The following is a 120,426-nucleotide window of genomic DNA, read 5'->3' as shown; positions in this document are numbered from 1 at the left end:
GAAAGTTCATCGGCACTAGCACGGTTTTGGGGAGCTGGCAAGTTTTGATACGTAGGTGACAGCAATGGGTAAAACAAGTATTAGAGATGTCACAGGTGTTTTGGCAACTATTAAATAAAACTGATTACAGCAAGGAGTCACAGCAGCCAGACTTCCAGAGAATCACACTCTTGGAGTGATGTTATGTGCCCCAAGTACGAAGTCCCCCTGGCCTCGTAACCCTGTTTTGGTTGGGTGTGACAGGCATGACCCAATTCAAATGATCAACTTTCACAGCACATTAGTTAATTTCTCTGGAACGTTATCCTTAAAATCGGGATAAAATTAGCATCTCACAGGATTGTGGTGTGTGTTAAATGAGGAACTATGTGTGCAGAAGTGCTCTATAAACTATAAAATACTAAGAAAGTGCTCTATAAACTGGGAAACACTAAAAAATGTTCATACAGTTTTTTTTTTAAAATCTGAGCTTCCCTCCTCTGCCTGTGTCTTCTATAAATATATTAGAATAGTATAATGATCAATTTACAGCATACACCAACCACAGTGTAAGAAGTTTTCACTAACTGGGTCCTTTTGAAAAATATCCTCGTTTATGCTAGTGCCTGGAAACAAAATCGACATCAAAGAGCAGGTCATCTGACCATTTATTTAATGAAATTTGAGGCAAATTCTCAGGTCTCCTACTTAAAGTTATGCAGTGAGTTAGAACTCGCTATTTAATTAACACTGGTTTCTACAACACAGAGTTTAGTTCTCAGAGGTGTTGAAGGACTATTATTTTCATTCTCTTAATGCGTATTTGCTAGTCTGTCTTCACAAACAGGGGCCTTTTCTAGGAGAGAATTAAACAGTCGCCTATGAGACAGTGTTTGCATGGACCGTATCTAAACACACCATTTGCTTTGCAAATAAACGTTTCAGATGGAGCACCAAAGGCTGTCATAGACGGGAGGAATCTCGTGAGGATATCTCTGTGACTCTTTTTCTCCTTTAAGCTTGTCCCCACCTCTATAGCTGCTGCCCTTCGAGCCTCGGCTACAGAACAAGCAATACCATGGGCAAGGTGGTATTGTGTTCTTCCTTCCTTGCTCCGCCTCTCCCTCTCCCCTGCTTTCACAGAAGTTTCCATTAGCAGAGGAGTTTCATCCGCCACGTTCAGAAGCCCTTTGCTGTGCTTATTGCCTACATTTTCAGGAAACTCTAAATGTTCTGAAAACCTATTTGCTACTATTAAGGTTTTTGAGCAACTGGAAGGATAAGGGCTGCATTTTCTAAGAAGGGAACAGTATGGGGATAATAGATTTGGGGGAAATCTAGGGTTTGGTTTGCACATATTAGTTGGAAATACCTGTCATGTGGGGATGCTATTAGGCTGTTAGATACATGACTTTGGAATTTAAGAGAGAGGTCAGGGCTAGAGCTATAAACCTGGAGATCTTGACTCTATTAATGGTCTTTAAAGCCAAGCTTGTAAATGGAGCAATTTATTCTACAAAAACAGAGGCTGATTTTTATAACAATTGTGTCTTTATGAGATAATGACCATTAGATGAATTTATTTCTGTGTGACATAATAAGGCAATCAGAGAGCATTCCTGGCTTAAGTAGGCCTTATCTGGCATTAAATGCCTTTCTGCTGCCCACCCCCGACCCGCCAGCTACCCCGAGTCCTCCCTCACCATAGCTCTAACCCTCCAACCTCCCTTTCCTCCTTTCCTACAATAGTTGCAATATATTGGTGCATTATTCAGCATATATTCACTCACCGCCCCCACCTACTAGAGCCAGGGTATTTTTTTTTTCAGGACACTGGCATACGTATGGCCACATGATTTGCTTTGGCCACTGGCATGGGATGTGCAGGGGCTTCAAATGTGCTCGTGTGATTTGGTGTGATTCTTGGACTCAGGTGACCCACCACAAAAACAGCATCCTCTATAGCTGTTGCCTCTCAGCCTTGGCTACAGAACAAACATGCATGGACGGACTCGAGCCCAACCCTCAGACTGGTGCCCAGTCCAGACAGATTCTCATCTGCAAGAAGAGCCACTCAGCTGAGCCCAGCCTAAGTCAGCCAAAGTGCGTTTACCTGCAGACCAGCGAGCATGAGCAAACGCTCGCTTGTTCTTGTAAACCACTGAACGTGAGCTGTTTTTTTTTTAATGCAGCATTATTGGTCTGATTGTTTGTGTTCCCCAAAAATTCATATGTTGAAATCCTAACCCACAAGTGATGGTATTAGGAAGTGGGGCTTTTGGGAGGTGATTAGGTCATGAGGGTGGAGCCGTCATGAATGGTATTAGTGCCCTTATAAAAGGGACCCCAGAGAGATCTCTCACCGTCTTCCCACCATGTGAGAAGACAAAGAGAAGACAGCCAACTGCCACTGAAAAGAGGCCCTCACCAGAACCCATAGTCCCTGATCTTGGACTTTCAACTCCCAGAACTATGAGAAATAAATTTATTATAGCCTGAACTATGACAGCTGACTAAGAAAAAAAAAGCCTATGTCCCATTCTTTCAGGTGCACACTACATGGTAGTTATTCAAGCTAAGTCTGCTTAGATATTTAATAAATCACTAGGCTATATAAGCTCCATTCAGAGACTGATTTTCAATTTCAAATAGGGCTTTCTAGAGATGGTGTTCTATGCCTCAAAAGAATGACTCTGTCCAGGTTTTCCAGTGTTCAAAGTGGTAAGTGAATAGATGTAGATATGTACCCTAAAGCAGTTCTCCAGATCTTTTCTGTTTCCCACTCAGAGATGCTCAGAGGCCTGGTATAGATTGTACTGAAAGGGAAACTCAGTGGAATCCCAATGGCTGCTATTTCTTCTGATTGTCAAGCTGGAGCTGTGTTGAGTATTGCATTTAATAAGTAGAACCTGAAAAGTAATGAATCATGGCAAAACATCATGCATGATGAAGAAATCACTTTATTTTTTAGTATTAAATGCTTATTTATTTACTAACTTTAGAGATGGGGTCTTGCTATATTGCCCAGGCTGGACTTGAACCCCTGAAGTAAAGCCATCATCTTGCCTCAGCCTCCCAAGTAGCTGGGACTACAGGTATGTGCCATTGTGCCTCAGCTTTAGTATTGAATGTTTACAAAAATTCCCAGAATTGAGAATTGCTTGAGGCCAGGAGTTTGAGGTCAGCCTGGGCAACAGAGTGAGACCCCCATCTCTACAAAAAATTTAAAAATTAGCCAGGTGTGGTGGTACATGCCCGTAGTCAGCTACTCGGGAGGCTGAGGCAGGAGAATCACTTGAGCCCAGGGGTTTGAGGTTACAGTGAGCTATGCTCATGCCACTGCACTCCATCCTGGGTGGCAGAGTAAGACCCTGTTTCTACAAAAAAAGAAAAGAAAAAGAAAAATTCCCAGACTTATACATGAGAGAGACAGACTGCTACAGATGAAATGGTAAATGTATTGAGTCCTTAATATATGCTCTTTAACATACACAGAATTTTTAGAATTGATTTGTTCATTGTAAATGAAGTAGAAAATAACCTGGTAATGGCCTTAAAGAGTCTTAGGATTCCCTGTGGTTGAGTTGTTTGGAAATATGTAGTGTTTCCTGCAAACATCTATTATTAATTCTAATGTTAATAAAATCATACATCTAGTATACAGTTCCGAGTTCCCATAAAAGTTAAAAGAACTTCTATTTTTAGTTTTGACTTTTCTGCTTGCTGGCTTTTCATCAGAAGTTCACACTAAACTCTCTGCCAGACCTTGGTCAGGGAACCAAAGTGCCCTCCTGTATTGATTCTTAGCTGTTTGTGTTGCTGCTTGCTTGATTGATCTGGTCACGTCTCCCTTTTGAAAGCAGCCTACTCTCCACTCCATTAGCTAATTATATGACCAGTGGCGCCCATGGGCAGTCCCAGGTGGGATTCTAGGGGCAGCTTGACTCACCTGCGCTCACGGTGTGTGACACGTTGTTTCTCTCGTCTCAAAGATTTCTCTCTTTGTCTTTGGCTCTTGACAGTTGATTATAATGGGTCTCAGTGGGGGTCTCTTTAAGTTTAATCTACTTGGAGTTCATTAGGTCTTTTGTCCCATGCATCTGAGAGTAGTTAGTTCATTCTGTATTGTTTTCCATAATGTCCATCACTTTTCCAGCCTGAGCTCTGAGTTAAGCAAAACAGAAATGAGTGCCTTCTATCAGTCCTTCAAGTAGCCCCTAGGCAAGTTAGAATGGAATAATTAACAATAATTAACAAATAAGGTCTGCTCTACTCTCTCAGGGGTCAGGGACCAGGGTCGTCCTCTGGGAACAAGAGCAGCTGCTGCTTTAAGACCAAAACTATTGTTGTGTTGTGGAGCGCATGGCAGAAGGGCGACTAAAATTGTTACAAAAATTTCCTGCCATTTTGAAATATCTTTTTCTTGATTCAGTGCTCGCTTTGTTCCTGAAAACTTTTGACTGCTTTCCAGAGTTCTGACCAATTTGGCACTGACAGTTTCTGCTTGTTTTTCTAAGTTTCTGTTAGGAAATGAGAACCTGGAGTTGTTCATCCCACCGTTTTGCTGATGTCAGTCTAGCCCTTGATTCTCGAAAGCTATGCCTCTGTGTTTTTCTTCTTTTCAGAATCTAGCACTATGCTTGGTATCAGAGAAAGGCTAAATAATGTTGAATAAGCAGGTCAACCTTGGTGAGCACCCAGGCTCATAACAGTACACGAGTGAATGTCCGTGGACTTTAGTCTGTTGTCTGGGAACCCAAAGGCTCTGGAAAGACCTGGCCCTTCTGAGTGACGAAGAATCGGGGGGCTGATGCAAGCCACAAGCTGAAGGGGGTATGCACATACCAAGAGCCACAAATACCCAAAGCCAGAACATCGAATGTATACATGCTATGCTATATTCTATTTGTGAATATTCATTTTTAAATGGTTCATGATGATGGGTGAATATGTGTAAATCAGTTAACCTTAATCTGTATCCACACCTTAGAATGGCTTAATTAGTCCTATAAGTGGTAGAAGTAGCTTTGGTAGAAAAATCCAATTTTTATTCCTTGCTTGAATAAGATGTCTATAATTGCCAAGCCCAATAGTCTACACAAGTAGTCAGGAAACTTTGTCCCATGGGCCAACTCTGGCCTGCTGGAAGTCTTTTTTTTTTTTTTTCATTTAGAGATGGGTCTTGCTCTACCACACAGGCTGGAGTGCAGTGGCATGATCATAGCTCACTGCATCCTTGAACTCTTGGGGTCAAGTGATCCTCCCACTTTAGCCTTCCAAGTAGCTGGGACTACAGGCACCTGCCACCATGCCTGGCTGAGAAAGTTTTTATAAATAAAGTTTAATTGGAATACAGCCACACTCCTCCATTTATGTAATTGTCAGTGTCTTTTGTACTACAAAAACAAAGTTTTTGGTTTGTTCTCACACCTGTAATTCTAGCACTCTGGGAGGCCAAGGCGGGAGGATTGCATGAGGTTAAGAGTTCGAGACCAGCTTCAGCAAGAGTGAGACCCCATCTCTACTAAAAACAGAAAAAAATAGCCCAGCATCATGGTGTGCGCCTATAGTCCCAGCTACTCAGGAGGCTGAGGCAGGAGGATCATTTGAACCTAGGATTTTGAGGTTATAGTGAGCTAAGCTGAAGCCATAGCACTCTTGTCCAGGCAACAGAGTGAGACTCTGTCAAAAAAAAAAAAAAAAAGAAAGAAAGAAAATATTTCCCTACTGTTATCTTGCTTTTTTGTGTTATTATTGAGCTATTGAACACCAACCTGATTTTTTTGCCTTTTTTCTTCTTCCTTTTTTTTCTTTTCTTAATCTAATGGTTTTACTAGAAATGTGTTTTGGAGTTAAGTATTCTAGGTCAATTTTCTCAGGTATATTTGTGACTTTTCTATATAGTTTCCATTCTTCTTTTTTCCATAAAGTTTTCTTGAATTAGAAATTTAAATATTTATAATGCTCCATTGTTTTGTTTTCCTTTTAGGGAACTTCCAAGATTCATACTTTAGAAATGTTGGATTTTCTTTTTGATCTTACATATTTATAGCTTTTTCCTTTTTTGCTCCTTTTTATGCATTTATTTTGTTTTAATCCTCTTGATTTTTCTCATTCTTCTACTGAAATCCCCACTCAAATCTATTATCCCTTGGGACTTTGTAAAGTTTTCATTTCTGAGATGACCTTGTTTTTTCTTCAATTTATTTTCTGAGCTTGGGTAACTCTTATATCACATCTTTCTCTTTTCTGTCTGTTTCTCTTTTGCGTTTTAAATTTTTGATTCACAGGGTTCTTTTATACCTGCAAATGCTTAATAATCACTGATACTTAATTCATGTGGTAGATCAAGAACCAGGGGAGGAAATTTAGAGATACTCAGTACAGGTATATCTCGAGGTTGATTGAAGTTTCCTGGGCCTAGGACAGCTGGTAAAGATTTTGCCAAGACTCAACATTGAATTCAGAATGGAGAGCTTCTCACTCTTAATAGCCTTTTGCTTTTTTATATCTTGAACCCCTGAGCTCAAGCAATCCTCTCTCGCCTTGGCCTCCCAGAGTGCTAGGATTACAGGCATGAGCCACCGCGCCCGGCTCTTATCCATTCTTTAAAGCAATTCAACCTAAAGTCCTGCTAGACCATACTTAGCCCAGCTCCAAGAAGTGTGAGTACCAGAGTGTAAAAACAAACAAATAAACAAAACCCCCAAATAAACAAAAGTCTAACTTTTCTTTGACCATCCCAGCTTTCTCCCAAATGTTGTTCAGAGTTCTTGGACTCAAGCAACGGAAATGGCATCTTGCTGGCTTAAACCAAAGAGAATTTATTGGAAGGCTTCTTGGGATGTTGTGAGTCTGAAGGATCTGTTTGGGAAACAGCAAGAACAACGGACTTTTGTGACAGGCAGCATAAGGCCACAGCAGGGACTTCAGGCATGAGCCAGTCAGTGCCACCTTCTCGGGCTGTTCTTTGGAGTCCAGTTCACCTCGTCCCGGCCTGTCCTGTGTCCTGGTGGATCCAATGTGGAGATTCTGTTCCCTTCGGCTTCCACAGCAACAGCAAGGTGCTATTTCGCACCGGGTAGCCAACACATACAACCCAGCAGATGCCTCTTTGCTTGTGAGATTTGGGTAAAGGAATTTTAACTCGCTTTGTGGAGCAACCGTTTATTTATTAAACTGCTTTATTGAGATAGAATTCCCAAGTTCACTTGTTTCACTCATTTCAGGGATGTATGGTATTGAGTTCTGGCACATTCTCAGAATTGTGCAACCACCGCCACACTCTAATTTTAGGACAAACCATTTGTTTTCAAACCCGAAGACAAAGAATTCCTTGTGATGCAAGCGTGGCTAGATTTAGAAGCACATCTGCTCTCCGGGGTGGTACATCTCGGACCACAGTTTGCTTTCGCCTAATGCTGTTAATCCTGGAAGGCCCGAGAAGCCCAGGAGCTCAGGGCCTGACCAGCGAGGATGGGTTCTTGGAGGCAGCGCTGGCTTCTGGGTGGCAAGGTGGCTGGCTGGTCACTTCGAGCCCTCTGGTCCCACGTGATCACATTCTGAAAGAAAGGAGAGGGCTGGAGACTGCTGGAGCTTTTTTGCCTCCATCATCCACAGACAGAAGTCCTGGTCTCCTCTTTGGACCCTCAGTCCTGGCTTTACTTTTACTGTTGAAAAGGAACAAAATAGAAACGTTTTTAGCCGCTACCCAGACCGGCCTCTAGGGGGACAGACAACTCCCCCCTGATGTCCGTCACCAGGCACTCCTTTCTAGGCTTTTCCATCTATGGGCCCCTTCCCGCTTTGCTGCAGCGCATCCCAGGGCTAAAACCCTTCTTGGGAGGGGCTGCGGTTATAGTCGTGGTTACATTTTTTTTCTGGAAAGAAATCTCTAAACCCACCTGCACATCCACTCAGGTTTATAATGCCCTGAAAGGACCACAGCGAGTTTTACCCTCTTTATTTCCCTTACCCTTCATGGCCTGCTTTGCATTGTAAAACACATCTCACATAAAATTTACTATTTTAACTATTTTTGAGCGTACAGTTCTGCGGCATTGAGTAGATTCATAATGTTGTACAACCATCACCACCAACCATCTCTAGAATTTTTCATCTTCCCAAACTGAGACTCTGCACACATTAAACAATAACTCCCTATTTCCCTTTCCCCAGCCCCTGGCAGCCACCATTCTACTTTCTGTTTCTATGAATGTGAGTACTCCAGGGACCTCGTGTAAGTGGAATCATGCAGTATTTGTCCTTTTGTGGCTGGCTTATTTCACCTAGTAGAATGTCCTCCGGGTTCAACCGTGTTGTAGCAGGTGTCAGGATTTCCTTCTTTTGAAAGCCTAATAATATTCCACTGGATGGCTACACCACATTTTCTTTATCCGTTCATCTGTCAATGGGCACCTGAGTTGCCTCCTCCGTTGGCTACTGTGAACACTGTCGTTATGAACGTAGGTATGCAAATGGCACGTCAAGCCCCTGCTTTCAGTTCGTTTGGTTCCTCATGGTCTTTTATGCCCAATGGAAGAATAAATGAATCTGCTCTAGAGTAGGGCTTTCTCACTCTTTCATGTTATGGCTCTCCAAGGAAATGTTTGTTCGGCTCCCTGGGGCTTGGAGCTCAATAGGGTGATTGGATAGGGACTGAGCTGGAAGACCTTGTGGATTTAGAGACTGGGACTGCCACTTTGGGCAGCTCTAAGAGACCAGTGTAAGCTGGGCTGAGGAACCCATCTACAAAGGAAAGGGAGAATAAAGTCACCTACAGGGCTGTGAAGAGGGCAGGTGCCTTGAGGGAGAAGCGAGAGGAACAAGGAGGAAGGAGGGGAGTGAAACAAGCTGCCCCGAGATGTATAATAAGAATTTCCATCCCCTGGGGTAGTTGGGCTGGCTCACCTGCCTGGAATGTGCTGGAAGGCAAGTCTAGGTGAAGAAGAACAGAAACTGCGAGGGCTGCACCAGGACTTGTGTAGTGGGACAGTAACAAAGTGGCCACCAAGACAACACCAACAATTCTTTTTCAAATATTTTATTAATCTGTTTGGCCAAACAGGTAATGGAAACAGAATAATAATTTGCTAAAAAGTTCAGGTCATGAATGCCCCTTTCCCCCAAGAAACAAAAGACTCCATGGTTACAGAATGCACCATTGGGTTATGACAACATTTCAAAATAATGTTTCCATTTCATATGTAACAATGTAAACTTCAAAAATAGTAAACTCTAACCCCCGTCCCTCTTTACAGATCTATCACAGATAGAATTTTCTGGCAGACCTAAAGTGTGTAAGTAAACAGCCTGGTGCTTAAAAGTTTCATAAAAAGGTTTACAGATTCAGTAAATAATTGTTCAGTCTTGGTCGGGAAGTAAAAGCAACCAGCAATCCCCTTTCCGCATAATCGACCTTATATGCATATTGTACACCGCAGACCGAGTTCCACATACACTGGTCATCAGCTTTGCCATTTTTGTACACACACACACACACATATAGTTTTATTTGTTTCTAAAGATTTTTACATCTAAATTATAAGACGGCGCCAGTGACTTATCACGTCACCTCGCTTCACATAGGTAAAGACGAAAATTCTGTAGAAGGCACTGTAATTTCTCTTGCATGATCTTACGCAGACACGTGAGAGCAGGCCAGCCGGGGCTTGGACTTATCTGTCCCTTCCTGTTACCTGGCACAAGCCTGTCCTCTGATGGTTTTCGATGTCCACGATCCATTTCTGCCTCAACTCTTCGCATCCCAGCCCTCCCTCCCTCCAAATTAATTGACAGTTATCTTTTGGTTCGTTGAAATTCCTTAAAATTAAGAGTACAGCTCTGGTATAAAACAAAATATGACCTACCATAGCTGAAAAAATAATCACAGTGTACAATGTCGTGTTCGGTTGCTAAGATTCAACACATTGGCCCTGGCTTGTCAAGAACGTCAGTCTTCCCAAACGATCTATGCAAGGACCGTTCGACCCCACTTTACATTCATTGATGAAGCGCTGAGAGGTTCTTTCCCCTTTCATGTCAAATTGGTACCCTTAACTGGAAGGTCTGATGTGGAAAAGTGCAAGCAAATTGGACATGCCAATAAATACCATAGAACTTACCGCAGATAACCAAAACTGTACAGGTATGTACACCTTACCCAACCGAGGTTCCGCCCGTCAGCAATAGACCTCCCCATCGTCACCACAAGGGCGTCACCACCGAGTTCCAAGGAGTGGCATTAGCGGGCGAAGGAAGGGCGGGCTCTTCTGTTCTTGCTCTGAGGTCCTGAGCCCAGGTCTGCACCTCCCTCCGCAGGCTCCTCCTTCTTCCTCACTTTGAGGCGGGTGAGCAGCTTGATCAGCCAGACATCCCACTCCTCCGGGAGGAGCAAGAGCAGAAAGCCAAGGCCGATGATGATGATGGCGATGACCCGGACCCCGTTGAAGACTATCTGACTGGTGTAGTGATCAACCACTGCGGGAGACAGAGCACTGGGGTTACCCACCTGGCTGGCTGGGGCACAGGGCAGGATGCGCGTTTCTGGAGAGTGGGCGGGGCCTGGGGCATCCTCCTGGCAGGGTTGGGTCTTCCCTGAACCTCAGAATCCTCCTCAGTATGATATCGTCCCAGGCGGGCTGTTGTTGTCAACTGTATCTTAATTTTTTTTTTTTTTTGAGACAGAGTCTCACTCTGTTGCCCGGGCTAGAGTGCCGTGGTGTCAGCCTAGCTCACAGCAACCTCAAACTCCTGGTCTCGAGCAATCCTCCTGCCTCAGCCTCCCGAGTAGCTGGGACTACAGGCATGTACCACCATGCCCGGCTAATTTTTTCTATATATATATGTTTTTAGCTGTCCGTATAATTTCTTTCTATTTTTAGTAGAGACGGGGTCTCGCTCTTGCTTAGGCTGGTCTTGAATTCCTGAGCTCAAACAATCCGCCTGCCTCTGCCTCCCAGAGTGCTAGGATTACAGGCGTGAGCCACCGCACCTGGCCTATCTTAATTTTTAACATTGGCAAAACCTTCTGTTAATTCAACAGAGGGAGATGGTCAACCAGCCCGTCCCATGAACAGATGTCAGGGAGAGTTCTAGAAGCTGAGCAACGACTCTGCTCTGACACGTTAAACAAGCAGCAGTTTCCTCTGCTTCTCTTAAGTTGCAGTAGGTAATAAGAACTGATTTTGATTCATCTCTCAAACACCTGGCCATATCCTATGCTCAGATAGGTTTCTATATATAAGACTTACCTGGAATATGCCTTCTGGAGAGAGAAACACGTGTGACTATAGATTAAAGATGCAAAGAACGTAGGGGAGCATGTTGAGAAGTTATATTTCAGAAGCCTGCAGTGTCTGGACCTCTTTTTACCAGCTATCCAAGGAGCCTGGGTGCTTTCTGCACCTTAAAGTGCAGAAAGTCTCACAGATTACTTCGTTTGGCTCTCGTATCAACCGAAGTAGCAAGGGCTGGCTGCCCTTCATCTGCAGGGGATACAAGCTGGGCCCACAGCACATGAGTTGGGACCCCAGGCCTCCAGGTGGCCCGCAGTGGTGCCGGGCCTGAGCCTAGTGTCCTGGCGTCTGTCACAGTGCTGCCAAGAGGCAGTCCTGCTGGAAGAGCCAGGCCACGGTGGGGCACAGACAGCACATGTGGGTTGGGAGAAGGCTCAGGAAATGAGAGTTGCTTTGCTGGTGCTTTCAGGTGTATTTAACACCACACTGAACAGGAGAAAGGCACCCACTCTCTGGGAGGCAGAGCCAGGTGGCCTGGGCTTCGGAGGATCCAGGAGGTGGCTTTGGAGGAGGCTGCCCTGAGGCAGTGGCACAAGCACTCTGGGGACAAGGCATTTACAGCCCTCTTCGGCTGAGAGGAGGATGCACAGGGAGGTTGGGGTGAGGCTGGGGGATTCTGGAAAGAAAACCCCAAGTTCAAACCAGTGCGAGTCAGGAAAAGGAAGGCAGTGAGGGGCAGGAGAAGACAAGCTTTCAAGAGAGCTGTCAACTGTGTGCAGTGGCAACGCGTCCCCGGGGGACACGAAGTGAGGTCCTGGGCACCTCTCTCTCATTCTTCCCAGAGCAGAGGAGAACGATGTTCCCGCTTCTGCAGCTGGTCAAGGTGTGTTCACATCGTACCCTGAGCACGTTTTCTCCCGCAGAAAGTTACATGCAGAAATTCAAGTATTTTCTGCTACTTAATTTTCTACATTTATTAATAATACTAATGACATTCATCTCTGCTCCCCACACTAGTTAGAACTCGGTTGATTTTAGACGTTCTGTATCTTGGTGTGGTGCATGACAATCAATCCATCGTGGAGAATATTGCACACGTAACACACATCAACATTTTACCTAAATGCTTTTCTTTTCTTTGCGGAAAGTTTAACATGCATTCTGTACCATGCACAGCAAGAATATATGTGAATGTGTATGTTAAGAGTATGTGTTTGTGTGTGTGCAAGTGTGTGTGCATGTGGTGAGTGGACGTGTGTGTGCTTGTGTGTATGTGCAAGTGTGTGTATGTGGATGGGTGTGAGTGTATGTGTGCGAATGTGACAGTGTGTGACTGTGTGCACGTGTGTGTGTGCATGTGAGCGTGTGTGTCTATGAGCAGACAGAGAAAGTCATAGAGGTTTACCTGCGTTCACAGGGACACTGAGGACGATTCCAAGAGACATCAGGGTGGGATATGTAACAGCGATTCCAAAATTTAATACAATATTGAATGCTGAAATAGAGAACATAAGAAATGGACGTTACTCACGACTGCCTGGGCTCTGCCTCCTTGCCAGCCTACCTGACCCCAGTTTCTCTGATGAGGCGAGAGTCACAGCAACTACAGCGACCCTTTGCCCTGATTCAGTGAACCTGGGGTTCCTCTGGGGGCTCCAGGGACTTGGGATTAGGGACAGACACTCTGACTACTCAGGCCCTCTTTTCCCTGAGCTTTGAAGAAGGGAAAAGAAATTTGGAAAAGGTAACCAGTGAGAAGGTGCTAGAAAATGGGGCTGGGGCCATCTATCAGCTTTGCTTTTCCCTGCTGCCACAGTGCTTCGGGAAAATGGTGAGCCGGGGCTTTGGGATGTGTGTTTTTAGACAGAAACTGGGGGAGGCATCTCCTCGGTGGCTTTTCTGCCTAACGGTAGACTTACATCGAGTAATGGAGACGATGATGATGATGATGTTAATAATAATGAAAACGGACAGCATTTATTGAACACTGCCACTTGTCAGGCGACGTTCCGAGAGACCTGCATGCATGAGTTTACCAAGTCCTCGCCATGCTATTCCTAGTGGGTGACATGCAGGAAATTGCAGCGGCCATTGTGCCACCACAGTGACTCTGGTTCTGGAATTAGAATCCAGAGCCGCCATTTCAAAGACTACTTTGTGAAACACAAAGATCTTTAAAAACAATGGGAAGTTAAGAATAACAGTAAACACCATTTTTCTCCTTCAGGGCACGGGTGTCCAGAGTCCCCTTGTCAGTCACTGGTTACTGGGGGTGCTGGGCCGGGCGACTGCCACTTACTCAATAAGAGAACTGAAAATCCACAAAGGTTTCCCCATGGAATGTCAGCGAAAGAGCTCCAGTATTCCACTTTGGTAAAGTAGAGGATGACGGGAATGCAGGTGATGAAGAGGATGTTAAACACACCCAAAATGGACAGAAATAAGGCGGCTTCTCCAAACTTAGCACTGCCCAGGAGGAGCTTGAACAAAACCTGCAGGAGAAAGCAGAGGGGAGGGATGAAGGTTCACCTCGGTTCCCAACCTGACTCAAGGGAAGAAGAATTCACTGGGTAAAGCCGGAGCTACCCCGCAGGAGGGGTGCCCTGTTCCGGGTCAGCTGGGTGGGCTTTGCTCATCTGCACACGGCTTCAAATCTCGGGGGACCAGGTGGCAGAGAGCTCCCCCGGCTACACACAAAGCATCTTCAAGAGTCACAGATTTTCGCACTGGGCTGGATTTGTCTGGATTTGTCTGGCTGGATTTAACACCCCGTTAATCCGAGATATCTGCCATGATTACACATCCTCTTACGGACCCCTACGATGGAGCCACGACCCCGTACAACACACTATGAACCCCAGCACCCCCAAGAAAAAGGGCTTTGGCTGCAAAGACGTTTTCTATAAATCAAAGGTGGAGAGATGTTCTCATCCCTGCTCTATCCCATCACCTCCATTCCAGGGATGGTGCTGGTTTTAGGGAAGGCACCAAACATTTATTTTCTTGCACCTGTTCTCGTTTGTACCTCACTGCATGTGCTCGGCAGGCCAGGAGGAGAGGGGTGGCGGCCAGAAGCAGAGCTTAGAGGTGCAGAAGCCCCCCGTCCACCTGAGTCCAGGGACCTGTGGTCTATTTTGAGTCTCTGTGTTGCTGTCCCTCCTACTTCTCCTGCTTCCTCCTCGCTCATCCGTTTCCCAACTCGTTCAGGTATTTTCTGGCATATGTGCAGGAAGTATGGGAAGGGAAATAAATGGCTTTCAGCCTGCCACCTGCTAGTCCCTGCGGACAAATTGCAGGCAGTCGAGGAGACGAAGACAGAAATCTGCACAGAATACCATGTTCAGCAGGGACTGTGTTTCCACGTGTTCTCCGTTCCTCATTAGCACACAGCTAGCTGAGTCCACTAGAGTGCTGCTTCTTAATATCTTCTGCATTTGGACAATGGCTTTGAAGTCTCAGAATGATGCTAGATTATCACGTCCCCTCAGAGGGAGGTGTTCCAGAGGGGAAAAAAAAATGATGTGTCTTCCTCTGTGGGTGACAAGGGCAGGGAACTGATGGCAGATAAGAAGCCGGAGTTATTTGTCTCCAAAAACCATAACACAAGGCACTCACAGAGCTGGGGAAAAGATGCCATTTCTTATGCCTTTCTGCAATACTTAATTCTCTCTGTCCTCCCTTCTGGGTCCACCACAAAAGGCTGGTAAGTCTCAAAGCCAAAATCTCATTTCTTATTGAATCCTCCAGGTCAGTTTCCCAACTCGGAGACCTGAAGACATTTGCATTCTCTACGAAGGATCTCAGGAGGAGGAGGGAGGAGGGGAGGGGAGGGTGCAGCCAGGGGGCTTGATCAAGTCGGGGGGCGAACAGAGCGAGGCACCTGGGTATAGGAATAACAAATCTGTCTCCTCTACACCTGCAGGTGGGAAGAGCTTTCCAAGGGTTCCCAACATTTTGTCAAAAATATTTTATAATCCTCATAGTAGCAGTTGTACTTTTATTTCTTTAGCCTACAAGGCAGTGCTTGGAATGTATACGGATTCATAGGGAGCACTGGCGGCTGCAGGAACCGCGTGGGCGAAGCTTTGCAGGATGAAGCTGCTCCAGAGACTCCATGTCCCACCCCCAGGGTCCCCAGGTGGGGACTCATCTGAGCAAACCCCGAGCCAGCCACGCAGGGCCCTGATCCTCCTCCGGTTCCCGTCTACACGGTGAAGTCAGGAATCTGACTCTGCCAACCCAGCGGGTACCTCCTGTTTTGTCCCAAGTGCTGCAGGTATCTGGCCGTGGATGGAAAGGTCCGGAAAGCCAAGACCGAGAGCAGCTGCACACCTCGGCGCTCCTGGAAGCGTCCATCTGCCCGTGCACTGAAAACCAGCACTTGGCTTCAAGCACGGGCACCACCAGAGCATCCCCCAACTCAAAGGACCAGCCACGTGGGGTTGGGGACCCCGCTCCCGCGCGTACCTTGTAGAGGGCAGACACGGACGCGGAGCCCACCACCAGCGCGATGCCGATGACCGAGTGGCTGTGGAAGCCGTCGGCGTACGTCATCATCACGATGCCAGCGATGGCGAGGATGGCGGCCACGATCTGGACAGACGGGAGAGAAAGCGGTCAGGGGCCTGGGGGGCGTCGGGGACCACCCACGTGCCAACGAGCTGCAAACGCGCGTGGGGCTCAGCCCTGTGGGGGGAGAGCGGGGTCTCCTTTCCGCTCTTCCCTGGGACAGACATAGGCAAAGGCCCGTGTCTACGTTTTATGCTGCTGTTGTTAAAAGGGGCACTTGGCAAAGCCTGGCGTGACCGAAGAACTGGAAACTGTCCCCGCAAGGAGCAGCTTAGCGCCAGGGGTGGCCCCTCCTGGGACTGTTGGGAACTTGAGAGCGAGGTGGTTGTGCAAATTCCACCCGCAGGTTATTTGGGCATGACAAGGCCTGGCAGACAGTCCCTGGGCAGCAGCTGGAAGTGACCTGAGTTCTGTCCCCACCTTCTGAAAGTACGTCCTGTGACCTTGGCTTTCTGTATTTCATATCTCAACAGGGAAGGCACCACGAGGACAGCAGTTCTTGTCCCCATTTTCCATGCCAGCTGCGCGGGGCCTGCCATAAGTTCACCTGCCAATTGGGGCTACAAACCATGTCCTCACCCTGGAGGTGCGGTTCCTGTCCTTACCGGCCACGGGCCTGCGCCACCCCACCCCCAGCAACTGCCCTCCATACTGTCCCTGGCCAGATACCGACTTCTAGGCTGGGGTGGACAGCTTCATGGCTATAGCACACGTTACTGTTGTGCAAAGTACAATTGCCCGCGTAAATAGGAGATAAACTTCTTAGGACACTATTCACCAGCACAGAGAATAAGCACAAGGACCCATCTGAAATAGCCGGGGAGCTGCGTAAATGTCACTGGGTGGGAGGTGGGGAGGGGGTGTTGTCAGCAGAACAAATGTATGCGGCAGAAGTTTCGGCTGCAGGATTTATTAAGAGTTTTATCCCTCTTTACAGATCACTCAAAACTGGCTTCAGCAGTCTACAGCAATACCAAATAACTAAGATTTACCGAGTGGTCATAGGATAAGTGTTTTCTGGCTATTTCTCATGTTAGCCTCCAAATAGGTAGATCTTGTCATTCTCCCTCATTTTATAGACATGAAAACCTGGGCTCAGAGAGGTTACATGACTTGCTCAAAGTCACACAGCTGTTGTGTGAAAGAGCAGAGACACACACTTCAGGTCTGTCTGATTGCAAAGTTGGTGCTCGTGTATATAAACAGGAAAGTCTCTTTCACGTACATAGTAAGCCATTGCCAACTATGTACTCTTAGAGTGGTTTAAATATACGATTTTTGGATTAGTAAAAAGTAATGTGGTTGAATCTCGCCCAGTGTGTCCGAGTTATATACTTCCCCTAGTGTAGACCTCACGTGCTATTTCCATATGATGCCCGTAACACAGGGGCCCTCGGGAGGGCAGGTGGGTATGATGTCCTAGAGAAAGAGCCGGCCCAATCTGTCTACTTGTTCTCTCTGGTTTAGCGACTCGTTTGGAATGCATTGTTCTGCATCGCGCATATGCAAATATGCATAGATTTCAGATTCAAATGCTACATGTCCCGTGTACAACTGTTCATTAAGAGAAAGAAACAGAGATAGCAAGACAGTAAGTGAATTCCACCTGCCCCACCCAGCAAGAGAATAAGAAAAAGAAAAGTAACAAGGCAGGCAGGGAAAGGGGTTGGTTACTGCTCCGGAGCATAGGGAATGCAAAGGTGCTGCAGGAATGTTCCAGCCTGGCTAAGCATCGGAGGGACCGGCGAGAAAAAGAAAGAGAAACAGAGGAAAGAAGGAAAGGAAGGAGATGGCAAAATTTCAGATGATTTGGTGCATCTCCGAAGATACTTGAGTCTTTCCAAACTCATGGCTGGGCTGAAGTTTGAGGAAATGAAGGAGAACAAGGGGTCATTTTTTCCTGAAGACTTGATGGGCAGATTTCCAACCTCTTCCTCTCTCTTCTCTATTGATTAAATAATAAATGGCTAAAAGCTTCGGCCCGAGCTTTGCAGAAGAGCAGGGGGAGGAGGCAGGGGGAGGAAATGAGACTGTGGCTGGCCAACGAGGAGGAGGAGGAGGCAAATACCAGAGCAGCCCGTGTGGCCCCTTCGGTTCCTCCCTGCAGGCAGGGCTGGGGGCAGTGATCCCCGCCCCCGACACCTCCCACTCTACTCCTGGGGGTCCCAGGCCACAAGTCACAGGGTTGACACACCTGGCCGTGGGTCCCCCACTCTCTGAGCAGGAGCAGCCTTGCTGGGACCTGACCCAAGCTGGTGGCTGCCACCTCACCCTCAATTCCCAGAGCACAGCAGATTCAAAAGGTGCCCTGCAGCTTTGGGGGACAGAGCCCAAGAGTCCTTCTTCCTCACCCCATAATTCCTTTGAAGATTCCAGTTTTATCTTTTAAAAATAAGTGCATATTTTACATTTTACCTCCTAATATATCTGAGTTTCCTGGTTTTCGCATGAAAGCATTTCCTTGCCTAGTCCTGCGCTACAAAATGAACTTTCTAGGAAGGTCAAGTTCGTCCTGTGGTTTCACAAGCTCCACACACACCTCCTCCCTCTGGGCGCCCCTGGGGAAGGCCCTGAGTCAGAGTGTGCAATAAGGACAGGGACATACCCTCACGTCCCCAGGCCTCTCTTTTCTCCCACCTTCCTGTCCCCCCAGCCCCAGTGCTCCCCACTGAACTATCCTAAAACAAGGACCAAGACCGGTGACAGCCACCATCTCTACTTGGTCTGGGGAACAATTAGCTAGAGACTAGGAAGAAACACAGGCCTGGATGCTGCCGTGTAGCATTTGCATGGACGTTCCCCCCCCCACCGGGGTGGTGATGCCCATTGTCATCCCCACCGGCAGAGTCCCAGTCACCCAGGCAGTTGTCACCGACATGCCACCGCACCCCCATGACAGCCCTGCTTCTACTCTCAGAGGGAAGGTGAGGGAACCCTTGAGCCTTAGGGAGCAGACAAGGAGGGTTAATGACGTCTAATCACCTTTTGCACTAGCGTTCCTCGTTCCTTTCTAGTCTTGCAAAAATGGTGGTGGGCTGCACGTTCTCTGCCAAACAGAACCCCGTTTGGATGCTTTTTAGGTTTGTACAGTCTGGGGCAGTTTTACAGAAGGAAAAGAAAGGACTGATTATTTATTTTTTTTTGTGGGTAGAGATGGGGTCTCACTATTGCCCAGGCTGGTCCCCAACTCCTAGCCTCAAGTGGATCCTCTTGTCGGGGCTTCCCAAAGTGCTGGGGTTACAGGTGTGGGCCACCGCTCCAGGCCTGAGTGGACTCTTTCCCTCCCAGCTTCTGGACTGCTCTCCTCAACTCGAGGAATATGAGAGTTCGGAGAGAACCGAGGGATCCTTTTGTGCACCCTCCTATTTCTGAGAGTGGAGAGAGGCCTGGGCTGGGAGTACCACCAGCTCCCTGTGGTCTGCGTCCTCCCCAGTGCTGGGCTCAGGCTGCAGCGGACAGCCCCCCACACAGAAGGGAGTCGGGTCCCCACGCTGGAGTTACCCTGCAGAGATGGCCCCTTTTGAAACACTGAAAAAAATCTGATTGTTGGAAATATCAGCTGGAATCTGAGATGGGAACGGATCTCGGAGAAAGTTCACAATCCCCGGGAACGTGCTGCCAGGGTTTGAGGACCCATGTGGGTGACCTGCTAAGTCAACTTCTTCTCCTTCCTCCCTACCTCCTGGTGCGAAAGCTCTCACTGCGAGGATGGGGGGTTATAAACGATCAGAGAATCCCACCGTCCATTTCCCTAGACACAGAGGCTGGGGTGGTCTTATGCCTGCTGATGGCAGCCAGGTGGGCGTCCTGCAACCATGGCTCTACTCACTCTCGTCCTACTCTTGCTTTTGCCACAACAAACTACCTCCCTAAGTGTTCATCCACTTCTGACACCACCGACAGAAGAATTGGGTTGATCCACCAACCACTTCCAAATGAGAAGGAAGAGTAAGAATAACAGCATTGAGGAAAGATGACCTTTATTGAGTTTCGTGTGCCAGGCATGCATCTTCTTACTTTATTGTCACGGTTATTCAGTAAGATGAGCAGTACTATTCTGTCCATTTTAAAGATGAGGTAACCAAGGCTCAGAGACATTTAGAAGAGCCAAGATCCGCAGCCTAGTCACTTGTCTCTAGCCTGGAGTGCCTGGCCACTGCACTAGAACCTCTGCCCTGGAGAGCCCGGATACATACGAAAAGCACACCCAAGAGAGTCACATGGTGACACAAGGCCAGCTTGGGCTCCTTTCAAACACACACCCCTACAGCTTCTCACCCTCTGACGTTGCAAGTGGCCGGGATCTCCCCAGCATCATGAGACACATTCGCTTCTATCTGAATCTGTCCGCGTGACCTGAACCTGTTGACGTCTCCCAGGAACCGGAACCCTTGTGGTTTGAGTAATTGCCTTAATAACACAAATCTCCCGTGCAAACTGTTCCACAAACATGGGGCTGAGCCTTCATCATGCTTTTCACGTCTGCACGACTCTCAGGCTCATATGCTCAGTCCTCCACAATCTTTGGAAATGACCCAGTGGAAGGTGCTAGCTAACCCGGCACTGTGAGTGGAGTCTGGAGCGATCCCATGCACCAGTTAGATGTTAACTTGGACCTAAATCTCCATCTGTTTATCAAGGGGAAATTTTAAGTCACTCTGGCGAGCTGCTGGTGTCTCGTGGATTTTGCTAGATCTCTGAACTCTGGAAGAAAACAAGAGGGAAATCCGCCACCACTTGCAGTGGGAAGCTCTTAGGTGATCTGCCACATATGTCTAAGAGGAGTGATGATTATTAGGGAGACCTGCACCTACACCATGCCTTGCTAGTCACACAATTCCATCCCCAACACTGGCGTCATTTCAGAGCCAGCCTAGTGCCAACACAAACTTTGCTCAGCACACACCAGACCAATCCAGTGGCCAGCACAGCCAGACTGCATCATAGCCCAGGGATGTTGTGTTGGGGGGACCCTTTTATCCATGCATGGTGACAAAGAAGAGATCTAGAAGCACCATATTGCTTTCTATGAGTCTAGGAGTATTTCAAGTTTTTTTTTCCCCACACCTCCTTCTCTTGACCTCAAAAAAATTGTTTTCTTCTGCTAGAAGCAGAATTAACCTTCTCTTTCCAGTAACAGGGTCTCATCTGGAATTTGCTTAGGACATCAGGATCATGCCGAAAAGTTCTATGAATTCTCTTGGCTCTTTGCATCAAGAATAAAATCAGGAAGGGCACGAGTCAGAGGCAGCGAATCAGGGGCAGCGGGGCCCAGGACATTCAAGTCGTCAGCGTTGGGGCAGGCCGGCTGTCGGGGGCACTATTGCTGGAAGTACCTGCGTTTCTTGCAGGTGTGTATTAGATCATTTATTTGCCGAAAGCTTCCCTGGGTGGTAGCACAGGGAGTGAGTTTTTATTCCAAAATTAACGCTAAGTCTCAAAACAAACTTTCCCCCTACTGCAAGCTAAAAATACAACTCAGCAGTTGACTCATGTCCCCACCGCTGTTTGGGTGACTTAGGTGGGCGTGAAGCTACCATTAAGGGTGATGTCATTGTTCCCAGGACAATTAGGGAAGGACAGAGGTGGAGGGCCGGGAGTCCGCCCTGCTCCAGTTGCCAGGGTGGTTCGTTCTAACGGGACTGCCCGTACACAGGCTCTTAGCTTTGTAGGAGAAAGAGTAAGCGAAGCCCTCTACGAAAGCACTAGCTGCCTGGCCCAACGCCCTTTTTGTACCGGTTTGTGGCAAGGTGAGGATGGGGTAGTAGCAGCTAGTGGCCACCAGAGGGAGCCAGGCAGAAGTCTCCAGAATTCTGTGCATGCTCTAACAAATGTCACCTGTTCCTTTCATTCAGGGTGGGACCCTTCCATATTTCAGCTGGTATTTAATAGTGCACTTATCCTATTTCACACAACGGTTATGAAATGTGACTAGCTAAATTTGACTATCTTTTAATGTAGTTGACTAAGTCTCGTTTGCAAATGAGAGGTAATTCAAGGGATACATTTTCACTCCCCCTTTGTCTGTGGTAGGAAGGAAGTGAAACTGGCCCTCCATAGCTCGGACTTATCATGAGTGTGTCTGGCTCACTTTGGCTGTGCACACATGGCCCAGGCAACGGTCCAAGACCGCACGCATGCGTGGATGCTGAAGGATCCTTCGAGTTTCACACACCCCCTAATCAGAGAGGGACAGTGTCAGCAGAAAGCTCCAGGCTGCAGGGCAACAGTCCCGCCAGGCACTGCAGCCTGGAAAGCCACCCATGAGAGAGGGGTGAGCACACAGAGAGCTGAGCACATCGCCACCCCCGGGCTGGGTCCCCGACTGGCACACACTTTAGGGAATGCTTGTTGAAATGCTTGAAATGAAAGGTGCTTTAATGAATGCTTGTCTAGTATGGTCTGCAAGCAAGAAGGATTGAAAGGCACCCCAAGAACCGGGCCTCTGCTGGGCTGCTTTTCTGCTGCGAATCGGAAGGAAAGTGGTCAGCAGCTTAGGCTGATGGTGCAGCACACGGAGCTAAGCAAGCCAATGGGCAGGTTTTGGTTGACATGACTGAGTGAGGGAAGAAGACAGATAATAAGGAACTTACCCTCACTCCCATGAACCTGTCCCTGAGAACGATCCATGAGAGCAAGAACACAAAAGCTTTGTTGCAGCAGAACAACACGGAGACATCCGTAGTGTTTATTTTCTTTATTGCATGTAAGTACAGGTAGTTTGTGAGGGTCCAAAGAACACCAAAGGGTGCTGCCTTGGTAAAAAACACCTTCAAAGTCAAGCCATTGTCTCCAAAAAATCGACAGCATTCCCTAAAACAAGGAAAGAGAGGCAGTGTTATTATATTCTTGGGTTTAGACAGACCATCTTTTTTTCCTATACCCAGTTTTTTTTTAAGCAAACATAGGAAGGAGGCAGGGGCTTTTTTATTTATTATTTTTAATAAATATCTTTCTATGAAAGCTCTTCAACCTGTTGCTTTAGTCCATTGAAGAAAATGTTGCACGGTGATCTGGCATCATAGATTATTCCTTCTGCTCATGTTAAGTTTGAATCGATGGTTCTACACCGAAGGTAATGTTGGGATCACCTGACCTGAAGGCCCAATTCTAGGGGGGTTGGCTGAGGCATTCTGTCACTCGCTGAGTAAGAGAAGGAAGTCACTACGTCTTTTTGTGGGGGGAAGAAAGTGGTGATGGAGAAGGATGGGTACTTGAAGAGAACTCATGGACACTTATTTTTTAAACATTTTGCCCCAAATTGGAATTGTCTTTGTGATCAGGCAGAGGCAGTCATTGGTTGGGCACATCTAACACATTTTGGCTATGATACGAATAGTGTTAACTCCTTACGTATTTTCTCCCTGAGGCCATCTTTACAGCGCATCACGCCAGCACAAGGAAGTTCATGTTTCCGCTTCTCTAATGGACCCTCTAGCACGGGAGGAAGAAGGAGATGCAGGAGTTCAGAGTCTTAAGAGGGAACGAGATGAGGAAGCACCTGTAGATGAATGTCTTTCAATGCCATTGTTGATTCTAGGGGGAAGGATGGATCTTGCGCAGGCAGAAGAAGGAAGGAGAGCAGGCCAGGGGGTCACAGGCCTGGAGAAGGCTGGCTGCGAAGGGCTGGGGCTACAGAGGGCTGCCTGTGTCCTTGACTGTCAGGGAATGAAGATCATTGTTCTGTTGGGCTTGGGGAGCCGGGCAAGGAGAAGGACGGGCAGGACACACCGTTCCCGCAGGGGTCCCTGCCCAGGCTCGTGGCCACCATGGGTGATGCAAGCCAGCCAGGATGGCACTCGGCGTGTCGGTGACTCAGAAGGAGGCTCAGCTCAGGACTGACTGAACCACCATGAGGGCGAAAGAAAAGACATCACTAGAATAAACCCAGCACACTGAGGGGGTGGGCATAGCTCCGGCCTGTGCCACTTCACACTAAAACGCAGAGATAAAGGAGGAAAATTAAAAACAAGAGTCAAAGGGGACTGGATAAGATTTTTAATTTGACATTATTATCTGTTCTTACTGTCAATCTAAAATGAAATTTGCCTTTGTTCAGTACTCAACTATGGGATATCCGTAGAAGAAAGAGAAAACTCATTAGAGAAAGGCATGAGAGCCTGCAAGACTGGCAGAGGAGAAACACACTTACCCGTTTGATGGAGCATGGGGACAGTCTTGCCACCTTTCCCTGTGCTCAGAGTCCTATGTAACTTCTACACAAACCAGCACCAGGTAAAATGTTCAAATTGCTAAATTTGCCATGAAACCAATTCAGCTGAATCGATCCCATTTTGGCTTTATACAGATGCAGCTCTATCTAACGGAGAGGTTGATATTTCTGTTTGCCTTGTCATTTCACGCAGTACTTCAGCTGCATGTCCTTTGGGCTTTTCTCAAGCCCCTGTTTGCAAAACAGTCTTTGTTCTCCCAGGGACAGTGATCATGAAGCATGGCTTCCTTCGTGTTTGTGATTGTGGTGGCTATAAAGTGATGCTGGTCCCTTGAGTATGCCCAAAAGGATAGAAAAATAATTCATGCTGTGGAAGGGGCCATCTAAAGCTAACTGGACAGAAGACTTCGTTCATCTCTGACAATCTGCATTTGACTCCTTCAAAGCCTGATGGTTGTAGAGGGGTAGGCCACAGACAGGGCTTGATATTGATGCCCAGGTTGCTGGAAATGGGGAGGGGAGTGGGGATCCCCCCCTGGAGATGGAAAAGGGTGGACTTCAGGGCCTGGCAGAGCTCTGCTGGCTGTTGAGGACTCGTGGCCAGGGGATCACAGCTTAGGTTGGTGGATCTTGGTTCTAATGAGACCAAGACGACTGGCTCCCTGGGCCAGTGAGCCTTGGCGCTGTTTTATGACCACAGGCTGTGCCCTGAGCTATGTCAGCTGGCTTGCCTAGGTATGCCCTTGACCGCAAATGAACCCAAGAGAGATGATGAACACAAAGCCGTTTCTGCCAGAGACCTCTTCTTGGCACACAAACAAAGTGGAGTAGACGGTCTCCTCGCTGACTTCCACTTAACTGATTGGACGGTCTAATGTCCTCATTCCTCATGCTCACTGATGCCCTTGGCAGGCTGAAGGCCCAAGGCTGGCAGTTACTGTCCGGCACACCCAAGCCCTTCGGTTCCTACCAGTTGAGGTATATGCCAGCCAAGATTTAGATGTGTTTGTTTCCAACCCTGCTTGTGCCAATTGTTCTTGGTAATGTCAGTTAAATATTTCATAAACCAATGAAATATGAACAAGAAAAGAAAGTCTGTTTTTTCTAAGAAATCTACGTTGTGAGCTTCAAGGAAGACTCAATAAAAATAAGGCCTGAAATACCGCTATTGCATTATGCATGTAAAGTAGCAAGGCAATAGATAGGAAAATTGTAAAAATCTGTAAGTTCTGTACTTAGATTATGTGACAAATACTTATGGTCTTGGTACTCTTTAAAGAATCCTAACTGAGATAGCCTGTCTTGGTGGGATTAGGATGGCTTTCCATTTAATTTAAATCAACAAACGCTTGTTTAGCACTTGTTATACCATAATTCTAGGCAAGGAATTATGGCTGACACAGAAAAAGTAGTTTTTTAAACTAAGTAAGCTTTTTTAAAACTAGAAAACTGCCTTGAATTATTTCTTTTGTAATTTTCTCCACCTCATTTTCTTCTGTTTTTCTCTTTCTGGAGCTTCTTTTAGTTCAATATTGGATCTTCTGATTTGATCTTCTGATTTTATCTTTTCTTTTTTCCTTCACTCTCTTTTTCTCTTTTATTTTATGGGAGATTATCTGGTCTTTATATTCCAATTCTTCTATTAAATTTTAAAAATTAGTAGCTTACATTTCATTTCCAAGAGCAGTCCCTGCTCTTAAGAAGATTATGATACAGTGGGAGAGATAAGACTTATCCCTCAATAGGAATCAATACAAGCCTAACTAGAATCACATATTAGATGGCATGGAATATAATAATGCTACGATATTACTGTCTAGTGGGGCGAGTTGGGATGATTGCATAGGCCTTATAAAAGTTGTAGATTTTGAGTGGAACCTTGAAGGCTAAGTAGGATTTTATACAGGTGTGTGTGTGGGCAGAGGAAGATAATATTGTTGTAGAGATAACAGAAGAAATTGTATCTATGAAACAAAAACTAATGACTGGAATAAAGGAAATAACTTTGGGAATTAAATATGGGCTATAACCAAATTTTAAATAACAATAGAAGAATTGGAATATAAAGTCAAAATAATCTCCCACAAAAGAGAGAGAAGATAAAATCAGAAGACCAAACCAGAAAGTCCAATATTGAATTAAAAGAAGCTCCTCCAGAAAGAGGAAAGAGAAACAAACGAAGTGGAGGAAATGACAAAATAAATAATTCAAGAAAGTTGCTTGACCTGGAAGACGTGAGTCTTCACAATGCAAGAGCCCACCAAGTACCAAGGAAAACGAATGAAGTAAGAACCACAACAGGATACGTTTTGTGAAACAAAGGGGTACAGATCAGATCTGAAAGTGCCCAATAGAAATAACCCAAAATAGGTCAAGGGATAGATAGGAAATCATACGCTCACCAGACGACCCAACAACAAAAATAGAAGCTAAACAATCACGGCACAATGCCTTAACATTTTTGAGGGAATCTTTTTTTTTTCCCAGCCAGAATGCTATCACCAGCCAACTGTCAATCAATGTGAGGGTGGACTAAGAGATTTCAGTTAGGCCATACTCGACAACGTTGGCTCTCAAGCCCCGGGAGGAGAGGTTGCACCAAACCAGAGTCTACACCAAGGAGGAGGAAGGCCTGGCATTGGGACACATGCAGCCTCCAGCCCAGGCGAGAGAGAAAGCGAGTCCCAGCACCAGGAGACCGGGCACCGCAGAAGGCTCTGGGAGGGAAGAAGAGAAGTCCCGTGATTAAGCAAGAACGGGGGAAATATTGATAGGTTTTGGAGATGGTGGAACGTTTAGAAAACAACCATTCCATGGAAATCGAGGTGAATGAGGCAAATATGGCCGGCAGGAGAAATGACGAGTTGTTCACAGAGGGAGGCAGAGTCGGTGAACAACGTGCTCACAATAACGTGAACGCTATTAACCAAAAACTGGGATGTCATTATGTTGGAGGGAACAGAATCGGGGAAGAGGGAGTGGGCTAAGACAGAAATCAGAGGTTGTCTGTTTGAGAAATGCTGAGATAAAAATGTAATTTGGCAAACTTGGCATAAACGCCAGGGGAAAGTATCCACAAGAGTTGAGGGTGGCTGGGAGTAGGCAGGTGTGGGGTAGGAAGGAGTTGTTGCTTTTTACCATGGTTCTATTACTACTATTTCATTTTTCCAAAGTACATACGTGCATTCAATTGCTACAAATTAAAGTTAATTAAAAACACAGAAGAAGGAGGTCTAGTCGCCATGGTTGAAGCCGAAATTTGGGAGCTCTGAGGAAGCTTTGAGAAATGCGATTTGAAAACCATACGTGGAGAGAAGCCCTATAATTCATAGTGAAGGACGTTGCAGCTCAGACAGATTGGAAGGCCTGTGCAGGTTCAAAAAGATGTCAGCAGTTCAGCCAGCCCTGCAACCTGGGTTCATTCCTCAGTAAATACTCCCAGTAATCCCCTCTTTCTTCTGAATCCTTTGCACCACCATTTAAATATGCCTAAGCCTTTCCAGTCTCAACACACTCCCTGAGAAAAGCCAACCTCTCATCCTGCCCCTTTTCTCTCCTCCGCTTTCTCGTAGCCAAACTTTTCAGAACAGGAATCTGTACTCAGGTTGTCCATGACCTTGAGTCTCTCACTCTCCAGCTACATAGTCCAGTGTCTGCTCCCTACACTCACCCAAACCCCAGACCAACTGCTAAGGACCTTCTGGTCACTGATTCCAATAGGCACTTCCTCCTAGAAGTTTCTGGCATTGTTGACTGTTCCTCCTTGAAACACTCTCTTGGCTTCCAACTCTCCACACTCCCCTAGGTTACCTCTGACCTCTCCATATCCTTCTGTACTTTCTCCATAAGACTTCTTTAGTATCTTCTTAAGGCTGTCTTCCTGTTCCTTTACTTTTCACCCTATAAACAGTGACTGAGCAATGTCACCTACTGTCATGGTTTCAAAGCCCAGCTGAGGACCCTTCAGTCAAGACACTTCTTTCATCTGACACCATCCTCGCCTTGGACATCCCCAGACACCTCAAATTCAGTCTTCCCCAATAAACTCAGTATCTTCCACCTCAATCCCTATATGGTACCATGATTCATGTTTCTACCCAGGCCAGATATGTGGGAATTATTCTTAACGTCTCCTTTCTCTTCTTCGCATCTAATTCATCACCAAGGCCTGTAGATTATTTCTCCTAAATATTTTATTCCCACGGCCACTACCCTGGCCCATGCCTTTATCCCCTCTTACTCGAACTACTGCCACAGGAGTCTCATCAAGCTTCTCTCTTCACTGTTGCCCCTCTGCAATCCAGTCCATTCCATTCTCCATGCTACACTCAGAGAGGTGGTCCTCTTCCCTCGCTTTCCCTTCCGATAATGGCCAAGCTCTTTGGTTGAGTAACAGCTCATGTATCCCCTGCAGTGAAGAGACCCTGATGTGTTCCCATAATGCCCTGCCCTCCTTGCCGCAGCATACAGGACCCTTGTTGGAATGCACTTTATTGTATAATAATTGCAGCTTATTTAATTGTCTGACTTCTTCACTAGACCATAGGCTCTGTATGGTTATACTTTTGCATTATCTTATATCCTCAGAGCCTAGCACATAATAGGTGTTCATAACTAATCTTTTACAAAATACATGCACTTATTCCTTTGTGGGGGACCAGTGGTTTTCAAACAATGATGCAGAGACCATCAGTCTTAAAAATCCCAGAGAGCTTTTAAAAATACGATTGCTTGGATTCAACCCTAGACATATTCAATCATACTGTCCAATGAAGGGCCTAGGATTTTGTAGAGAATGGTGCAGTTTACATGAGGGATGCATTCTTGACAGCATGCCATAATTCAAAATTTACAAATCTTGACTAGCTTTCACACAGTAGCACTGGTTTCTGTTTGCCAGCTAATGTTAACACTACCACCTGGCATTTATAGTACACTTGGCCTCCCAGGATTAATATTGTGATTCTTGTTTAGCTTTTAAAATCTTGGAGGCGTCACATTATTTGGAATTTTATACATAAATGAAACATTAGTCATGCTTATTTCGTTACTGTAAATTTGCATTGAAATGTGACTGCTGTATTTTAAAAAAATTCCAGATAATTCTCATGTGCAGCCAAGTTTGAATCCAAAGTCTCATGGTCTTTTTCTCTTTTTCTCTTCTTTCTTTCTTTTTTTTGAAAAAAATCTGATAAATTTTTAATTGTGGTAAAATATACATATCATAAAATTTATCAGTTTATCATCTTAACCATCTCTAGTGTATAGTTTGGTAGTGTTGAGTGTATTCACATTGTTGTGCATCCAACCTCTAGAACTTTTCATCTTGCAAAACTAAGACTGTGTGTACTCATTACACAACTTCCCATTCCATTCTCTCCCCCAGCCCCTGGCAACCACCATTCCCCTTTCTGTCGCTATGAATTTGACTACTCTAGTTACATCATATAAAGAGAATTGAACAGTATTCATCCTTTTGTGGCTGGCTTATTTCACTTAGCATATCTTCAAGGTTCATCCATGTTGTAGCATGTGTCAGAATTTCCTTCCTTTTTAAGGATGAAATAATATTCCATTGCATGACTGTACCACATTTTGTTTAACCATTTATCCATTGGTGAACACTTGGGTTGCTTCCACCTCTTGGCTACTGCAAATAATGCTGCCATGAACATGGATGTACAAACCTTGAGACCCTGCTTTCAATTCTTTGGTATGTATACCCAAAAGTGGGATTGCTAACTAATATGATAATTCTATTTTTAATTTTTTTTAGGAACTGTCATACTGTTTTCCATAACAGCTACACTATTTTAAATTCCACCAACAATGCACAAGTGATCTATTAATAATTTCTCCACACCAATAATTTAACCAACACTTGTTATTTTATGGGGTTTTTTTTGTAACCATCATAATGGATGTGAATATTTCATTGTGGTTTTGATTCAGATTTCCACAATCATTAGTGATGTTGGGCATCTTTTCATATCCTCAGTGGACATTTGTATATCTTCTTTGGAGAAATGTCTATTCAAGTCCCTTGCCTAATTTTAAATTGTTTTTATTGTTATTATTGTGTTGTAAGAGTTCTTTATATATGATTTGCAAATATTTTCTCCCTTTCCATAGGTTACAACCATGTTGATTGTGTCCCTTGATGCAGAAAAGTTTTAAATTTTGACGTAACATCAATTTATCTATTTTTACTTTTGCCTGAGCTTTTGGTGTCGTATCCAAGAAAATATTGCCAAATACAATGTCATAATGTTTCTGCCTATGTTTTTACCTATGAGTTTTATAGTATTAGCTCTGAGGTTTAAATCTTTGATCTATTCTGAGTTAATTTGTGCATATGGTGTAAGGCAGGGATCCAACTTCATTCTTTTGCATGTGGATATCCAGTTTTCCCATCATCATTTGTGGAAAAGACTGTCCTTTCCCCATTGAATAGTCTTGACACCCTTTTTGAAAATCATTTGACCATATATGTGAGGGTTTATTTCTGGGCCCTCTATTTTAGTCCTTTGGTCTACCTGTCCCTCTTCATGCCAGTGCTAGACTGTTTTAATTATCATAGATTTATAATGTTTTGACAAAAGGAGGTCTCCAACTTTGCTCTTCTTTTTCAAGATTGCTTTGGCTATTTGGAGTCTCTTGAGATTCCCTGTAAATTTCAGAATGGATTTTTCTATTTCTGCAAAAAATGCTGTTGGGATTTTGATAGGAATTGTGTTAATCTCTATATTGCCTTGGGTGATACTGATATCTTAACAATATCAAGTCTTTCAATCCATGAACGTTGGATATCTTTCCATTTCTTTGTGTCTTTTTAAATTTCTTTCAGCAATGTTTTGAAGTTTTCAATATGATAATCTTTCATCTTCTTAGTTAAGTTTATCCCTAAGTACTTTATTATTTTTGATTCTCTTAAAAATGAAATTGTTTTACTTTCTTTCCTTTTTAGAAAAAACTTAAAAAAATTGGAGTACAGTATAACATACATTTACTTAAGTGTACAAAGATTAAGGTGCACAGTTTAATTAACTCTTATAAAGTGAAATCATACATGCAACACTATCTCTATCAAGATAGTCTGGGCTTTTGGTGTATCCATCACCCAAATAATGTACATTGTACCCACTAAGTAATTTCTCATCATTCAGCCCTGACCCCACCTCCTTCTGCATCTCCAGTGTCTATCAGTTCACGTCTCTGTCCAGGTGTGTACATGCTTTAGCTTCCATGTATAAGTAAGAACATGCAGTATTTGTCTTTCTATTTCTGACCTGTTCACTTACCTCTTAGCAAATTTTTAGGTATATAACACAGTATTGGTAACTACAGGCACCATGCTGTATAGTTGAACTTATTCATCTTGTAAACCTGTAATTTTGTTCTCTTTGGCTAATTCTTCCCCATTTTCCCCTCTCCCCAGCCTCTGGCAACCACCATTCTACTCTCTGCTTCAATGGGTTTAACTATTTTAACTATTCTTTCATGTAAGTGGGATTCTGAAGTTTTCGTCCTACTGCGTCTGTCTTGTTTCACTTAGTATAATGTCCTGCATGTCTATCTGTCTTGTCCCAAATGGCAGAACCTTCTTCTTTTTAAAGGCTTAATAGTATTTAATTATTACTGAATAGTATTTAATATACACACACTTTATTTATCCATTCATCCATCAATGGATATTGAAGTTGCTTCCTTGTCTTGGCTGTTGTGAATGATGCTGCAATAACATGAGAGTGCAGATATCTCTTTAACATACTGACTTGAATTCCTTTGGATATATAACCAGAAGTGGGATTTCTGGATCATATCGTAATTCTATTTTTAATTTTCTGAGGAATCTCCATACTGTTTCCCACAGTGGCTGCACCAATTTTCATTCCCGCCAACAGCATACAAGGGTTCCCTTTTCTCCATATCCTTGCCAACAAGAATTATCTTTTGTTTTTTGATAATAGCCATTCTAACAGGCGTGAGGTGATATCCCACCATGGTTTTGCCTTGCCTCTCCTTGATGACTAGAGCTATGGCGCATCTTCTAATATACCTGTTGTCCATTGTTTTCTTTGTAGAAATATCTATTCAGGTCCTTTGCCCATATGTTTTTTTTTATTATTTGTGTTCATCCACCAAAAATTAGCAGACAAATATTCCAGTAAAAGAAAATGTAAGTTTAGGACATTTGCAGCCTACAAGAAACTTTAGTCCCTGAGATATCCCCCCTGAGGAATGGTCCAACCTTAACTATAAGGTCCTTGAGAGGGAGCATTGGGAAGCACAGACTGCATACATGTCTCACTAACTAGGAATTTTACAGCCTCCTCCGCAAGAATCTGTTCTTTGTGTGGGGACCAGCTGGTTACTTTGCATGCTTAATCAAACAGCAGAGGTATCTGGGAAGTGCGGAGAGTGTGCCTGCTCCCAGAGTGTCGCTAGGGCACCCGGCCAACTTGCTGGGTTCCAGGGAGGCGACTCTGTGCTCCACGCCAAGGGTGAAGACTGACGCAGCAAAGACAGGGATGACTGGCAGCTTCCATTTATGTGTGGAGACCAAGATGCCACCCGAACGAGTCTGGCTACTTACAAAAGACAGGCCTTCCAAACTTCCGTGCATTTCCTCCTAATCTGAAACAGCCTCTTCCTGAGCCAACCATTCCGCCTAGTCCAGGGAGTTCATTCAAATATCTGCCATGTGGGATAAGGCTACTCTGAAGACATTTGCTTGGACACTACAGTCAACCCAATGAGATTAGACACACACTGTTTTCTTTTGAAGCAGAAAGACACTATAGGATCATCTCTTACAAGATGTGATTTTTTTTCCTGTGGAGGCAGATGAAGAACAGGTTGGAGATGGGCTCTAAGGACACTTGTTAATACTGAAATGAAACAGGTGGCTCAAGAAAGTGTCAACCTTCTGCCTTCATGAAGGGCATCCCTCTGCAAAACAGGGTACCCAGCGCCCAGCACTTGTTCCCCAGGTCCCAGAAAATAATAGCTGCTGGACTTTCACTTCTGTTTTGCTGCCTTTTCACAACTTCCACTTCGGCAATGATTTGTTTTGAGTTTCACTACCTGTCAGGAGCTGAACCAGGAATGCATTTCTGTAACACATGTCCCAACAGCATTTTTATCCCTGAGTGGACAAGACATGGCGAGCGTGTGAGCCTTTAGTTGGCTCCACAAAAGAAGCTGGAGCTCAGATTTAGTGGCGAAGGTGGGACACAAGATCCAGTGGTGCCCATGGGAGTCCCAGAATGAGACCCCACAGCTGTGACTGTGTTCATTTGCTGGCCGGCCTCACTTTCTTCCCAGTGGGTTGTTATTTGTTTGGGGCTTTGCAGTGGTAGAAAGGAGTACATGTAGCTCACTACGAAGAAGAAATTTCTAATAATTATTCAACAAGAGAAGAACCTGGGATTTCAAAACTGGGCCTGCTCTCGTTCCCCAACGCCAGCTTTCAGGGACCTGGGATTCTACCAGTGTGAGGAGATGGCTGGCAAGACTTCCAAACATTGATCAGATTTCCTGAAGACCTTGGGCGAGCAGCCCTCCCTCTCAATCCCAGCTTGGCTCTCATCCTTGTAATGAAAAGGCCGACAATTGAGACTTGGCCTGACCCACGAGCTCTTTGCATTTGTCACAGTGAAAGGCAGGGGCATCTGGATACACGTTAGTAGGCTGAATGGCAATCTTCAAAGTCGAAGCTTTGCAAGGGAGTAATGCAGCGTCCCATGGAATGGTTCACACAGCCACCCCGCAGCTACTCGAGAACAGTGTAACAGGATAGTTTAATTACCCTATGGGGATTCCAAAGGGCCTTTAGTCTGACTTTCGTCCCTTTGTCACTCATGTGCATGCCACCTGCATTCTTGGCCTTTCTCAGAGAAGCATGAGCAGCATCTTGTCCTAGTGATCTGTCTGCTGAAGCTGACTGCAGGGACACAGGGGCGAGCAACCTCCCTCGCTGGGAAATCAAGACATTTCTCTGCACTGGGATAAGCTCGGTTTCGGCATAGGGCCAAGCTCCCGTGGGCTTCAGGAGTTTGGAGACACCCCTCTGCCACTGTCCCCTTCATGAGGTTACCAGTGTCTCTTCTTCCAAGGCCTCTTCTTGGACCTCGGGCTCCTCCCAGGGACCCTGCAATCAGCCAACGGCCAACGCCAACTTGGCCAACGCCAACGTAGTACTCTGAGCCTCTCACCCTCACACCTCCACAGAGCTTGGTAATTACTGTTTACATAACTGTCACTTCCAACAGAAGGAGCCTGTGTCTTAGTCACCCTTATACCCTCCAGCACCCAGGATAGTGCGTGATCCAAAAGTCGCAGTCAGCAAATATTAGTGAATAAATGAACAGAACTCAGCGCTTGATGTTTAGGCAGATTTAGCCAGCGTCAGTGTATCTACGCTGCCAGAAAGTTTAGCAAGTGGATATCCTACAACTGTGAACTATCAGCGCTGGCAGGGACATTTGAGCGCCAACTTCCTTATTCTAGATGTAGGGAAAGCTCTGGCACAGAGGTGAGGCATTCTGCCCAGGGTAACGGGCAGCCAGTTAGGTGTGGGGCTCAGTCTAGAATAAGGGGCTCCTGATTCTGTTCCCCACTGTCTGCATTGATTTTAGTGAAACCCTAGTTGTGTCTGATGTGCTGGGTAAAGTGGAACATCTTTGCCACAAATGGAGTAGCTGCCCACCTACTCCGTCAGCCAAGGCAGAGTGAGGAATCAAAGCCACGCCCGTGGCAATGGCTCCAACGCAGGGACTGTCGAAGGGTCCCGTGCTGAGTGCTGGGCATAAGGAGTCTTCCTCCCTGGATTTGCAGGAATGGGTATGAGGATTTGGGGTATATTCCCTGCAACTAATTATGCAGATGTGTGGGCAATACTCTCTGCTATTTTCAGGAGCTGTGTTCAAACTATTTAAAACCATGGGCATAGATTTGTCTTCAGAAAGAAACATTCAGGGGAGTTATCCCAAAGACTCTCCCTCTGGCTTGATCAACAGATTTATGCTTTTAAAAAACAGCTTCCTTCAAACTGAAGAGATGGAAAGACCCGTGTAATTCAGGGTCAAGTGAACAGGCTGTGTTTTCCTGTTCTCAAACCTGGAGTAAAACAAAGATGCCCCGACAGGTGTTGAAAAATCAGGGTTGTTACTAAGGAGAACAATTTTATAAAAGTTGAAATAAAATATTGTTGTATTTCAAGGGCAGAAATGCTTACACATGGGGCCGATTCCATAATATGCCATTCGGGGTAGAATGATTTCTATTTCTGTTGATTTCTGTCCATTGTAAAGCTTTTCAAGGCCGGCCCAAGGAGACTGGTGAGTCTGTGTGCACTGATTTTGAAGGCAATTTTCCTCTTGTTTTTGGTGGCTATGTCTCCCTCATTCTCTCTCCCTCAGACACATAGCTAGAACTGCCCCATCCAGACCAATAGCATAGACCTCTTCAGAGGTAGATGGATTTCCACGGCACCTACCAATGGATGCCTTTGAAAATAATTTAGATTTGACTGTAGAGATTGTCTAAATGGATATTCCCTGGTCGTCCATGTGATGTGGACCAGAGACAGGCATTGTTTACCCTTGAGGAAACAATGGTGGCTCAGCTGAGACTCAAGGATTCAGAACGGCTGAGGGAAAGTTGTCCTTGCTTTTGGATGGTCTTCTGGCTTAGAGAAAAATCCTGGGTAAACTGAGTTCCTGCTCTTGATTCCTGCCCTCTTGGACTCAGGCCTGTACCCCAAGAGCTGTCATGCTTGGGGTCCTCCTTATTCCAGGGGCTTCCTGATTGGCCTTCCCGGTTCCCTTCCCATTGCAATTCCTGCTTATGGTTCCTTTTGTGCACTCAGGGTCCATGGACACGCAGCTACATTCGACCCTAGTTGTGAGAGGGCTCGTCTACATTTTTAGGAAAAGTGGAGTTTTCACAGTAAAGTCACCCCCCATCTGCCCACGGCAGCAGAGGTGTCTGCAGGCAGAATTTGTTTCAGTGCCTTGGTGGGAACCTGATATAATGAGCTTCGGAGCTGTAAGTTTAAAAATTAATTAGCTGTGTGTCTCTGGGTCTCAGTTTTTTTTTTTACCTGTGAAATGAAGGGCTGGTTCAAATGAAGCTGCAGGATCCTTTGGAAGTCAAACATCTATGAATGTAAGATTCAAATCCTGGCAGGTTAACAAGCTAAAGCTGAGAGTCACCCTCTGGGGCAGGGGCCCAGCTCTGGGAAACAACAGTGATGAAGGTCCTGGTTTGGGAGGTGGCAGGAGGACAGGTCAAGCCTGCATTGTGCTGCTTCTCTGTTCATGACGAGGAACTGACAGTTCATAAAAACAAGGACCACTCCAAACAGCAATGACACTTTTCTCCGAGCATATTAAAACCACCCCATTGTGGGACCCAGGGCCTTTCCTATTCCAAGGCAGTATGTTGGGGGTGACACCCCACCCATGGGTGGGATTCCAACACTTATTCCAGCCCCCCAACATGCTCCAAGGAGCACCACAATAGTTTTCCTCATTTCTTGCTAACAGATGGGGTGCCAGATGATTTAGGGAGCCGGAATCTTCTCTAGCTACGTTCTCTATGTAAGTGTAGATGGGGACCACACAGGTCTGCAGGGGGCCACTGCTCAGAGGCCAGGTGACCCCCCTGCTGTCCAGGGATCAACTGCCTCACGCACTGCTGAGCTTGCCGTGGTTCTCAACGTGCTGGGCTGGGAGGACTCGGCACAAAACGCAGCAGACAGGCACTGCACCAGCGTTTACGAGGATGGATGGATCAGGCCTTACAAATCTCTGCCCACCTCACCCCAAGACACAGAAGCACACGCCCCCAGTCCTGCAGCCAAACCCAGACATGTGCGGTGCAAGCGCGGTGAGATATGGTTTCCCTGGAGCTAAGACAGTGGGCATCTCCCTCTGCCACCCCCGACCTCCCATTCCCTGTCACTGTCATTGCATCTTGAAGCTTGGTATTCCTTTTTTGTCTTCTGCACCTCAAGGACCCCCACTAGTTCTTGATGCTTTTTAGCTTTTGCTTTAAAGAGTATTTGGAAAGTACCAGGTCCAACTGTAGTCAGTTTTCCTTCTTCAATGGAAGATGATCTTAATTGTGAATACAAATTATGGTGGCTTCTCCAATCACAAAAACCCCTCTAGTGGCCAGCTCCGTGCTACCCTAGTCCGTCTTTTGGGGGGAAATGCTCCTTCTCCTGCTCCACCCTGACTCCCTGCAAGCTCTAGTCAAGGTTCCCATGGAGGCAGCTTTCTTTCAACCCAAAGTCAGGGCAAATGAAGGAATTGGAAATTGAAGCTTAGAGTCAAAGTGAATGACCCCTGATACTGGAGTCTCACATCCTTGAGCAAAAGTTTTCGCTACAGTACAGTGGCCCCTCATCGATGCTTGCAAAGCCAGAGCAGCTAAGAAATGTAGTTAAAGTCTAAAGTCATACTGGGTCTAAATCCTGGGTAGGAGACTGATTTGGGTCGGTTCCTTAACCTCCCTGTATCTCAGCTTCATCATCTGTAAAATGGGGATATTGACAATATCCACTCCATAGGGTTGTCAGGTGAATGGAATAAGTGCTTTGTGCTTAGATTAGTGCCTGATATATAGCAAGCATTCAATACATATTAGCTATTATTATTATTAACGACTTTTTTGGAAGTTCATATACGCTTCCTCAAGAAGGTTCGGTAGGCAGCCTGTCCTAGTAAACCATGGATTTTGGTGTTGGGCAGACAATGGAACCAACTCTTCACTTTTTCATTCATTGGCCATGTGACTTGTGTGTGCTATTTAACCTCTGTGAATCTGTCTCCTTGTGTCTAGTAAGGGGACAAGGCACATCTCACAGAATGATTGTGAAGGTAGAAATAAGAGAGTATGTGGGAAAAAGCAGCATCCGGCTGGTGTTTAATAAATATTAGTTATTTTTTCTACTAATGTGAAACTCACTACATTGGAAGAAGTCTATTCTACCTTTGTAGTGCTCTGAAAGAAGGTTCTCTTTTTATCTTTATTTTTTTCCTTTTTTTTTTTTTAGAGACAGGGTCTTGCTCTGCTGCCCAGGCTGGAGTGCAGTGGTGTAGTCATAGCTCAAGTTCACTGTAACTTCTAACTCCTGAGCTTAAGTGATCCTCTTGCCTCTCAGCTTCCTAAGTAGCTGGGACTACAGGCATGCACCACCACACCCAGCTAATATTTCTTTCTTTCTTTCTTTTTTTTTTTGTAGAGATAGGGTCTGGCAATGTTGCCCAGGCTGCTCTCAAACTTTTGGCTTCAAGTGATCCTCCCACCTCGGCCTCCCAGAGTGCTGGGATTACTGGCATGAGACACTGTGTCTGGTCTATCCTGATTTATTATCTAGCTCCATATAACTTCTCCATATTCGTCTTAATTCTACCTCTTAAAACCAATCTAACACCTTTTCTATTTCTACAGACAATAAAATATTTGGAAGTTCCTTTTCTGCAGACTAATTGTCTCTGTTTTCTTCTATTGCTTCTTGCAGGGGTTGATTAGGAGCCCCCTTGCCACCCCCAACAGCCTCTCACCCATGTCTCTCTTAAAATGTGGTCCCACAGTGCATTCCTGGTATTATCTGGCCATTGCAGATGAGGATAATGCTGTCACATCCTTAATTCAAATTACTGTATATGTAACCAGATTAAATTAAAATTTTTGATAATCTTATCTTGCAAATAACTCACGTTAAGCGTATCGTCAATTACAGTCCTTTTCACACAGGCAGTTGCTGGGCTGCCCCATCCCCCACACCCACTCCTCCTGCATCTTGTAGATCCACGTGGATGCTTTACCTTTATTCCTGTTAAACTTCCTATCATAGCTGGCCCTTCTTCCCAGCCAGCCTAATCTTTTGGGATCCTGATTTTATCACACAAGACATCACTATTCCTCCCAGATTCTGTGTCATTCTTAAGTCTGACTAATGTAGCTATTATGATTTTACCAAAGTTAATGATAAAATATTGAACTGGACTAAGCTCAGTTACAGGTTCTGAGAAATTCCCCTTGGGGTTAACTTAGATAATGGACATAGATCCTTGGGGCAGTTACTGTAACCCCTGCAAGTCTCGCTTTCAACCCTTGTTTCTCCACCTAAGCCGTCTTCTAAGATGAGGTCAGATGCTTTGCTGAAGTTCAGCTACAGAGCATCTACTGCACAGTCCGGAATCCTCACCATAAAAGCAAATGGTGCTCGATTGACATGACACGTTCTTGGAGATCATGAGTTGCCTCCTACTGATCTGCCCCACCTGTGTTAATTTACAAGCTCACAATCCACTCCCTTAGGAATCCAGTCTAGCATTTGGTCTGGGATGAAATCACGCCTGCAAAAGTTTGAATTTAAGGAGTCTCTCTTCTTCCCTTCTCTGTCGCTATTCTGCTGTCCTTCCTCCCAGCGCTCCATGGGAGCCGTGAGCCACTGGTCTCACTCGCCAGTTCTGTTCATACCCTGGAATGTCCCCATTTGGATCCCTGCATTTGGAGGAGCCAGGCACTCTCCCTCCCCCTCCTTCTCTCTCTGGACCTTCAGTAGCCTGGAATTTTCCCCCATCCTTTTGAATTCTACAACACAGGGGACACAACCACCGTCAAAGGCGCTGCTTTCTCTTCCACGTCTTCCAACATGGCCCCAGGCCACTAGAACAGAGCCAGGCATCCGGAGCTCCACCAACATCCACCAGATGTGTAAATCCTGCCTGAAACTGAGCCACGGATCCACCAACAACTCACACAGCGTGGTGAAGAGCGTGAAGGAAGCACTTATGTGGAACGTGACCAGGAGCGGATGGAGAACGGTTGCCTTGCACACAGACTCAGATGTCAGACACACCCGGGTTTGAATTCTGCCCTTATCACCTCCTAGCTGTGTGATCTTGGAAAAGTTAATTTTCCTCTCTGAGCCTCAACTTTGTCATCTATAAAAGGAAGCTAATAATGTAATACCTATCTTAAAAAGTTACTATCAATATTTAATTTGATTTTGTGTCTAACCCTGACATGGAATAAGGGCTCCAAAAACGGTGTCTGCTGCTGCTAGAGCTCTTCATTATAACAATCGTGAAAGATTCCTAGGTCCCGAGGGTGACCCTTCTCATGCTAGAATGCCCGGGCACAGTTTTTGCTGCCAATCAACATTTCCACCACAGAGTGCCTGCACGTTGTCTGCTGCTGCTAAGAGCCACGATGGTTTATTGATCCAAATTTGTCTTCCTTCAACGATTTCTGCCCTTTCAAGGATTCCAGAATTCGTCTATCTTTCAGAAGCAGTGCATGTTACGGAATTCATCCAATCTCACCGTTACTAGGGTCTGTCTGCCTTAGGAACAACTGGACCAATCCATCTTCCTTCGGGTCTGTAGTGCTAGTTTGCATTCCCCAACATGCATATTGGCTTGGCCCAGCCTGATGGGAACTGGCCGTGACATCAGTCATCCCTGTGCGTCTGGGCCCGGGCGGGATGAGGAGGTGTCGCATTGTTTCACGGCCCCCGACTGGAGACAGAGGTGGGGCGTCCCCATCAATCACGTGGCTCTGATGCCACCTTCGTGGCCACTCAAAGGCTAACATCCAAGGCTGTTTCTGGGTGGCAGGAAGCTTTGTTTCCCATTTCTTTTAAGAGAGAACGGCACACTGCGGTTTGGTGTGAGCCCCAAGAAGTAATCCGGTTCCCCAGATCCCCTTTCTAGTCTCTGTGCTGGTGTGGAACTCCAGGGAGGGAGACTTCCCAGGCACCTTTAGTAACCCCCATCCCTCCAGGCTCCCCGTCCTAACTTTGGGTTTGCACATCAGAGAGGACGTGTGTGAATGGGGGCACCCACGCCAACCCCAGGCGTTAGTTAAACCGCCCCCCCAGGAGGGGGAGCTTGGATTTGAGAGGAGGAGCTTGGATTTGGCTCAGGAGCTAACTGGGGCCCTCAGGGAAGGGAGTGGAGCTTTCTAACGGGGGCAGGGTCCTCCCCAACCAGGGCAAGTGGGAGACCAGCTGGGTTCCAGGGAAACCTGCCCCTTCAGACAGCTCAGGAAGGCCCTGCCCTGGTCCCTCCAAGGTCAGACCCTGGCCCAGGGCAGGGTGGGAGAACACCACCAGTCCAGGGTCTGGCTCCATCCGGATCACGCAGTAAGGCACAGGAGGGGCCTGGATGCCCACACACACCGTTATCAGGCGTGTAGACCAGAGAAGCACGGGAGACTCCAGCCCTGGCTGACAATGGAGACTGGGCACCAGGCTGGTGGGGCCACGGAACATTGATTGATTCCTCTAAACCAGGCCCAGCAGTAGCTGTCTGGCGAAGGATGATGGCTGTTGCTCTCCCGTAGACAGTGAGTGACAGGGGCTATGTGCATCTGGGCACAACAGCGTCAAAGGGTCTTGGGAGGGTTAGGGTTAGGGTTAGGGTGTTGGGAGAAGCCCTTGTTCCACCTGGCAGCTCACGCCCCAGGGCTGTGAGACAGGATCCCAGGCGACCTGGTGTCGCAGAGGAAATGTATGCTTTGGGGAAAAACCGGAGGGCTCAAGCAGAGCCTCAGCCTCCCAGTTCCACGGCGAGTCCTTGCTCCCTGGCCAGGGCTGAGTCTGACAGTAATTTGACACGATGCATAATAGATGAGCCGGTGGTTGTCTGGGCCTTCACAATGCGCTATAATCCCGAGACAAAGTACACAGGCGTCTTCCCACGAGCCTGGCAGGATTGATTCACAGGATCTGACAGCATCGGGCCTCTCTTTCCGAGTGAAAAGCCCAGGCATTTGAAAGGTCACCTTGGAGGGGTGGGTTATTTCAACCCCTTCTTATAGACCCTTTCCAGATGAAGGCAAAACCTGAGCTGCCCACTTTGTTTGCCTATATTTATCCCATGCTGCATGTCTGAAGATTCTATTTTAAACTACGAGCTATTTTTTTGTTGTTATTCTGAGACTTTTTGAAAAGTCTGTTTTAGCATTTTGTCAAATCCGCTTCTCCGCTGGAAAAGCAATCACAGTGGATGTAAACCGACTTCAGGGCCGCTCTCCCCTCCGCCAAATGGGTACAAAGAGGAAACAGGCGCCTCAGATCTGGATCCCTTAGTCTGTATGAGCTGCCGTAACAAGCCACAGCTGGGTGGCTTAGACGGCACAGATTTATTTTCTCACACTTCTAGAGGCTAGAAGTCCAGTTAAGGTGTCAGCAGGGTTGGTTTCCTCTGAGGCCTCTCTTGGTGGCTTATAGATGGCGCTTTCTCCTGTGTTCTTATGGTCTGTGTCCTAATCTCCTCTTCTTATAGGGACACGGGTCAGATTGGATTAGGACCCACCCTAATGACCTCTTTTTTACTTAATTATTTCTGTAAAGATCCTGTCTCTTAAATACAATTTCATCCTGAAGTCCTGGGGGTTAGGGCTTCAGCATGTGAATGTCGGGGAGGGGACACAATTTAGCTCATAACACTCATACAGGGACAAAGTAGCCTGCAAAGGTGCCCTGCCTGCCCTTCCATGACCTCCTCTGACTTCTGCCTCTAGGAAGACACGTGGCACCGAACCCAAGTCACTCTGCAGGATCTGTAGCATTTCATACTGGTGTCCCCGCGGCCCGGCCACTGCAGACAGAACCTCGGCCTTCTGGTTGGGAAGACGACAGTGTAGTGGGTACCCCAGGCAGGCTCTGGAGTCGCAATTGGGTGCAAATCCTGCCTGTGATGGCTGACCAACTGTTCAACCTCCCTGAGCCTCAGTTTCCCCATCTTTAAAAAGGAGACTGTAATAAAACTTACCTCCCAGGATGACCGTGCAGTTGAAATGAGATTGAGTGTGTACATGTGCTTAGCCCTACACCGGCACCTGCTGAGTGCTCAGAGACGTGGCCATTTATAAAGACATGCAAAGTAAACGCTGTCCTGACATGGGGAGAATCATTATAGGCTGCGAAGGGCTCATCGCCGTGCTCCTGTCTGTCTGCAATTCAGCTCTACCCACCCGTTTCCTTGTTCCACCCCACACTCCTCAGTTAACACCGTGCTGTGACTTCCTCGTCACTCGGGCTGTTCTTCTCCCTGTTGGCTTCCAATAAACAGACTGACAAAGCCTGTGGCAGTTACGGAGTGAGTTTTTCCAAGGATGGGTCTCAGTAGGAAGGTTAAAACATGACCATCAGCTCCACTGATTACAGCCCCTCCTCTGCATTGCTCGTGCGCCTTGGCGTCCCAAAGTAGACGGTGAGCAGGAACAAGGAGGGGACAAGACACAGGCTACTTAGCCGGAAGCCTGTTTGTTGCCCCAAGTGATTCACCTCTTTGGGTGAAGCCGTGAGCTGAGAATGAAGCAGGAACCATCTCCCTTAATGGCTTATTGGGTTGAAGCAAATGAGCACCAGGTTCACACAAGCAGCCTGGATCTTTCCCAGATGTTTTGCCCACATCCACCCGTGTGCTGGGCTCCTGGCCTGCCCACTGTCTCAGTACAGCTCTCCCCTTCCTGCCATCTGTCGCAGGTCTCTTTAGGCACGCCATGCTCCTGCTCTTCCCCTCACTCCCTGAACCCTCAGCTGAGCAGGGAGTTGAAAGCTGTAAGCCCCATGTTCCTCTTCCCTCTGCCTTTCCAACTCTGTTTTAAAACCTACCTGGAGTCTGCTATGGACTGCACGTCTGTATATCTCCAAAACACATGTGCTGAGTCTTAACCCCCGGTTTGATGGTACTCGAGGTGGCACATTTGGGAGGTGATTAGGTCATGAGGGTGGAGCCCTCATGCTGAGATTAGTGCCCTTGTCAGAAGGGCCAAGAGAGAGCTTGTGTTTTCTCTCTCTATCTTGTAAGGGTACAGTAAAAAGATGGCCATCTGCAAACCAGCAAGTAGGCCCTCACCAGACACCGGATCTGCCGGTGCCTTGCTCTTGGACTTCCCAGCCTCCAAAACAGTGAGAAATAAATGTTTGTCATTTAAGCCACCCGGTCTACGACAATTTGTTCTAGCAGCCTGAACTGACTAAGACAGAGTCCATCCAACTAAGCCCCACAAAAAGCTATGCTAGGAGAAAGACCCCCAAATGATAATTCAGCTTTAGTTTTCGTGCACCCAAAAGATGCAGGGTGGCCTCCTTTTAGAGTTAATAACATCTTTGGCAGCCATTTCCTTTCTCAATTTGCGGTGTCTTATGCCTTCCAGAAAACAAATATAAAGGCATAAACCTTGTCTGCCCTAATTTCTAGCCACAATTTATTGCTGTGTCTTTGTAGGCCTGCCATCTTCACTTGCTTATGATTAAAGAACAGGAGGACTCTGTACTGAAGGTGATAGAGGGGGAGGAAAAAACAGGGGCATCCTTTGTTGTGCTTTTCTCTTTAGAAAAGTTAGATTAGCATTTCATAAGACTTTGGGCTAGAACACAACCCCACCTCCAAAGCCAGCAATATAGGACAGTGTTGAAGTAAAGGGACATACATGTAGAAAATGGTTTTCTACCTATGTGGGACTGATGTGAAGATGGCTTTGAGTGAACTCTGAGTTGGCCAATGTGTCTGGGTACAGGGATCCTCCCCTTCTGGCTGGAGATTCTGGTTCTAGCATGAAGTGCTGCTTAGTGAGCTGCCTCCACTCCAGAGCTTTCCAATCAGAAAAAGTGTGGTCCAGCGGCCTCCAAACCACGTGTCCTGTCTCTGCCTCACCGATCTCACTGTCTAAGGACCCCTCCCTAGGACCTTCATCCGCAGGCACAGGGACGACCCTCCTGGCCACGCAGAGTCCCAACAGCTGGATTTGGTTTTCTCTCACTGGACTGTAGACGGCGAAGGGTTGTGTGAAGAGCTGAGGGCTGAGATGACATTAGAGAAGCCATCATCACCCCTGTGAGCACAGCGCTGGTCTTTTTCCTTTTCTTTTAAGCAATTGAGAAATTGCTATTTTAAATTACAAGTGTTCAGAGCCTGGCACTGGGGGGAAGAGAAACACCCAGAACTCCCCCTGGCAGGCCCACACCAGCCCTGCCCGCTCTCCACCTGCCTTCGCTGCTGGTGCTGCCAGCAAGGCCAGCTGCTGGCCCAACGGGGCCCCGAATGTTACTTATAACAAGGCCCTAGTGGGTTCCATTAACATCCAAAGTAAGAGTCTTCCTAGTTTTTCATTGAATGCAAATAAAATCCCTTTTATTTCGCACGACAGTTTTTTCTTCTTCTTTGGCATCTGCCAGGCCTCCCAGCCATTTATAAAACAGAAACAGAGGCATAGAGAGTGACCTGCCTCAAGAGTGAATCGCTTGACGAGAGCTGTCACAATAGCCCGAGGTTTGTTCTGCTCGTTCTTCTGCACATTTCTCGTTCATTTCTGGTTGTCTCTTCTGTCTCAGGGACTGGGATAGGCCTGGGTCCTATTGTCAGGGAGCTTTCTACTGAGTCCGTTAGAAAGTGTGAACAATAAGCTGTCATGCCAGGTAGAAGGTGCACGGTGCCTCATGTGGGGCAGAAACAAGAGCCCCAGGGGTGCTGGGTGGGGCTCCCAGCACTGCCCCTCCACGGCACGACCTTCTGTGACCTCCCTCTGGCCCCGACGTCTCTCTGCTCTGAGTACTCACAGATTCCGGAAGGTCAAGTCTCACCGTCAATGAGAAAAGACAGACATCAAGAGCTTATCTCAGACCCATGATCATACCATGTTGGAGGACCTGAAATGTATGCTATATTTCAGCATTTCTGAAATGCAAGAGACTTAATTTAGCATTCCTCTCTTTATGGACAGAATGAGAATTTGTCCTGATTTCTGTTCTATAAAAATATCCCACTTAATAGACTCTAAAGAAGGAGTAATAAAATGCTGAGTGAACGGCCATTCCCAGGTCTCATAGACACCAGCCGTCTCCCCGTGTTGCTTCGTGCATGAGGAAGAGTGTGGGCTCTGGGCTTGGGCCGCTGAGCTCAGCTTCTGCTCTTCCACCTCATAGCTGTGTTGTCTGGGCAAAGGATGGTGGCGCCTCGGCCTTAAATGGAAAATGGGGAAAATAAAGCCACCTACCCATAGGGTTCTCATGAGTTTGACATTATTTAATATGTGCACAGTGCTTACAAAAATCCTTGGCACATATTAAATACTAAATAAATATTAGCTATTAGCAGCTGCAGCTGTTGCTCTATGTATATATATTGTTGCTGTATTTACCAATGATGTTTCAGATATCAGAGTTGACCTGGTCAGAGAACACACTACAGCCAAACTATCTGAGATCAGGACTGGAGTAACCAGTGTGTGTCTGTGGTGTATGTCTTAGTATATATCAATGTGTCAGTCTGTCTATTTGTCAGTCATATTCATCTATCTATCTATCTCAAGATGATGTAGGAGTTTTGAGCACCCCCATGTCTCTGTAATATTGAAAAAAAGAATCTGGGTTCTCTTAACTATGAATGACATACAATAAGAAACTTGGGGGAATGAAATTGGTATCTAAAGCCATCCTATTTAACAGGTTGAGTATCCCTTATGTAAAATGCTTGGGATCAGACGTGTTTCAGATTTCAAATGTTTCCAGATTCTTAGAGTATTTGCATATACAGACTGAGACAGCTTGGGGATGGGACCCATGTCAAAACACAGAATTAATTTATGTTTCATATATACCTTACATGCATAGCCTGAAGGTAAATTCATGCAATATTTTTAATAGTTTTGCGCTTAACACAGTTGTGACCTGTCACACGACAGGTGTGGAATTTTCCCACGTGTGGTATCATGTCAGTGCTCAAAAAGTTTCAGTTTTAGAACACTGCAGATTTTGGATTTTTGGATTAGGGATGCTCAACCTGTATGAAAGTCCTCGAAATGCAGAATTCTATGTTTTCTGTCTGCTTTTGTATGCAACATTGACGATTAATGTTTGTGAGGACTAGATACAAAAGCACTGCGGGCAAAGTCACCAATCGGGGTGTTCTTTCTCAGCAAATGTCATCTGTACCATCAAACTCGCCTGGGCTGGAATGGTTTCCCCCTCTCGTGTGAAGTGCAGCATCCCGCTGGGCTCAGGGAGCACTGAGGTCTCAGGCTGCTGCCATGGTGGGCTCGTTCCCAGACATTTCCCTCTTGAAATGATCATCTACTGAGCTCCCTTGGCAAGCGACTGTGTGCTGTCTTCTATGGAAGGTCTTGCTTTCTTTTCAAAGCTTTATGCACGCACGTGTCATTGTCTTCCTAGATGGATCAACTTTCCCTGAGAATACCAGACCACGTCTTGTACCATTTTGTACCTGCTCTTATCCTTCCAGATGCCTACGCCAATGCCCTATGCGTCACAGCACTGAGAAGGAAAAGAACAATCCCACAAAAACCAGGCTGGCGAATTAAAAATCTCTTTCGGTGACATCAAATCTGCAGACTACTGTGTATCACGTCGGGGTGATGGAAAAGGAGTGGATGAACTCACAAGACGATTGCTTGATTAAGACTTCTGCATTTGCTCTCCAGGAGCCCAAAAACTCCGACTGGACACTTTTAATTAGAACCAATATTCACATTTCCCCCTGAGAACTATCCAAACTTCACCACCAAAAATTTTTTAAGAATCCAGTTACAGAGATCATAGATAACTTATTATATCTCTGTTTTCCCTTTTTTAAGCAGACTTTGAAGTACATGAATGAATGTTTAGCCAAAACATTATGTCCTAGAGTGTGGCCAACTTTGTATACAAATGTCACCAAATGGTATATGATGAGCAAGAGATCCGCTGTCACTCCTGCTGGTCAGCACTGAGGATGCCTTGAGGAGCTGAGGTGTGGCCCCCTGGGCTAGGAGACTTCCCAGACTGCTGGTTATTCCTCCCAAGCCCCCAACTGCTCTAGGCGTCATTTCATGAATTCTCCATCAAGGCCCCACTTCTTCCTTCAAATGCCTCCCCAACCTGTTCCTACTCTATTCCAGACTCTCGCCACCTCGTGTGTGACATATGGCAGCAATGCTTCTGAAAGCCCCTCAGCCACACCGGCCACACCCGACCTCCTGTGAAGCCTTACACCGTATCACATAAGCCATATCACATACTTCACAACTTTTTACAGTTGGGAAAGCTGGAGTATTAGTTCGTGAAAGCAAGATGTGGTCCTGGCCTTCTTGCTGCCTCTTAAAAAATGCTGAGGACAAATCTGGGCTCTTGGCTACTCCAGACAGGAGGGCAGGATGGCTGGAATTGCACAGAAGCCGTGGGAGGGGTGTGTCCATGGCTGTGCCCACTGGACTCTATGGGGTGCAGGGTCACGCTGCCCTGCACCCCCTCACACCTAGTCAGCCCTTTCTGGGCAATCACTGATAAAGGGCGAGTCAAAGAAATCCACTGCTGATGCTCTGAACATTTCTAGGCAACAGCCTATGCAAGGGGTCGTAAAAATAAGTAGACAGAGCTGGGAGTCAGAGGTCTGGATGTGGGAATAATGACGGTCAGCACCAGAGAATCAGGGCAGGGACAGCTAGACTGAGCCAATGCCGGCAAAGCTCTGGAATGTGGAAGGTGTCAGGTGATCAAGTGGTCACATGATTACATAATGGACTGGGGAACAGAAGGAAAAGGAGAGGGAAGAGCAAGAAAGGCACCTGCAGAATCACTTCATTAGTCTCATTAGTAAACCCAGTTGCTGCGACCATCCTACAAGGACTTCCAAGTCCAGCTGGTAGTTCTGCTGCTGCGCTGGCCCTCACTGCTCACGTGGGCAGTGTCCCTGCTGTCCCCCCTGGCGGGAGAAGCTGCAGCCAGGCGAGAGAAACAAGTAGGCAACCAGCCCCCACCAAGATGACAAATGGAACCAGGCAACGTTTCCCTTGGAAAGCACGTCCATGTGGGAATGGTCACCATCACAGATGAGAGAGGAGAGTGGAGGAACATGTGGGATTTAAGAAAGACCTGATACCATTCTAGAAGCATCTTCAGAAAGAGCAATATGGCTTCTCTGAGTTTCTCAGAGGACATAGACTCTCAGGGGTAAAAGGATTGTAAAGAGCTCCCAGGCCAACCTTCATCCATCTCCTGACTTCCTCGTGACTCGCTTATGGTGGCTGGATTGGCCCAAGCTTGTGCCTCACCCCACAGTCCCAGCCACTCTGTCTTAGGATGAGGTCGAATGCAGGGAAGGATCACAGATGAAGAGGCCACAGGTGGAGCAGTGCTCCAGCAGTAGGTACACAAAGATGCTCCTGAAGTGCCACTTCTTAGTCTGTCTGATCCTACAGTCTGTGGTCAAAGTGAGTCTCTCCACTTCTTGAACGCTTTATGTCCTATTCCCCATCCTCTTTGAAAAGGAGGATTTTCATTAATAGTGATCCACTGTTCTTTTATCACTTTCCATACTCGGGCAAGTATACATGGTTCTAGAATATTCCATCAGGATGGCTAAGGATTCTTAAATACTAATGGATTTTGTCACTCTCTGTCTATTATCCTCACACATTTAAAAAATCAAATTAAATCACTACATTCATGAATGCAGGTCAAGGAATTATTACTCATTGGGGTCATGACATCAGATTGATTTATCAGCAATGTGTTAGTTTCTCTTTGTGTGCAAGATCTATTCATGCTGTGATGGAACTTGAGACTCAGATCTCTGATGAATGAAGTCTTTGCTCTAGACAAACTTTTTATTATTAAATAACACTCTTGTATAATAAATAATAGGAAGGCACTCTGAACCAGACAAAAGGAGAATTTACTAATAATCCCATTTTCAGTGTCTGCATGGGTAGTCTCGTCAAGAGTTCAGGAACAGTATTTCAAGGACTTTTTTTTTTAACAATCTGAAAATAATGAAGAATGACTCATCGTACTGTAGGTACATGACACAAAATAGCAGTTTCTTTGCTCAGTGCTTGGGCCTGCCTGAACCCTCTTCATAATAGTAGGTATAAAACTACACAGAAAGTCTACCTCGGTAGTAACCATTGGGGCCACCCAGTAGACCAAACTGAGTCATTTCCCCCACATCTTTAAGTTTGCAGCTAGTCTCTTATTAGGAAGCCTATGAATTGAACTTCATCCAATTTTTAATTTGGCAATAAAATTCCAGAGGAACTAAGTTCTTTAGCACACAAGATGCACACGCTTAGGCTATTGCTTACCATAAATTACCCTGCTGTCAGAGCTGTGTTGCTGGAGAGAAGATCTCTTCTTCTCACTTCACATTTCACAACATGCATGGAATTGGCCTTGGTCAACACCGAGCCTCCCATAAGCGTGATGAGTACAACGTTTGAGCAGCACATCAAGCCTGCCTCTCCTGGGGCCCCCGTGACACCTGCTCCCCACCTTGGCAAGCCCAGCGTAAGGCGGGCATCATCCCCATTCGGCCTTGAGAGTCGTTGCACGGATCCTTCAAGAGTGGAGCCTGAAACAATCCGTTGCCTTTTTGTCTCCCATAGAGCCTTTTCTCTCGCCGCTGCTTAGCACGTCCATCCGTCCTGACCGGCAGGGCTGGGCCAGCACAGATCTCCAGAATGTGCAATGAGCTTTGTGGGCAACTACCAGCTTCTGCAAGCACTATGGAGGATGGGGGTGAAGCGAATGTCATCTGAATCAGCAGCATTATGGCGTAAAGGCATCATGCTGCCACTCACCACCGTGGTGAAATGCTTCAGTTAAGCCTAAAATTATTTATTTGTATCACTGGCCACGCCTCACCCACAAACCCCCGTGCATCCCCCAATATGTAAACAACGTGATAGATTTAATTATTTGTTTTATTTCTGAGAAGGTAGGATGGCCTGATAATTCCTTTATAAAATGTGTAGGATGGACCATTTTCGTTTAGGCTGCTGGCTGCCCTTTCCGAAGCCAGGGTGATTTTCTGACTCACCTGCACAAGCACAAGGACCGTGAGACGGTTTCGTGGTGTGGGATGAATTGAGGCAGGGACAGGGAGGTGCCAAAAAGATTGCATGGTCAAAGTGGAATGACGCCAAATCCACATATAAGAATGAAGGTATTAACTGGAAGGTATTCGTCCTCACACTAATCGGAATTTTTAGAATCAGACCAATCCTTGTAACTCAGTTTATCCTGGGAGAACAGGTGAACAATGGGCATGGGCTTTAATGAAGAAATGAAGGTTAGTGTCCCAGTCTGTTTAGTGTTGCTATACAGGAATACCTGGGGCTGGATAATTCATAAAGAAAAGGGGATTATTTGGCTCACGGTTTTGTGTTTTTGCACAAACAGGTAGTGAGAATTTTGACTTTTGACTTTTCAACTGAGCATGAAACAAAGTTTGGGGTTCCAATTTTTTGTGGGTACCTTTTTACTTTTTTTATACTTCCATGCCACATGCCTGGGCTGTTAGCAGAGTTTTTCTATCCCCACCCTCCAGGGATAGAGCGCCTATATCTCAGCCCTGAGCCTCACCGAAGTGGGGATGGGGTATACTCAGGGACAGAGTAAGGATGAGGGCAGGGTGTAGACAGGGCTGGTGTCATGGTGTGTACCTGGACAGTCACACCTGTGCAGCGACACAAGGCCCCCAGATCACTGGGGCCTCGGGCTGGTTGAATGCTCAGCTGTTGCTATCTTGAAGTTCTTAACATGGGGCTCTGTGTTTTCATTTTATACTGGGTGCCCAGCTAATTATTTAGTTGGTCTGGGCGTAGATCAAGAATGAGGGAGACTGAGGCTCACAGAAGGGGATCAGAGCTGGGGAAGGGGGCTGGGGGCAGCTGAGGGGTGAGACTAAAATGAAATAAACAGTGGAAGGAGGGTGGCTAATCCCTGACGTCAAACAAACATCTACTGGAAATAAAAACAAAATCAGTGACGGGACACTCAAGTCATCCAGTTAGCGTATAAAGAAATCCTCTGCCAAATGAACAGCCCTGTTTTTTCAATAAATACATTGTAAAAAGGCAAAGGGGGGAGAAATAGAGACAGATGTGTAGAGAATACAGATTAAACCATTCATCAACCAGTCAAAACGTGACTTTTACTAGATGACTGGAAATTTGAACCCTGATTAGATAGTTGACACTGGTAAGGAATAATTATTAATTATTTTAGGTATGGCAATGGTATTGCGGCTATTTTAAAAATAAGGAATCCTTCTATATTGGAAACACGTACTGAAATATTTATGCATGAAATGATAGGAGGTCTGGGATTTGTTTCAAAATAATCCAGGAACAAGTAGCGGGGAGGATAGAGTTGAACCACAGCGGGCCACTTGTCGATCATTGTTGAAGCCGGGTAAACAGGCACATGGAGAGGTTCCCGGTACTATTCCCTAGTCCTTGGTAAATGTTTCCAGTTTTCTGTAATTGAAAGTTAAAAAGTTTCCTCTGTGCTCATGCTTGGCTTTGGGCCACAGGCGTCAGAAAGGACAGAACCTGCCCGGCATGGCTGAAGGTGCAGAGCTGAGCCAGGTCAGGTGCTGACAGCTGCAGGGTGACTCAAGGCGGGAGTGTTTGCTCAGGGGGGACATCTCCTAGCAGGACCAGGGTACCCCACTGGGAGCTGGGCCGACCCTCTGCAGCATCGACATGAAGCCCTTCTCATTTTGTGAAAGTTGCTGGCTTTCAAAACATTCCGATACATTATTGACACCACATAAACCAATATCCTGCAGTCATTATAATGACAGCTATGAAGCCTACGGAGTAGCACTCCCCCCTCCGAAGACAACTCAATGAAAAGAAGATTCAAGATTTTACGTGCAGGTCATCTCAGCTCTGTTACCATATGCAAGTTGCAGCGGAAGGCAACACAGCGAAATGACAACAAGAGGTGTGCACGAATGATGCTTGGTTTTTTCCCTTTAATGTGGCTTATAATTTTTCTTTAGAATGAAAACAGACTTTTAGAGGTCAAAACACAAATTTATTATTTTTTCACCAAAAGCTGAACCTTACACAGTCTACCCCCCAAGACAGTCTGGTCCTCCGTGTAGAATGCTTTTTTCCACACCAGTTCTACATACATGTTGCCAAATGTTTGGCTCCGCAGTCCACCAACAATTGTCTAAAGCCTCCTTGAGATTCATGCCCTGAAGGCAGGGTTGCAATTTCCAACCTCATCTGGAGCCTCTGTTTTCCCTGACACCGGATAAAGACCCAAGCTCCCAACCTACCTCGGGTTGCACATTGAGATTACCTGGAGAGAAGCCTGGCCCTCCGCCTCCCCCGCCAAAGATTCTGTTTAATTTGTCTGGGGTCTGGGGTGGGGCATCTGAACTCTCAAAAGCACCCCCCCACCCCAGTGATTCCAATGTCAGCTAGGGTTGGGCACAACTGTCCTAGCCTTCCTGTGACACTAGTGAATCTCAGGTGTTGGCTGTTGCTAAGAGCTGCTTCCAGATGTCACCATGCACCTGTGGTTCTCAAACTCCAACCTGCCTTAGAATCACCTGGAAAGCTGTTAAAGCATGGATGGTCGGGTGCCATCTGGAGATTCTGCATTTCCAACAAGCTCCTTCCTGGGTGGTACTCACGTTGCTGCTCCAGGGACCACACTTTGAGAACCCCCCAGCCTTCTAGCAAGGCTCAGAACACTGTCCCCCACACTCCAGAGTCAGCAGAGCCCATGACGTAGAAGTAAGCAAGATGAATGTTACTTGAGGTTTCACAAGGGAGGTGGCATGGAAAGTTTATTTTGCACACTAAGTAATAATCTTAATAGGAACTAAAATTCTCATTGGAAATTTTTGTCCTGCTTAGAAATTTTTCTTTTCTTTTCTTTTTTTTTGAGACAGAGTCTCACTTTGTTGCCCAGGCTAGAGTGCTGTGGTATCAGCCTAGCTCACAGCAACCTCCAACTCTTGGGCTCAAGCAATCCTTCTGCCTCAGCCTCCCGAGTAGCTGGGATTACAGGCATGTGCCACCATGCCCAGCTAAGTTTTATATACATATATATATATTTTTAGCTGTTCATATAATTGCTTTCTATTTTTAGTAGAGACAGGGTCTCGCTCTTGCTCAGGCTGGTCTCGAACTTCTGAGCTCAAACAATCCACCCGCCTCGGCCTCCCAGAGTGCTAGGATTACAGGCGTGAGCCACCGCGCCCGGCCAGAAATTTTTCTTTTAAAATTCTTATCTCTTTTAAGCTCTTCATCCTCAACAGAACCTAAATCTGCCTTAAGTCCTAGTCCTCGACTCCTAGATTTTCCCTCCATGCCACTGTGTGTTTCTCCCTCTCCCAAACGGAGCTTCTCAGTCTTGGCCCCTGCAGGCTGCACCCTGCACAGAGTTAGCAGGAGCAATCCTTTGGGTTACGGTGCTTAGCAACTCCTTTCACCAGTGATCGTGTGTGTGTGTGTGTGTGTGTGTGTGTGTGTGTGTGTGTGTGTGTGTGTGTGTATCTGTGGGTCTGATTAGGTCAACAAGGTCCCTGAAGGCCAAGCTGCATGACACTGGCACATCTGCTCCGGATACGAACCGTAGCCCAGAGCTGTGGCAACCTGGGAATGTGAGCAGCCCGCTCTTGTTCCAAGGCCAAAGCCATTAGTCAGAGGGCTTTTTGCCTAATAGAGGCTCCCTCTGTGTTAGAACACAAACAGTCCTGTTTCCCCGCAGCAGACTGAGTTCCAATACCCCCACCCCGGGGCTGCAGAGGAGGAGGGGAGCAGAGCCCGAGGCCCTGGCAGTGCAGAAGGGCTCGCCATCTGCCTGCAGGCCACAACCAGAACCCCCTGCTGGCACCACCATCTGAAGCTGTGACATGTCACAGCTTACCTGTTGGAAATGGGCCGATGGTATGGGCACTGGGGAGGCTTCATTTGGCAGACTCGGGTCATAATTCTGCCAAAGTCAAAGGCTAGAGGACCTCCTGAGGACCAGGATGGGGACTAATGAGGATAGCTCATCCAGAAGGAAGCGGAGCTATTCCTTCCTCCTTGAAGAAGAGATGCTAAAACAGCCATTGCAGCCACCACGACCAGGCCAGCCGCCACCATTCCTGAGTGCCAACCATGTGCCAGGCTGGCTAGGGCTTTTTATGCACTATTTATTAATGCATTTATTCCCACATTCAAAAAAAAATTGATGGAGTCTCACTATGTTGCTCAGGCTGGCCTCGAACTCCTGGGCTCAAATGATCCTCCTGTTTCAGCCTCCCAACTGGCTGGGACTACAGGCACGTGTCACTGCACCTGGCTTCCAATCATTTCTTATAGTCATATCAAACGACCCTGTAAGGTCAGTCTTATTATTAACCCCATCTCACAGGTGGGAAAACTGAGGGTCCAAAGAACTACCCTTCCCTGATACCAGCGGCTGCCTCTCTGCCGGTCCATGACTGTGTTTCTCCCAGATAATTACTAACATCGCTTCACACTTTCTCCCATCCCTAAAATAACTCCTTCCTCTTTACAACCCATTACAGAGTGCCTGGAAGGTTGAGATTATACCTTAGGCATCACTTTACCCTCCAGCATTTAACACAAGAGTTTGGCACATAGTAAGTGCTAAGTAAATATTTTTTGGAATGAACACCAAGAGCCTCCTCTTTACCCAGCCAGGCAACAGTCCTGGGGGGACACTTAGTGGCTGGAGAGATGTCATTCTTGTGGGGATCCAGGAGGAAAGGGTTTCCTGTCTGCAAACCCAGGGTTGACTCTCTGCTGTTTACTGGCTGTATGATACTAGTGAAATCCTTTCAGTTTTCTCAGTCACCTTATCCATGCATATCCATAGGGGTGCAATAGTGTCCCCAAAACAGTAACGTCTCACTCCTACCAGCATGATCGCCACGGGGACCTCAGGCTTGTCACACCCCTTTCTTGAGAGACAGCCTGGACGGGTCGCCAGCAGCAAGCCCAGTTTGTCATTGTGTTAGCTGAAATCCTACTTAATAAAGTTATTTTCATTTTTAAGGGAAAAAGAAATTCAAAACACCTTTCCATTTTTTTCCCCTGATTTGGCTTCATGTAAAAAAAAAAAAGAAGAAGAAAAGTTGCCCATAGTGATTTTTTGATGCTTAACTATTCATCTGATCCTGTCGTATTAGCCTTACTACATTAAAATTATTAATATTTATCTCTCTTCTATAGGTGAAAAAGATGAGGCTCCAAAAAGCTAAGCAAATATTATTCAGATATTTGAATTCTATATCCCAAGACCTGACACAAGAAATTTACCCCTCAGCCGAGACAGGTCTTACCATTCAAAATCCAGACAAGGGGGACAGGGACGGATCAAAGACCAACACCTCTGCCCAGTGGGCTTTCTGGGATCTGAGCAAAACTTACATAGAGCAAACTCCAAACTCCCCAAGTGACTTTTGCCTTAATTCCAGATGGTCATCACTGAATGCCTTTCTGAATTACACTGTAAAATGTCACTTCTTTGGTCTAAATTGGTTGATTTTTTTTTTTCTTAAGTGAGTATGCAAAGAAGAACAAAAGGGCTGATCTTTGCTTTTGAGTTCCTAGGGCCACCTTTCACAGAGTGCAGAATCCCCTGGGGCACTTGTCACAAATGTAGAGCCCGGGGCCACTCCAGGAAGGAATCAAAATGTCTAGAGGCTGACCCTTAGAATCAGCATTTAACTAGCTCCCTGGGCGATTCTTCCACACACTAACTCTGAGGACTGTTTTGAGACACAGTAGCCAGTACCAAGGAGCCTGATGTACAGAAATGAGAACATTCAAAACAGCTCAGAGTAGCCTGCTCTCTACAACCCGAACGAACGCCTGGGGGAAACTGTTTAAAATGGTTGGTTCAAAATGATAAGGGGGAAAGGGAAGTAATTTTTTGTCCTAAGGCAGAATGCCAATATAAAAAAAGGAAGTAAACTGAAGGTTTAAGCAAGTTGTAGATTTGCAGAAGATTAATCTTGTGAAAGGAATTTTGTGTGTGATCAAATTGGGTAAAATTAGAAGGGGATTATTTATAAGGTTTTCTAAAAATTGAGCATTAATATCAAAAGCACATTGGTAAAAGGCCAGAGTCTGGGCCTCTGTGTTGGAACAATGGTTTTCTCAGAGTATTGATCTGCTCTTTAACAGAAAATCGTAAGAGGTTATAAAAGGTTTATGGAAATCGTATCTTGTGTGGTCAAAGCTGGATGAATTTGTTTACAAGGTCCTATTAAAATTATCTTTAGTATTGATAAGGCACTAATGTACAAGTAAAATTTGGTTTTCCTTTTTGAACAAGATTTTCATATAATATTAATAAGAGATGATAAAAGACTTATTCACCTTTTGAGTCAACTGCAAAAAAAAAAAAGAGGGAAAGACGGAAAGACATTCTTCTGGTCTCATGCTATCTTTACTGTGTCTTTTTATTGTTTGAAAAATGGACTCTCCTTTCTATTCAAAGAGTAAAGGTTTTTGCTTTTTGAAATCTTTCAATTATCACGTTAGCTAAATAACTATTATTTTACAGTGACCTGTGATGCCATTTTGAGCAAGTATTTTAAACCTTTGATATTCAATAAACTTTCGGAAATCTAATTTCAAATTCTAAATTCAGTATTTTATAACCTCAAATTAATTTTTTGGTTATTACTGCCCCTCGAAATTCAAGAGAGACGTATCGGGTTTGTTTGGCATGTTAAAAATCATAGGGAAAGCATTGTCAAATAAGAAATGGTGTTTAACTTGTACAAGTGTGTTATTAACATGTGTTCCAAAATTGTAGGACAATCCTAAAATTCTGATATATGTTAGTTATCTGTTATCAGGTTTTAAAAATCACAGTTTTATTTTGACGTGTTAATAATAATAATCATTATTATTATGTTAAATCATTGCATGCCACAGAAATAACCAAATTTCCTTGTCAATTGCATCTTTAGTCACGGTTACTCTGTCTTTTCCCATTCACAGACGATTATTTTTTTACTTTGGCTATCCTCAAAAAGCTGTTTACAATTGACTATAGTCCAAAATTTGCTTTTTCTTCAGGGAAATTCATGGGAAAGGACCCTGACAAGTACTCTTGAATACGGGTTTCTGATAACTTTGGAGATCCTATCACTGGACTAAGTAAAAACTTCCAGAACTCTAATAAAACGGATGTGTTCATGAAGACTGCTAACCCAACATCAAGCAGAACAAGAATTCAGTCCATGGGATGGAACTGATAAAGCACTGAAATGATTTTTTGACCTTCTGTTTGGAACACTGCTGATTCTTTGTATAGTCTGTTTTCCAGAATCAAGAAAACATTTTTCTTTTGAGCTATTTACAGCTCATAGCAATTTTATGAGCAAAATTGAAACATCTGCCTTTCTCTCTACCTGATTTCTCCAAAATTTGCAAACTATTTGTGACTATTCTTATTTTATGGCAATCTAGACATCTGTAGAAGTTCAATAAGCGTCTGTTTTCTGTAACAGGACACAACTGGAGACATTGGTTATTTTACCAAGGTTTTGACTAGAATAGCATATTTTTCAGATATGACCAGACTGCTTTGAGAATTGAGGTTGACTGTATAGAGCCAATAAAATGTCCCTTGGAAAAACTAGCCTGGTACCTTGTCTACACAGTTCCCTTTCAGTGTTTCTGACATTGTAATAAGTAAAAAAATGTCACTTGTTGACAGGTCCAAGAAACTCAAGAAATTTTGGGACCTCCAGAAAGAGGAAGTCACCCAATTCATACAAGTATTACAGGTACAGTCTGGTGGCAAACCCTTGGCTTGGATCCTAGCCTTATAACACAGGGAAAGGTCTGAAAAAGGGCAAAAGGTTTTACAATTTGTGTCTTGAAAACCCCCACCCTTTTTGGGAATTAAAACCTACATTCCTGCCCAAGATAAATAATCAAAGGGGCAGGAAAATGTTCTTTGCTGTTGTTTTCTAGCATCTTAAACCACAGGAGATGGCTCAACAGAATTGTCCGGACAAAGGTTATGAGATCGTTCTTACTGGAGATAAGGTCAATTAAAACCACCAATTATAGTTGAACAATAGCCTGAAGCCATGACATGTGACACTGGCCACGTAGACCCAGCCCAAACACCAAAAACCCCGCTTTAAAAAGGCCTGTATTTCTGTTTAAAGTCAGGATGGTGATCTTTTGGGACACTTGTCTGCCGCCTTCCTCGTTTGCAGGCAAATTAATAAACTTCTCTTTCCTCTTCCTCAAACCATTTGTCCTCTTTCTTTGTTCTCACTGATTCAGCCTCGGGGACAAGTACCGAACTTTTGGTAACAGCCTCAAGTCTTTTAAAGGTCTGATCTGAAATTCCTTGTGACAGTTCCAGCAAAGTCAACTCAAAAGAACCTGTACGGCCAATCGCTATTCTTGTTGCAGTTTATGTGAATAATCAGGCCATGTATAACAGTATAACTGATTTTGCCGGTAAATTGGTCCTATTAAGATTTATCTTTGCTAAAAATGGGGAACTGGAAAGAGAAAAATTATGTTTCAGAGGAAAATTATAGCATACCTATTATTAGATTCCAGGCCTGGTCATTGTTTCTGAGTTTCTATTATTTACCTATAATTTGGCCTAAATCCTGAATTATTTCCTGGCTACAACAAGTCTCTAAAGAAGAACCTGTATTTAATTTCCTTGATGATTTTTTTTAGTTGACTCCTCAATGGAATAAGTTTTACTATATATCTCTCATTGTTTTGCTTCTTCCAAGAAAACAAAAAGGATGAAATTCCAAAGACTAGAGATGAATCAACAACTGACCGAGGATTGCCCAGGAATGAGACTTCCTGGAGCTGAAGGAGGAAGGGTGTCTGTCATTCTGTCATAAGCAGAGATTAATCATCAATGCTTCCATAAGAAGATTTGTGATCAGCAGTGGGGAAACGAGAACATTCTGAGCTATGTGAGGTATGCAAAATTTATCAGGCCCGGAGAAACATGAGTATGGGACTTCAGCCATGTCCCCCCCCTGCCCATGCCTGGGGGCAATTGTTTAAAGTCATTTTGTTCCTAACTAACTGCCTTGTCCATATTTTCATTTTCCTGGAATTTGTGATACAAAGAACAATTTACAGTCACTCAACTGCTTATATTATTTTAATTGAAATTCTTAGTAAGCAACTTAGGAATTGCCTCTTCTTTTCCTTTAAAAATCTACTTGTAACTTCTGCTAATTGGAGTGTATATTCAGGGCAACTTGAATCTATGCTCTGGGTTGTAGTCCTCAAGCTTGGCCCAAATAAACTCTCTACGTATCTTAATCTTGCCTCAGCTTCTTACTTTTAGGTCAACAATACCAGCTAATTTCAAGTAGACGGGTGCTTCAAAAAGATTCAGAAAAACTGTTTATTTATTTATTTTTTCATCGAGTTGTGAAACACCCCCTCCTCTCCTTTCCTACACGATGCATTTAGCACACTTTTCTTAGCAAACTATTTCTTTAGGAGAAACTCAAAAACCTTCAGTTCAACCTCTGCCAAAATTAACTTACAACTAAAGGGGTTGGTTGAATGAGTGTGACTTTGTTATATTTGAAGCTGTGATTTCACGGGTTAAAAGGCATCAGCATAAAAACAAAGATATCTCTGAATATAGCAGTCTGACTAATAGATATGCAACCACCAGAGAACGAAAATAGTCCACTAGAGAGACTACCCTTGCCCTGCCTAGACAATGGTGTCAGTACAAATCAGGAAATGGCTTCTTTATGTTGAAGTAACCCTTCCCCAGAGGAGCTGGGGCACCCCCAGCCTGCATCATCTGGTGAAGCATTCTGAAACTGTACTTAGCAGCTCAGTTATGTGTGCAGCAGCTTGGATTGAATAAAAACCCTCTTTCATTCTTTCTTATTATCATTGGGTTCAATTAGCTAATGGGAGGTGGGAAGCGATTAGCTTGCTATTAAATGGCAGTGATAGGCTTTTGTTTAAGGCCTGTGCAGCAGTTAAACTCAATCATCTACAAAGGGAATGCTTGTTAAATTTCCCCTTGCTGGTTTAGGCCAATCATTTCAAACTTGTTATTATTGTTTTGAATCTTGATAAGGCCATGCAGTGTACCAGCTATTAGTTCAGCTTGGTTCCATCTCCCTATTCGATTTTAAAAATGCATCCTCTTGCTTAAAAGGAAACTTACGTCCTTTTTATTGCAGTCTCTGTAGTTGCAAAGTTGTATAGAAAAACAAAAATCATCCTAACATAAAAGTATTCCCTAGTGAACCAGTTATAATGTAATATAAAGGTATTTTCTACTCAACTATTTTTCCTCTTTCAACACTAGCATCCCTGTCCTTCCTTTGATTCAACATCCTTGTCCATCTTCTTTTGCTGAGTGCAAATACATGGCAATTGGTTGCAAAGTGAATGGCAAATCTTGCCAAAAAACAAAAACAAAAATAAAACTGTGATTTGAGAGACCAAAATATTAGTAGATACCCCTTTATCAACTAAGATGGACCACGAGGTTAAGGAAACAAAGTTACCTATGGGTCAAGGGTTCAGGGCCCCACTGGCATGGCGAATTTCTAAATTCCTATGGCTCTAAACTCCCTAATAGGACCCCTCCTGACTCTGACTTACAACCCAGACCACTACAAATCTGTTTGAACTGGCCTTACAAACATTCTTTTCTGATGACCAATTGCAACCCATTTCAGCCAGTTCATAGAGGCTGCACACAAACTGTCCTTGTGTCCTATAGTTCACCTTTTGATGTTTCTTTATAAATTACCCAGCCTCAGAGCATTCCTTTATAGCAACGGAAATGGACTGACACAGGGGCCATTGCCCCTTTCCCCATCCTCCTCTCCATCTTTGCTGTGTCCCAACCAAACGTTCTACGGTTTCCCACCACCAGGTTCACCGATTTCCACACATTGCATCTCTTTTTAGCTTAGGGTTCCATATATTTCTTCTTCTGTTGGGGATAGTTATTTAAATATTATCTTTAAAAATGTGCTTCTTAGAATGCTAGTCGAGGTGTTATGTTCAGTGGGAAAAGGTCTATGATTTCCCTCTTATCTATTTCAGCCATCTTTCCTAGTTTGGTAAAATATGTTGGGGAGCACTGAATGCTATATGCCCCACTTGGAAGGTTCCAGTACATATTAGTACTTTAAAGACTGAGGGGTTCTGCGGTCAGAAACTACACATTCCACAAACTGACTTAATCAGAGCAGCTAATTAACATCTTGTGCTACCAACATTGTGTGGAATGCACTTCGGGGGACCAGCCTCAGGATGACAAGCAGGCCTGCTGCGGACACCTGTGAGATCAATCATCTACCTGTGCTGATGTGTCAAGTTCACCTGTGAACTAAGAACTGGGAGAGAGCATTTGCATTTAAAGTGGCTTATTTACTCTCAGGATGAATATAACTGGGGCCCCGTTTTATTTGCTGCAGAAGAAAAAAGCAGGGCCCTGGCTGGGTCACGGGCCACCAATCCCACCTTCCCACAGGACCCTGCCCCAACCCTCAGCAGACCAGTGACCCCCTTCCCGTGGGATGCAACTGCCCAGTGGACTTGGTACCTGGACAGGGGCGGCAAGAAGCCTCCGCCAGAGATCCCCACCAAATATGCCGCGAGGGGTGGGAACCATGAGCAGTCTGCTCAGACCTGTGGGATAAGGGGACCCTCTCTTGTCAGAGCATTCCCCAGTGATGTGAGGCACACCCTCAGCCTGGCCTCCCTGCTAGCAGAGAAGGAAAGCACCTGAGGGTTTCCTCTTCCTCAACAGGGAGGATGGAAACTTCCATATGGGATAAAAGGAAAAACTAGGAAAGAAGCTAGAAACAAACAAGGAAGAAGCGGGAAATTGAGTGGAAGAATATGACAGTCCACATGCCCGGAGCTGGTGACAAGGATGAGACTGCCCATGCCAGGTGAGGCCAGACCCTCTTAGATGGAGGAGTGCCAGACAGAGGAGACAACGCAGGCTCCAGCGAATGAGTGGGATACGATGCCTATCCCCCACCCGGCTCCATCCCGCCACTCCCAGGAGGACACTGTGTCTACTGTCTACTGTGTTGGTCAGCAATGCCCTGCAGCATTTTGGGATTCCTGATTTAGCCACCCGCCAGCTGCTTGTGTCCTGGGACACTTTCCCTAAGACTCACCCAGAGCACTTGGAACTTTCCCCTCGTCCTGATTGGCTGCACAAGCAAGAGATTCTAGCAAAGCCTGCACTATCCCTTGCATGTAGCTGCAAGTTCACCCCGGGCTGCGCAGCTGAGGTTTCCCCCTGGCCTTCACTCTGGGCGGTGCATGACTCTGGAAGGGCAGGGGTGTGTGGAAGACAGCTTGCTCACCTAAGCGGCACCAAGGGACAGGGCTTGGTTTCTGGGCTGTGACATGGTGCTTCTTATAGGAAGCGTGTTGGGCCTTAGCCTCAGATCAAGAGACTTATCAGTGCCCTTTGAACACAGCCAGAACAGCTCTGCTCGGAATCTCTTTTCCATATGGCATTTCCCTGTGTGATTTTTCTTTGTAATTAGAAGAAAGTGTTTCTCTGCTAAACGCCTCCCCAAACCAAAAGTGAACTAGCCAACCAAACAACAGAACAACTGGCCAACCAGTCAGCTGACGAACCCACCTATCAAATGACAAAGTTTAAAACCATTGCTATATTACATGTACACACACATATGCATATACCCCCCACATGCACATACTTATGTGTGCAACTGTGCACACGCATGCACACACACACACACACACACACACACACACACACACACTCTTCTCTTCCTCTCTTCTGTCTCAAGCACCCGGCCCCCAGCATAGCCATGCAACTTGGTCTTGGAACTGCTTAAGAAGCCACTGCTGGTGCCGAAGCTCCACCCCATTTGGTTTCACACATTGGTTTCCAGGTTTCCAGCCCCATGAACTTGTGACCAGGTCTTGGACTCGGTATGGTTTTCGTTCCTTTGAGACCATCACACCCTGCAGTGTCTGTCACCTCTTCTGTGCCATGCCCCAGCTTTTAGGGCCTCACCGTGGTCTGGCCTTACCTCTCACCTGCACCACCTGACTTGAATACCTACAGCAGCCAACTCGGCCTCCCAATTCTCAGAGCACACAATTCAGGGAGCCACAATAACACTCTGCTCTGCTGTTCTCGCTGCTTCTGGGCACCATTTGCTATTCCTGCCTTAACTCATCACGCGGCTGTCTCTGCCTTACGTGTGGTTTTTATTAATGCTAGGTCCTCCGGCGGTTCAGTACATAAAAGGACGTGACTCGAGTTATACATGACTGTGTTGTCACTGGCTGCAATACTGCACGTATTGGACACTATTTGCATAAACATAATTCACCTATTTAGAAGGGGGGAAATTCAGTAAGGAGAAAGGTATCCGGGAGACACCTGGACAGCAAACACATCACCTTTTTGTTCTTACCATTTGGCAGTTCCGGAGTAGTTTTCCACTCTCTGAATAATTTATTACCACATTTGTGGTCTTCTTTATCCAGGTGGATATTATTTTCCACTTATGGATAAAGGCCCCGCTTCTCAGAGAAAGGACAGAGCCAAGTTCTAGGGGGACCTGGCTGGACCTAGAGACGCCCGACAGTGTACAGACGGGCTTGAAGTTCAGCCGGCTGCACCCACCAGCTGCAGGGAAAATCAGGGTCCTGACCTCCCCGCCCTCCCTTAAGGTTAGAGAAAGCTTTCTTGAGGAACTACTGCTGCCCCGGTAGAATCCTCCACCCGAGCCCCTTCTCCCGCCTCCTCAACTCCAAGCCAGGGGCACCAGTGGCCTTTTCTGGCCCAGTAACACCCCCTCCTAACAGAGGGGTCTTCGCTTCAGATGCTGTGTTGGATCCTATTTTCCAAAGGTGGTGACAATAGTACCTCCCATTCCATGTTCTCTTCCATGAGATGATCCTGCCACCCTCCAGTCAAGAGGTGGTGTTGATGTCCCCCTGCCCCTTGAAACTGGGCAGGCTCGTGACTGCCCTGACGTACAGTATGGTGGAAGTGACACTAGGTGACTTCTGAGACTAGGTTCTAGAAGGAATGGTGCCTCTGCTGTGTCTACTGAGATACTCAGCTTTGGGGCTCCTGAGCCAACACCACAAAAGCAGTCTGAGTAGCCTGGGCCACCATGCTCTGCGGAAACCCAGGCCACCCAAAGAGGCCACATGTTGTACTCAGGGTGACAGCCCCAGGCGACGTAGCGGGTGACAGCCAGCATCCACCTCCAGACATTGAAGAAAGACACCCCAGATGATTCTAGCCACCTGCTGTCAAGCTGTGCCACCCAGCAGAGGCTCTGAACATTATGGAGCAGGGAAAAGCCATCCCTTGCTGCCAGCAAAAGGGCTGTTCATGCCATTAAGTTTCAAGGCAGCCTGTTAAATGGCAATAGTAGCTGGGACAGATGCAAAATCTGGAACCCCATAGCAGGTTAAAATGTTAGCAACACCTTTGTGACCCTAACTGCAAAAATCCTCTTAAATTCTTCTCTTCTAGGACTCAGTGAGCTTTAAGAGCATGTGAAATCCTAGCCAATATAAATGCAGAGTTGAAATTTCATGGAGACGGGTTTTTATTCTCACTTCAATCAGACGGCATAATGGAGCCTCTCCTACGCCGGAGTTCGCTAATTTCAGACTTGACTAATTTCCCAGAGAAAGTCTGACAATCAAGCAGTTCTTTTTTTCCTAAAACTACTTTGTCATTCAAGGGCTCTTTCAGACTTGGATCAGTTTATCATTCTGGATGGTTGTGAGGATAGGGGGTCCCTTCCTGCACTGCCCCTTGGGAGGGCACCTGCTGAGAACAGATCTTAGTGAGTCCACTCCGATAGCAGGCGTGAGGATGACAATACCGCCATCGCCCACAAGATAATTTATTCCTTCCTTTCCCCTGCCTCCCTCCCTTCTACCAGTGCCCCAGCAGGCACTGGGCCAGGTCCCGGGGACATGCAGGTGAACAAGACAGACAAGATGATCGATGATCCCTGTCCTTAGAGAGTCCCATTTTCTGCCCAGACACTCTTCTAAATTCTTATATTCAGAATAAAAATAAAGCCACATGGGCGCTTGTGGGCAATGAGGATAGCTACCTACACAGAGCGGAGGATGCAGGTTTCTAGACTGACTCCAACACCGGGCTGTGCGGGAGGGAGGGAGACGGTATTGAGTGTACTGCCAGCTGCTGTGTCCAACTCCCCAAGTCAGAGGCTTGGCGCACAGAGGGTTAGTTCTGATTCAGGTTTGTGGTTGACAGGTGACGTTTCACCCCTTGGCGATTCCCCTTCCACCTTGTAGCTCTGCCGTCCCTCAAAATCTGGGGATCTTGTGCATGCGGCCCACGGAGCAGGGTAGCGGAGGGTAGAAAATGCCCACATGCTCCTCATCTGCCTTGCCTGGCACATGTCACTTTGGAGAGAAGTCATTTGGCCCAAGGGATGCCAAGGGAGGCTGGGAGATGCCTGGACAGCCCCTCCCTGCAGCAACCCTGTGCGGTAGCTGGAGAAGTGGGATCTTGGCTTCGGAGTTACCCATCTCTGCCGCGGGATGATTTGACTTTGCCAGTGCAGAGTCAAACAGGACACTAGTGGCTTGTTTAGGACTCCTGAGAGCCGGAGGCTTGGCCAGGAAACCTAGATGGCCTCGACCCTCCTCTTTAGGGAAGATCTATCAAGCCCCCTACACCCCCAAAGAGGATTCTGCAAGATACATATGTACATGCGTCCCTCAGTTTACCTTGTCAATCCCCTCAGCTTCCTACATAGGAAAAAACATCCTTACTAAGAAACAAGGGCACTCCCTGAGCTGGGCTTAAACACATCAACTTTCATCCACCTTTAACAAAACAAAACACTTAAAAAACAACCAAGAAGCCATTGAAAGACCCATCCCCCTAAACTATTTCATAATAAAATATTAACAAGCCTGTCTGCATTTTGTTGGTGGAGAACTTAAAATCTTTCTTTAAAAAAATTCTCTTCTGTTTCCCACCCACCCCCCCAGAGAAACATGTAGCAAAATAATGCCACATAATGGTTCTAATGACGTGTTCCTGCAACGAGAGATCCTTAGTTTCTAGTGCTTTTAATTTATTTTATGTTATAAATTAATGATGTACGTATGATTCAGAGTAACTCATTAAACGGAAGTGTTATAAAATGAGGCGGTTAGGTAAGAAAAGTGTGAAATGAGCCTGATGTATTCCTGAATGTTGCATTAAGTACATAAATCATCTTTGTTTTCTCTCCACTTAAAGGAGAAAACAGGGGAGGAGGTAAGTGTAATTAGCATAATCCTATTTTAAAAGACCCAGGGTGCACGAGAGTAAAATTTGCACACACAGCAGAAAAGGCAGGTTCTTCTGGCCAATCTGATTTTTTATCTTTTGTGACAAACTCAGCTAGACAGTAAGGGGTGTGGCCATGAAACCAATACATGCTTTCAGTAACTGAGAGTTTTCCAAGACCAAGTTTACTGGCAGGAAGACACGGGGAATCCACTTGTAGATGGAGTCCCTCTTGGAACAGGATGACCCAGGCTGGAAAACACATCAGAAGTCTCCCGGGGACCCTAGCTGCGGAGAGCCACTCCTTTCTGAGGACCAGACCTCCAGCAGGTTGGGGCAGTTGGGGGACAGCAGGCCTGGCTTGAGGGGGCCCGGGTGTGTGGACGCATCTGTCCCGCTCATGTTTGAAGTGCATACAATTGTGTTTTGGTGAAGTGGAGGAATGTGTTTGCAACCTTCTTCCTTCCCAGAGCCCAGCAGTGCAGGGTCAGAACAGGCAGCCAATGAACACTTACTGTGGGAAGAAATGCACGCAGGAATCAGGAATGAATGGGCCAGTGAGTGACCAGGGGCTCGATCAGTATTGGGGGGGTGTCAAGGTAACCCCAAGCACCTTCAGACAGACAGACAGGTTCCCAGGGAGGGGTCAAGGCCTCCCCGCCAGCACTCCTTGCTCTATATCATTCAGCACCATCTGACATGCTAAGTCCTCCTTGTGTATTGCTGGTTTCCCCACTAGAAGGGAAGCTCCATGACAGCGGGATTTCCCCTTGCTCTGGTCACTTGCTGCCGTAGCACCAGCACCTAGGACAGTGCCTGACATAGAGAAGGTGCTCTGCGGATTTCACGGAAGGAAGGAAGGAAGGGCTTTCTGTAGCCTCTTAGGATGGGGGTCCTGCTGCCTTGTTTCCGGAGTGGCCTCACCCTATATAGAAGAACTGCTGATGGGAACGACAGGCCAGAACGTGTCTGGGGCTCAGGGAAAGAAAAGGCAAGTGAAGAAACCCCTCAGCTTGCATGGACGAGCAGCCCTGCAGAGGAGGAAGGGAGGGAGATGCCGGGCATCGCTAATTAGGGCCCTGGCTATGTCTTAGCACTCACCACTGGGCCTGGAAAAATTGTACAACTATTTCTGCAAAGAAGATTCCTCCCCCCTGCCATTTTCAAAATACTTGAGTTTGGTGAAAATGACCATTGAAATGCTTTTCATTAACAGAAGAGTGTGCTGCAGGCTGAAGAAACTGACAATTCAGAGCAAGAGACTTGGTTTTATAATACTCAATCTTTGATTTACACTCAAAGTTCTTGCCAATGCTCAGAAACCAGGCACCCCCCCGACCCACAAACCAACCCCTGGTCGTCATCCGCCTCTTATGAGAAATGGGCAGGTAGGCAGTAACCAGTTATATAATTAGCACCATCCATCCTACCTTTGAAAGCACCTCTGATTGTATCAATCCTTTACTCAAAAACCTTTGGAGGCTCCAATTGCCTGGAGAATCAAGCCCCAGCCCCTCGATCCCGCACCAAAAGCACTGGGCCTCCATCTGACTTTGGAATCCTGAGCTCCAGCCAAGCCAGTCTGCCCCCAGCTCTTGCCTCACGTCCTCCTTGTATTTTATTCTTTTTTAAAAATCCTGTTGCTGTTCTCTCCCCCACTTGGCTGTGTGGTCCTTAGGCTCAGGAGGAACATCTGTGTCATTTGCACCTGCCCACGGACACAGAGGAGGTATCTGTTGACCTGGACTGGCCCCAGGCTCGTCCTCCACCCCAGTGTCTATAGCCGCAGTGGCTGCATTTTTAAAGATTCGCTCTGATCGGGGCCTCGATGGCTCCCACTGATATTCACGCCGAACTGAAACTCCTCAGCCTGATAAGAGAGGCCTGCCAGGGTGTGCCCTGTCTAACCATCGTGGCTTCTCTGTCACCTCACCCCACTCACCTCCTACACCCTCGGGCTCCGTGCTCTGTGTCCAGCCTCTGCGCTTCCCCCAGGCTACTGTCTGTCCAGAATGTTCTTGACTTCCTCCTTCAGCACCTAAAGAGCCATCTGCTTGTCCTTAAACAAACTGTTCCCGGCTGATTGCCTCTAGGAAATCCTTCCACCCTGCCCCAGGACACATGCACCTGTCCACTCCCCCGACTCCCCGCCACCGGCCCCGGTTCACCTGCACCCGTCCCCACCTTGGTTATCTAACATCCTTACCAGGTTTGGGGCTCCTGGAGGGCAGGGACCATTTATCATTGTATTCTTAGTGCCTTGCCTAGAGAAGATAACTATTTTCCCAATAACTATTTTCAGAACGAACAGAGCTCCAGATCGCAACTGCTCCACTCTGCTCCTTAGACTTTGAACAGTGGGTGAACTTTGCAGCCGCAAGACACGATATGGTTCCTGAGTAAGTGTGGGTGGCAAGGTGCACACACACTGGGACCTTGCAGGATTTAAGATGAAAGACATCCAAGCTGCCCTTTCCCCTTTCTTGGCTCGGAACGTTGCTCAGAGTGTCTGAAGCAGCAGCAATTGGCTAGCTTACAGAAGCCTGAACTACAAAAGGCAGAGAAACATCTGTCACCACTGTATCCTTCTGTTTTTCTGGCAGCTGCATGACAGCAGAAGGTCTCAGCATTTGCTCTGGAAAACAGGTCACTAGTGCTGCAAATTCCTGGAAGACCTCGGACAAGACTGCAGATGCCCCGGGTCTGCTCCAGCCTGATTTCTGCTGATCTCTTAGATCTGAGAAGCCATCCTCTTGTCCCAGGGTCAGAGGGGCCGGGCGGCTGGGTATCAGCGCTCTTGCCCTCCTCTGTCTCTCCTGAGGACACACCCGATACGGCGTCCTCCCTGTGCCTCGCCCTGTGCACAGAGGTCTAGGAAACAGTGGTTCCCATAGTGCCCTCCAGCATCTGGTGACCAGAGCCCTCTCTGCATTAGTTCTGGGCACTGCTGCCTCCAGAGGGCATCCTTTTGGTCAGCTGTCAGTGTGAAGCAGGGCAGATGAGGGTGGGCGTGCCAATCGTATGGGGGAAGGGAGGAGCCCACTGTATTATAGCTGGGTCCAGTGCTCACTGGAGAGACCACAAGGTAGGGGCTGAGTAGGGCTGAGAGGTTTTCCCGTTCGTGTCTAATTCCCGACAGCAGTATCTGGTCATGAGAAGCCCCGATCAGTGTTCTAGAATGCCCTGTGCAGTCACCGGGGCTACTAGTTGATTTCTCCAAGACAACACTTGCGTGGCACCCTGGGGGTTAGCACTCCTGTTGTTTAAATAGGCCACCACCAGGCAGTGAAAGAACGGGCTACATCCTTCCACGTAACCCACAGAGGATATCACAACACAGGGCTGGTTCCTGGCATTTATGTGGCACGTTACGGTTCGTGGGGCACTTTCTTAGATGGCGTCTCATTCGATGACACAGCAGTCTTTTGCACAAGGCGTCACGCACATCATCGCCTTCCACGCTCCTACGGAGTGTCCCCTAGCAAGAGGCAGAGGACTAGGGCTCGAACATCCTCCGGGTCCCAATCGAGTCTCTCTCAGTTCTGCAAGGAGGAGGTGAGTCCTGATGCCGACATTTGGTCAGATTGGCAGCATTTTAACAACCCTGTAGCTGAGACCCAACAACTCCAGAGCCTTTGCAATTAATGTGCAGCCTGTGGCCAGCGGCACGAGCATGCCCTGGAAACTCATTAGGAAAACAGAATCTCAGATGCACCTAGACCTACTGCATGCGAGTCGGCCTTCAAGGAGACGCGGGGGGGACTCAGGGGGTGCCGCAGTTTGAGGAGCTCTGTGCTGGGCATCACGTGCCTTCCTCTCTCCGCTTTGGCTTACCTCTCTAGCCACGCCTTGGGAAGGAGCTCAGGTGGGGAGGGCTCAGAGAAAAGAAATTTCTTTCTGATTGCTTCCTGATTAACCGCAAGAAAAGCTGGCCTGTCTGTCCCCCTTCCCTTTCTGTGGAACAGATCTCTATTTTCTCCTTTTCTCACCGGCGCCCCCTGCTCAACACTCTAGCCAAGAGACACAGCTCCTCAGCTGACTCTAAATCTTCTCTCTGGCATTAATTTTGATAAGAGCATGAAGATGGAAGATGTGATTTCAGTTTGCCTTGATTTCTGAGAATCCTTAAGTCTGTTTAAAGTCCTCCCAATCTGAGCTGTGACAGAGTCGTGATTTCCTAAGGAAGGTCTGTGATGTTAAAATTTTTTCTCTCCCGTTTTTGAGACAGAGTCTCTCTTCGCCTCTCCAACGGGGTGCATGGCATGATTGACACACCCAATAACTGGTTGGTAAATTAGCATTTCTGCTTAGCCACAGGGCCAATGCAGCTTACGAGCACAAAGATTTCTTTTTTTTAAGAGGTAAAGCAAAGCATTATGATAGAAATTAAAAGCAAGGTTTCAACCACCTTCACTAATCAAGTTGGGATTACCCACCCTGCCCCCAGCTAACAGAGCAGCCACTGGAATTCTTTTGTGATTCTTTCTGGACACTTTTTATAGAAAGATAATAGACTGAAATCAAGGTGTTGATGTCTTTCTATGTATAACTAATCTCTTTCAATGATCTTTCGTTTTTTTTTTCCTACCTTGCCCTTTTAACCACCACTGATCTTGATTCCTAATGTGTGGTTTTCAGTACAATAGTTGAAGTGGAGCCAGACCAGCCCTATGTGGCTGGTAGAGCCAGTATTTTCTGCAGGTAAGCGGTAGCCATGGTGCACATTTGGGACAGCAGCTGGTACTACCGTTTGGGGACCCTTTTTCAGCCTACACGGTTGAAGGTAGCAGGAAAGGAGCATTTCTTCTTCTCTCCCAGTAATTCTTTATCAAGAAAGGACACGGTAAACTCACTTTTAGTCTTTTGTTAGAGGCAGCAGCCTACTCTTCCAATCAGTTTAAAGAAAGACAGACTCCTAGTGATAATTAAATACATTTAGGGCTACTTAACTGTTAAATACATCATTTACTGCGTATGTGCTATGCTCTGTGACTAGAAGCAGGCCATTATTTTACTCTCGCCTTTGGGACAAACTTGGGCCCCACTGAGGTTTCTAAACGTATTTGTTTCGGTCTGGATTTCTGGCTGGTCCATGGGCAGTTGGTTTAAGTCAACATTGACGATCAGAATCCTTTGCTCCAAATCCTTTTTACTAAGAGGGCCCGTGAGACTGGCTGTGTGACTCAATTCAAGCTCCATCATAGGCCCTTCCTCAAGGATTCCTGCTCTGATTTGCAAGTTGGTCTTTTAAAAAAGCCAGGCCAAATTCCCCCTGAACATTAAAAAAGCATGGTGCCCACACCTCCATCTATAACTTTATTGGGACATTATGGTGGAATCCCAGAGAGAAATTCCAGTCCAAGTCCAGACCTCCATTCCCAAACCTCTTTGCTCCTTGGATGCAAAGATGTTTTTAGTCCCCTTGGAATCTCTAAGGGCAACTTCAGAACCGGGTTGAAATCTTAAGCAGGTGGTCAATGGGACATGGCAGTTTTATCGGGGCATGTGTTTGGGGAGGATGGGGAGGAGGGAAGACTCCTCAACTTTCAATTTTTATTCACCTCTGGGACTGAAAAATGACAAGTTTCCAGTGTCTGTGTCAACCCAGCCAGCATTCTTCCCTGGGATTTTTTTTTTGACTAGGCCTGAGTTGGCCCAGCCCTTGACACAACCCACGGGGGATCTACACCTTGGGCGAACATGAGATGCGCTTATTGGCACAGATGAGTGCCAGGGGTCAGCACCCACAGCGTGACTCCTGGGGAGCCCTGGGGGGGGGCTTGCTTTATATTGAGGTAGGGAGGTGAGGTCAGGGTTACCGGCCTCTTTTTGAAAGGGACGTCATTCCAATGGGCTTCATATGAGAAAACAGAGTCAACAGAGTCCAGACAACTGCTTTGGTTTGGATCAGCACACTGCCATACTCAGACCCAAAGGAGGAAGTGTCTTGGATTAGAAAGGAAATGAGTAAGGAAGTCTTTGCCGTGAACATCTCCACGGAAGACATAAGCTACAGGAAGCAGCCAAGTCACCTGGCTTCAGGGACTTGCTGTCCTCTCACCCTGCAGAGCTGGGCTCCCCCCTGCCACTGGCCGTCTCTGCAAGATGCTGCCTGCTCCTCTGTCATCTAAAGGAGCTCCCGGGACTGAGGGACAGGAGGCGTTCGCCACCAAAAGAGAATTCTGCGCCTGAGCTCACTGGGAGAGCAGGTGCAGTCGCTGCGACAGCCAGGTCACCACTGGCTCCTCCCGCCGCCCTCGCGCCGCCGGCCACCATGGGCAGCCCCGGGGGTTGCCTACCTGTATCTCTGCTTCACCGACTGCTTCTCTGCGGACTTGCAGACGTGCCCCGCGTAGTACAACGGGAAGAACAGAAAGTTCCAGTTGGTGGCAAACCACGTGAGGGTGAAGGGCGCGTCGAACCTCCGGAAGGTCTGCTTGGCGAGCTGCGTGGAGCCGGCCCACGAGGCGCACACGCACAGCGCGACCGCCACGCCCCAGGAGACCTTCTTGAGCTGCGCCCGGGAGCACGTCCCGCAGCGGCGGCTCGCTCTCCCGCCGGCCTCCGCCCCGGCCGGCGCCTGGGCCTCCGCCGGGCCCGGGGAGTCCCGGGGGCGCTCCTCCCCTGGGGAAGACAAGGGCGTGGTTAGGTGGCCCCAGACCTGCACCTCGCCGGGCGCCCCGGGGACCCCACCCCGCAGCCCTTGTCACGTCGAGCCGCTGGTGGCGCGGGGAGATTGGGGGGCGCAGCTTCCCCGACAGCCATGGGATGCAAAACTGCAACAGAGGACGATTGCACGCGGCCTTCCCTCCTGCAGAACCTTGGCCTTCCAAGCGTGGTCCAGGGCACCCCGCCTCTGGCAGCAGCATCAGCATCCTCCCCCGCCTCCCCGAGGGGAGCTTGCTGAAAATGCAGACTCTAGGCCCCACCCCACAATCCTGAATTAGCATCTGCATTTCCGCAGGTGATCTGCAAGCTTTGGGAAACTCTCCTCCAGGGACACACAGAGAGGCCCCAATATTTTCACTCTCGCCTGTGTGGGCGCAGGTGTGCGGCCGCGCTACTGGGTGCTGGGCGGTGCTAGCATCCCCTGCAGCAGGAGGTCTTGACCTCTAAAGGGTGCCAGGACCTTAGCAGAAGCTCCTCCCTGGCCGATACTACAAGGCACAGAATGCCAAGACTCTCCTTGTATTTTGCATGTACAGCGAAAAATGGACTCCCCAGCCCCTCTTATTTTTTTCTATCTGCTTTAACTGGCTTCCTGCTGACGGCCTCCAGTCCCACTTCCAAGCTTTACTTAAAAACCACAACCTCTGGCAGCTGGTGTGTGAAGGGCCACAGACTCCCCCATTCTGGAGCTGTGTGATTTCTGGAAACCGGGCTGCAGCCCAAAGCCTGTTCCCGCAGCCCATGAGAAGGTGAAGGGAGTTATTGTCCACTGTTTGCTTTTCATTCATGGCTGTGTGCCTGTCGGTCAGCTGGAAGTTTACACGGAGCTGCGGCTGGTGTCTGGTTAGCTTTTGTCAGGTGTGACTAGGGGCAGATGCAGATTTCCAGAAGGCAGCGTGCTTGGTGCTTGCCTTTGATATGTCCTGCCTGGAACTTCGCTGAATCGGGGGACACAAGTACCAAGAGATCATCTTCACTATAGAGGTCCAAGAAATGAGTATGGAATCTATCGGTGTCAAGTGTACTCTCTATAAAGATTGTTTAAACTTAACAGTAATTGAAATAACTTTAATAACGTTTAACTGTGTTTGGTATGTCATACTTTCTGAAACATTATAATTCTGAGAAGCAAAATCTTGATTCAATGTAACCTATTATGCAGGTGTTAGCTAATACTATCATTAACTGCCAGCCCTGCGTGTATCTGTTTGAGCCAAAGGTAAATCTAAGTGTTGCATGGCTAGTCAAGGAGAGATGAGGTACTTCATTGGCCTGAATTCTGTTTGACACCATGTCTATTATGCTTCATTACCTGCTTTATTAATAATTAATCGCCCTCCTTCTCTTACTTCGCATGTGTGTACATAACCTAGTTGGAAAGCTCTTGGAAGACCAAATGTTTGGCCACCCTCTGAGCTTCTGACAAGTTGTCTGTTCTGCCTGGGCTGCAGGGCAGGAAGATGCAGAGAGCAAAAGGGAAGGCAGACTCCCCTCCTTTTGCTTTCTGCCCTTCCCCGGGGACTACTTGCCTTTGCTCACAGTGAATTCCCACAACGTGAGGCAAATCTAGACAGAAGCACGCACATTTCAATTTACACACGGATTACCTGCCATTTTGAATTAGCATCTGCAGCCTTTCGTTATCGGGATAATTTGCAAGGTGTGCTGGAGGTTAAGGAGATTTGTCACTATCAGTATCACTGTCAAAAACTCATCCTGAAAAGATGATTGTGGAGATGAAAAAAAAAAGTCCACATAAAAATAAAATGCAGTTTCACTATAATAACTCCCAACATAAGAATGGACTCCAAAGGAGGTTGAATAAATTCAGGCTTCCAGCATGTTTCTTCATTTAATCTTTTCATTATGGCAAATTAAGCTTTAAAATTTAGAGGACTAAGCAATGACGCTGCAGAGCTTTAGCAATGAAGGAGAAAATCATGTAATTTTGTATTGCTAAATTGTTTCTATGGATTTGGATTAAAGAAGTTATTCTCCAACTTTGTAGCCTCTCTGGATCCTCTAACGAAGGGAACATAAACAACACACAAACAAAATGACACTCAAAACTGAACTCAGTACTATATTATTTAAAAATAACCACATATAAGATAGAGCAACATTTTCCAAAATCTAATTCAGTTTAGGCATAATAAGAAAAAAGGATTCCATGGTCAGATAAGTTTGGAAAATGCTAATTAGAACAGATTCCTTTGCTGCAGGAATGTTCAGGGACGAAAGACATTTCAAATTTCCAGGAGGCCACTATAGAATGCATGCTTCCCTTATTATTTAAATGTGTAACACCTGTGGTAGGGACTAGTGTACCCTGGAACGACTTTGGGAAACATTGGAATAGACCCATAAAGAATAATAGACAACCAAACCTAATTCATTGCAAACCTTTCACTGTACTGACTGAGCCTCTTACAATAAAACCACATCAGTTTTGTTACTTCACTCAATGTTTCCAGATGCATCCTATCCCACAGAAATGAAAAATATTCTTTATAAATACATTGCAAAAATACTGAATAGCAAAAAGAGAAGGCAATCAATAATAATCTTAACACCCAGAGATGTCACTGTTGACATTTTGCTGCCGCATTTTTTCTACTCTTTTGTGTGTGTGCAACATACATACACAAAGCTCTCAAAAGAAGATGCCCCCCCCCCAGCGTGGACACACAAACCCACTCTCATACTTACATAGCAAAACTGGGATCATATTGTGTTTTCATCCTTCATTTATTTGACCTTATACATAGCGGCATGGACTTTATAAATCACACAGGGCTATGCGCAGTGCAATGCATCCTAGGAGCATTTCAATTGGCCAGGAAATCACTGCGAAGCATTTGCCCGGTGCCAAGAGCTTTGGGTGGTCTATAAATAAATGTAAAGCATGATTACAGTTCTTCAGGAACTGACAGTCTATTTGAAAGTGACAAAACAGACCATGAAAGAATTTACAGAAGAGTTACATGCAAAATGGAGAGATTCTGACTATGTAGCAGCAATTCTGCAGACAGCGTGGCCGGTGTGAGCTGGGGTAACAGTAACAAGAATCAGAAAAGGCTGAGGCTTGGTGCAGGCCTTGGAGGGTAGAAAGGCTGAGTAAAATGAGGAGCAAAGTTCAGGGTCAGTAATACACGTGATCTACCCCAGGGGCAGTGAGGATGATGGTGAGATCTGAAATCTGCTGCCACCTCACCCCTCTGTGACAACACCCAATCTTGCTTTGCTGAGGCATGACAGCAGAAGAAACTGCCAGGTTTGCCCAAGGGATTGGAGCAAATTCAGATGTCAAGTGACCCTACTTTATTAAGGAAGTGCAAGCTCCAATGTCCGTAACAGAGGGATAGAATTAGTTAAAGAATAAATGTGGAGGACACACTGAATTTGGTTAGCAGATGCATTTATTCTCCACTACTTGAAATGCAAAAAATGCAACCTACACTCTGAACCATTCTCAGGGTTATTTTCAATTTATGCACAGATAGGCTTCAGATGGAAAGAACTACAACAAAGAGGGCAGTATCCGTTCTCGGAAGCCTGTCAGATCTTCAAGTGAGAAAACTTTCCTTTACTTTTCCCCCTCCTAAATTGCAAGTCAAGCATTGCCTTTGTTTGATTCTACTCCTTTATCGCAGTTGAAAGAGGCAGTGCAGATTGCCTCGGAAGAAATCAATGCCGAATATAGCCCCAAGCTATTTCCTGCCCTGGTTCATCTAACCATTAGTATAGGACTAGAAATACTATCTATGTCATTCTAACCCTCACTCCCCAACACCTCTTCCCCCGATAACAACCCCTCTGTTTATGATCTTCTTGTGCCTTAAATTCTAATCTTTAGCCAGAAGTTCTGGGAGCAAGCAAAGTAGATTATACACCCTGGCCCAATGCTTCTGCTGACAGATGTTGTAATTGTGGATTCAATCATCTCCTGGTATTTGTGTCACCTCTGAATGCTTTGTTTATGCTACTTAATTAACCCATAGCTGCTGGAGAACAGGTGGGCTCATGCCAGTTCTGTTGCCAGAGGTGCTTCTGTTGAGCATTTGGAGAAAGTGCGTGTGTGTGTGTGTGTGTGTGTGTATGCACGCGTGTGTGTGTGTGTGTGCAGGAGTGTTCTCTTGGGCACCTTGGCTATGTCATAGTGAGACATAACCATGCCAGTGTGTAAGCTTCCAATCTAAGCTGTGTCTCAGAGTCATGAAGGCTGTCAAAGCAATTTACTAAAGCTACACGTCAGTCCTACCACCTGCAAAGTCACACTTCCTGCTTGTCTCCTACCTACCAGGGATTTGTAAAGGAGTCACACTCTTTGGTCAGACAGAAGTAGTACCTAGAGGCAATGTCTGCTCAGCAGAAGGAGACTCTAGGTCATAACAGGTGAGTTGGAGGTCTTGCTTAGCTGTCAACTGATTTGGCAACTCCTTCTCCCATGAGCTATCCACTGCTTTCCCCTGAGAAAATGATAAATTGGGTAATTTTTATGTTTGTTTAGTGAAAGTTACTTCTACGATGAAAAGCAAGAAAGATTGGAAATCATTTGCTCTCATCTAATAAAATGACTCTCTGGAACTTCCAAGAGAACAGAACACTACTGTTTCTTCTATGAGGTTCCCTAAGAATAAGTAGACCCTTGTTGACTCCCTCGATGGAAAAGTCTCCAGGGGGTTTGCACCTACAAGGTGCCAGAGTCCTTTCTGAGAATAACTGATCCAAGAACTGGAATAGAAGACAACAGTTGGCTGGCATAAGCCAAGCCTCCTGCAAGCAAACGAGATACCATTGCACCATCAATGGGAAGAGATGCTGCTCCATTGACATGTACATCAATAAAATCTACAGTTATTTATTTTTTTACAGCTCTATTGAGACATAGTTTTCATACCATAAAATTCAGTCATTTTAGGTGCACAATTCAGTGGTCCTTAGCAAATGTGTAGAATTGTGAAACCGTTACCATGATATAGTTTGAGAACAATTCTATCATCCCAAATGAGTTCTTGTGCCCACACGCAGTCTCTCCCTCTTCCCAGCCTCAACCCTAGGCAACTACCAATCAGGTTTCTGTCTGTATAAAACTTTGCTTATTCTGGACATTTCACATAAATATGGCAGAGTTTCACGTCTGACTCCTTTCATTTAACATAATGTCTTTGGGTTTTATACATATTGTAGCAAGTGTCAGCAATACATTCTTCTTATGCCTGAATAAAAAAATATATTCCATGGATATACCAAATTTAGTGTATCTATTCATCTATTGATGGACAGGTGGATTGCTCCCAGTTTTGGGCTACTGTGGATAATGCTGCTGTGAACATTCACGTGTAATTTTTGTGTGGATATATGTTTCTATTTCTCTTGGGTGGAGCAGTTATGTTTTTAGGCTACTCATCCAACAAATCTTTATTGACAGAGCTACTGTGGGGCACAGAGCAGACAGAATCTTCCCCTGGTGGAGCTTGCTTAGTCCAAGTGGCAGCACTTAGAGTGCCCACATCTTAGAGGCTTAAATGCCTCTAATTCCACCCAAGCAGGACATAGTTGAGAGCTGCTCTGGGGACTAGACTTCTGCTCCAGCCTCCCCTTTTTGCTAGACTGCCCAGAGAAAGACAGGGCCTGATAAACAATTTCCCATTTATTGATTACTGATGGATATACCAGCCCAGGGCCTGAAACTAAATAGCTTTTACAAAACGAGGAGCTTGCAAAACAAGGAGCTTTTGTTTATGCCCGCTGGCAAGCGTAACTTATCTTCCAGAAAACGTAATTCAGAAAATGTAATCGCATCTACTCGTTAAATACTTGCTCCGTGAATTTATGTGTGACTTTTTTGGTAAGCAGTGGTGTAGAGGAAAGGGAAGGAAGAGACTTGCAGAAAAGGCTGTCACACACGTAAAGCCACTTCATGCTCCAGGAGTCCCAGAGCAATCCTCAATTCACATATCCCAACTCGTTATGCCACCTGCGCTCGCCAGACGATCTGTGTGGATCCCTGACTTTGGGTCAGAAAATACTCCCACTGTTCACACATGGCTGAGTCCACAGCTCTGCTCCTGACTAGCACAGGTCCCAGGGAAAGCACGGGATCTAGGGATAATTGAACTTGAATGTCGGCCCTAGGTAAAGGAGACAGAGAGGGTATAGGCAATTAAACAAGTGGTGGTTAAACACCCAGCATTTTGGGAGCTGTCATACATCTTTTTATACCTGTCACGACGGTGCCAGTCAATATGATTATTCCTCTTTTGTAGACTGCACAGCTGAGGCTCTGAGAGTTACTCTCCCAAGGAGACAGACCAGTGATGGCTGAGATGCAGCCTTAATGCGGGTCTGTCTGACTCCAAAGCATCAATGGGAGTGGATGGTGTTCTCATTCTTCCCTTTGAAAGCTGATCGGGGCCATGGTGCTGAACACCTCCGTTGGAACTGCCCGTCACTAGAAAGGGACTTCAGGTTTGCAGAGGATAGACCCCATTTTTTAACATGGAAAAGGCTGAGTGTGTATAGGACTCTGGGCTGGGATTTGCTGTCCTGGATGGAGGGCATCGCGGACTGAATGATTGTGTTCTCTCCAAATTCATATGTTGAAGCCCTAACACCCAGTGTGGCTGTATTTGGAGATGGGGCCTCTAAGGAGGTAATTAAAGTTAAATGAGGTTTTAAGGGTGGGGCTCTAATCTGATAGGATTAGCGTCCTTATAAGACGACACCAGGGAACTCACTCGGTCTTTATCTAACATACACATACAGAGAGGAGGCCGCGTGAGGACACAGAAGGCTGCTGTCCACAAACTAGGAAGAGAACCCTCATCGGAAACTGAATTGTCCAGCATGCTGATCTTGAACTTCCGGCCTCCAGAACTATGATAAACAAATTTCTTTTTTTCAAGCTGTCTAGTCTATGGTGTTTTGTTACGGCAGCCCGAGCTGACTAGTACAAAGGGGATTATAGCAGAGACTGTGCTGTACTTTGCGAAGGTAGAAGGCATGAATCGGGAGCTACCACTCTGTAGGATGTGAATGACCAGATGCAGATGGTAGAATATTGATTGTGATAACCTAGTAGGAGAAGAAATAACTTCATCGGATTAGACATATTAGGTGCTATCTCATATTTGTTTGCCTCCTGTGAATTGCTTAAACCTTCGTTGTAAAGTGATTCCTGGAGGCAGTGTGCAGAGACAAAAGAAAACATGGCATCTGTGAAATCATTTATAAAAAAAAAAAATGAGTGTTTAGCACTAGGAAATTATTTCTTTTGTTGGGATAGAGAATTGGGAGGTGAAGGAAGATTGCTTTTTGGGGGTGGAGTGGGGTGGTGGGAGGCTTCGCCGGGAGCATCCTGAAGTTCTACTCTGAAGCAGTCTGCGAGCTGGTGTGAGTCAGGCTCCCCCGAGCCTCTGTCCCCTACCATCACCGCCATCTCACCAATCAGACATTTTTTTTTTTTTTTTTTTTTTGAAACAGAGTCTCACTCTGTTGCTCAGGCTAGAGGGGTCAGCCTAGCTCACAGCAACCTCAAACTCCTGGGCTCAAGCGATCCTCCTGCCTCAGCCTCCCGAGTAGCTGGGATTACAGGCATGCACCACCATGCCCGGCTAATTTTTTCTATATATTTTTAGTGTCCAGCTAATTTCTTTCTATTTTTAGTAGGGATGGGGTCTTGCTCTTGCTCAGGCTGGTCTCGAACTCCTGACCTCCAGCGATCCGACTGCCTCGGCCTCCCAGAGTGCTAGGATGACAGGCGTGAGCCACCGCGCCCGGCCCCATACTGGCATTTCCACCTTACTCCCATTTCCTTAGAGATCCCCAGAGTAGCTTTCCAATGTCCAAATAACACCACCTCATGCAGCGGATTTAAGACAATCCTGGAACGCACGTGGCCTAAGGTGAATCACGGCTCTTGGGAAAGCGACTGAGGATGGATAAGCTCTAAACAATGCGGTTTGCGCCTCGGGGGAAGAGTCAACGCCTACTGCTGTGTTTCAGTACTTGGTCTGCAAACATCTGAGCTCGAGGGGATCAGTTTTAATCCGCGTGCCCTGCTAGTCGTGGCCTGTGCAGCCTACTGGAATTTCACCATTTTTGTGACAGGGGCACATGGCACCTCTACACACACAGCAGGCGCTCATGGATTGTAGACCTGGTGATACTGTGGTGCTGCTAGTGACCCTGACGCAAACCCAAACAAACGTGTACACTCCTCTTTTCTGATGCTTTTCCTTGCCAGGTGGTTTCCTTGCCAGGTGGTTAGCGTGTCCACATCCCTCGACTTGTACGTCATGGAGTGGAGTTCAGGCTGTTGGAACTCACAGGGCAAACCACGGTTTTATAAGAGGGCAGGCTACATGCAGGGCGGCCGCCCCAGGCAAAGAGGCTGCAGTCGAGGACTTTTTAGGAAGGGGGCCCACTGGTCCCTTCTCCATGGAGGGGCTGGCCCAGCAAACTCATCATGGCAGCTCTGGGCAGCTGCCAGGTGAGGACGACACCTCTGGTCCTCTCATCAGAAGATGCATGTGTGTTTTTGTTGGACAGAGTATTAGATGAAAATGAGCAGAAGAATAGAGCAAAATTAAAACACTGTTTTCGAAAACATACCTTCAGTCCTCAGCGGAGTCACTGAGCATCAATAAGGCAGGAATGAACTTGCTCAGTCAGGGACCCACGTGTTCAACATGACCTCCCGGCTTAATCTCCTGCCCAGGGATAAGCATTTCTGCTCCACTGAAGGATGAGGTGGCTGAGATCATTCCTGAGCACCGAGGCTTTGACACAAAAACAGCTGGGGCCAGCCGCGGGCAGAGCTGGGAAGTTACCCAGCTTCTCTTTGAGGTCTTTCTGTTCTTTTTGTGCTATCTGCTAATCTGGGGGCCCAGTCTCAGGTGCGGTAGCTTCTTGCTGCTGAAGACTCATGGGGCAAGTTGTATTCATGTGTCTGGCCGTTCCACGCCTGCTCAAATACCAACACCCCCACCCCCGAAAGTGTGCGCATGGTGTGCACACATTCTCTGTCTCTGGCTACAGCTAGTGAAGAGTTTTAATCAGATAGGCCAATCTCTGCTAACCAGGTGGCTATTTAATAGACCCATAGGATGTTCCTGCTGAAAGAGCCAAGGGAGGTTCTATTCTGGTCCCTCTTCTTTGCAGCAGGAGAAGCCCAGGCTCCAAGAGGTGCGGCCACATGCCCCATATATTAATTAGCTAGTGGGGGAGCAGAAGATAAAACTTGATTGTCCTGACACCTCACCCATTGTTCTTCCCTCTAGACCCTTCTCCCGAGCTACGAGATGTCTTAACCCGTGGAAACGTATCAGTTGCCAAAAAGGCTTTTAAGAATTAAATCTCTTCTTGGCTCTCCCAGTAGAGCTATTCTGAACCCTTCCCCACCTCTTTGAACCTTCAATCCCCATCCATCATTCTCAGCAGACGCTGCCACTTCCTACTTTACAAAGAAGTTCAAAGTCACCAGCGCAGGTCTCTCAGCTTCCTGCCTCCTCCACATCTTTGCATTTCTCTGTGTCTTTGCTCAGCATCTCCTTTCCGGCTCCTTTTCGAGGCTCATCACTCCCGTTCTCATCTTGTGCTTCCCCCCAGGGCCCACTGTCTCCTCTTGGCCGTTGCTGTGTCAATAACCTTTCTCTCAGGCAACCTCAGATCCAGTCCCTTTCTTCCGGTTTATAGAAACGCTTGGTTCTCTCAAAAGTTCCCCCTTAAGCTAGCATAACTCAGACCTCTCTCACTGTCAAACACTTTTTAAAAATATTATTATTATTATTGTTAAATCTGCCAAATGTTCTCCAGGATGTCAAACACTTTAGCCAAGTATCCTGCAATGGCTCCCCACCCCCAAACACTCCCCCTTTGCAATCCGGCCTGCAGACCAGCACCCGCTGAAAATTGTTTTTGCAAAATCGCCTTCTCTTTTTGCAAATGCTGAGGTTGCATTTGACACATCACTCTCCGTCTTTCTTCTTATCTGCCCATAATTTCCATGGTGCCATGTTATCTGGGTTCTCTGGTCCAAGCAGTCCAGACTTCTCTCCTGCCTCCCTCATCCCCCAAACGGGTGTGGCCACCAGGATTCTGCACTTGCCCGTTCATTCCCAAGTCACCTGATTTGTCCCTCAGGCTTCGCCACCTCTGTCTGCCACCCCCTTGCTCGCTGCACAGCTGCATCTGCAGGCACTGCCACGGCCTCAAGCTCACCACGTGGAAGTTTGAGACTCCCCCATCTCGCCCTCCCAAATGTGTTTCCTGTCTTAACTTTTTCTTTTCTTTGCTCCCTTTCCAGCTCTCCTACTTTACACCATGTTAATTCCTCCTCTGTCCCATCCTTGTCCTCACTGTCACGTGGTGTAGTGGTTAGAACATGGGCACACCACGTGGCTGCTGTCTCACTGAGTGCGCTACCTGACTGCCCTGCATGCACGTCCTCACCTGCACAGTGGGAACACCACTGGGGCCTACTGCACGGGGCTGTCAGCGAACAATTCAGGCTCGGACCGCTGCAGTCCCTTCCCAGCGTGTCTCCTTGTCTGCAGCGGACACTTACCAGCAGGACTTTTGAGCTTGATTTCACTGTACCTCTTCAATAGGACACGTCCATGAGCGCACACACACACACACACACACACACATATGAAATAAAAGTGCCTCAGATCAACTCTGACTCTTACGACATGTGATAGACTTTGGCAGTTTTTATTCTATTCTAAAAAAAAGATTGCATAGCCCGGGTTGAGCACCACTGCTATACACGACGGTCTTAGTTTCTCAGACTCAGATGGTGTTTTCTTCCCTTCTCTGGCTCCCTGTGGTCCAGCCCCACCCCACTTCTTTAGATGACCCAGGCTCTGGCTCCAGCAGATGCTTACAGGTCTCCAGGTGCCACCCCTCCCTAGCTTGCACCCTTGTCTGGGGCTCCCTGTGCCAGGAACACCATGTTCTTAGCTCCCACCTCTGCCAGCGGAGGGCAAGGACAACATCCTCTGCCATGTCTCCCCATCCAAGCTCCCAGGAAAAGTGGTTCCAATGAATGTACAGTCATCATCTGCAGCTGGGTGAGGAGAAGAATTCTGAAGCCACATCCGGACTCAGCAGGAACGAATGTCCTGCTAAATTGTGTCATTTTGGCAAAGAAGGGAGTAACGGTGCCAAGCAAGAGTGCTACATAGTGGCCACCTGTGCTCTGGCCGGAAGTGAGCTTGCCCTCTGCCAAAATGCAGCATTTATGTTATGTTCCTTCTATGGAATTTAAAAAAATTACATTTCAACATGTAATCTTTATTTGTGTGCATTTCTGACGTTGCTCACTTGTTTGGAAGCTCTTTTGGATCAAGGATTGTATTTTTCTCCTCTTAGAAGCCCCCAAAACATCTGGTTAATTCTCTTGCACATATTAGGGAATATGTTTGATGACTACATGAATGACTTTTGTCATGAAAGTTTCAGGCATAGGGCCAGCCAACCAGGTAAACATTTCAGGATGGGGGTACACGTTGGCAGTATACTTCTCAAGAATCTTCTCAGATAGGGCCAGCATGGCTGGGTCTTCACATATACAATACTTGAGCAGTCCAAGGTAAGTCTTACTCTGTGAATGGAAACACAGCAGGCAGATGTGCTTTGGGGGCAGCTGAGACTGCCTGATTTCCTAAAACAGAGGCACTAAGAGTCTGGCCAAGAGCCAAGGGTCCTGTGAGCCACATTGCAATGGGAGCTTTAGGGAACATTTACTGAGCACCTACAAAGTGCCACGAGCTGATGGAATTGTCTCCTATTCGAACAAATGAAGCTATGCAAAGGTCTTGCCATATTTGGAGCTGGGCAGATACGGATGTGAAACCAGGGACGCTTGCTTGCTAACTCCACGACCTTGTGCGAATGACTTTCTGAGCCCTCAGTTTCCTTATCTGTAAAGTGGGGTAACAGTGCCCTTGCTTTGGGAAGAATAGAGATAATAGGACCTTCTGTCTCAGCACAGTACCTGCGACATGGTGGGCAATCATTAGTGAAAATTACTATTTTCATTATTCAGAAGGACATGTCATCATCCCTACTTTTATAGGAGAGAACTGATTCCCAGAGAGCGTTAATCATCAGCCAAAAACCCCTTGGCCCATGTGACAGGCGGGTGCCCAAGCCAGCCCGTCCCCCTCCGAAGCCCTTACTCTTCCCACGGCACTGCTCACTGCTGGCCTCTGGGGGGGATTCATCCTTCTGTTCTCAGCTATTAATCCCTCTTGAATGTAATTTTATTGAACATAAATTAGCTTATTGCGAATATAGATGGTCCCAGTAAATATGACTCTATTTGAGATGTGCTACTGATTCAGCATCTGCTTCTGAGGGTAAAGCCAACAAAAGGCTATGAGAACACAAGACATGTTGTCCGACGTGACAGACACCACCAAGCTGACCAGAAATCACTTTTCAAGTCTCAGCCCCCACGTGAGGCCCAGTCCCACTGTCCTCGGGCTCGGGGCCCAGCCTGTACAGACACGGTTCTCCCCACTGGAGACAGCCTCGTCTCGACTCTGTGCCTGAGAGTTTTTCTCACATCCCCCCAAGCCTCGGTTGTGACGCCGCTGTCTCCGAAGGCCTCCCCCTCAGAAGGCCTCCCCCTCAGGAACACCTCTCCTCAGATTGCTCAGTGTTCAGTGTCCCCGAAATACTTTGTTCTCAGCTCTGCGCCAGAACTTACTACCCTGCGTTTGACAATTTATCTAGCTGTGTGTGTGTCTCTCTCTCTAGACTGAAACTTCCTTGTGACAATGGGGCTAGCTCTGTCCATGTTTGCATTTCCAGGGTCTTGCTACGTTGTCCCGGGATGCACAGGCGGGTCAGAGGAAGTATTTGTTGAGTAAATGAAGTCACCTTGTCCATCTTCCTGTGTTTGAGTTCAACCAAGCACTGCCTTTTCTATTTTGGTTTTATATGTACCACATGCCAGTGTCTTCTTGCCTTTCCTTAGATGACACACTCCACAAGCTAATAAATATTCCCTGCCGGCTGCATTCCGTCCCTGTAGCCTGTCTACCATCCACACCAGAAATAGCCACAGGATGGGGACCACCTCGCCCTGCACATTCAAGGCAAAACACAATGATTCAACACTTCCAAAACAGGCACACAAGATGCAAATGGTTTAAAAAAAAAAAATAGACCAAAAGCCAAACTGAATAAAAACACCAAGGGAAAAAAACCAGGCAGAGATATATGTGAGCCCAGGCATCGCAAAAGCAGGTTTTGCCAAACCCCGACAGGCAGACTTTTGCTGATATACATGTACCTGTCCCATGCAACCCGGAAATGGGGGCTTGCTAGAAATTGCCACCTACCTCTGCCTCACTACATTTCCCGACAGTCTGCTGAGGCAGGTTGTTACTTTTCTTTTACGTTTGAGGAAACTGAGGCTCAGGATTCAGGATGTACACAAATCAAACTGTATGAGGGGCAGAGCCCCTTCTTGATCTGCAATCTGCCCAATTCTTAGTTCCGTGCACATTTCCATTAACCACAGACATTTTGGAGGAAATGCTGGTTAAAAAACCAAGCCCATGGTAAGGCAGTTGCCTGTGTCAGCGAGCACGGGAGACTCAATGCTCACTTGGCGGCAGCCCTGAACTCACTGGGGAGGGGGCCGGATAGTCATTTTCACTCCCTGAAGGCAACCTCCAGGCTTGGCCACAGGAAAGTCCCCACACCTGGCATGCCACTCACTGCCTCCTGCAGCACTCTGAGGCCACAGCGCCCAGCTCGGACAGCCTCACCATCCGTGTGCAGCTCAGACCTCTCCTGCCTAAGGTGGGCTGGCGCTGCCCCAGGGAGTCACCTGCTGCTGGAGAGCAGAGCCAGCCTCCCTTAGCAGGTGGGGTGGGTGACTTCCCATGAGGACCTCATGGGTGAGCTAGACTCTCACTCCCAGCTTCCCCAACAAAAATAAATATCCAACCCCTTCCCCTTCCCAACCCACATCTGGGTAAAGTCTGGGAGAAGCCTTAGAAACACAAACGCCCCTGGAAGAGGCTGTACTTGCACTAAACTCAAGTGTACATGACTGATGCCAAGTCTTTCCTGAGACTGGGATGGGGGAGGGAAGGAACAGCCACCAGAAGAAAAAGAAAATCAGCCTCCTAAAGATAGAAAATGATGAGAAATAGGTAAGCAGCTGCAGGTCAGTGCAAAGCAATGTTCTAGAATAAGCATGGGTTTTGGCTCAGACAGTGCAGGTATTCCATTCCTGCCTCACCAACTGCCAACTGTGGGTCTTCGACAAATCAATCCACCTTCCTGGGCTTCACGGTCCTCATCCGTAGGATGGTGGCCACAGCACCAGAGTGGCTATGTGCAGGCCTTGGTGGATGGGGTGAGCGCAGAGAAGACAACTACCAAGCCAGCCCCTGTCTTGCCCTCACTGCTTCTGAGACTTATGGTAACAAATAGGAACTCACGAGTGGGATGCGGGGTCCTCAGAAGCCCATAGAGATCCTGGCTCCAGGGAGATGGCGGAAGCCAGGGTGCCCCTCACTCACTGCTTGCACGAATGCGCTGTTGGCTCAGGACAAGTAAGGGTCCCCATGGTAGCTCCGGGGACTGAGGGGTGGTCTGCCTTTCTCACCTGGCCAGGGTCACCAGCTCCTGGGAGAAGTAGTCCTTCCACCTCCGCCTCCTGGGAGGAGGAGCTAAGGACTGGGACTGGTCTCTCTGCCCACCTCTGCGTTGCAAAGCAAGGTCCCCTTCCACCAGCAGAATGACAGTGTGTCTGAGTAAGGCACAGCTCTCCTCTGTGGGCTCCTTCTCCTGACCCCCGGCTCTTGTCCCCTGGGTGGGGGCGGTTCCATGCAGTAGGGGCGACAGGGAGGAGGAGGATATTCGGGGTGGGGGGGCTCTCACAGCCCCTCCCACCCCTCTCAAGGGCCTGGGAAAGAACATGTTTACAGATTGGGGGTGGCTCTTCCCTCACCTGTGTGCCCCGCCCATTCCCACGGAGCAGGGCAGTCCCTTGGCTGGTGGCGGGGGAGGGCTTGGAACGGGCTCCTTAGCCTGCTGTAGCCCTGTCCCGCCTCCACCGGCGTGGGCAGCACCTCTGGTCTGCCTGGGGGTGAGCTGGGGGGCTGCTCCGAACCCAGGCGACTCAGATGTGTGTGTGTGTGTGTGTGTGTGTGTGTGTGTGTGTGTTTGGGGGAGGGGACACTGGTTAGCGGCTGGGCGACCCCCTCGTACCCCGCAGACAGGAGCCTCAGGTCAGGCCTGGGAGGGGGTGAGGGTGCAGCTGCTGCCAGATCTCGGGGAGCTGCAGCGTCTCACTCGGGCTCGGGGGCTGTCCCCCCTCGGGAGCAAGTCCCCCCACGCAGCCAGGGGCACGCTGCACTGCAGAGTCGCGTGCGGGGGGAGCGGCCACCCCAGCCCCAGCGCCCCGCAGCCAGGCAGCCCGCCCAGGGGTGGCGGCATCCCCGCGCGGAGGGTGCGGGGACTCCCGGGTCAGGCCCCCCGGGCACCCCAGGGCGAGGCGGCCGCGCGCGTTACCTTCCACTTTGGTGAGGGTCAGGACCGGACTGTTGCAGGCGCTGAGCGGGGCCACCCGGGCCGAGTGCTTCTTCATGGTGAGCCGGCCGCCTGCAGGAGCGCTGTCGCCGATCGCCTACATCCTGGGGCCGGCTGGAGCGCGCCTCTCCGGGGCCCTCCTCCGCGGGGAAGCGAGGGCAGCTCGCCCCGCTCCGTCCCGGCCTCCCGGGCTGCCCGCCGGCTCCGGTCTCCGCGAGGCTCACTGCGGCGGCCGCCCCGCCGCGCGCATCCTCCCCGGCCGCGCAGCCACTCCACACACGCGCGCACAGCCTCCTACTTGGAGGTTGCTGCAAACTCCAACGTCACGTCCAAGTGCACTCCCCGCTCCCACCCCGCGGCTCACCTGCTCCGCCCCGCGCGCTGGGACGCCCAGCCCCGCAGCCCGGGTCCCTCCCTCCCTTCCTGCCAGCCCGGTCCCCACTGCAGCCTGGGGCGCCACCTCCCCGACCAGCCCTTGAAGGAGACCAGCTGGCTCCCGGGGAGACCCTGAGAGCTAAGCCCCAGTGTCGCACAAGTTTAAAAAGAGAGGTGCTTGACGTTGGATTAAGAGTGGATTCCTCCCTGCACGAAGTCCTGAATTGTTTGGCAGGGAGGGTTGGAAGGAAGCGACGTTTCCCAAAGCTCGCATTCACGTCTTGAAGTCTAGAGGTATATTATTTTGTCCGGTCCTTGTGGAGAGCTCTTTTGGGGGGAACAGAATGCAAGGTTCGCACAAACAAAGCAGCCACAGGAAAGCAAAGGCTTGAGGTCATTTTTACTGCCGTCCCACCTCCTCAGTCCGGAGAGTCCCAGTTTACGTGGGAAGCAAGACAGCTCCGTTTCTGACCCGGCTTTCAGGTTCTCGCTGCAACTGCAGGTGTGGCATTTGCCTGCGCAAGCACCAGCCCCACGGGGCCCACTAAGACCCAGTGGTAAGCTACTGGCCAATGGCACTTGTGACAAAGCAATGACATACCTATTGTATCAATCGCCGGTGCCATCCCTGAGTGACCGCCTAGTCCAGAGGGGTGTTTATCCCACGACAGTGAGTCTCCAAAGGTGCCCTGCCATGGTCCCTGCAGGTGGGATGCGCAGGGCTCATGCAGCCCCAGAGCCCCAAGGACTTTACGGAGGTCTCATTCGCACATGCCCAATCATCAGTTTTGGTCCTAGCTTCCACCGGCAATCTGAAGGATCCGTTCAGATTCAAGGTGAGTTTTGTTCTTACTGTTGGTTAAGTCCTTACCCAGAGTTTCAGAACCTTCAACGCTACCTGGTTTCCTGTCTTAAAGTTGATATCCATTGTATGATGTCATTCTGATCCCCCATAGGGCAACTCAGTAGAATACCGCAGGTGGAGGGTGAACTTAAGAGTAATAGGGTTTCCCTAGCTGGGCACCTCCCAGCTGTTTCTGGTGACATCCACCTGCACAGCCTCAGGTCTCCAGCAGAAGTGGCCCCTAGAAGTTGGGTTCTTTTTATCACTTGCCCTCTTGAACAACCAGGATGAATAGAATGCCCCTGGGTCCCCAAAAGGTCAGGGTTTCTCAGGGTTGGTTCGCCTTCACTACATTCAAGGAAAGGTGGTATTAATATATTTAGGGTCCCTGCAGAGCCATCTGGTGGACCACATCATATGCCTCTTGCGGGGAACTTGTCTCAAGACTCCTAGTGACAACACTATGATAAGCCAATAAGCTGTTTCCTTCTTTGGAAAAATTAAACACAATAAACTTAACACAAAACTGTTACATATTGTATATTAAAGAGAACCTTTAATATTACAAAATTGTACTTCTGTGTGTTGTTTCAAGCTCATCAATAAACATTAATTACATACAAAATAACTAAAACAAATATCATGTAATAACAGGACTCATTTGTGAGCGCTTACGTGTCAGATACTGTTAAGTGTTTTACATAAATCATTTCCTTTTCTACTCACAGGAGCTCTGTCAGGTTGTTGTTACCTTGTTTTATAGATGGAGAAACTGAGGCTCAAAGAGGATAACTAAAATGTCCCAGGTCATAGAGTAATCGGGTATTTAAATCTAAGTGTGAATGATCAAAAGTCTGTACTTATAACCACTACGCTACTCTCCTACGTATTGTAAATAGGAAATGCAAAAATTCCACATAGTGATTCCAAGTCAGGTGAGAGATATATTTCAGGTAGTCTATGCCCTTTCATTTGAATGTGATTTTGATCGATGTCATCGTGCCCGGGCATCTGTACACTCGTGGGGGACTGCGCTTACACTTGGGCTTGCTTGGGTCTCCCCGAACACTGCACACGGGCCTCAACACCCTCATTCTTCTCGGCAAGTTACAATGAAAAGCGCTCAATAAATATTTGTGTGTTTTAAAAATATCTACTTTCTATTTATTACAATGTTCTGTATAAGTCAAAGAGGTGACAATTATATATCGTTAAATACTCCTATCGCTAATGTTACTCATTCAATAGTTGTTACCCAGATCTTTTTTTTCCCTCCCCTGCAGGTTGTCCCAGGACCTTTGGTACTTGGGAAGCCACCACCTCCTCATATCTATTAGTGAATGGTTATCAAATAGGAGTTACCGATTATCACCCCAACCTCTTCCCCTTATTTTTTTAATAGAGATGGGATCTCACTATGTTGCTCAGGCTGGTCTTGAACTCCTGGCCTCAAGTGATCCTTCCTCCTCAGCCTCCCATGTAGCCAGTCTTCCCTTTAATTTTAAGCACTGTGTCTTGTTTCTACCTTTCATTTTCTGTACTGAACACCATCAGCCCTGTGTGCTCTCTCAACTTGTGTTTCACAAAAAAATCTACTCCCACCCTTCAAAAAACCAAAACTTCCCATACTCCTTTTCAAGTCAGGAGTTTTCTGCCTGCTTGACCATATGAGTACTGATATTCTTTAAGTGAACGCTCCTTTTTGGGAGTGGGATGTGGTGGGAATGCATATTTAAAAACTTACATAAACACAATTATCTAGGAATTTAGTGGTGTACTGGTGTATGAACATGCACTAGTGTTTTTAAAATTCCAACATTTTAAAACTTCTCACTGAAGTTGGGCTATCATGGCCTAACTCAGGATGTTTAGAAAATTGCCCGAGACCCACTTAAAAACCCAAATCTCAAATTGCAAAAAAAAAAAAGCGGGGGGAGGGGTTGAATTCTTCCAACAAAGAGAGGTGAGATCCCTGCAGTATCAATGGAAACAACACCGTATAAATAATATCCAGGCAAGAGGATGGGTCCTTTGACCTCCAATCCCTGTTCCTCTTTGGAGGGTATTAGCATGAGCTCAGACCTGAAGGACAACGTTAGACACTTGTCTGTCTTAAATTTAGTATTACAGGAATTTATCTGAAAAAGGAATTGGGTTGACTTTTTCAGGTTTTGCTCAAATAGATCTTCCTTGTCATCTTCTAAGAATGCACAGTTACCAAAGCCAAGCATTTCCTTAGCTTCTGTGTGAGATGATGTCTGTCCTGGTAGAAGTCTGTTCTTTGTCAACTAATCTTAATCTCTCATTTGTTTGTTTTTTCATTGGTGTGGCTGGGGATTGGATGGGGTATTTAATGACAATTTATGGTAGCCTGGTGTAGTAGACTTATAAAGACTGGCTGGGTTTTGTGTTCTTATCATTATAGTCTGAACACTGAAGTGGGTTCATTGAGTAGATACAGAAGGCAGGTAAAAGGTGCAGAACTTACAAACCACGGGCATGAGTTTTACACTTCTTGCCTCCTCCCCACTCCCCACATGCAAACCAAAGAGAATGCAAGTGGAAGAGGACTCCAAGATAAGAAAGGAGACAAAATGGCCAGTTTCTCCTACCACCGAGGGCTATGCCCAGCTGCGGTCCTTTAGGAAGAGAAATCAGACAAGTCTGGGGGTAGCTATGTTGGGCCTGGTTGATTCTTCAAATTCTGGAGGCTCATCATTCTTCTTCCTGGCACTGGCTCCCAGCTCTGGGCCAATATTCAGGTTCCAGCCCCTTTACATACCTGTTTCCTGAATGACCCGTTCTGGCCTTCCCTGCATTGGCTCACACTTCTGCCCTCACAGGGGCCTCTGATCTACTCTTTCCCACGCAGTGGTATGTAAGTATTTATGGTCCCATTGCACTATTCCAAGAAGGCATCAATCCATTTGCTGGAGTTAAGTGGTACTTATGATTCTCGTGAGACCAACTTAAACTACAGCCAGCAGCTTGAGTTGGTGCTCCAGCTCTGCCAACAGAAAGTGGCCAACTTCAAGTCTCAGTCTCTTCTGGCCTCAGTTTCCCAATTTGGGCATGAGAGTGGTAGACTCCATTGGCAGTTTTCAAAGCATTTCTTGGTCTCTGCAAAGCAACTCTACTTTTATCTGTTGGGGTTCCCTGCTAGATTTGGTGTATAAAATAGATATCACTGCTAAAAGAAAGTTTAGAAAATCATTAACTAGATAATCTCCCAGGTCCTGTTTGGCTTTAGTATTTGGGGTGTATAAGATTATCTTCCTAGATATAATAATTGTCACTGCCTCCAGCGACCTTGAAAGAATGTCATCCTTTGTGAATATCTACAGTTAGTTACGTAGACTCTTACTTTAAGTGGTTTTCTCACCGTTTTTGACATAGTCAGAAATGCATTTTACGTTTGTCAAAAGTTGTGCACTAAAAAGGGTGAGTTTTATTATTTGTAAATTATATGTTAATTTAATAAATTGGGAAAATATATTTTACATCACAACTTTTACACACAAATGTGTAGGGATACGTGTGCATATATGTACACAATGTTATATACACACATTTGTGTATATCTGATGTATATTTATATATTGTATATATACATGCACACACACAAACACATATGTAACTGATTAAACTAGCTAATAAAATATTCCTGTACCACGTGGGAGCTCACTATTCTACCCATTCTGTTCTGGGTTTTGTTGTTGGTTGTTGTTATGTTCTATTCTTTCATTACAAAAACAAGAAAATGCTGATTGTGATCAACTAAGTTGGTTTTATTATGATCTATTCATGGGTCATCATCCATGCGGTTTGAACCCTACTGTTAAAATTATATTTGTGGTACGTTGCACGAAGACCTTTACTTAGTGTGTTCAAAATAAATAATGACATTTTAAAATCCAGCTATGGCTTTCAAGAGTCGGAAAACATACACTTCAATTAATTCTCTCTAAAATACCAGCACTGTTTCATAATCCTTCGCAGTATTAAAGAGTAAGAATAACAAATTATTTTTGTGGTTACCAGTGTTGAAAAATAATTGCTTACAGTGGTTCCAGGAAGCAGAAATTGGGGTTTCAACCCAGTGCCTCAGTCTGCAGCAACAGCAGCTGGCAGAGCGGAGGAAGCACTGGCATTGCCCGTGGGAGGGACAGGGAAATGGCAAAGAAATGGACCCCCGTGCCCTGCGTAGCTCCTTCTCCCCAGGTGGCAGGGATCACTGATACCTTTTCAATAACTCCCAGTGCAAGGGCAGGGAAACAAGAACCCTGAGACAGAGCGCTTGGTGGCCTTCCGCCACCCTCACATGTCCCTTTCCTTCCCCAGGCAGCAACACGCTTCACTAGGACAAAATCAAACTTGTCCGGGTCCCACTAAGCTTTTCTTTTTCCCTAGGGGGGAACATCAAGGCTGAATGACTCCAGCTGGGGACAGGACATGGCGAGGTGGGATCACTGGGTGTCACTGATGGGCTTCTAGACATGTCCCTCGGCCCCTCCAGACACCCCCAGGGCTGCCCCACGGTGACAAGGCAGCAGCTGGCCCTGTGGTCGCGCTGGAGCCTAGAGCCAGGACCATCCTGAGCAAAGGCAGAGGCACGCAGGTGGGAGCAGGGTGTGCGCTTACTGCCTCTGTGAACCCAAGTCAGGGGCTCCACCGTGCGTTTGGTGGCAGACTCTAGGTGGTGGCCCTGTGGAAGACCGAGCCATGGCACACCCGGAGCTGAGCAGGAGACAGCAGCACAGCTGGGAGGGGGACATTGGGATGGACGCCCCCCTCTAGGGGAGGCTGAGCCCCGTTTCCTGGGACCTTCTGGAGATCAGCGAGTGTAAGGGGACTAACACAGCGTCCAGTACACAGTAGGCACTCAAGAAAGGACAGTCCCTTCTCCCATTGAGAAGTGGACAGGCTGCTTCCAGAAGCTGCTCCCCCAGTGTGAATTAGTGTGGAAAGGGGGCACTGCTTATAAACTTGGGCCAGTTATTTCCTCTGTCCATGCTCAGCCGTCTCACCTTAAACATGGAGACAATAATAGTATCTACCTTCTAGTGCTGTTGTGAAGACGGAAGGAATTAATTAATGTATGTAAAGTGCTTATAATAGTACCTGGCAAATAGTAAGAATCAATATGCATCAGTCATTAATTTCAGTGTCTCCCACTAGGTTCTGTAACGGGGAGGGGTCGTCTCTGATTTGGTGCCTAACACAGTGAGTGGCTTATATGGCAGATGCTCCAAGTGGGAAGGAAGGAAGGAAGGAAGGAAGGAAGGAAGGAAGGAAGGAAGGAAGGAAGGAAGGAATGGAGGGAGGGAGGGAGGGAGGGAGGAAAGAGGGAAGGAAGGAAGGGAGTGAGGGAGGAAAGATAGAAGGAGGGAATGAAGGGAGGGAGGAAGGAAGGAAGCAAGGAAGGAAGGAAGGAAGGAAGGAAGGAAGGAAGGAAGGAAGGAAAGAAGGAGGGAATGAAGGGAGGAAGAAAGGAAGGAAGGAAAGAAGGAAGGAAGGAAAGAAGGAAAGATAGAAGGAGGGAATGAAGGGAGGAAGAAAGGAAGGAAGGAAGGAAGGAAAGTAGGAAGGAAGGAAGGAAAGATAGAAGGAGGGAATGAAGGGAGGAAGAAAGGAAGGAGGGAAGAAAGGAAGGGAGCGAGGGAGGAAAGATGGAAGGAGGGAAGGAAGGAAGTGAGGAAGGAAGGAAGGAAGGAAGGAAGGAAGGGAGGGAGGAGTATATTCATAGGACCCAGAATTCTAGAATTCTTTAGAACTGGCCGCTTCATCCTCCTCCCGGACGTCGCTTTCTGCCGGCATGGTGACAGAAGTGACGAAGCCATGCTGCTGACTCTCTTCTGCTCAGGTCTCTCTGTCTCTCGCCCTGGCTTGATCTCAGAGGATGTTTTTTTTGGAGACCAGGGCACTGGACTCAAGGTGAGGCGAGAGATCTGATGCCATTTAGTTCAGAAATAGCTGCCTGCTCGTGTTCCGGATGACTCATCGACCACAGCTGGCCTCCAGTCAGACTCCTCTGTGCAGGGGAACTAGAATACTGACCTAAATCGGATCCTCGTCAACGCCAGGAGACGACTCCCTTAGCTGGTGTTGGTTTCCAAGGGTGAAGCAAGAGGATAACGGGCTGTCGGACTCGGCTGTCAGGAGGAGGAAGATGTCTGGGCCTGGGAAGGACGTTGCTGCCGCTCCATTCCTCAGTCATTTCTGAGCACGGGGCTGTCCAGGACTCACGGGCAAGGTCTCGTTCACTGAGGCTCAACGTTGGACAGGCAGTCTCAGAAGTCCTGACCTCTGAGCTCTGGTCCCCCGGTGCAGCTGCGTAGCCCTTGGTCTCTCTCTGAAGGCAGCTGTCACCGTCCACCTTGCCCTGGATTTATCTGGACACTTACTTCCTCTCCCCGCTTGGCTGTCAGCTGTCTAAGCCAGGGAGCTTGCCCAGGAACAGGGTCTCAATGTCACTGCCGAATGAATGAATGGCTGGAAAGTCACGAGGCAGAAAGAAGCAGGAAGTTGCCAGGAGTCAAGGTGCGAAGGTCATGCCAGGATCAGCTTCCTGAACCCTAGAAATAGCCTCTCAGGAACCAGAAGAGTCCTGTCCCTGCTGCAAAGAAGCTCTGCACAGCGAGAACCTCCTTGGTGTGGGCTACCTCTGGGCCCCCTGCTCTTCACACGGTCCCTGACCACAGCTGGCTTCTTTCCACTAGCTGGGGACCTGGCTCTCCTCCCGACTCCCTGCTTTAAGCTGGTGGATCTAGGAAACAGCTGGGCCTTCTCAGTGCCTGCCCGAGCTCTGCCTCTCCATTCACCATAAAAACACCAGATGCCGCCAAGGATCATGGAGACTGTGCAATGTTGTTCATGTAGGAGTGGTAGAGTGGCTTTACAGAATGTCACCCTCCTCATGCCCCTGGCTCGCCGCCATCTTGGGCAAACAGAGATTCTTGGGGAGTGTCTTCTGCTACCTGCTACCAGATGAGGGGGACCCCCTGGATTTTTCTGGGTCCTCAAACCCTCCTCCTTGCTTAACTTGCTTTCCTGAAGGAGTGGTCTTGGTTTGCTTTGCCCCTCGGGGAACTTTCCTCTGGACGTTGGTGCACTCTTCTTTCCACCCTACAGAAAAATTTGCTTACAGCACTGGGTTTGAATCTTGGCCAAGTTTCTCCCATTGGAAGCCCTCAGGCCCTGTCCCAGGCTGTTTTCTGCCCCTCAGATGGGCTTCAGAGAAAGGTCGGAGATCTAGTGGAGTCCTGCAAGCCCAGATTCCTGGAACAGAAGGAAGTCCAAGTTCGACTCTCACATTCTTGGGGCTAGGTGACCTCTAGCATTCTCTGTCTCGCACTGAAAGTCTTTTATTAAGCGACTCTTCTGTCCCAGGTGCTGTGCTTCTGCTCAGTGACAACGAAGGTGAGTTCTGACCAGTGATACTCCCCGAAGGCGGGACATGCTGAGACCATCACCTGAGCGTGCAGCTGACACAAGTCCCCTGTAACTCACTGTAAATTCACTGGGTAGGAGCAAAAATTTTGCATGTCACAAATTGCCAAATGGCCGAAATATATAACATGCTCCAAAGAAATAATTGCGTCTTCCCACGAACAAGCACTGGGGATTGCTATCTTTCTCCCGTGTGTTTCGCGTGATGTCTGTTGAGCTCCTTGGGGCGTTGGTGCCAATAAGAAATCTCACTGGTCCTCAGAAGAGTTGGCGCAGGACAGAGGGAGAAAGATGTCCCGCAATTTAATCAGCTTTGAGTGACACACTTCGCTTTTTGTAAAAGCAAGCAAACCAGAATCCTGCTTAAGGCAAAAGCTGTTCTTTCCTGTGAGGCTGAAAAAGAAGTTCTCACCAATGTTGGACAAAAGCAGAAAGAGGTCAGAGGTGTGGAGGTACATCCTGCTCTGGATTGAGCCAGTGTGAGTCGTGCCTTTTCCCAAAGCTGGGTTTGTTAGTGTAGGGCAAAGGCCAATGGAATCCCCAAGGATTTCCTGGAGTTCTCGGTGGGGTTTGGAGGGCTACAGGCATATGTGGTTTGTTCCTAAAATTATCTAGTTGTTGCCAGAGTATTCCTGGCTTGTGGATCTGTAAACTACAAATAACTCCTTACGCACTTTGACAAAAGTGGGCTTCTCAGTGCTCCAGGGGTGCATGTGGGACGATACACAGCTGTGAACAGCCGTAGCCCTCGGCACGAGAATCAGGCTGGGTTTGTGACTGTCACGGCACATCGATGCAGTAATAACGTTCCAGCTCAGCGGGAACCTTTGTAAATTATCTAGTCTAAATTGGTTCTTGGGTTTTTGTCAGTTCTTGTTTTGATTTTAAGATGATCATCCTTGGAAATTTCATGTTCTGCAGACGAAAGTGAAAACTTATAGATCCTTTCTGAAAGTTGGTGATAGATATAAAAATTCTTTAAAAATAGAAATTTGTGGCCTATTACCCACTATTTCCACTTTTAGGAATTTTCCCCATGAAATGATCTGATTGAATATAGATGTAGTACGAAGATGTTCATTTAAGTTTTGTTACTAGTAAGAAATTGGAAATAACCTAAATGTTCACCAACAGGGAGTTGGGAAATAAAGTATGGTGTATTCACGCAAAAGAATATAATATAGTGGGTAAAAGAAGTTATTTGGTAACAGAGGGAAAAGGTGAAGGAGGAAAAATAAGTACACATTTTATGCCCAACATGATCTTTATGTATATTACATACTCCCTTCATATCATACCATTCAATATATATGTCTATATTACCTACATCTATCTATCTATGTATTGATAACATATATTCAGGAAAAAAACTGAATAGGCTTCTACTTTATTTTTTCATGTTTTCTAACTACCACAAATAAAAACTGTGATTCATTCACTTTCTCCTTGAGACTTCGCTAACACCGAAGATTGTCTACTTTTAGAAGTTCAGTTCACTGGGGGGTTGGGTTGATGCTTAAGAATAGTTTAAAGGGTCTAAAAATTGAGTTTCTTGTAAGTGGATACAAATGGTAATAAAATGGGCATAGTTTTCATGAGCAGGAATGTATTAATATAAGACAAGAGTGAGACTATTTTTTTCTTTTAAAATATTTAGTTAATTTCTATTATTTTATAAAAAATTCTTTTGGGTCCCTGCTTTTAATGTCATTGTCTTCCTAGAGGTATGTTTAATGTAACATCAAAAGTAAATGATCGACTCTGGGCACGGTGGAGCACACTTGCAGTCCCAGCTACTCAATAAGATCACTTGAGCCCAGGAGTTTGAGACCAGCCTGGGCAACATGGTGACATCGTGTCTCAAAAAATAAAAAAAGAAAAAGAAAAAACAAAGCAAAACAACAAAACAAAGGAAGCATAAGGAAGAGAAAAGATGATATAGAATTTGAAAAAGGCAAAAAACACACTTCATAAAATAAAAATAATTTTTTAAAGGTAATAAAACACTCCAACTCTTAAAACAGCAAATGATTACTCTCATTTTTCATATTTCAAATATTTGCTCTCACATCCTTTCTGTATTTTTCTTGCTGTATAAAATGTCAGAGCATGCAGGTAATGAAGCAAAGAGAGGGGAGAAGGTGAAAGATGTTTTTAATAACAGTGTTGCTTTCCTCCTGCAGCAGTGAAGGAGCGTGGACCCATAGAGTTGAGCTGGGGAGAGTCCCCGGCTGCCCTCCCACGCGGGTGCAGCTCTCTGTGGGTGGTTTAGCAGGGAGCAGTCGCCTGGCCTTCTGATTGCTTCTTCAAGATGCCTCTGTCTCTGTTCCAGTCTCACTGCAGCCTGTCCTAGCCCCGTCCCCATTTCTTCATTCTTGCTGACATGTGGTTTTTGGTTTTGCCTTTGAGTGTGTGTGAGTGAAAAGGCTATTGTGTTGGTATATGTCTTAGGAGTACACACCATTTGTTTGTGTCCTGGCCAACCTCTGCAGGGCCCTGGCACCTTGGATTGGCATGTCTCTGAAATGCAGAGGGCTCCAGCCACGAGGGAGGCCTGTGCTCTGGCACAATGTTGCAAAGATGAGCAGAAGAGCTCCAAGACGCTTCCCTTTCAAACCTTTCAGCTCATCATCCACCAGTATAAGCTTCAGGAACTGGTTAGAAATTAGGAGTTAGATACAGTATTTATGAATGGGTGTGTGGATGCCCATTACATATTGTGTATCAATATAACTACTTCTCAGTGTACATGTGTTTGGTTTGATACGTTAAAGCCAAATGAGCAGACTGTGACACAATTTAAGATTCCTTCCTGGTCACTCAACTCTTTCCTTGCCACTGTCTAAACATGGCCCCATCCATTCACACACACCTTAACCCCTTCTTTAAGAAAACTCTTTTGGTAAAACTACAAAGATGGGGAAAAAATGCACCCCGAACCAAAAACACCATTAAAGGAAAATAATCATGTGTGCACCCATTGAAGTCTCATATTTTGCTCATGGAGGTGGGGAATGACCTCACAAGAGCTCTGTGCTGAGCAGAATTTACGGGAAATACTCACAGGAGAAGCTCACTGATTTTTGTTTTAAACTTGGTTGCTTATTTAAAGCAAGCAGGCATTGAATGCTCTATTGATAGCAGGATTCTAATTTGGGATTAGTAGCAAACTAAGACATCTAAGACACGAAGGATGACAGCAGCTTGGAAATCTGTCTCTGGCCATGGCATTCTCAACATTTAAGGCACACTTCACCCACGGTATTCGAAGCATTATTTGATTCATTAATGGGATGGACAAAATGAACCATGAAAGATTCCACTTAACCATCCGGAGAGCTAGTTGAAACCAACAAATATGGAAACTTAAGGTGTTGCATAAACTGGAATCAAGAATCACTTTCATTGCAAAATATTTATCTACAACCCTGCCCAGAAATGATATAGGTGAACACAAGTTTGTCTTCATCCAAGTATATTAGATATTAATTCATAGGAAACTTCTCTATGAATTTAAATAGCAGTAATTGAATCACACTGGGATTTGGAGTCATCAGTCCAATCCAATTCACAGCCATGGAGCCTCTGCTGCATTTTGGGGACAGTTCCCTCCTGCTTGCTAATGGACTTTGGGTATGGCTACAAATGACATGCTGTGCTCGTGCAAAGGAGGGTCTGGATGCTGTTTAACACATTAACTGCCACGTGAGTTGTAGTTAACTCACACTGCTTTGAGCCCGGGGCCTTGTGAAGCATATATAACTCACTCAATCGGCATGTCTCAGAAAACAATAAACAATAACAAATGTTTCATTAAATTAGAAAGGATCATTTTGTTTTCACAGTGTTTATTCTATTTTTGTAATAAAACACCGTGGCCCCAAGGAAGAAATTTTTTTTTTTCTAGTGTGGCAGTCAATGTGTTAAGAGCATAGACTCCTTGCGGTAGAAAGGCATTTGGAAATCATCTAGCGTATCATCCTCAGTTTGGGCCAGGAAGGAATAAAACTAAGAGGACGATAGAGAAACAAAAACTATGGCTATTTTGGGAACACTAAATAGAAGCAACCTAAATATACCTCCAGAAGTGCACGAACAGCCAGAATGACGAGGTCTGTCTTGCAGCTGCAGCTGCTATGAAGCCGAGAGTATTTCAGATTGATGGGACTCGCCTGCATCTCAGAGACGCTTCTGGAGGGAAAATAAAGAGGCCACTCTTTCTTGGACATCAGTTTTAAACTTTGGACAAGATTCAGGAAATGTATACTCTGTTTTTAGGAAAGGAAAAAATATATACTTAATTTTAAGAAATAAAAAGCCATGTGAGTGCTTCCTTGCTCCAAGTGTGACTTTTCAGGAAGGTGCAGGACTCATGCAGGGTGATGACAGGTGAATTAGGGCACCTGGTAAGGCTACGAGGCAGTTTTGTCGGAAATGTAGACATTCGGCACAATAGCAAGCTCATATGCTTCTCACCTTCAAGGAAGTGAACAGACAACCCACAGAACTGGAGAAAATATTTGCAAATCACATATCTCATAAGGAATTTGTATCTAGGATATATGAAGAACTCATACAACTCAATAATAAAGAGACAACTCAATTAAAAAATGGGCAAAGTGTAATCTCTGGGAGGCCGAGGTGGGAGGATTGCTCAAGGTCAGGAGTTCGAGACCAGCCTGAGCAAGAGCGAAAGAAATTATCTGGCCAACTAAAAATATATATAGAAAAAATCAGCTGAGCACGGTGGCACATGCCTGTAGTCCCAGCTACTCGAGAGGCTGAGGCAGAAGGATCGCTTAAGCCCAGGAGTTTGAGGTTGCTGTGAGCTAGGCTGATGCCACGGCACTCTAGCCAGGGCAACAGAGCGAGACTCTGTCTCAAAAAAAAAAAAAAAATGGGCAAGGAATCTGAAAAGATGTTTCTCCAAAAAAGAAAACTCAATGGCCAATAAACAAATGAAAAGATACACAATGTTCATTAGCCATCAGGGAAATGTAAATCAAAACCACAATAAATATAGGAATGCAGATATCTCTTTGACATACTGGTTTCAATTCCTATGGATATATACCCAGAAGTAGGATCGCTGTATCATATGGTAATACTATTTTTAGTTTTTTGAGGAACCTCCATACTATTCTGCAAAATGGCTGTATTTACATTCCCACCAATAATAGGTTTCCTTTTCCCCATGTCCTCACCAACACTTGTTATCATTGATATTTGATCATAGCCATTCTAACAAGTGTGAGAGGTGATAATTTGCATTTCCCTGATGATTAGAGATATTGAACATTTTTTCATATATGTTGGCCATTTGTATCTCTTCTTTTAACAAATGTATGTTCAAATCCTTTGTCCATTTTCAAATTGGGTTGTTTGTTTTCTTGCTATTGAGTGGTTTAAGTTCCTTATTTTATTTTTGGATATTAGCCCCTTATGAGATGTACCCTGTGCAAATATTTTCTCCCAATCTGTGGATTGTCTCTTCATTCTGTTCATTGTTTCCTTTGCTGTGTAGGAGCTTTTTAGTTTTATGCAATCCCATTCACCTATATTTGCTTTGTTTCCTGAGCTTTTGGAATTCTAGCCGAGAAATGGTTGCCCAGACCAATGTCGTAAAACATTTCCCTTATGTTTTCTTCTAGTAGTTTTACACAGTTCCAGGTCTTACATTTAATTCTTTAATCAATTTTGAGTTGATTTTTGTATATGATTTAAGGGTTCAATTTCATTTGTCTGCATGTGGATATACGGTTTTCTGAATACCATTTATTGAAAAGAATGTCCTTTGTGTGTTCTTGGCACCTTTGTCTAAAATCAATTGACCATACGTACTTGGGTTTATTTCTTGGATTTCTACCCTATTTCATTGGTGGATATGTCTGTTTTTATGCCAGTACCAGGCTGTTTTGACTAGTAGCTTCATAATATATTTTCAAATTAGGTAATGTGATACTTCCAGCTTAGTTTTTTTTTTTGCTCAAGATTGATCTGGTTATTTGGGGCATGGTGATCACAGTTAATAACAATGTAGTATATATTTCAAAATTGCTAAAAATAGATTTTTTTTAATATTCTCACCCCCAAAATATGATGTTAGTGAGGTGATAGATATGTTAACTAGCTTGATTTAATCTTTCTATAATGTATACTTAGATCAAAATATCACATTGTACCCCACAAATATACACAATCATTTGTCAATGAATGAAATTATTTAATTATTTAAAAACCCACAATGAGGTACTACTTCATACCTACTAGGATGGCTAGAATCAAAAAGGCAGATAATAGCAACTGTTGGAGAGGATATGGAGAAATTAGAACTCTCATCCACTGTTGGCAGAAATGTAAAATGGTTCAGCCACTTTGGAAAACAGTCTGGCAGTTTCTCAAAAGGTTAAACAGAATTACCATACTACCTAGAAATTCCACTCCTAGGTATATACCCAAGAGAAATAAAAACGTGTCTACACAAAAGCTTGCACACGAATGTTCACAGCAGCATTATCCATAACAACCTTAAGTACAAACATCCTAAAACAACAGCACTTGGTTCTTCCACTCAGTACAATTTCCCAGGAACTGTTTCACCTTTTATAAGAAATACTGTGCACAATCCAAGTAATCAACATGAAAATGACCTAAAAGATTTCACAGGAACTAATCTCTTCCTTGAGCAGAAGGTGCCGATCAAGGTGTCAGAACACCTATTCACCCGCTGTTCTAGATATTTCTTTCCTTTTTCCTCTGAAATCACTCAGCTGCCAGAATTGAGACTCACAGGTTAACCATCTCTCAGGAGCGAAAGTCAGTTTCCGCAGGTCAACTCGCCTTCCTGTGTTTATGTTTACGGCACATCACAGGTGAGGGGAAGACCTGGCATGGGTGTCTCACCCCCGAGCGTTAATAATGACCAGAGTCGGTGCAAGCTTGTCCCAGGAGGGAGCCTATTATTGGATTTTGTTAAGAATCAAAAACGTGGGTGTCGTTCAGCTGCTTCTATTTTGCTGGTTGGTCTTTCAACACGACAGATTTGTTATTGCTGTAAACACGCTCACGTCACAACCTGATGCTGATGCGTTTGAAATTTCTTCTCCCTCCAGTAACTGATAGTGAGTCAAGGTCAATGGCGATTCTCGAGCGTCTCTGCCACGTTCCACTGTACGAGGACCGAAGTCCCCTATGAGGAGTGACGGCGGGCACACGGGCTGAGGTCCGCTGAGCTGCCGCCTCCACCCTGAGGTCCTTGTGGATGAGAGAACTGCCCTCCCCCCTCTCCCAGCCCCCTCCCTGCACCCTCCCCACGCCAGGGGGTGGTCATGGAGGGGGTTCACCCTCCTGTTATTCATCCACTCATCTGTTTCTTGATTCAATAAATGCTCCTTGAGCACTTTCTACGCACCAGGCACTGTGCTGGAGACCAATAAAGTCTCCACCACCAACCTAGCCAGGCTCCTCTGAGCACTATTCTCCACTGGGCCTTACCTTTGGCCTGTAAAGACGTAAACAAACACCAACATAGTTTCTAACAGCTCAAAGCCACGTCCCTAGGAGGACTCTACCCCCGCTACAGTGCCTGCCTGGGAAAGCTCAAGGTTGCCCAAAGAATTTACTGTTTGTTCTAGCAACACCTGACAGCAGGGGCCTTGTCTCCCAGCCTGTGTGTGTGTGTGTGTGTGTGTGTGTGTGTGTGTGTGTTTGTGTGTGTGTGTTTGTGTGTGTTGGGGGTGGGTAGGAGTCTAACAGATGGGCTTCACAAGGATCAATTCCTTTGTCTACTTTTTATAATTTTTCACTTCCCTGCCTCTGCTCAAGACCCTCCCAACCCCCCACCCCCAACTCCCCCATTCTCCCTTTAAAATGCCCGGTCAGCTCTGCACAAAGCACAGTGAAGCTGAGTTCCTTCCCCTGCTGACAGTAGGTACTGAATAAAACCTGTTCTCACTGCCTTAACTCATGTCTGGGCCGTGTGTACCTTTGAAGGGACAGAGCAATGCAGACACTGCCGGCATCTGCCCTCCTGGGCTTACATTTCAGTGGGGTGACAGGCAGAGAATGAGTGAAAGGCAGCAGCGGGGTGGGGGGGGGGTGTGGGGTCTGTGGTCACAGGAGCTGCGTTAACGGTGGTCTCTTTGAGAATGGGAAAAGTGAAACCCAAAGGAGGACAGGCCAGTCCTTGAAAGAGCCGGGAGAAGGGCCTGCCAGTCAGAGGCGACATCAGGAAAAGGAAGTTGGTGCAACAAGAATAGAGCAAGAGACAAGACCAGCGAAACAGGTAGGAACCCACCACTCATGGCCTTAAGGCAGAGCTCCCCAACCTTTTTGACACCAGGGACCGGCTTCATGGAAGACAATTTTTCCGCAGACCGAGGCGGAGGGTGTTGTGGGCTGTTGGGTGGTGACACGCAGCCTGTTTCCCCTGGAATCACAGAGCCACGAGGTCTGGCCGTGCAAGGGAGGGTGGCCATGCTAGAGCACCTACGACGAGAAAGGGGGAATGAGAGAGGAGTAGGATGCAGAGCCGGACCAGGAAGCAAAAAGTGAGAGTACGTCAGAACCAACGAAGGGAAGGGGCCCACCGCCCTGAGCATTTCTGAAGTCCCAGGCTCACAGGGCTCTTGCCAGGGTGTTCCCATCAGTGTGACAACCTTGCAAGTTGCCGTGAGGTTTAGGTGGGCTGATGTACATAGTGTACCTGGCCCAGCATGTTGAACCAAGTGAGTTCCTGCTACTACTACCATTGTTGCTTAAAATAATTACTGAGGCCACGCATGGTGGCTCATGCCTGCAATCCCAGCACTTTGGGAGGCCAAGGTGGGAGGATCACTTGAGCCCAGGAGTTAGAGGCTGCACTGAGCTATGATCACGACACTGTACTCCAGCCTGGATAACATAGTGAGAGCCCCACCTCTAAAGCATAAAAATAAAATAAAATAATTAGTGAGATGGTGGAGTCACGATCAGACCCAAGTCGTGTCAATAGAACCAAATATTTGGGACCCTGATGGCATGCCTACCCTTTCCACCTACCACTTGACACTTCCAAGTCTCAGGGCACATGTCTCAGCTCAAACAGGTGCCAGGCTGGCCTAGGGAAACAATCTAGAGGGACTGGGAGGCGACAACAGGGCTAGGAGAGGACACTCAGCTTGTCTCGTTCTCGGAGCAGAGGAAAAAGTCGGCCCTTTGCTCGGGGCTTGCTAAGCATCCACTCTGTTGGATCTCAGCTTGCTGTCTACACCTTAAAAAACAAATATTGGTCAGTTCTCAAAGTTCACTTGGTCTTGACTGCCAAGTTCAGGAGCATTTGGCCAACATCATGAGTCTGATGACTCGGCAGAGCAAAGCCTGCTAAAGCAGTGGTCCCCAACCATTTTGGCATCTGGGTTTCATGGAAGGTAAATTTTCCATGGATGGCAGGGGGATGTAGGGGGAGGCAGAGCTCAGGTGGTGATACCAGTGATGACCAGTGGGTGTGGCCCGATTCCTAATGGGCCACGGACTGTACCGGTCTGCAGCCTGGGGGTTGGGGACCGCAGCTTTAAAGCAAGTCAGGAATATTAATGCAATGTGACAGCTTAGTCAATCTGTGCCCTGCTGGGTGGATCACACACCAAACACCTGCAGGTAAGGACATTCCCTGCATCTCTGCAGCTGAGCGGATTGCCAGCAGCTCTTCCCTGCTTCCATCTCTTCCGTCAGCGGGGACCTCGGACAAACTGTCACACAGCACTCAGCATCTGTCAGTCAGTATCCAAAACAAGAGGCTTTTTTAAAGTCCTCTTTTCCCAGACAGTGCACATTCAAGCCAGCAGGATGCCACAAGTTGTTCAAAGAGAGAGATAAAAGAATTAACAAAATCACTAGAGTTAAAAAAAAAAAAGGTACAGTTTCTTCTTAATACAGTAATGACAGAGTAAAAATATTATAAAATCAATGCATCGTCAGCACAGACCTGAAATTCAGCAGGTATCCAAACACTGATGTGCAATGACTGGGGACACAGCATTGGACATCTTTAGTATCAATATGTTAGGTGCACATTTGAGGATTCTTTAAGGATTTCCCTCCAATCCCCTGCCATAACCCCTGGGTAGTCTACAAAGCAGAGAAGGCTTTTCAGAGCGGCCCCAGGGTTGTGCCCAGCCTCCAGGACAGAGGCTGTTGCAGTGCCCTGGCCACATGGGGACAGGTTCCAGCTGAGAGTGCCACTTCAGGAGAAGCACTAATGTCTTAGGCACAAACAACAAAAGCTACTAATTAATTGAGTCCTATATAGACTCTTTGGAATGGCCTAATTTAAAGTCATAAAACAAAATGGCCTAATTTTAAGTTATAAAACAAAAAATACTCACTTTTCTGCAAGGATGCCCATTTTTACTATACTTTGAAGCAAAGGGTCCAGCAAAGCACTTAGCAACACGTTCAGCTCCAGATACATTTGGTAATTCAGTGATTCTGGGACACATCTGGGGCATCTCTCCTTACCTCCGGTGATGGTTTGCCTTCTGCCATGCCCTCCCCCTCCCCTCGGCTCAGATCCTGTCCAGCTTTCCAGAACCAGCTTAAATCCAGTCTGAATGCTTCTCCGGACCGCCTCATCCCTGCAGGGCTCCCTCTTTGCTCTGCACGTATCTGCCCCGTGATCACACCTGTGCCCTACAGTCTCCCCTTCTACACACGCAGCTCCTCCTGCTGCAGGCTGCTCCTTCAGATCTCTAGCCGGGGGCTGTGTCCTGCCCCTTCTGGTGTTTTCTATAGATCGCTTCTCAGATTTAGTGCGCAATACATATGCCCAGCATCTTGCTGAAATACAGATTCTGATTCAGTAGGTCTGGGGTGGGCCCTGAGATTCTGCATTTCTAACAAGCTCTCGGGTGACATCAAAGCTGTTTGAGGACTGCACTTTCAGTGTCAGAGGACTATCCTGTCTAGGACAGTGCCTTGCTTATGGTAGATTTTCAACAGTTACTCAGCGTGTGCTGTTTTACTCATTCTTTGCTGTGGCCTGTGGAGGTGAATCCTCTGTCCCCTCTGAGGAACAAATGTGCCCAGGCCGTGGGAGCCGTGTCCCAGCCTGTGGTCATCTCCAGAGCCAGGATGGCCCCGGCTGTCCCCATCTGCTGCGGCGTGCTGGTGGCATTTCTGTGTTCCCTCTAGGAGCAAAACAATATGCGCCAGGCACTAAGTGACGGTGCTGACGAAAGAGACAAATGTCAGGCCTCGTAGACGCAGAGGATTAAAATTTCCTGCCCATTAAATAATCATTTCTCGTTTGTCTTCTCCATCAGTGCTAAAATTAAAGTCATAGGTTTTAAAGTCTGCATGTGCTCAGAAGATGCTCTGTTCCAGAAGCTACTATGTTTTGTAGACTTCACAAACCATACAAAATAATTTGGATACTTAAAACGTCAAGCTTATATATGGAGGAATCGTATTTTGCCATGTGACTGAATATTTTATTAAGATCCTGTTTTCCGTGGAAAGTAGAAAATCCAGCAATTTAAACAACAGCAGCAGGAAATGACCATTATGGTTCATAAATGATCCAACTACTGATGATAAATGACATAGCAATATGTTCATTTAGGGTTTTTTCCCCCCAATACTGGGTTCTGTGATAGTAGAGGATAAACTAGCAAAGCACAATATCCTTAAAATAACTAGACGCATTTTTCTAACATCTAACACATACCTAGAAATTAACCAATGTGGGTTTGAATTGAATGTCCCTTTCTGTTGTAGCTGATCTATCTTTTGACATCTCAACGAATGTAGGTTAAAAGATAAATATAAAGAGTAAATTGTAAACTGCTTTGCCCATGCCCAGCACATAGTAGGTCTTCAACAAAACAACGTTGTTAAACAAAAAATGAATGCACAGTTGGATGGATGAAGGTAGGAGCAGGCACTCTCAGAGCATTGCAAATGGGCCCACAATGTGGTGTTTTGCTCTTGAATTACAAGTTGTATGAATATGAGACAAGGTTATTTATAGGGTCACCATAATCGTTATTAAATAATAAATTCCACACTGTATGGCTAGTCCTTACCTGACTGAAGGAAAACTCTGAGTACAGGCATTGCTGGAATAAAGACAGGGAGCTATCAGTGACCCCGTCGGCCAGGCCATGGACATGGTATAGTTTGTATGAAGAGGAACCTAGCCTGCTACATATGTATGTACACACCCTCACCGAAGGTCTGTGTTGCGTCCAGTCCTAGGTCCCTTAGATTTTCACAATGACAATACAACGAGAAGAATCCCTTTGCTTTTTAAAAAAATTAGAACACATCACTCTGAAATATTCACATCCGTAAAAGCACAGTATGCATTTTCTTAAGAGAATGGTTTTCCTCAAAATCCAGAAGAAATTAGGGAAATAATTGATAAAGGTGATTACACAAAAAATAAAACCCTTTGCATTGTTAAAAATATCTTAAGCAAAGTAAAAAGGCAAATAAATAAGGAAAAGTTATGAATCGTAACTCAAAGTGTGAACATCTCTAAGAAAGATAGGATTCTAAAAAATAGAGAAAGAAAACACTGACAATATTATAGAAAATGGGCTAAAGATATGATCAGAGTTCACAGAAAAAGAAGTGCAAATGGCATTTAACCATAGCTCATAAATGAAAAATGAGAATTAAAACTGCATTGATACTATTTCTCATCTATCAAATTGGCAAAAATCCAAAAATTTTACACTATCTTATAATTGGCAAGGCTGTGGGAAAACTGGCACTCCCAGTCATTGCTGGTGGGAATGTAAAATGGTACAACCTCTAGAAAGTGGAATTTGACATGGTCCAGCAAAATGATGTTTGCATTTACTTTTTACTCCAATAATCCCACTTCTGGCAATCCATCTCAAGAAAATACACCCAAAGATGTATGCACAGGGTGTTTGTTACGTGTAGCAAAAATGTCCACCAGCAGGGGACAGTGAATAAACCAGGGCAGGACCACGCAATGGAACTAAAGCACTCCTTAGTGCCAGGACTGGCTCTCAAAATACTGTTTCCCACTACAAGACACAGTGCTCCTTAGAAAAATGGCTAGTTCTGGGTCCAGAATAATAAATGTGCGAGATGATCCTAGAATGCGTTGTTATACCAGAAAGAAAAGAAAAGAAAAGAAACGAAAAGAAAAGAGAAGAAAAGAGAAAAGAAAAGAAAAAGAAGAAAGAAAAGAAAAAACCAAGCAAGCTAGCTATCAAAGAGTCTGTTCAAAAGGAAATAAGATCCAACTTTAAGAAGCAATCTGATGGGAGGAGGGAATGGATGGGAGTGGAGATGAAATGAGATTGGTCACAAGTTGCTAATTGTTGAAAATGGGTGATGGAGACATGGTGGTTCATTGGACTACCCTTTCCACTTCATAAATGTTGAATTGTCCATTATAAAAAATATAAATCAACAGGGTCAAATTAAATAAAGAAATAGTAGTCTGCCCTCCTTCCCTGCCTGGGTGTGTGATGACTTTTATTTGTGGAACACTTTACTCCAAGGATCCTGTAAACTTTATGGGACTTAAATCAGCTGTCAGGTGCCTTTGCAGTAGAAGGTGGCCGACGCAGGAAGTAAGGAATGTAGGAACTAGGAGGTGAAGGAAGTCTCCAGGATTGGGACTTTAAATAGAAGGTGACCTAGTGATTCTAAATTCAGTGCCCATGAGCTCTCCTAAGCAGACACTTGGAGTGGAATAAAGGTGTGTGTGTGTGTGTGTGTGTGTACACATCTCTGTGTGTCTGTGCATGTGTGTGTCTGTGTGTTTTCTAAAGTCCTGGAAGGACATGGGCATCTTCCTTGAGTTGCTGGCAAAGGCCTCTCAGGCAGCAGGGAGGAGGTGCTCTCAGCTGCACTCACCAGGCGGAAGTGACGTCCTTCCTCTTCCGGTCCCCTCCTTTAGGGAGGGGTGTAAGAAAACCCAAGGGTCAAGGCAGCCGTCCCTCCGTCCCTATTTCTGCAAGCTGTAAACTTGTACCCAGAGGATTGCCACGGGATGCCCTGATCCCAAGACCATGCAGGCAGCTTTGAGAAGATCTCCTGTGAAGGATTAGCCACATCCTTTCAAAAGGGGGAAAGTCAGAGCGACACACACTAACACAGTGTCATTCCACAGCAGCGAAATGACTGAGGTCACCAGCAGAACCAAAACCACAGAGCCGGAGCTACAGACTGTCGTTTCTAAGCCCTGTGCTCTCACTTCCTCACTTTCTAAAGGTTGACAGTGGATTAAAAAAATTCTTATGTGGAAACCAAGTCCCAACAGTTCCAGGACAGAATTACTGCTGGACTGCTGAAATTCTCCTGCAGTGAGTCTTGGTGACAAGTCAAAGTCATGGAATTTAGGAAGAGGATAGAGTCAGGGAAGAGCCTTTTTTTTTCTCTTTTGTCTTTTGCTCTTTCATTCTAAGGAAGCTTCCTGGATTCCACCTCTCCAGTTTGCCCTCAGTCTCAGATAAATGCTTCATTCTGCCACAGTTTGCTCTGCTCCCTTTATTCTCTTCTTTAATTGAACACGGATTGTGAAGTCATTTTTAATACAATAGGTAAAAATTCAAGAGAGTTAATGCCGTGCCCTTGGGCTCTGGAAAACCTCACTTTTCGGATGTGCTTCAACTCAGTGCTGATAAGAACACCCGGGATTAGTGAAGAATTTCTGAACATTTGAATTAAGCCTGCTAGTCCAAGAATCCGGGTTTGAATTGTAAAACAGTGTCTCTCCGGATTGCCTTTGTTTCCAAATGCTTTCAAGCGTCCATCTGTGGCTTTGCTGAGATGGACATCAAGGACATGGACCATCATCAAGAATAATCAGAACATTCCCCAAAATGCTTCTGTTCATGGAAACCACTGTTGGAGGACTTCCATCCCACCCAGGGGTGAGAACTGCACAGCTGAGGCAGTTTTCAGCTGTGTGGGGTCATGAAACAGAGGGAGCCATGGAGGACGCTCGGCCCAGGGCTGTGGGATCCAGAGTTGGAACAGCGGGTGCTGTCTGTGTCCCACGGGGCCACCACACACCTCTCCGTGCACGCCTCCATGTTGGTTAAACGGAGGTAATGGTCCAGCTGTATGACATTTCAGAAAAGACAAAACTGTAGAGATCGTATAAAGACCAGTCATTACCAGAGGTCTGGGCGGGGCGGGGGAAGGAAGGATAAACGGGAGGAACACAGAATCTTCAGGGCAATGAAACGACTCTGTGAGACTGTCATGGTGGATGCATGTCATCACACATTCGCCAAGACCCGTAGAATGGCCGGGCTGGTGGCTCACACCTGTAATACTAGCACTTTGGGTGGTCAAGGTGGGAGGATCATGTGAGGCCAGGAGTTCGAGACCAGCCTGAGCAAGAGTGAGACCTGGTCTCCACAAAAAAATAGAAAGATTAGCCAGGTGTGGTGGCGCACACCCTGTAGTCCCAGCTACTCAGGAGGCTGAGGCAGGAGGATCGCTTGAGCCCAGGAGTTTGAGGCTGCAGTGAGCTATGACGATGCCACTGCACTCTAGCCCGGGTGACAGAGCGAGACTCTGTCTCAAAACAATAAAAATAAATAAATAAATACAATGGAAACTAGAAACCCAAGAAACCCATAGAATGCACAATACCAAGAGCGAACCCCGGCGTAAGCTATGGACTTTTGGTGGTGGTGATGTGTCAGTGCAGGTTCATTTGTCTGGTGTGGGATGTGGATCGTGTGGGAGGCTGTGTAAGGGGGCAGGGGTTACACGGGAACTCTCTGTACCTCCTGCTCAATTTTGCTATGAACCTAAAATTGCTCTAAAAACTGTCTTTTTTTTTTTTTTTAAAGAGGAGATAGAAGCTGCCTATCTGCTAAGACTGCTGTAAGGTTCAATGAGAGAAACAATATAAATCCTGGCTGAAAATGACCTGATAAATATGTGTCGAGTGGTCATTACTAAAAGTCATAATAAGAGGTGCTACTCTAATTGACCAAAGGCGTTGGGGGGACGAGCTCAGTCACAAGGGCTGTGGGCTGGGCGCTGTCCCTACCACTGTGTCTTGGGGCTCTATGTGAGAAGCAACGTAGCCCAAGTATATGGCAGGACTATGAACCCGCTGGAATTTGCACAAAAAAAATGACAGTGGTTTTTCAGAGGAGGCCACTTGTGGCATGGTGCTCTTATTACTAAAACGCTACCATTGCTCCAACACTTTTGGAATTCCTCTTTTGGAACAAGCTCCCGGAATCCTCGTTCAGCTTTCTCAGATTATGGATTTAGTTTCTGGAAAGGGTTAAGGTGTGATGAATACAGTGTGCCTCCAAATCACTGTAAAGCAACGATGAGCTCACGTGCTTGTTTGGTTGTGAGAAATGAAAAGGAAACCACACTTGTAAACTGTACTATGACTTGCACGACAGAAACACTGTACCAAACCACGACATGCCCTGTACTAAGGTCAAGTTGTTTTGACATCAGCTTGTGCAGTTCCAATCCATATGTTCCAATGCAAGACCACAGTCTGGTTCAACGGTAACACTGTGTGGACTCCCGCATTCAAGGATAAGACCCCCCAACTGTTCAGCACCTGCCCTGACTTGCAAATTCTTCCCGGTCTCTGCTTCCTAACTTCTGCCTTAAACACTTCCCGTAACTCACCCAGCTCCTTACACTCTGCGAGTTCCTCCTTTAGCGACACTGAGACTCTGACAAGTGTGTGCTCTCCCGGCTCAGGAAGTGTAGTAAAGCCATCGTTTTGTGACTCAGAGCTTTCCCACTTGTCTGTGCTTGGGGGTGTCCACACTGGGCAGAGGCCAAGCCTGTCCATGGCCCCCTGGGCTTTCTCCCTCACTGCTTCTGCGGGCTTCCTTCATCCAGATGGCTTTAAGGTGCTGTTAGGATTTGGCCTGAAAATGCTTCCGTCTTAGGAGTTTACCCTGAAACCTTGGAAGACCAGAACCCAAACCAACATCCCTACACCCCCTCCAAGAATAACCCTCCCAAGACAAAACACCAGCTGTGGAGCCATTTTGGTGCAGGGAGAGGTCTTACTCGCAGCCTCTGGAACACGGTTATCAGAGTTTAGAAGGCATGACGAGAAGGAGAGGTTACTAATATTATTATTTTTAATTAAAGTAGGTTCCTGGTCTCTACATGTGGATGTGTGAATTCAGTCCATCTGGGGTGGGACCCGGGAACTTGCATTGCTCATGTCCACCCAGCTGGAGTCGTGGTGGCTCTGAAGCAGAATATTCTTGAGTCCCTGTCAGCCCACCCAGACTCGGTTCCCTCCTGGTGGGCCACCAGAGTATGAGCCTCAGCTTTTTCAAGAGTGACTGTCTCAAAAGACCTCCCGGGAGGTTTTGGGGGGGGATGCTGTTCTTTCAGAGAAGGTCAGGGTCAGAAGGACCCGCTTGTTCCAAGCGTTTGTGGCTGAGGGGACTCTGGTGTCCTCATGGCGCCATAAGTGGGACGAGCACGAGTTACGGCAGCCGAACCCCTTCACAACTCACCCCGAAGATCTCAGAGGTTTGCTCTTTGCCCGGGTTGGAAATAGATTTTCCCACTGTGGGAGGAGATGGGGCAGCTTTCTCTTCTCCTCAAGAATTAACTACCTCCGAACACTCGAAATCTCCGCAATCAGCGACAACTGCGGTGACAGTCTCCCCTCGGGTGAGACCGCGGAGGTACCAGAGGAAGCAGAAGGTGCATAAGGGCTGCAGAGTCTCTTGGCAGGATTTGTGTCATGCGGAACTCCGGCAGATGGCTCAGGAAGGGGGTGCATCGGTGTCCCCGAAAAAAGGGACACCCCATGCTCTGCCTTTGGATCCCCTCCAATCCCTCCGACAGAGGGGCTCCGGGTGGGAGGGGACAAGACCGGGCGCTTGCTGGTGGGAAGCACCTTTGAGCTGGGCAGGCAGAGCCTTTGAAGGGGAGAATATTCCTGGGCTCAGAGCTGAGCTTGAGAAAGAAGGGGGTTGGCAAGAGAGTGGAGGCCGGGGAGAGACTTGGAGCACATGAGGAGGCAAGTGCCACGGTCCTGCAAGGGTGCTGGTGGCAGATTGGGCAGCAACGACAGGAGGTGTGGGTGTGCCTGGGCCTGACCCGTGACCCCTGGCCCTGAGCTGTCCTCTCTCCACACTGGGGACCCCCTGGCTGTGCTGATGTCTCTGGGCTCTGAGAGCTGCTCCCCACCTGGCCACCAGGGGCTCAGCCGAGCTCTTTGCCATGGCTCTTTGCCGTCTAGAAACCACGCTCAGTCATTCAGACCCACTGGCGCATCTAGACCTCTCTTCTAGCCCGTGGTGTGGGGCTGCTGCCTCTTCCAAGACGTGGGCTGATTCAAATAGGTTTTCAGGATGGTTCTAACGGATGGCTCTAACCTCCTCTTGCTCTAATCCACCTTTCCTCACCAAAGGGTGAAGGGGTGGTTCTTCCGCCCTGTTGTACACAAGAGGAAATGTCAATGGTGTTTAAGAAAGAAAAAGGAGAAAAATTAAGTGTCCTACTTCTTCTGGAAATGGAGAGAGGAAAAAAAAATGGTTAATACAGAGTGTACCTTGTGATCACAATGAAGAGGATTTTCCCAGGGCAGATGCCGCTGAAGCATCCTTGATTAGACAGAGATCCGAACAAAACAGAACATTGCCACTAGAGGCATTTAAATTGACAAGTTTATTGGACAGGGTAGCTATGGTGATGCCCCCACTCAAGACACAGAAACTGTGTGCCTGTTTCTGAGCCTTAGAAAATTCTGGAATTCACAGAAGATCTCGGAAAAACACAGGATGGTGAGTGGCAGCAAACCCTGCCTACAAGTCCCCCAGGATCTCGGATGAAAAGGTGCCTCCTGTCTTCCTTCCTGTCCCGACGAGGACTGACTTCTCTGTTGGACACAAATCTCAGCCTCTTCTCTCCCTCATTCCCTGCTCAACATTCCCTGCCAGTGGCCTTGGTGGTAGCACATCTTGGTGGAAGAACACTGCTCTGGCAGGGCAGCTGTTCAGGCTGACAGGCACCTCGCCGATCACATTTCATACAAACATTTTCCAAGACTGCCCACTCACAGAGGGGACCTTACAGCCTCCGGGTCATGCATATTTCATGTTTTCCCCCGGGGTGCTGCTTCTGCCGGACCTCTGGCTGGGAGAAGCGAGTCTATGCACATGCACAGAATTCCATGTGTGCACACACACGTGCACACGCAGAGGAGTGGAATCCTGGTAGCTGTGGAAGGTCACTGGATTCTCTGAATCTCAGGTTTCTGGTGTGCAAAATGGGGATGGTAACCACCTCTCTCACGAGACATGGGGGGATTAAATAAGACAGGTGTCTGTGACGTGCAAACACAAAACCATGTCCGGCACATAGTAGGTGCTTGGTAAATAGTAGCTGTGATTTTTCATTATCTACCCAAACTGGGTCAAACCACCAGTGTTTCGATCCACTGATGCAAGACCAGGTGGTAATGAACTAACAGGATGAAGGATTCAGAGGAGGGGCCCGGGAGGTTATGGGCTCTGTCACCACGGGGTCTCGGCAGGGGTGAAGCTTGCTTGTTCTCACGGTGCACAGCAGGGAACAGGTATTCTGGTCCCTCCCTTTATTAATCCCACACCTTTGACAGACTTGCAGTGAAGTGGCAAAGGCAGTGGCCAAGCAGAGAGGCCTTGAGCACAGGGACAAAACCTCCTCTGGGGCACCACACACCACGCTAATAGGAACACTGGACTTCCACATAAATGTCCAAGTTGTGCCTGCACAGGCTGAGCCCCGCCCGGCTCTGCTCACCGAGCCACCCCTTGGCAGGAGTCTGGAAGGAGCCTCTTGTTCTCTCATTCCCCCAGGGCCCCTTTCCCCACTTGGCACAGAGATCCCGTGGGGCACCCGTGGGGCATATTTCTCAGCATTCAGGGGAGAAAACTTCCCATGCCCAGGCTGTACCCCAGACCAGTGAAGCCAGGGCCTGAGCATTAGCACCCTTCAAAGCTCCCTTGGTGGTCTCAGCATGCAGAATCCTCTGGAGAACTGGTGATAACCCAGACCACCAGACCCCACCCCAGGCCTTTCATTCAGGAGGTCTGGAGCAAGGCCTGGGAATGTGCATTTCTAACAAGTTCTCAGGTGGGGCCGCTGGTTGAAGGACCAGGCTTTAAGAAGCCCTGGGTTGGGGGGGAAGTGAGCCGAATGAGGAGGTGCAGATCCCAGTCTCATAGCTGTGAGATACTTTAACTTATTTCGATTGTTACAGGAGGTATGGAAATTTCTTGTATGTGAGCTAACTGTGAGTTTGCAAATTAAATTTCTTAATTGTACTCTTGGCTTCACCCAGCAAGACTGGTTTGGCTTGCCAAGATCCTGAGAGGCAGACTGTCCTCATGGCAGGGCCACATCAAAGTGACCTGGGAAAAAAGAAATGGCTTTAGGGCAACCGTAAGTATTTGCTGTAAATGTGCTTCCTTGAATGCTCCCTGAATTTACTGCTAGACTGGGTTAGGCAACCTGGTCCCCAGTTGTGTTGTTTTGGGACCGAATACTGTTTCCAGCTGTGGGCCTTGGGTCTATATGTGCTGTGGACCCTGCACCTATAAAGCTGAATCCTGGGGCCTTAAGGATTCATGCTCAGGCTTACAGCAAGGGCTAGGAGGATTCCTCAGGGAGCTACATCATTTGCTTCTGTGTCCAGGAAGTGGGTGGGCCCCGGAAGAGGTTTCACCAGCTACTTGGGATTGTCTCAGGTTGGAATGGGGACTCCACACCCTGGGGCCTGCCTGACCACCAAGGAGCCTGACTCCTTGGGAGGCTGCATGGTGAGACAGAGATAGCTTTGTTTTGGAATCAGCTTGATCAAGTTCAAGCCCAGGCTCCTTCCCCTATCAGCAAGTGATTTAACCTCTCCAAGCTCCAGTGTCCCCTTCTGTAATGGGGACAGGCCACCTGCCTCGTAGGGCTCCCGTGAAGATCAAATGAGACAGTGACTCATGTAAAGTCCCCTGCACAATGCCTGGCACAAGGGGCTCCAGGAATGGCTACACTTAGGTTTGGTTCTTTTGACTCGTCTTGGGGTGGGAGGCTGAGAGAGTGGGGCTGGGTTTAAGATATTCCCAGCCAGGAAGAATGTGTGTCACCTTCGTGATAGGGTGTCGGGGGGCTCTGCATCCAGCCACGGGACCACGGGGAGGCCAGCAGCAGCCTCTGAGCCTGGACTCCCTGTGCAGTAGCCCGTGGCAGCCTCCTGCAGTGGGACCGGGGGCCGTGGGGAATGAGGCATTCCTGACAGGCAGGACCTCCCCGTTCAGGACGTCACTCTTGGGCAGTTATAGCCAGGAACTCCCAGGGACCAAGCAAAGTTTCCAGGCAGAGGCCAAGTGCCCCCCTGGCTGCCCATGGTGACACAATCCCAGAATGTCAGAGGCCAGAGGACCTGACAGGGATGTTGAGGTCCAGAGATGGGGAGTGATGGGAACAGTTTGTCCAAGGTCACGTTGCTAACTGTCAACAGAACAGGGCTGAGGACCAGGCTTTCTGACAATAGCTCCTACACTATGACAGTTAATTTTGTGTATCAACGTGACTGGGCTAAGGGATGCCCAGATAGCTGGTAAAACATTATTTCTGGTGTTTCTGGAAGAGATTAGCATTTGAACCAGTAGACTGAGTAAAGAAGATCCACCCCCACCAATGTGAGCAGGCAGCATCTGACCCACTGGGGGCTGGAACAGGACAGAAAAGTGGAAGAAGGGTGTGTGTGCTCTCTCTTGATCTGAAACATCCATCTTTTTCTGACTTTAGAGGTTGGAGCTCCTGGTTCTTGGACTCAGGCTGGGAGCTTCACCCTTGGTTCCCTTGGTTCTCAGACCTTTGTACTTGGACTGAATTATACCACCAGCTCTCCTGGTTTTTCAGCTCACAGACAGCAGATCCTCGGACTTCTCAGCCTCCATAATCACATAAGCCAACTCCCATAATAAATCTCCTCTTCTATATATCTATGTACATATCCTACTGGCTCTGTTCCTCTGGAGAACCCTGGTAAGTAGATACACCAAGTTGCAGACACATCCGAGCAGCTTCTTTGTGTCGGGGCCTGTCTACACTGGTGTCTATACCAGCTATAGCCAATGATCATGGTCCAGAATAGATACCTGACCAAAGCCAGGCCAGTCTGATCCCCTGTCCTGGGAACCGGAACACAGGGATGAGACACAGAGCTGGGAACCCTGGACTCACGCAGCAGGTTGTGACCTGGAGTCGTCCTGTCCCCTTTCTCCCCACACTGTCCAACAATTCCGTGGATTGTATGAAATACTTTGGATGCTCTCGGTAGAATTCTGGTTATGTTTAAAGCAACCAGAACCCCAGCCCCAGGTCGCTGGGTGCTGGGTGTGCAGGTGCTGTGCACGAGTCCTTTCCCCTGAGCCAGGGGGAGGCAGGTGGGGCAGAGGTGCCTCTCCTTTGT

At 46.7% G+C, this 120,426-nt stretch overlaps 1 protein-coding gene across 1 annotated transcript; it reads right to left on the bottom strand.

Moving 5' to 3' along the window:
• Nucleotides 1-9,006: 9,006 nt before the first annotated feature.
• LOC123627460 (putative thiamine transporter SLC35F3) lies at nucleotides 9,007-89,585 on the bottom strand. The gene is made up of 7 exons (XM_045537017.1): nucleotides 89,300-89,585; nucleotides 73,384-73,708; nucleotides 22,379-22,598; nucleotides 15,684-15,809; nucleotides 13,516-13,708; nucleotides 12,622-12,711; nucleotides 9,007-10,458 (listed from the first exon to the last, which is right to left on the bottom strand). Exons 1-7 carry the CDS (start codon nucleotides 89,373-89,375, stop codon nucleotides 10,223-10,225), a joined length of 1,266 nt encoding a protein of 421 aa, XP_045392973.1. The 5' UTR covers nucleotides 89,376-89,585; the 3' UTR covers nucleotides 9,007-10,222.
• Nucleotides 89,586-120,426: the final 30,841 nt, after the last annotated feature.

This window comes from Lemur catta, chromosome 25 (genome assembly GCF_020740605.2).
Source record: "Lemur catta isolate mLemCat1 chromosome 25, mLemCat1.pri, whole genome shotgun sequence".
Taxonomy (NCBI): domain Eukaryota; kingdom Metazoa; phylum Chordata; class Mammalia; order Primates; family Lemuridae; genus Lemur; species Lemur catta.
This window is presented reverse-complemented; position numbering and strand designations above follow the sequence as displayed.

What these genes read in the sequence shown, in the direction of transcription:
- LOC123627460 (XM_045537017.1), bottom strand. Translation starts at nt 89,375, where the DNA reads ATGAAGAAGCACTCGGCCCGGGTGGCCCCGCTCAGCGCCTGCAACAGT. An exon ending in CCGTGTCTGCCCTCTACAAG is followed by an intron (nt 13,709 to 15,683) that starts GTACGCGCGGGA and finishes TTTCTCCTGCAG; the next exon opens with GTTTTGTTCAAGCTCCTCCT. An exon ending in ATTTTCAGTTCTCTTATTGA is followed by an intron (nt 12,712 to 13,515) that starts GTAAGTGGCAGT and finishes TCTCTATTTCAG; the next exon opens with CATTCAATATTGTATTAAAT.